At 38.2% G+C, this 122,133-nt stretch overlaps 8 protein-coding genes across 9 annotated transcripts; 3 read left to right on the top strand and 5 right to left on the bottom strand.

Moving 5' to 3' along the window:
• Positions 1-2,287: 2,287 nt before the first annotated feature.
• timm17a (translocase of inner mitochondrial membrane 17 homolog A (yeast)) lies at positions 2,288-10,473 on the bottom strand. Its single transcript, XM_038301611.1, has 6 exons — positions 10,320-10,473; positions 4,959-5,058; positions 4,645-4,708; positions 4,308-4,436; positions 4,099-4,209; positions 2,288-3,123 (listed from the first exon to the last, which is right to left on the bottom strand). The coding sequence occupies exons 1-6, from the start codon at positions 10,445-10,447 to the stop codon at positions 3,047-3,049; spliced, it is 609 nt and encodes a 202-aa protein (XP_038157539.1). The 5' UTR covers positions 10,448-10,473; the 3' UTR covers positions 2,288-3,046.
• A 9,342-nt stretch (positions 10,474-19,815) lies between these two features.
• lmod1b (leiomodin 1b (smooth muscle)) lies at positions 19,816-25,963 on the bottom strand. The gene is made up of 3 exons (XM_038301486.1): positions 25,447-25,963; positions 21,939-23,597; positions 19,816-21,861 (listed from the first exon to the last, which is right to left on the bottom strand). The coding sequence occupies exons 1-3, from the start codon at positions 25,723-25,725 to the stop codon at positions 21,835-21,837; spliced, it is 1,965 nt and encodes a 654-aa protein (XP_038157414.1). The 5' UTR covers positions 25,726-25,963; the 3' UTR covers positions 19,816-21,834.
• Positions 25,964-28,666: 2,703 nt separating this feature from the next.
• Positions 28,667-36,192, bottom strand: shisa4 (shisa family member 4). Of its 2 annotated transcripts, XM_038301328.1 has the most exons (6): positions 35,889-36,192; positions 33,123-33,300; positions 32,496-32,632; positions 32,220-32,411; positions 30,724-30,753; positions 28,667-30,427 (listed from the first exon to the last, which is right to left on the bottom strand). In XM_038301328.1, the coding sequence occupies exons 1-6, from the start codon at positions 35,971-35,973 to the stop codon at positions 30,387-30,389; spliced, it is 663 nt and encodes a 220-aa protein (XP_038157256.1). In that variant the 5' UTR covers positions 35,974-36,192; the 3' UTR covers positions 28,667-30,386. The 2 variants fall into 2 exon arrangements, with proteins under 2 accessions (XP_038157256.1, XP_038157315.1); XM_038301387.1 differs by lacking the exon at positions 30,724-30,753 and having other exon boundaries at positions 35,889-36,188.
• Positions 36,193-38,703: 2,511 nt separating this feature from the next.
• ipo9 (importin 9) lies at positions 38,704-55,261 on the bottom strand. The gene is made up of 24 exons (XM_038301208.1): positions 54,984-55,261; positions 52,478-52,539; positions 52,281-52,367; positions 51,286-51,487; positions 51,025-51,113; positions 49,064-49,150; positions 47,025-47,144; positions 46,742-46,842; positions 46,336-46,394; positions 46,098-46,249; positions 45,902-46,000; positions 45,704-45,810; positions 45,430-45,569; positions 45,045-45,207; positions 44,608-44,834; positions 44,319-44,467; positions 43,959-44,087; positions 41,755-42,030; positions 40,643-40,809; positions 40,376-40,509; positions 40,128-40,247; positions 39,900-40,010; positions 39,742-39,818; positions 38,704-39,474 (listed from the first exon to the last, which is right to left on the bottom strand). The coding sequence occupies exons 1-24, from the start codon at positions 55,141-55,143 to the stop codon at positions 39,364-39,366; spliced, it is 3,129 nt and encodes a 1,042-aa protein (XP_038157136.1). The 5' UTR covers positions 55,144-55,261; the 3' UTR covers positions 38,704-39,363.
• A 3,343-nt stretch (positions 55,262-58,604) lies between these two features.
• Positions 58,605-96,958, bottom strand: LOC119793801 (guanine nucleotide-binding protein G(s) subunit alpha-like). The gene is made up of 12 exons (XM_038301102.1): positions 95,431-96,958; positions 93,743-93,815; positions 89,883-89,937; positions 89,664-89,783; positions 77,395-77,492; positions 67,498-67,552; positions 64,564-64,637; positions 64,317-64,375; positions 63,981-64,101; positions 63,552-63,682; positions 62,451-62,518; positions 58,605-60,924 (listed from the first exon to the last, which is right to left on the bottom strand). Exons 1-12 carry the CDS (start codon positions 95,567-95,569, stop codon positions 60,778-60,780), a joined length of 1,140 nt encoding a protein of 379 aa, XP_038157030.1. The 5' UTR covers positions 95,570-96,958; the 3' UTR covers positions 58,605-60,777.
• A 4,356-nt stretch (positions 96,959-101,314) lies between these two features.
• On the top strand, positions 101,315-103,995 carry tubb1 (tubulin, beta 1 class VI). Its single transcript, XM_038300988.1, has 4 exons — positions 101,315-101,443; positions 102,103-102,211; positions 102,378-102,488; positions 102,668-103,995. Exons 1-4 carry the CDS (start codon positions 101,387-101,389, stop codon positions 103,819-103,821), a joined length of 1,431 nt encoding a protein of 476 aa, XP_038156916.1. The 5' UTR covers positions 101,315-101,386; the 3' UTR covers positions 103,822-103,995.
• Positions 103,996-107,743: 3,748 nt separating this feature from the next.
• prelid3b (PRELI domain containing 3) lies at positions 107,744-112,425 on the top strand. The gene is made up of 6 exons (XM_038300877.1): positions 107,744-107,902; positions 109,001-109,169; positions 110,064-110,153; positions 110,573-110,643; positions 110,734-110,836; positions 111,451-112,425. The coding sequence occupies exons 1-6, from the start codon at positions 107,871-107,873 to the stop codon at positions 111,565-111,567; spliced, it is 582 nt and encodes a 193-aa protein (XP_038156805.1). The 5' UTR covers positions 107,744-107,870; the 3' UTR covers positions 111,568-112,425.
• Positions 112,426-116,936: 4,511 nt separating this feature from the next.
• On the top strand, positions 116,937-121,799 carry aurka (aurora kinase A). The gene is made up of 9 exons (XM_038300773.1): positions 116,937-117,284; positions 117,552-117,617; positions 118,580-118,925; positions 118,999-119,035; positions 119,127-119,318; positions 119,500-119,638; positions 120,335-120,483; positions 120,606-120,780; positions 120,990-121,799. The coding sequence occupies exons 2-9, from the start codon at positions 117,555-117,557 to the stop codon at positions 121,170-121,172; spliced, it is 1,284 nt and encodes a 427-aa protein (XP_038156701.1). The 5' UTR covers positions 116,937-117,284; positions 117,552-117,554; the 3' UTR covers positions 121,173-121,799.
• Positions 121,800-122,133: the final 334 nt, after the last annotated feature.

Genomic DNA, 122,133 nt, shown 5'->3' with positions numbered 1-122,133 from the left:
TACATTCTGAGATTAAAGTCAGAGTTCTGAGAAAAAAAAGTCTAAATTCTAAGATTAAAGTCAGAATTCAGAGAAAAAAAGTCAGAATTCTGAGAAAAAAAGTCAGAATTCTGAGAAAAAAAGGTCAGAATTCAAAGATCAAAGTCAGAATTCTGAGAAAAAAAGGTCAGAATTCAAAGATCAAAGTCAGAATTCTGAGAAAAAAATTCAGAGATCAAAGTCAGAATTCTGAGAAAAAAAATTCTGACAAAAAAGTCAGAGTTCAGAGATTAAAGTCAGACTTCGGAGATTAAAGTCAGAATTCGGAGAAAAAAGTCACAATTCTGAGCAGCACTTTTAACAGTTTTAACCTGTATAAGGATTATTTTAAATCATGCATGTTTGCAATGTGTTTCCAGGCTTACCTGTAACATAAAATGAATGCATTTAAGAATGCTATTTCAACTTTAGTGGATAGCTGTCAGTATTATAAGTGGCCCAATAATGTTTTCAATTAAGTTGTAATTGATTATATATCATATAATGGTAGAACTTTACTCCTGTTATTAAGAATATATTGACATTTTTAGTTGTAGTCTGTATCAATAACATCTTCCAGAACCATTCTGGACTCAACTTTTGTTAACCAAAGGTTGGTTTTTTTAGTTAACCTTTATTTAACCAGGGGAAAAATCCCATTGAGATTAAAAGCCTCATTTTCAAGGGAGCCGGGCCAAGAGGCAGCAAAGTTACATAAGAAACAGAGATACATTAAATTAAATGACCGATACATAAAAATGAAAACATATCAACTAATATCAATTACAGATCATTGAGGCTGCTTCATATTCTTTCACTTTTAACTAAAAAGCATTTAAAGATTAAAAAAAAAAACTCATTCGACTAACAGTTTCTTTGTAAAAAAAAATCCACACACAAGGAGCTAAAGGTTAAAGCAAGTGGAACCTATTTGAAGACTTCTCTAAAGGTGAATAAGACTTAACTTTTCTATAAGCACACAGTGTTGCATTACTTATCCTTTGTCACTGCGTTGTTCCATAAGCTAGGATAGAACTGGGGAAAGGGGCTTTTCACTTAACTCTTCCTTACTTAACAGGGATGCAGAACCATTTGTATGCAACTGCTTCTCATGAGGGTCTTATAGTGTGAATGTTTGAAGGTAGTGTGTTAAGTTGGTTTTTGGAAAATGTTTTGTACTGTCATTTTTAAAATTGGAAATATTTGTATGTTGAAAGCTCATTAAACTGCTTTGTAACATAGCTGCTGCCCGTCTTGGCCAGGAGGCTCTTTTAAAAGAGATTTTTAATCTCAATGGGACATTTTCTGGTTAAATAAAGGTTGAATTAAAACTATGTAACCCAAATCTGTCTTTTTCCTGAAAGGCAAAAACATTCAAATTAAAAGTTAATTAAAATAAAAGGAAAATGATGAATATTTACAGTTTTAATAAAAAGTTTAAGAAGTGTGGCAGACATTTCCCTGCTATACAAGTAACTTATTGATCCTACTTACAACACCTGGGAATTAAATACATTAATGAAAAACTTTAAGTTTTATCATTAAGCTTTATACAGTCTGTCGGTCTATCCTATTAACAATATCCTCACATTTGGGTTACCAAAAGGTCAAATGTAATCTTAAAAAATGATATATTTGCAAGGTACTTTTAGTGTAATCCTGGCAGTGTTAATTGTTGTGCAAATTTTATATTGATTTATATCACTAACTCACAATATCTTCTTGCTTAAAATGTCCTTTTTTTTCTCATGCCAGTGAATAAAAACTGAAAAAAGGAGACCCATGTTCTTTTTAATAAGTCATGAGCCTTTTATCTTCTCACATAACACCCCCCGATCATTAAATCTTTATAAAGACATGCTAAATATTTTTGGACATATTAACTTAGTGTTTAAACCATGCAATAGGTGACTTTACAAAAACCCAGAAGATATTATTCGGGTATCAGTAGAGCAACAATTTTAGACCGTCTCTGTTTCCTCTGTTGCGTCACATCCTATAAAAGCCTTTTTTTTGTCCAGCATGTTCCACATATGGTAAATGCCAGACTTTAAAGAGAGGCATATGACACAACCTTTTGAAAATGCAGACTAAGTGCTCCCTCATGTGTCACTTGTTCAGCTTGAACACTGAAACTGTCCTATTTTGGAGAAAAGACATTAGTATGGATGTTTTCACAAAGAGTTCCCTCTAGTGGGTAAATTCAATTATGTTAAAGCAGCAGCCCTAATGAATCAACAAGATAAACTTAATCATACTTCAGACAACATTTAACAATTTAAATCTTTATTATACCACAGTACAATCTGTTATACAGATTTAAAACATTATCCATCAATCCCTTGCTTGAGATGCTCTGCTGAAATGAACTACCGGTGCCATTCTTATCCTTAGCAGTATTTCTCTGACTGTTTTGAATCTAAAAATCGCTCTAATACAACAGAACAATTTGATACCTCTTTATACTCAAGAATAAATAAATTACCTTTAAACAAATTAATATTTAAGGAATGGATCTGTTTCTGTAAATAGTTTCCCTCCATAACTCAGAGTAAAATGTGAAGGCCAGCCGAGAGTCGTCGGCCAACTCAAGCATTCGACATGGAAGGCAAAAAAGACAGAGGTGAAAACATAAAACAAGTCCTTACTATATTTACAAATAATCTTCATTATGTTCCATGTTTTTCTCGGATTAAACACTGTCAGAGCTTAATTCCTAGGATATGTGCATGTCAACAAATCAGAAGGTGCATCTGGTCCCAACAAACAACTTCTACCCCAGTGCTGTCCGGAGCGACACAGATGCACGTGAAAAGGCTGAGAAAGGCAAAAGGCAGATCTGTGCATGTCTCGTGAAAGAAGAAAAATGAAGATGAGTTCTGTCATTCATTTCCTCTAACAGTTCTTAACAATGGGTCTAGATTTTAAACAGAAAGACAGGATTGCATTCTGCACCCTCATCTTTTCTTTTTAACTTCAGCAAGGAATTTAAAAACATCTAGTGTGTGAAGAGGGGAGTGTGGCCCTCTCACTGATATTGTCTGTAGTCTCCAAAGGGGGAGGTGGGAATGGGAGCAGGGGCAGGTTCCTCTGCAAACTGGGGCCCTACAGAAGAAAAAAATATATGTATGTATTAGAAGAATAACATGATAGCCAACCAGAGGTCGGTCACAACATCAATCAAATCTAAGAGGAAAATTCTGTATGTCTAACATGTTTAATCAAAACAAACGTTTCTGACATTCAGTAAAATTCTAGAGGAAAACAAGATAAATTCAAATTTTTAGCCTGAATGGAATAAATGTAGGTATCACTTTTTTTATAATTATAATCAAAGCAGCTTTTCTGTTATTCATATTATATATCTAAATATAAAAATGAAAGTTTAAGTCCTGAGATACTATAAATAGTTACTCATTGCATTTAGAAATATGTTATAGTTATTGCACTTTAAAAAAAACACAAGCAGAATTACAGAACAATTGCAGATAAATGTATTTTATGAGCTGTATTGGGTTTGGGAGATCTAATTATATAAAGGTCAAGTTTTTTTTATTTAATCTCAACACTTCATAAAAAAAAGAGCAAAACTGACCTTTTCTGATGGTATTATTGGACCCTCTATGTTCTAATACGGTCATAACCTCTCATTATTAATTGAACAATTTAACCTGTTTGGGTTATTTAACATCCACAGTTTTTGAAAGCCTTTTTAACTCTCTGGTTGCCTGGAGATGGGAGATTGTTTTAGTCTGAAGCATTATTAGCAGGAAAAAAAGGTTACGAACTCTCTTACTGTAAAGTAAACATACACGTCAGGTGACGAGCAACCAGAAGCAAAGCTGGTTTACAGCCAACATTGTTCCGTTTGCCAAAGCAGACGTCATCCTTCATGTAGAGATAAACCAATCTAAGGTGATGCTAAACTTTATATTAAAATAATCATATAGAGGGCCCAATGTTTAAGCTGGAATAAAGAAGGAAACATTTATATGTTTTCATACCTAAAAGTAATCCTAAACTTTAAGCTTCAATGTTAAGCTATCCATGTAGAACAGTCTAATGAAATGTTGTACTCACCAGTTGGAAACTGTGATGAAGCAAATCTTGTGAGCAAGATTCCAGCGCCCTCTATCAAGGCCAGCAGAATACCTCCCATAGCAGCGGAGCCCACCATGGCAACTGGTCCATCTATGAACACATCACGCACCATTAATACAGGGAGCCTGTAGTTACAACAGCAGGAAAAGTTATTAATCAACTTTGAGCTTCAGTCCTAATGTACTCACTTCTCGCTGCGAGGATGGCTCCCGTCATGGCCCCACTTGTAATTGAATTCCAGGGATCCTCTTTACCTCTCACTTTTACTAAACCACAGTCGATCATAGAAAAGAGGCCTCCCCACACTGCAAAACTACCTGAAACACACATACATAGATGCATAAATGGATAGCAGAAAATATCTAGGCTATCACGAGTCCTTATATAGGAAACATAAACCTAAGATGTGTTTCAACCGGAAAATTAAGTCTCCATAGTGCAGAAAATCTAAATATGTCATGATCCTAATAGAACCTGATGAGGTGTTAATGAAATAGCCATTAGCTTTTTGGCGTTTGTTCGTACCTCCTAGTTGTGGAGCTCTGGTCTTAATAGCAGTTAAACTACCCTTCATTCTGTGGCTCATTCCCTGCAAACCGAAGCAAAAAACATTGATTAGCGGAAACTGCTTCTCAGACCAGTGTAGTCAAAACAGAAGAAAAAAAAACAGAACTTTAAAAGTAGAAAAAAAGACAAAAGCAAATACACACACACAGACTGAGGTCTCATTTATATATCTTAGTATCCTTGGATAAGTGTTAGAGCCACAAGGACAGTATTGTTGATGGCAGCTCTGGCAATGCAGACATGCGAACGGGTTCAAGGACCAGTAAACTTACCGATGGTGCATTTCTGAAACCTTTTACTGCTTGAAATATCCCTCCTCCAATGGCTCCCATTGTGAAAGCTCCACCACAATCATCCACAATCCTCCAGGGACTGAAAGTAGGAAAACAATTAGCTGTCATTAACTGTCATTGAGACTGAAATTCTCTTAAATAAATCTTAAATGATCAGTGAGGTGCTCTCTGAGGACCACTTATAAATGCAAACATATTGCTTTAGTCATTCCTTAATGTCATAATCTGTGCTGCAACCAAAAAAATAAAAAAAAAAAAATAAATTCAGCAGAAGTTTACAAACATGAAACTGGTTTCACAGGTTCTTGATCTGATCAGGAATCATCTACCGTATCTTTTAGATGCTTATGTATTGCATTTCCACACTTTAAAGAGTCTCTAAAAAGTTTGTAAAGTGGTGCATTTTGCACTGTTTTCTATGAATAGTCTGCCGTCTTCCACATAACCTGAACTTTGCATTATCAACTGAATATGTGGACAGTATTTTTTCACTTTCTGACAAGTTTTTCCTCCTCTGCTTTACACCTTAACTTTTTTTAATTTAGCTTTTCATCCAAATTATCTCATCTGATGAGTAAGTCTGGTGTCTTTTGTGTTTTTGCCACTGTCAGGTCTAAATTTCAACACTGCCTAGTTTTAGAACTATAATGGTAAAATACCGACACAACAATATTGATTCATGCTAGCAATTTATTGTGTGCCTTTGATAGCCACATGGAGAAAATGCACAATGATTGTTTCCAAGGACACAGATCTTTTTCTACTCGCAGAAATGATCTTCAGCAAAATGCCCCAGGAATCGTCTGGATTTCTAATAGCTTTGTCTTTTTTAGACACAGGTCGGATTTTAATTTAAGTTCACATAGAGTGGACAGATCAAATAAGTGAAGATGCATCTATTGGGTCCTGTGTCAGTACTTTGGTTTCTGAAAGTGTATTATAAAAACAATCTTCAAATAAAACTTCCCTTCTAGAATTGAGAATACGACACAAATTACAAGCATGACATTTTTTATGATCATGTGCATTTCGTTTAAACATAATGTTCTTTTAACTACGCAAGCTAATTTATGAAAACCTTCCAAAGTAAACAAGTCAGAAGGTGCAGAACACATAAAAAGAAAAAAAAATAACGTGCTCTCCTACAAGACTAAAGAGAAATAAAACAAAATACTCAAGCAGTTTTATTTAAAATATCCGAGACAGAAAAAAAGTCAGCTGGAAGGTTTTGCTTCTACCTAACTTTTCATAAGAAATAATAGTTTCTGGGACTGTAGGGATAAGCAGCATTATGTTTGGTCAAAAACTGACATAATCTGGAGCATAGGTGATTAGAGCTCTCTAAGTGATGTTGTTTTAAGAATAAGTACTTTGTATTAAAGCTACAGTGTGTAATTTTCAGCGACATCTAGCGGTCAGACTGCAGACTGCAGCAACATGAACGTCTCCCCCCCACCGCTTCTCCCCCCCAACAGTACGGCGAGCGTTACGGGACAAAATGTCTTCCACGACGTCCGCATCACCTACCTTCTCAAGTGATGAGGTTTGTTTACATAGATAATTTTACAGATAGTATTTCATTAGTCTGTGTAGGGTATAGATTTCATGTAGACTTAAGATAATAAATATACCCGTTATTTTTTCTACGTCATTGTGACGTTTTGGTGAGCTGCTTTGCATGGTGATATAAACAGAGGAAGTAATTGTAGTCATTAGTTTAACAGCGAGATTGTGTTCGCTGGAAGAATATATATTCCCCGTTTACAGAGTCCAAGTCTTGTTTGTGGCACGGGGGTTACAAGGCAAGGAAGAGGGAAAGGAAGAGGGCAGAGAGGCCGGGGTGAGCGTGCAGCTGGGGCCAGGCGAGAGAGGGGAGCCAGCGGGGTGAGAGCAGAGGAGGAAAGGCTTGAAGATCTCCAAAGGAGCCGGAGAGAAGTAACCGAGGTATATATCCAGAAAATTATTTTACAGAAAATTACTGAATCATTACCTGTGAAATGTCAGGGACGTTGCTGAATAAGTATACTGGAGAGTAACAGCATCATCACGCAGCATGTTATTGTTTTAGACAGGTCTGAGCATCCTGTACTCCAAAAACTGCAGTGATATTAGACAATTGTGTGTGTAGGATTAATTACCTGTCCAAGAGAAAACTGGCAACTTGAGCGTCACTTTGAAAACCTTTTTCCTCCATCAGTGACTTCCATCGTGTAAATGCCGTGCCAATGTTGATCCGTGTTTTTTGCCGTTTCTTGTCACTCTTGCGTTTATTCTCGTCGTGTTTCCGCTTCTTAGATGACGGGGGTTCGGTGTCCGCCGCTTTTCGTTGTGATACAGAGTAGGCATGATCCTCCATTCGTCTGATGTTTGGCCACACAGTGCCAAACAGTTTGCAAAGTCACTCACGCCTGCCGCCTTGTTCACCTTTCTTGTTACCGAGGCGCAGTATACCTGCTTCTTCTTCTTCTTTGGTTTCAGGCAGACTAAACGCTTCTCAGGCATAATACTGCCATCTACTGTTCAGTACCGTCTCAGTTCATCTCTCTCAACTTGCCGTAGTTATTTTCGAGCGTCATGGGAGATCTCGCAATCGCTAGTTTGTTGCCTCTGCGCTTGCCGTAGCGCAAAGATGTCAGCCTCCATGGCTGCGAGACCCGCTCCTATGTAATTATAAATAACGAATTCTAAGGCAACGCAAATGTTATGGTTAAAAGGCTGAGCTCATAGGTGATGATAAATAACATAGTTATGTATAATATATTAAATTTCTGAATTTATATGCCTGTAATTATTACACACTGTAGCTTTAAACTGTTTTAATACTTTTCAAGTCTTGTTCTTTATCACTTGATGGACAAAAAGTTCCTACACAAATAAAAGTTAGAATAATTATCAATTATCATTAAGTAGCATATAGAACTGATAAGATATGCCAGTGTCATGTACAGGTGCTGGTCATAAAATTAGAATATCATGAAAAAGTAGATTGATTTCAGTAATTCCATTTAAAAAGTGAAACTTGTATATTATATTCATACATTACATACAAACTCATATATTTCAGATGTTTATTTTGTTTAATTTTGATGATTACAAATGACAACAAATGAAAATCTCAAATTCATCATATCAGAAAATTAGAATATTACTGAAGACCAATAAAAACAAAGGATTTATAGAAATGTTGGCCAACTGAAAAGTATGAACATGAAAAGTATGAGCATGTACAGCACTCAGTATTTAGTTGGGCCTCCTTTGGCCTGTATTACTGCAGCAATGCGGCGTGGCATGGAGTCGATCAGTCTGTGGCACTGCTCAGGTGTTATGATAGCCCAGGTTGCTCTAATAGTGGCTTTTAGCTCTTCTGAATTGTTGGGTCTGGTGTATTGCATCTTCTTCTTCACAATACCCCATAGATTTTCTATGGGGTTAAGGTCAGGAGAGTTTGCTGGCCAATTAAGAACAGGGATACCATGGTCCTTCAACCAGGTACTGGTAGCTTTGGCACTGTGTGCAGGTGCCAAGTCCTGTTGGAAAATGAAATCTGCATCTCCAAAAAGTTGGTCAGCTGCAGGAAGCATGAAGTGCTCTAAAACTTCCTGGTATGTGGCTGCGTTGACCCTGGACCTCAGAAAACACAATGGACCAACACCAGCAGATGACATGGCACCCCAAACCATCACTGACTGTGGAAACTTTACACTGGACTTCAAGCAACGTGGATGAAGTGCCTCTCTTCTTTTCCTCCAGACTCTGGGACCTTGATTTCCAAAGGAAATGCAAACTTTACTTTCATCAGAGAACATGACTTTGGACCACTCACCAGCAGTCCAGTCCTGTTTCTCTTTAGCCCAGGCAAGACGCTTCTGACGCTGTCTGTGGTTCAAGAGTGGCTTGACACAAGGAATGCGACAGCAGAAACCCATGTCTTTCATACGTCTGTGTGTGGTGGTTCTTGAAGCACTCACTCCAGCTGCAGTCCACTCTTTGTGAATCTCCCCCACATTTTTGAAGGGGTTTTGTTTCACAATCCTCTCCAGGGTGTGGTTATCTCTCTTGCTTGTACACTTTTTCGACCACATCTTTTCCTTCCCTTCGCCTCTCTATTAATGTGCTTGGACACTGAGCTCTGTGAACAGCCAGCCTCTTTAGCGATGACCTTTTGTGTCTTGCCCTCCTTGTGCAAGGTGTCGATGGTCGTCTTTTGGACAACTGTCAAGTCAGCAGTCTTCCCCATGATTGTGTAGCCTATAGAACTAGACTGAAAGACCATTTAAAGGCTTTTGCAGGTGGTTTGAGTTAATTAGCTGATTAGAGTGTGGCACCAGGGGCCATCAATTTTGAACCTTTTCACAATATTCTAATTTTCTGATATGATGAATTTGAGATTTTCATTTGTTTTCATTTGTAATCATCAAAATTAAACAAAATAAACATCTGAAATATATGAGTTTGTATGTAATGTATGAATATAATATACAAGTTTCACTTTTTAAATGGAATTACTGAAATCAATCTACTTTTTCATGATATTCTAATTTTATGACCAGCACCTGTATGTTCCTCCAAGGTGACCTGGTGTCATTCTAAATTAAATATTCAATATTATATAGACCTTTTATATAAGTTTGTAGCTATAAATTAAAAATTTTCAGTAGTTAAGTTACTAAATCATCAGGCTTTTTATTTTTCATTAAAAAAACTTCATATACAAATGTAATTATCAGAAATATTTTCATAGACTATGAATATTTAATTCTTTTACAATTGTATGATTTAAGACAGCGCTGCCTACGGATAGAACTGGATTTATATCAATCTTAACATGAGGATAGAAGTCAATCTTATTAAGGAAAAGGATAAAGGTAAACTGATGTTGTGCAATTCCTATGAGGTTAGAACATAAGTGGCTAACTTATAAAACTGCTACATAAACAACAGCTGAAAGGTCTAACTTCAGCTGCTTAGTTTTATTTTTATTTATTTGGGGACGGAAATAAAGGGGGAATAGTATGTGATTTCTTATTCATAATCTGATATTCTTCATCCTCTGAATGTACTGAGGTGACATGTGGAAGAAAAAGCCGACAAGGTCACTGACAACGTGATTTAGCCGTGAAACCTGATGTTAGCACAACCTATTCATTTCCAATGGGGTTTTAGCATTTTAGCTAATGTTAGCCAGCTAACCGAGGCAGCTTAGATGCTTTAAATGTCTTACAAGCTGCAACACTAAAAATGATTAAATCCGAATGACATGGTAATTCAAATTAAAACCACCGTCAACGCCTTTTTAGCACAAACTACTAAAATAGCATTTTATGTTGTAACAAAACTTACCAGGGTTCTCTAGCATACTCCTCCATTTTGTTCCGTCTATCTTCCCCACTGACGTAAGTTCTCCTTCGGCTTCTTTTTCTATGACGATTGGATAATCGTAAACCAGAATAGAAACTGAATACTGCCATCTTTTGGGCAAAAAGCTGTACTACCACATCTTACACATTTAACATTTACACATATACTGCTGCAGGGCTCGATGTTAACCATTGCCCGATCGCCCGGGGCAAGTACTTTTTATTGTCGGGGGAGTACAAATTTCATTGCATTTGCCCACCGGGCAAATGCAAAAGCTGAAAACGACCCAGCCGGCGCCATTTTTGTTGTTTTGTACACATTCTCGCGTGATTTGAAAAAGACGCGTGATTAGAAAAAAACGCGAGATTTTCCGCCAGATGGCGTGATTTTTGTCCACCTTGCGGTAATTTGGATGTAGTTACCAAAACGACAAACAAGCTAGAAAGCGCTTCTGTACAGTGGTCATACATTGAAACATTTTCATACAATTTTTTTCTCTCAGACAATGGAGAGGTGCATTTAAATGTTATAAAGCTAAACATGTTAAATTGGTGACCTGTTATGTTATTATTATTATTATTGTCTTGTTGCTGCATTTATTTTGTCAGGGAAAACTAATCCTGAGTCAGTTAAAAGTCAGGGAATTCTGAAATTATGTAAGACTATGGAAACCCTGTATAAAATAACTATGTATAATGATTCTCTAGAAAAGTCACATTATATTAATAGTATTATCTTGTATACACATACTGTGACTCTAAAATAAGTTATTCATTTGTGACATTGATTTATCTTAAGCTTTTAACCTGTCAAGTTTTTTTTTTAGATTTTTAACAGTACAATTTATATTTTTCCAAGCACACTACAGTTTAAAGCAAAGTTTAGTTTGAAAAGAATGTGCAGTGTTATTTATGGAGGACCAATCCTACCATAATTAAAAATAAATACAGAAATAAATAAATGCTCCAAAAATAAATAAGCATAGAATTAATTGCCCACCAAAAATACAATAAACAAATAAATGTAGGTAGAAATTAAATTATACAGAGAGTAGGGGTGGGTATTGCCAAAGGAGTCACGATTCGATTCGAATCACGATTCACATGCCACGATGCGATTCTATCACGATGCATCACGATACTTGAATTATTGCGATGCATTGTAATATTTTCTCCTCCATGTTTTGTTTTTGAATGACTCGGCGCAGTAGAAATGCTTGTGACACAAGGCAGCGTGCGTCAACACATCCGCAGCGACATCTACTGGACTGGAAGTTGTATTACACTTGTTTTTGGCTGATGTTCGCCAACCATTCATGCAATTTTATTTACTCATTTTTTTAAATTAATAATCGATACTTGGCGTTCAGACTCGATGCAGTAGATCATGAAAATTAGAATCACGATGCATCATCATGACGATTATTTTGCACACCCCTAACAGAGAGACACCTCCCTGAGCTTCTGGTAGTAGTATATCCGCCTGGATTAATCAGCTACACAATCATTCAGGAAAACTGAATTGAGAGATGTCCAGAAGATGGTCACTGACATCTCCCACAAGAAGGTTAAGTCAAAAAGGTCGCTGCTAAAGAAAGTGGTTGTCTGTCGCTACAGACTGCTGTTTTCAAGTACATTCATAGAAAGTTTAGTGGAAGGAACAAGTGTTAGAAAAAGGTACACCAGACAACAGGGATGATGGTAAGCTTGAGAGGATTGTCAACCAAAATCCATAAAATAATCAGTGGAGCTTTTCAGTTCTGTTTAAAATATCCCCCTTTCCATTATATATAACAAAATATAAAAATATCAGACTCATAAATATTGCACTTGTCAGAAAATTCTAATTTTTAGCTTTACTTCTCATTCTTCAATATTTTGACATATGACTGACTTTATTTCATCTGTTCGCTTTTTCTATTCCTTATCTAAAATAGAGTCTCTATCTCTTAAGACTATGAGACCACTTTTCCAGGTAAATGTATTTAACCTCTCGGGTGCGACAGGCCCGGTACAGGGCCCATCTGACAACTGCTCATGTTTATCTGTTTACAGAAATGATCAAAACTCAGTCACGTGGTGTTTCATCCACACACCTTTCAAATTGGGCTTTAAAATTTCTAAAACATGTTTCCAAATTATTTTTCACAAATACTTTTTGTTTTATGGCTGTGTAAGCAAATACAATGAGATTTAACATTCCACTTGACATGTGTGACTCTGTAATTTAATGCAACAGCAGGTAGTAATTTTTAGCCCCATCCTCAATGGCCAGCATAATTGGAAACTAGAAGCTCAGACTTTTCCAAAGAGGGGTTTGAGGTAATTGGGCGACCATTTAAGGTGATGTAACCAGCATGTGTTACATAAGCTTGCGCTGTTGTTCTTACTTTCTATTTAGTTTGGTGATTTCATGGTGTGTTCAATGGTAAATTTCAATTAAACAATGGTTACATTTTAGGAGCAAAGGCTTTGCCTTATGCAGAAGGTTTTCAATTATGTAAATCAGCATATTTGTCTGGCCAGGTTCCCTTTTGTGAGTGGAAAAAATGCATTTGGCACAATTTGGCCACTTTTGCACCACTGTGCCAAATCACATTTCTGCCTAGCACACTGCCCACTAAAACCTTTGTGGAACAAACATGCTTCAACTTATTCAGTCCAAATTTGCTTGAGTTATAGTCAAGATGTGGATCTATAAAATATGAGGGTTTATCCATAGTTTCATATGGGGTTTTTGGGATTTTGCAGTGGATATTTTGGAAAAAATTTGGCAAGGCTAAATATTTTGAATGTTTTCTTTATTTAATCACCTATAAATCAGACATGGTGACATTTAAAATAGTTGTTCCACCTGAAAAATATTCCTCAATGTCTTTCTGTCACACAAAAACAAACAATTATACATGTTTGGGAGGTGTACTTGCTTTAATTCACATATGTAATTTCAGGTATACCAAAAAACCCGCCTTGAGAGTCAGTTAAAAACATCTATGAGTTAAAAATATCTATATTTCAAACAAGTCTGTACATATCATAAAAAACTATAGATATAGAATATGTGTCTTCTCTTTGTTTGCTCAGATAATGAAGGAAAACTGCGTTTTTTTCGTTTAACATAACCAACCAACATTGGAGGATCCTTAGCGCCACCTGTTGGTCACATGGCATATTTGCTTTTCCCATAACTGCAATGCAAAACCATATTTCTAGGTATGTTTTAATTACCCCTACTTGCTTGTCTTTTTATACATGATGTAAAAAAAAAAAGAAAAGAAAAGAAGATCAGTTTTGTCAGGATTCCAAGATCAAATTTTTTAAAGTTAAACTAACGTTGTTACCTCATATTTTTGTTGTATTGGGGGTAAGAGGTTTCGGTGGCACCACTTGCATGGCAGCCTGGTTTCCATCAGTATGACCCAGAGCAGATGTGGCTACAATGTAGCTTATCACAGTCAGCTTGTGAATATCTGTGTGAATGGAGGAATCACTGAATGCGGTGTGAAACACTTTGGAGTCCTGGAACTTGATAAAACACTATACAGATACAATCTATTTACCATTTAATAATATCATCATTTTGTTTAAAAAGATTCAGGGTTACAAATAATAATTCAAACATTTCTTGATGAATAGCTATCCAAAGTCTTTAATGTTTTCTAAATAAGTTCCTCAAAAACTTTTTTGCATAAGTCCAGTACCTGCGCTAAAAAATAAAGATGTAAACAGTTGACAAAACTAAAAGCAGTCGCTGCAAGTCTCTATTCTCCTACTCTGCAGAATCTGTAAGTGCAATCTCTAACATTATGCTCTCTCTGCTTTTTCTCAGAGTAGCTTTGCCTAATCTGTTCCTGTTTGGCTGTGACGCCATCCTGGAGAGAAATATCAGCTGTGCTGCTTCCATCAACGCCCTTGTTTATAGATGCTGGAGATCGGCCTGTTTTCCAGTGTAGTCCTGTTTCTCTGACCGTGACTGGCTGGATGTGCTCTCTTCATCCTCTGACATGGGAGGTGGCTCGGAGCTCGTCTGCCTGGCTGTGTGTTTCCTGGACTGCTGCTTTTTGTATCTCTGCTTCTGTCTCCTTGAACCCCAGTCGGCCTCGGCAGATGGCCGCTCACACTGAGCCTGGTTCTGCTGGAGGTTTCTTACTGTTAAAAGGGAGTTTTTCCTCTCCACTGTCGCTACAAGCATGCTTGGTGTGAGGATTGCATTTGAGTCAATGAGTCGGTTTTCCTTAGATAGAAAACTTTGAATCAATTTGACTGTATGATCTGGTTGAACTGTAAAGTGCCTTGAGATGACTTGTGTTGTGAATCGGCGCTATATAAATAAACTGAATTGAAAACCAGCTTGTTTTATGTTATTGGAAAAAAAAAAAAAAAAAAAAAGCAAAGAGTTTACATAACTTGAGAGACGCAGAGGATAAACCTCTGAACCACTTTGGCAATAACATTATTATTGTTCTTTGTATATCAAATATTATATTTTTGTTTTATCATAGATTTTACAGTGTCATGATGGGTTCACTAAAAGTGACCCAAGAATGCAGAACACCACTGACGGACACAAGGATGAAAGTTAAACAGTTTATTTATGCACAAGCACACAGTGTACACTGGTTCAGGTTCGGGGCCTGGATTCTGGTTCACCGGAGTCTGCGTGAGAGACAGTTCAGTTAGCGTTGCCAACAGAGGTTGGATTTCCTGAAGTTTACTGATTGTACCTTGAGGGTTCTTGAGGTTAGCTTTGGGAGAGTCTCTGTTGGTTCTGGAGATGAGTTCATCAGCAGAGTCCGTTTGCTGCTTCAGCGTCTCACGTCTTATTTGAACAGACCTTGGCTTTGGGTTTCCTAGCTCTAGTCCAGAGCTGCTAGGAGGTTCACTGTGAATCTTCAGGTTTGGCTCTGAGGGTCGGCTCGGCAGGTTAGCTCTTCCTGAGCTTACACAGGGGAGGCACAGGTTTCCTGGAAAACAGAAACAAGGATTAGAATCCAAGCTGGATTCAAAAGTCATCGAATTACACTGAGGATCTAGGCTTAAGGGCTGACCAACTGGAACAACACTGCGGCTTTGAGGCAAGGTCTGAAGACAGCTTAAGTAGTGGATCCTCTGATGATCTTGACGAGCTGCAGCTGTGCAGGAGGCTCCCTCAGAGGATCCACGGCGGACTCTGCTGGAGAAAGGTGGAATTTCTCCAGCTCCCAACATACAGGTGCTGGTCATAAAATTAGAATATCATGAAAAAGTAGATTGATTTCAGTAATTCCATTTAAAAAGTGAAACTTGTATATTATATTCATACATTACATACAAACTCATATATTTCAGATGTTTATTTTGTTTAATTTTGATGATTACAAATGACAACAAATGAAAATCTCAAATTCATCATATCAGAAAATTAGAATATTACTGAAGACCAATAAAAACAAAGGATTTATAGAAATGTTGGCCAACTGAAAAGTATGAACATGAAAAGTATGAGCATGTACAGCACTCAGTATTTAGTTGGGCCTCCTTTGGCCTGTATTACTGCAGCAATGCGGCGTGGCATGGAGTCGATCAGTCTGTGGCACTGCTCAGGTGTTATGATAGCCCAGGTTGCTCTAATAGTGGCTTTTAGCTCTTCTGAATTGTTGGGTCTGGTGTATTGCATCTTCTTCTTCACAATACCCCATAGATTTTCTATGGGGTTAAGGTCAGGAGAGTTTGCTGGCCAATTAAGAACAGGGATACCATGGTCCTTCAACCAGGTACTGGTAGCTTTGGCACTGTGTGCAGGTGCCAAGTCCTGTTGGAAAATGAAATCTGCATCTCCAAAAAGTTGGTCAGCTGCAGGAAGCATGAAGTGCTCTAAAACTTCCTGGTATGTGGCTGCGTTGACCCTGGACCTCAGAAAACACAATGGACCAACACCAGCAGATGACATGGCACCCCAAACCATCACTGACTGTGGAAACTTTACACTGGACTTCAAGCAACGTGGATGAAGTGCCTCTCTTCTTTTCCTCCAGACTCTGGGACCTTGATTTCCAAAGGAAATGCAAACTTTACTTTCATCAGAGAACATGACTTTGGACCACTCACCAGCAGTCCAGTCCTGTTTCTCTTTAGCCCAGGCAAGACGCTTCTGACGCTGTCTGTGGTTCAAGAGTGGCTTGACACAAGGAATGCGACAGCAGAAACCCATGTCTTTCATACGTCTGTGTGTGGTGGTTCTTGAAGCACTCACTCCAGCTGCAGTCCACTCTTTGTGAATCTCCCCCACATTTTTGAAGGGGTTTTGTTTCACAATCCTCTCCAGGGTGTGGTTATCTCTCTTGCTTGTACACTTTTTTCGACCACATCTTTTCCTTCCCTTCGCCTCTCTATTAATGTGCTTGGACACTGAGCTCTGTGAACAGCCAGCCTCTTTAGCGATGACCTTTTGTGTCTTGCCCTCCTTGTGCAAGGTGTCGATGGTCGTCTTTTGGACAACTGTCAAGTCAGCAGTCTTCCCCATGATTGTGTAGCCTATAGAACTAGACTGAAAGACCATTTAAAGGCTTTTGCAGGTGGTTTGAGTTAATTAGCTGATTAGAGTGTGGCACCAGGGGCCATCAATTTTGAACCTTTTCACAATATTCTAATTTTCTGATATGATGAATTTGAGATTTTCATTTGTTTTCATTTGTAATCATCAAAATTAAACAAAATAAACATCTGAAATATATGAGTTTGTATGTAATGTATGAATATAATATACAAGTTTCACTTTTTAAATGGAATTACTGAAATCAATCTACTTTTTCATGATATTCTAATTTTATGACCAGCACCTGTACAGTAATACTAACAACCTGTATCTTTGTGTCAGACTGCTTAAAACCAAGTGTAACAAGAACCATTTTAAATTTTGTTCTTTGTTATATTTTCATTTTGTTAAGGAGTATTTTTTTATTTCAAATTTCAAAGAATTTGATTTAAAGAAAACTTGTTTTAAGAGAATATAAGGATTTAGTTCTTCTGTTTTCAGTGGTCAGTTCATAATATAAGCAATAACTAATTTTAGTGTCTGTTTACTTTTGCACTCATATTTCCACCACTGAGTAATTTATACATTTAAATCTCTGTACAGGTGCAAAGCTTTCACACTTGAACAGTCAGACAAGCCTGTTTCTTTTCTCATACTGTAGCCGTTAGCTGCTCTATTATCTACATTATGGCTGTAGATCCAGCACGCACATCAACTATTTTTTCACACTTCATTAAATCATTATCTGTGGCGATAAGCATGATACATATTTTTCTACACAGATTTATTGTTCCTGGGTTTTTTTTTTGCAAGTGTTTTACAAAGCAGAAATGTGAGATACAAAGTCAAACCTCAGTCCTCATTATGGTATATATGGGAAATGATGGCTAAGTTTCTAAGTATTTTTCCTCTGTTTAAATGATGACCATATTTTCCTGGAGCCTCCACTGTTGGCTTAGACTCAATAATCCCAACGTTTTCATTCCTTTCCTTCTTTTCCTCCATCAGAGAATAGCGCTGTTGGTCAGGGGAGCAGCCACAGCCCAGAGACAGACAGCTGGCCTACAGCCCATTATTAGAAAGGGGGAAAGGAATGGCTCTAAGGAGTGAGCCCTCATTGAGAAATGACCAAATACGGTCAATTCATGGACACAGAGACTGAGGCTGCGTTTGGAGAGATAAACTGAGCTGTTGTTGCCGCTGCTCTCCTCTTTTGCTTCTAGCTCCTAGCTCTCTTAGGATGATGTCCACCATTTCAGACAGTTCAGTTACAATATAATCCTGATGTTTTAATGCAGCTTAAAAGGTACAACAAGCAAGATCATGAGCAAATGTCATGCATTATTGATTAGTCTTTCAATACATCTTTATATATATATATATATATATATATATATATATATAAATATATATATATATATATATATATATATATATATATATATATATATATATATATATATATATATATATATATATATATATATATATATATATATATATATATAAAGCTTAACTGGGGACTATGTGTTTGCTTTCTTTAAAGCAGAGAAATAATATAGATTGATTTTGTTTTTTTACCTCATTTAAATCTCCTAAACATCACCCTTAAAGTTTAATTGTTGCATACAGCCGAGCTTTTGTTGCTCTGGAAAGTCTTTTTTAGTACACAGCAATAGCAATGATGCAAACAAGCTCAGCTTTACACTGTTCTCCAGACTGCAGTAGCTGCAACATCCTGCCTAACCAGACGAACATCAAAGTAGTGTTTTTTCAGGTTTTTGCACCACTTCCCCCTTTTCCTATAACTGAACTAAGCAGTTTTCTAATTAAACAAAGTTGAATTTTCTTACACGTCCCATGAGTCATTTATATATCTACTCTACTTGTTGGATGCGTATGGTGCTTTGCCGATTTTACGTCCCACTTGCACACTTTGGTGTATTTGATGTGACAGACTAATAAATACAAAGTGAAAGAACATTATTTTGTTTTTTTAAACTATTTATTTAGAAAATTACCCCAAATAATCTGCAGTACACCTATCCAGCCTCACTTAACTACAGTACATATGTGCAATTTAATATCTCTTAAATAGAGTTTAGTGAAGTAATCAGAGGACTGTTAGAGAACTAACTGCATCATGAAGACAAAGGTTAGAGAAAGACCTAATAAGACATGGTTCATCCAGCATTAATCACTGGATCAGCCACGAGCAAGTGGTAACTCTGAAGGACATGCAGGACGTTTGGACAAGATTATCATTAGCTGTGCAGCCTACAAATCCTGAGCTTTAAGAAGAGTGGGAAAAAGGAAACATTTGTCAAGATAAATCAGTTTTGCTTAAGATTATATATATATATATATATATCAGACATATAGAAGAAAGTTCTCTGTGTAGATAGGCTGCTACAAAGACAATTATTTATATAACACCATTCCCACTTTAAAACAAAAGTGGTGGCAGAGTCACACTGTGAGGTGCTTTTCTCAACCAGCAGCAGAACTAATGACTAACAGAAACTCTGAGTATAAGCCAGTCTAACAATGGAATGACTTCAACCCACATACTGTATATCCTTGTGTTGAAATTGCTTAGTTGAAGTCCAGAGTATCTGTGTCAAGTATTAAAAAGTAATTTTGACATATTTTTCCATCTTATTAAATGTACGTGCAAAAGAAATGCAGCTCAATTTAGCAAAAAATAAAAAATTAAATTCACTGAGAGGACAGAAGATAAATAAATATCATACTTCTTTATATTTCTATTCTTTCAAATCCTTTTACTTCATAATACTGCTGTACTTTGGTAAGTTGGTAAGTCATAAAAACATATTACGTAACATCAAAGTCTGTGAAATGACATCATGTGAAGATGTTCATGGAATATGAACTTTTCCAAGGCGTTGTAATGTTTGGATTCATGCAGACTGAAAAACATGTGAAATGTATCAAACACTCGATATCAAATCCATTCATATTTATTACATACACAATGAGCAAATTACTCTATGAGGCAGACAGAATTTATCACTCACAAACGTACCAGAACTTGTTTTTAAAGGCATACAGGCTCTGTCAGAGACGCGTGCGTAAAAGAGACGTGTGTGTATCTTTGATAGCTTTGAATTTAGTTCACCACATAGTGTCTAGTTCCTTTCAGACCGATATTAAGATAAACGTTTAAACCAGTAAAAAATAAGACTTGAAGTATTAAAAGAAAGCTAAGTAGGGTAATAAAACAGCAAGGCTGGAAGGATTTTTTTTTACAAGATTATGTTAGACACCGTAGGACCATTTACTGATAAATGGCAGTATGTAAGTAATTCCGTTGTAAAAAATCCCTCATTAGTTTCAGGATTTCCCTGGAAGGTCTGAGATGTTTTGAGATGTAAAAAAAAAAAAAAAAAGATACCAACCAAAATGGTTCCCACAATTAATTTTTTCGTGGATTTGCTGAAGCTGGGTTCTGTGTTTGTTAAATCCCTGATATTTCCACTCAGTTTTAACAGACCTTCAGCTGTGGATCCTCTGCTAATAAATAATGGGTCAAATTCATGGCAAAAACATCAGTGATGCACTCCCTTTAAGTAGTAATTTTATTATAATTATCTGAAACTAAGCTCATCAGGAGAATTCAACTCGATTCATGTACAGTGGATCAAACAAAGGTTTATGAATTATGAATTATGTCAAAATGTTCACCACCTTTAATGTAACATGCATCCTAAACAGTCAAAATATAACAAACAAATCTGTTCATAAAGGCTGCAATGACCTGACTGCATAAGCGTCCACACCTTTAAACTAAGCCTCTGCTGAAGCACACTTGGATCCAATTACAGTGCTAATACCACTAACATTTAAAGATTAAATCTACCACTTATTATGAATTCAAGTAACCCCTGTTCAAATGACTTATTTTGCAAAAAAACTGGGCTGCAATGTCATGCAGTTTGTAGCCCTGTTACTGTACATTGCAGCAAAACAGTTCTGGGTTTACTTTTGGGTCTGGAAACTTTTTGCATGGAGTTTGCATGTTGCGCCTCTAGCATTTGTGGGTTCTCTCTGGGTACTCCTGCTTCCCACCACAGTCCAAAAACAGGACTGGTTTGCATCTCTAAATTATCCTGCGGTGTGTATGCTGCCCTGCTGTGGACTGGCAACCTGCCCAGGATGTATCCCTCCATTCATCTGTAGACTGTTTGAGACTGACACCCGCCCCCTGGTAGATAAGTGGAACAAGATGGATGGGTAGGTTACAAACTGTCAGATTTGTTCCAAAGGTACCAATTAGGAGATGATTAAAAAAAACAAGCAAAAAAAAAGTTTTCACCAATACTTTTTAGCTGTTTTTGACACAGAAAAGTGATCCAAACCAAAGAATGGTTTCTCCAGACATGTTGTGATCATGTGACGATGGATGCTGGAAGTAGAGAGTCATGCATGGTTGAGTGACCAAATATTGCAGAAGCAGAAGGGGGGGATTTTCACAGTCTTTTCATCAAATAAGAAAACTGTTATTGCAGGTTTTTTGTATACACAACTGATTCAACCAACAGATTTGTTTGATTTCTGATCATTCGTAAAGGATCTGTCACAATAACAGTAAAACAGCTTTAGTATGATTTCTCACCGTCTTCTTGTACACCGTTTTGATAAGATTGTATATACCTGTGATATCCACTGTACACACCAACATGTAACAATGAGCGGCTTCATATTATGTAGTGCAAAAGAAGCATCAATATGAACGGAAGAGAAAACATTTCATGGCACTCTCTGCATGGCCCTGTATCGCTTGTTCTCCACAGAGTCCGTTTGGTCCAGCGTTTGAGGGGAGAAAACTCATAGAGGATTTTTCCATCCTTTCTGATGCACCATTCTCCAGGAGGCTACAGGACCTTTATCTCCTGGAAAACCTGTGGTGAGATGTGTGTTCTCCCTTTCTTTTTGTCCAATTCATTCTTGCCATCAGGAAGTGTCACTGAAGCCACTTTGGTACTGGCACCTGGAAGTAGGGGGATAAGATGTGAGTCTATCTGAATGAGCTGACATGTACAAAAAGCCTTTTCTTACTTGTCTTACCTTCTTTAGCTGTTTAATGTTGCTTCCTCTGATCGAGGCTAGCAGTTGGTCCCTTGAGTTCTTGCCTCTGACGGAGCGGTCTCCATCCAGCATGGGAGGCGGAGGAGGTGGTGGTCCACCCCCTGGAGGAGGTGGAGGTGGTGGAGGAGCAGGACCTCCAGCTCGTTTTTTGGGAGTGAGCTTAGGGGAGGGCATTGGCGAAGGCATTGGAGATGGTTTGGGAGAAGACTTTGGTGAGCTCTTCAAAGACCCTCCACCTCCTGTTTTGGGTACCTCCAGCATCCCCTTCTTCTCCCCATTGGCCTGGGCCAGCTTCTGCTCCTGCAGGCGCTTCTGCCTCTGTCTGTCCATGTTGCGACTCAGGATGTTGGTGGTGGTCATCCTGGGCCCTGCTAACTCAAAGCAGTAGCCCAGTTTGAGCAGTGTGGTGTTGTCCTTCAGGATCTTGACCATCTCCATCTCGGTCTTCCCCCCGCATATGTGGCGCTGGTTTTGAAATCGAAGCTCTGTCAGTGTGGCGTTGTACTGCAGTGACTGGATCAGGGATAGAATGCCCTTGCCGGTGAGATGGTTGGAGTCCATGTTGACGCTGGTGATGGTGTTGTTGCTACGCAGCATGGCGGCGATGGCATAGGCCACGTGGTCGTCAGCGCGGCAGTTGGCCAAAGCGAGCGTCTTGATGTGGGTGTTGCTGTGCAAACCTTGTGCAAAAGCAATTAGGGTTTTTGCTTTGATGACTTCTGAGTTGTTGACGTTGAGCTCTGTGAGTGAAGGGTCATTGCTACAAACTTGCTCCATCAGCTCATCAAACATGCTGGAGTCTTCATCCTCCTCTTCCTCCTGCTTCGTTTTGCTGCTCGGGCTGCTTTTGGCCACACAATTTCCAAGTTTTTCTTTCTCTTCACCTTTTATAGGACTTTCTTTAGCATCATCCTTTTTCTGCTCAGTTTTCATATCAGTGCTGACTTTATTACATTTCTCTTTTACATGGTCGCTGTGGTTAACCAGCTCCTCTCCATCTGTTCTGTTATTTGTCTTTTCATGTTTCATCTGCTCATCTGATTTCTCGGATGGCTTGTTGGATTCGGGCTTGGTTTTATCCTCTGTTTTTTTACTCTCTGTGGGTTGGCTGTCGGGTGCTTTGGTCTGCTTCTCAACCAATTTGGAGACAAGCCCTTGTGTCCTGATGTTCTCGGATTTACGTTCCCTTTCTTTTCCCACATCCTTCTCACTTTTTTCACGGAGCCTTGAAATGATGTCTTTGGTTTTGCTGTCATCTCTTTTCCTGCATTCTTCTCTCCGTTCCTTTTCTTTGCCATTTTCCTTTTTTTCCTGTAATTTGGAGATCATCTCCTTTGTTTTGCTCCCAGTACTCTCTCTGTTTTCCCTCCTGTCTCTTGGCCTGTAATCTTCATATTTCTCTTCCTCATTCTCCTCCTTTGTATCACTCTCTGCCTTCCTGTTGTATCTACTTGAACGCCAGCTTCGCTCTTCCTTCAAACCCTCAGACCCATTGCTGTTTCTGTCCTCCACCTGGGCAACCTCTTTAGTTGTGACACTAGATTGTCTTTGTACTCCTTTCATATCATCCTCCCCTTCCTGGCTGAAGCCCATCTTCCTCAGGTATTCCTGCTTCCGGCTCTCTTTCTTTGGTTCCCCCTGCAGAAATAAAAAATAAGTCAACACAGAAACTAGAGTAGGTTATCGATTTACATTAGAGTTTGAACTTGCATTTACTATTGCTAATAAAACTGTTCATTTCAACAGAACATTTGCGGTTTTTCATGTTGCAGTAAAAAGCTTTAAAGCAATTAACTTGATTTTATGTAATAGAACAACACAAAGTAGTCCTTAATAGTAAAATGGAAGGAAAGAGATACAGTTTTTGTTTGCAAATAAATATTTGAAAAAATGTGGCATTTATATGCATTCAGTCAAAGCTCTAACAGGGTTTCTGATTCCTCCTGTTGGCTCCAGAATACTTCCCATCCATTTTTTGGCCCCTCTGCAATAAGCACACCTGCAGCATGAAGCTATCCCCACAGTGATGCAGTGTTAAAACCTTACTTAAAACCTATTTCACACACTAACATTTTTCTTGTCATCCTTTATAAAGGTCAGACGTGTATAACTAATAGTTGTCCTGTCAACAGGTTTCCAAATCTCCAGTTATTAGTGTGATACTCTGAGTTGTGCCATTTTGTATTTTCTGTTTAGTCTTCATTATGCTATTCCTTCAATAATGTTCCTTAGCAAACCCCCAAGGCCTTCACAGAACGCCCACATTCATACTGTGATTAAGGTTCTGAGGTTCTCATTGTTTAGCAGTTAGGTAACTCCTCAGAGTAACTGTTGCACTCTATTTCTCTAAGAGCAACCAGGGTGTGGAGAACCAATATGTAAAGCTAAGAGCATTTTATAGAACACTTTTCAATCCTCTAAAACTGGAAAGGACTTGGAAACAACTAAACTAAAGCAAGACGGGTAATCCACTATTCAGCTAAGGAACACAGCCAGATAAACTAACACCGTACGCAACCCTGAACAAATAAAGCTCAGTGGTGGTGGTAGTATCATGCTGTGGGGTGGTTTCTAAAGCAGGTGCAAGGAAGCTGGTCTGAGTTGATGATGGGTTAAATAAAGGAGAATCCTGCAAAAAAAAATCCACTGGCGAAATTAAGGCAGCTCTCTCCTTTCTGTTGGACATAAAAATTATAAGCAAAAAAGCAACAGCTGTTTCACAAATCTGCACCACTTTATATTTGTCCAGTGCATAAAAAAGTTGAGGGTTTATGAAGCACTTTTTCCTACTAAGTGCAGATAGTGTGCAGGAATCAGAATTGTGGAAAACATGTAGGTCACTTTAAAGTTGCTCTCCATCCATGTGAAAACGTATACACTCCTCCCTACCCAAACAACATGTTTAGACAGTGAAAGGACAAGGATTACATTTTTTTACAGCGCAGGGACACATTTGAACAGAATAGGTTCCTAAGTGTTTGATTTGTGAGCCTCTAACTGCTTTGCTGCAGGAGGCTGCGGCCCTGGCAGATGTGTCCTTAAAAGGCAGCGAGCGTAGGAGCAATCAACCGAGGAATTCCATCAGGCTGGGATTAAGAAGCTCCACAGTGTCACAGACTGGAGAGCTTCTCTTTTAAATACACAGACTGACAGAAGTGCTGCTCCTCGACTCTCAGCTGGCCTTTTGCTGCTGTCAAATGAAAAACATTTCAAGGGCTGCTTCTCTGGTCATGATTAAGGAGTTCAGTGTGGATGCAAGTAGACCTCAGAGGAGGAAACAGTTTTTCCTGGCACACAAGTCACCTTGGGGAGATCACTATTTTTGAGCTGATGGACTCAGGTTGCATGGGGTCCAGCTGGCCCAAGATTAATGAGAAATAACCTCCATTAGAAGACCACCTCACAGCAATGCTTTGCTTTGATTAGAGCCATCTAGATACTTTGAGTGGTTTATTGCCTTTTGAACCATGCATGTCTCTTTTCCTACCTCTAATGACTGCTCCCTCTGAATGAGTCTCCCTCTGGTGTCGCTTGGTCTAGCCGTGTCCTGGACATCGTTGCTCAGAGGTGGCTGAGAAGGACGGCTCTCCCCTTGGGTGACGATGATCTTCCCATCTTCTGGTCCAATGTCTGGAACACTCATCAGGTCTTTATCCAGCTCCTCCATTTCCTCAGGGGAGAGAGTGGACAGCAGGTTGTCCAGATCTGGGTCCTCGCTGACCTGTCGACCTGTACGGGTCAGTCCCCTCACCTTTCGCCTAGACATCTCTGGGCTGGATTCTTCAGAATAACTTATGGGATCAGAGGGTAAATCCTTTTAACCTCAGTCAAGATGCTGTTCTTCTATAGGCCAGTATTCCAGTGCGTTGAAGCCCTGCTGTCCTGATCATCAAAAAGCCAGCAGACGCATCAATCCGGTTACAAAGACACCGGACTCAACGTGCTGCAGTGAGGGGTACCAGTGATAAACTGCGAGAGGCTCCCATCATCAAAGTGGATTGTGAGGCTGGGACATTCTTTGAAATCCAGTTAAAGTGCATGCCCATATTTAGTTCAGGGTACACTCTCCTTTAAAGGTAATGGGAAGGGCTGGAGTTTACAGAGCAGACTTACAGACTTCCTATTACACAGTTTCTGTTTACAGAGGAGACCAGTCACTGTTTATTTCAGCTCATTTTAACTTCAATTTTATCGTTTCATTTAAGCTTTAATCCATAAAGCTGATTCTGGATGTTTTTAAGATAAAATTTACATTTAAATCGAATAGGTAATTTCAATTCCTACAATTTCCCCATTGAGGGACAATAAAAGGATTTTCTATTTATATACAAATGAAGGATAGACCCAGCTAAAATTATTAATTTAATATATAATGATAACTTATCTATTTTTGTTTTATATAAGTTGTTTAACGGTTTTATTTTACCATAATCATTGTTCGAAAGGGTAATGAATGTAGTAGTTTTTCCCCCTCAGCAGGATTTTGATTTTTCCTTTTGGTGTTTCACAAATTATCTTTATTTCTTTATGTATTTGAGCAACAGAATCTTATGGAACCCGCTTTCCATATTAATAAATAGGTAATATGCATACACACTGTAATCAACAGTCCTTCAAATACCCAACAGGTATTGGAATTATATTAAATTAAATTAAATAATAAACAAACACATAATAAATTTTCAGGACACCAGTTTTATAAAGCACATCTTCCTCCTTGGAAGTGGTGAAAATCCTTTTTTGTAGTGATTTTTAAACTGCACCATTTACTATACCAACTTTTTGTATTGTATGTATGTTGTATGTGGCCGTCAATGTTTATGTTAAACTCCTCCCTTAAGTTATAGCCCCCAACTTATGTCAAAAAGCTATTTCTGAATATTTCCAGGAGGCAAATTATTTCTTGGTCTATACATGATTTGTGTATACTGAAAATTAACTGAATCTGTCATTTTTGATGTTTATAATTTTAAAAATAATGTATCTGTATGATCTCTATAACCAGAAGTATCCGTTATTCTTATGGCTCTTTTCTAAAGTATGAATAGTGGTTTGTTGTACATTTCTAAGTATTACCTCTGACCTCTACACAGTAAGGTATTGACAACTTTAGGGGAAATTACTACAGTTCAAAGAGGTTAAAGTACATAAGAAAGTATATAAGAAAATGTTTAAAAGATTCAGTTTGTATGTATTTGCTTTAGGTAAATATATAATAGAGCCAAGAAAAAGGCTGCATCTTTCTATTGAGTGCCATTAAGGTACACAACAGAACATTTTAAGGTTTAGAGCAGACAATTTGGATTTTGTTCAAAACAGTACAGACAAAGGCAGTTAAAACTGTTTTTATATAATATAGCACTTTCCATAAATATAAATTTTCTCATTTGTAAGTTTAGGATAATTTTGATTTATTAAACTCTTTTAAAAGAGTTATTTTTAAATGTTTCGGCAGTGGGGAGCCCAGGACTATGAAATCTGTAATGGAACATAAATGTTCTTCACTTCAGAGATTTTAGCTTTTTAAAATTATAGATGTAATCTATAACTTGTGATTTTAACACTATATAAGAACATAACACTTATTCAATTTTACAAAGCAGACCAGAATAACTTCTCTACACATCATGACTGTTCTAATATTTGGAGACATTTTAGAATTAAGCAATTATACGGAGTCTAACAATACAACTTACTCATGCCATCATACCTACAATATAGTCTGGTTTAACTAGGGCTCAAATTGTGACTTGAAATAAATAAATATAGATTAGTAATGGAATAATCATTAACTGGAGTAAGGTTTAAAACTGGTGTTTATAGGGATCATTCACTAAGAATGGACAATCATTGTGAATAATTGGAGGGTAATATTGACACCTAGTGGTCAAATCAATATAAACAAACTATGACCCTGTTTTCAATTCTTACATAAAAGCAAGTACCGGTACTTCAAGAAAAAAGAAAACCAAAACACACAGTCATTTTTTACCATCCAAAGTTAAAGTCTTTATTAATAGAAATAATTTCTTTTAATTTCATTTTATGTTACACTGTCATACTGTCCATATGACAGGAGATAAAAGTCATACATCGACTAGTCATGTCTCCACCTACATGTCAGTTTCATTTAAACAGGCTCATGGGGTTGGTAAAAAACACCTATGAAAGGGAGGAAAAGAGAAGCCAGCGTTCTCAAGCTTGAACAAATCTGTACCAGTGGACACAGCAGTGAATAATTCGAGTACTGATGGCTTCCATCTAGTTCATTCAGAACAACACTACCCATTGTCCGAGCCGATCAGTAGTGTTTTCTTTCTAAACGTGTTAATACAAATAAAACGGAGTCCAACCAGGGAATCATCTGATGAGAAACACATAGCAGGCTGTACGGCAAAGAGAAGCCAAACTGGAAATATAAATAAAATATTGCAGTAAAAAGCTGTAATTTCTTGAAATCCAATATTTTTTATTATGAGAAGTCAAAAATTAGGTAAAAACATTGAAGTATTAACCCAAACTATTAGTATCCAGATCCACGGTATAAACAATGAGGTTAATCTGGTGCTCCAGCTGAATTCCAAACATCTTTATTCTCATTAATCCCTGCAGCTCCAATTTATTGCTCTGCATTTATATTATATCCTAATGTTATGGTAGTAGATGTCAGGCTACCAGTGATGTGGTTTCTTATTATCCAATGTTCCTTTTTTTCTACTAAAATTAATTGATATTTGATCCTCTCTAGCCTACTGCAAACAATAAACAAAAATCTAGCCATTGCATATATATCTGGCTAATGCAACTTTAAAAGGAATACTTGTCTAGGTTATTTCTAAACCTCAAGCATTACCTACTTTTAGGTGTCTCATTTGTTGCTATACCTAAAAGTCTTTAAATCAATCTTCCAATTCTAATGTGTGGGGGGAAAAAAAGAATCTTATGAGCCAATTTCCTAGAATATTAAGACAATCCTTTGACGAAAAATTCTCCTCTAACGAACTCAGACTGGAGTCAGTGGGTCAAATATGATCAGAAAAGTTTTACTATTCATATGTTTACCAAAAATACGAACTTGCCCCATATTTGGAAACAGATGTGTTGAATTAATTATTTGTCAAGCCAATACATGAAAAGATAAAAGGGGATGGGACGCATGAATTTTGTGCATACACTGAGATAATCTTTTCATCCCCCTTTTTTGTTAAATTGAAAGGTTTTACCTCCATCAAGAAACCTGCAGCATATATTTTCCCCCCGTTGTGTCACAGTCCTACAAAAATGAAAATAAAAAAAGGACTGTCAAAATGGAAATCAGCAGCCTTAGGCTTCAAACAAAAGCAGAAATTGCTATCGGCCAAGAAAAGCCTAAAGGGAGCATCTCTACCAGGCATGTCCAGATGGTTAGGAGTAATTCACAGTTAGAGGGAACCTCAGTAATAAACACTCAATAAAAGAATCCTATTACAATAACAGTACACTAATATAAAACAAGTTGTTACAATATTAAACATTAAACCAAAGAACCGCTTTACAAAATATGTAATACATTTCTCTCTTCTTTTACATCTTTCCTTATTGTAGACTTTGTTTTAATCAAGCAGTAAAACTCCCATAAGAGGTATTTTACAAGAAAATAAAAAACTGCAAACTTTTGCACCTTTTCTGCGTAGCAGTATGCCTAAAATACAAAGACAGTTTTTAAACCAGAGAAGAAGCAGAGGAGGAAAGCTAATCTTTACAGAGGAAGAACGCTGATGCTGAGATGGTGTCACTTAAAACATGTCCAGAAATAATTGCACAACTCCTACATCCTAAAAAGATTAGGTACATTTCAAACTAACAGGTGACGAATGGTTGTTTTTTTTATGTGGACTAACAATTGGAAGAAAAAAAAAAAAAAAAGAATATAATCGAAACGTGCAGCTCATTTGTTTTCCAACTTACTGCAATCAGAGAAACGTGAAAGGATGAGAAGCTTCACAGCAATAAAACAGCCATTAAACAGACAGTTATAAGGTTCTTTAAATCTAAGAAACACACAATAGAATTAGATTTTTTTCCCTTTAACACATAAATAAGTACATCACAGGTCAAGTTCTTGAACTTTGGTTTTCCGTTAGCCAATGAGCACTGTCTTTAAGTGACACCGGTTCTGAGCTAAACTAAGCAAATAATTGAACAGAACCTGATTGATATAACCACTGTGCAAATGTGGGACAATGCTGTTAATAAACAGTAAGAAGGTAGGAAAAAAAATAAAAAGATTAAAGTGCCTCCTTTTCTCCTCATTTAAAACCACCTCTGGTTGGGCTGTAGTTTTGTTTTAATGGGTTTGCATTGGACTGTTCATACATCTTCAACAGGGCTCCAGTCTCCCCCTTTTCAGTCATTTCTCTCTGTTGTGTTTGTTGTGTTTTTCTCCCATCAATGACCAGGATACTGAGGTGGAGAATAGGGTGGTGGGGCTGAAAAAAAAGGAGAGAAAAATTATGAACTATGATGCATTGGGAAGAAAAAAAACCAGCAGAAACAGTATTTTGAAAGCATTGAATCTGGTGCAGTATTTGTCGCGTGATTATTTTTTTAAGTCAAAGAGCAGGAGTTCTGGAAAAGATTGTTAGAGTGTACGAAACACGCTGCAGAATCAGTTAGGCATACAACGAAATCATCAGCAGGCATTCTTTGTAGGTTGTTACAGAGCCATAAACACTCAGTCTTATTCTACTATGGAACAATCAGCCAGTCTCTTCATTTAACATACCGATAACAGATTTGAAAAGTTTACTTCTTCCTAAAAAGAAAAAAAAATCATGAGTTACAGATCTACAATATGATGAATATGTCCACAGAAACTGCTGTTTCTTTCATGTCAGCTTTGTTTATTATACTAACTAACAAACAGGGCTTCAGACTGGGTAGAAATGAGAACTTAGAACTTCTAACCATTTATAGATTTGGATAAATAAATAAAAACATTTGTGAATCAAAAAAGAAAATAAATAGAAGACTTAATGCCTAATCAGTAACTTTGTCACCTCAATTTTCCAGCAGTGTTGATTTTTTTTTTTTTTTTTTTTTACATCATTTAGGCCCAAAAAAAAAGATTAACATTAGAAAATACTTTTTTTAAAAGTACTGTGTGGTCACAGGTAAACTAAAAGGTCACCTTAACTTAGTCAGTTTCTACCAACTCCTCAGAAAAGTTATACTTTTAGCTGCTTCCATGAACAGCTGGTAGGTATTCTAACAGCTTTGCATGCTAAATGGGTTTCCGTACCATGATGATGCTCTGCAGTGAGAATAAAAACTTTCCTTGGAATCCAGCAGGTCTTACGCTGATGTCAAACCTCACATGTTGCCACAGTGCTTGGAATGGTTTTTGCTGATAACGGCTGCTCTACATTTTTGATCAGAGGAAAACTTAATTCCACTGAAAAATAACATCAATAAAAATAGATAAAACTAACCAGGTCCTGTTGAAAAGTATATCCAGTTGCTTTCACATAAAAAGGATTTTGTTTGTTATAGTGAAAAAAGCTAAAAACCTCACAGAACATCTCTGAAAATGGATCAGGAGGAGTGGAGGCTGCTAACGTCTGTGTCTGCAGTGCTGCTTCATCAGCAGTAGGAGGCTGTACAATGCGTTGGTTCTGTTTACCATCAGCTTGTTGCTAAATGCCAATTTTTTTTAAGCAACTGTAAGTCAAATATGGACTTCATCAGGAGCCTTTGGATAATACTGGTAGACTGGGCTCCAACTTCTGTGCAATCTTCTTATTGCTGAATCACAGACTCCCTTAACTACAGCAATTAAAAGTCAACAATGCTTTAAATTGTGTTTATAAACATTTCTTTCGATTGTGGCATTATGTCTTCTTTTCTTAGCCTACTTCCTGTTGTCAGACTGGCTTTATTTTAAGCATTATCTTGATGTTTCAGGTCTAGTAATAATAATAAGGCCTAAATTTGGTTTTAAATTTAAACACTGCATACCACATTCTCCCTTAACTCCTCGCAAAGGCCCACGTTGTCATAGTGTGGATTTGCTGTAGATTCCTCACAAAAAATGACAATATTATCTCTTTCTTTGAAACCTGAAATGTGGCAAAAGGTTGAAAAGTTCAAGGCGAATACTTTCGGAGGCACTGTAGCTTTTACATATTGTTCAATGCTCTGATGATCTGATATCGTGTCCAGAAAATGTCAGAGTTCACCTCTTTTGGATCATAAGTCTACTGAGAAATGCCTTGTTTTTACCTTGGCTGTATGCCGGATCCATGGAGTGTGACGGGTAAGGTCCCGGATGCATCACTGGGTAATGTACAGGCATCCCAGAGTACTGGGGTGCCATTGGATAACCTGCAGCTGGATACTCTGACGGTCCAATGGGTTTTCCATATGCGTCATGCATGGGCTCCACTGGGTAGCTGGCCATGGGGATGTGCTGGGCTGGGGGCAAAAATGGAAAAACAATTATTAAAGAAAAAAATCTTAAAAACAAATCCTCAAAGAAATCAATAGAGAAATTCTCACCATCATACGGTGTCCTGCCTCTCTGCTGCCTTCTCTGGTAGAGGTAGCAACAGGAGCACATGAAGCAGCAAACCATGGTAGCAATGATGGCCACAAACAGCAGAATGGAGGACGCAATGCCGACTAAAGTACTGGGACTGAGAGGAAAGGAACAAAACAGCAGGCAGCTTAAGTTTTAAAATATTCCAGGTCTGGCTTCGATCATCCATCCCCAACTTGTTCCTGATCCACTGTCCAATCCCAACGCACTAAGAAGAGATAAGCCCTTCGTTCAGAAACAGCCTTTAACTGCCTCTCAGGTAGACACTGGAGTATTACAGTCCTTCACATTGAGCTTTGATCGTGAATAAGCTATGGTGAGAGAACTACTAACTCTAGACACTTCAAATGTTTAATGGAATTTGTCAAAACATGGTGTTTTAAAGTACTGGTTCAAAATAATTACTTGAAAATGATAATTTCATATACAGTTTAATAAATACTGTATGCGTTTAAGAAAATATCCTGTTTCCTTAAGTCAGTAACAAAGTGTGTCCGTGAGTCTGTAACTCGAGTCATAGATCGTGGTGTCGAGTAAATTATTAACAGGTAATTAAAAGGAAACCCCGCTGCAGCACGCGTCCCCACCTGAACTGGAAGAGCATGCAGCGTTTCTGCTCCCTCTCCGTGATCATCTTGAAGGGGTCCATGCAGCAGTAGCGCCGGTGGCAGTTGCCGCAGCAGGAAGAAATGAGAGGGCAGTCGAAGCCGTTGTGCCAGGTGCCATTTTTATCCACGTACCACAGGCAGTCCTCGTTCCCACTGACTGCAAAACGGCAGAAACAAGAACGCATGAGGCCAAGCGTGGCAACGTGTGGCCCGTTTCGTCACAGTGTAACGCTGTCCTGAATATGCATTCAAACATTTTATTTTCTGCTTTGGACTTGAAGGAAATAAAAGCTTTAAACAACAGCCTTATGTGTCTCTCTTGTTTTAACTAGCATGAGCTGCAGTGCATTGTTCTTCACTTTGGCAGGGGGTGAAGTCTTATTCAAGCCTCAGACCTGAGGAGATGTCACCTCTGGGAGAAAGAAACTATTCAAAGATACTGTATTCATTTGTAATTTTCTTTTCCAAACTCCCTCTAACTTTCAAATTATCTTCATAAAGTTAAGTCTTGCTCTTTTCAAGAACCTTCAAGGCATTTATAAAATTAAAATATGCCAGAGTAGTCACATAGCCTCTAAAATTCATACATTTTCTCCCACATTTTGAAAAAACAGGACTGTAACATAAAGCATCTCCAACTATAAAACAACACTTTATCAGCTCAACCAAGGGCTGTTGTTTATTTATGTAGTAAAACCAAGGCACTAAATTTTGATGATGACTTTTAATTGTTCATCTGAACAACACACATTTGGCCCTATGACATGTTTAGTTTTATTAGTTATTTAAGCTATATAAAGACACTGTTTGTCAAGTTAATCACAAATTTAAGACCAATAAATAATATTTTGATACGATGTGAAAACATCTTCCAGTCATCCTCTGTTCTTAAGTCGATTAGAATGATGCAGCTGAGGGTTAAAAAAAAAAAACTCTTATCAGCCATTTTAAATGACGACGGCCTTAACTAATGATTATTTTGTTAATTGATGAATCTGTTGTTGACTTTTTTTGATTAATCGATAAATAATCGGATGGCCAAAGCATTCTTAAAGGAGTTCTTTTAAAGAATCAAACCAAGGTTAAACTAAAACTTCCACACTTAAGGAGTTCCGGGTAGAGCATATTAAATCTTAATTTCAAAATATGTGTGGGTTGGGTTTCTCACTATAGGCCAGTTAACGATTAATCAATAAATTAGTTGATGATTAGTTCAATAATCGATTAATCTGATTAATTTTTTCAGAATAACCTAAACTAAAGAATTACAACACATACAAACATATCTGTAACTTCCTCGCTTTAACTGAATAAGAGAGAAAAAAAAAAAAAAAACTTTGGGTACTTGACACATTTTTAATGCAATTTTTAAAATTGCTGCCCAATGAGCAGCAATCTGATGTTAATGACTTGGTTCCCTTCAGTTTATATCTTCAAATTAAGACAATTATTTGATTTTAATCATTAGGTGATACTTTAAATTTAGTGTTTATTGACAATAGTTCAAATGTGATCCAAGTCAACCCCACCAGTTTAATCAAGTCATTTTGTGAGCAACCTTAAGGAACAGTTGAGAAAAATAACCTAATTTAGGGTTGAAACCATCTAAAACAACTATTAAAATCTTAATAAAAAAACATCTATGATGATGATGACTTCCTGACTGAGAATAATAAAAATATGAACGTTAATTTTTCAAAACTATTTGTGCATTGTATGTGTAAATTTATTTTAAGTTGTAGAGAGTTAATTCATAAGTTTTGTATTTGTAGAATAAAAAAAAAAAATGCAAATTGTGCATTTTTTTTTTCGCCACGCATGCTCAAATTTTAAGTACAAGTACACAAATTCTGTTCTACAAGTTGCACATAAAAAACCTTTTCCATTCTCAGTTTTGCTCCAAATGATCCAGAAATATTGTTGCAAAACGATTTGTGCATTGTAACTTTGGTGTTTTGTAACTGTAGATTTTTTTCTTTATTTATCACAATTACAAAAAGCTGTTACACCTCTTCAGATTCTTGAATACAAGTACACCAATTAACTTGTGCTATAGTTGATCTAAAACAAATGGTGCAAAACAAATTCAAACAAATATTTTTTTATTCCACAAATACAAAACTAAGAAATATCTCTCCCTACAACTTAAAATTCACACTTACAATAGTTTTGAAACAAAATAACCATTAAATAAAAACTACTGAATATATTTTATTCGCATTTATTGAAACTAAAACCAAAAAATAAATGAAAGAACATGCAGAAATCCAAAAATTCTACATTTTACAATTAAATGAAAATTCCAAAATAAATGAATAGATTCCAGTGAAAATGCACCAATCACTTGGTGCGCCTTTTTTAGAAACTTTTGTTATTTCACCCCAATTAAACTGTTTAATTAAGCTAGCCTTTAGATTTTAGCCATTAAACGCATTGTTTTAGTAGTAAATATCGATTAATAAAAAAATGTTAGGTTTACTTAGAGCTAATAATTGTATGTAATATAAACAGTAAAACACAAGTTAGGGAAGTGATATTGTGGAATTAAAACAAATAATTAAATGTAGACCAGTAACTCTGATATTACGATGGTTGTCAGAGACACATTAGATAATTTCAGTAAAAGAAGCTGGGAATAAAACTGGCTAACGGTCTACGGTTAGCTGGTAAGCTAAATAGTTAGCCGCTGTACTAAGCGTTACCGTTAGCTACGTTACGGCCTTCGCACAAAGCTTTTAATCTTACCCGGAGAGGTGGAGAAGACGATGGCGAGCAGCCCCAAAGTCACCCAAATGAGGGGCTTTTTGCTCGTCTGAAAGACCATTTCCATGGTGAAAGAGTGAAGCGGGGAGTCTTAGAAACAGAAAGGGGAGTTCTTCGTTAGAACCCAGCGAAAGCGGCCCGGCTAGCGGCCGATATCAGGCATAATCCAGGATGGTTAGGGAACACGACATGTGAGACGGGACAGGGTTGAACACTGCTGATTTTATCCGTCCAAACGACTCATCGCGACGGTGACGCTGTTCGCCGAGCAGCAATAGGACGTTGCATTCAGGGGTTGGAGGATAAAAGCAAAACCCAATCGCCCTCTACCTGATGGAAGCTGATTTAAAACTTACCAGACGCTTAAATTTGTAGCTAACATTTCGCATCTTGTATAATTTTAGATAGAGATCTTTTTATTTTTTGAAAAATTTAATATTTAGACTAGTAGTCCTGTCTAACTAGGTGTCCTGAATGCATCATCCCTTTTCTCACCCCGCCCTCGTGGGATGAGGAATGATTTAGCAGTCTGAATTTTAATATAGCAACAAATATCAGTTATCAGAGGGATCCGTCAAAAATCGTGTAAGCCCACAAAAAAAAGGGAAATAAATACCAGTTTGTATCTCAAAGTTATGGCTTATTCATCCAAAAATGATAATCTAATAATACATTTTAATCAGAGTATTAAAAATTGGCTTCCATGAAAAAAAAAAAAAAAAAAAAAAAACACTTGGAGTGGTATAGGAGGCATGTTTATTTTTGATTACAAAATGAACAAGGTAAAAATTACTAAATATTTTCTGCAGGAAACATACACATGTAGGAAAATACATACTTTTTTCCCCATCATTTTCATCTTTACCATTAATATTTCCTAATAAATAATGTACAGGTAGATGTCAACCAAGTTAAGTTTAGGCTGTTATGTCCTCTAGTTCACTAAAGTTAAAAAAATAGCTTTGCCTTGTCTTAATTTGTTTTGCCTGATGTTTTCTACCACTTTTAAAAAGGTAGAAATCACAAAGATCTATTGGAATCACCTCTCTATACGTTTTTCTTCACTATCCTTATTCATATTAGTACTTTCTCTGGAGGAAAACTCTTGCAGGTTTTCTTTTTTATCCTTATTCAATTCAAACTCATTTGAACAAAAATGGCCATCACTTCTCAGCCTGAAAATCTGAGCTGATAAAAGGAAATTTAGTTTATTTTGAAGTGTGAAGCTGGACTATATTCTTGCTCAAATAAGATACACTTGTCTCTAATAAATAAAGTGTAACACCAAGACAAAACCATTTAGTTTCTTCAAATCTGTCAGAAATCCATACTGTTCCAAACACAGATTTCTTAAATTCTTATTTTGTAACCTTAATGATACATACTTGGATACAACTAGGGCTGGGTACCGAACTTCGGTACTTTTATGGTACCGACCGAAATGCTTCGGTTCTACAGAGTATCGAAACATGCCTCGTCTTTCGGTACCAAGTTTCGGTGATTGGCTGGAACACTTAAGGTGATTGCGTCATCCAGGAAAAATACACAGGTGGTCACGCCTACAGCCAGGGTTCATGTGTATCTTTTGTGAACTGGTTGCAGCGTCGCGGAACCCCTTTAAAATGCCCCCCAGGTCAAAAGTGCGGCTTCACTTTATTAAGACTGATGCTAATAGTGCACAATGCAATACATCGTGCACGGAAATAATTTAAGAGCAGAAAGTCGCTCTGTGTTTGACTGCAAGAAGAGCGGACCGCAGCCAGCGCGACCATCCTCCTCTCAGCAGCCCGTGGGCAGAGCAAAGCCAGAGCGGAGTGAATCATGCTGCTTTCAAACTGGACGCAGCAAGAGCAGCAAAATCTCGTCTGCTGCTTAATTTTTGCTGCTTGTACCAGCTTCTGACGCGCTGCTGAAGAAGCTTTGCTGCTCTGGCTGCGCGGTCGCAAAGTGGGTCAGACGCGCGTTGGGCGGAGCTACTCTATCCTTTATTTGCCTTGCAGCTATATTTGCTGTGATCAGTGGGAATAAAGTAGTTTTATTATGTTTTTAAGTGGGAAAATCCACCTGAAAACGTAATCAGTGCAGTCAGTTCATCCTGCCATCAATATTTCTGTCGGAGCCGCTCAGACCCCCCCCATACCAGCGGTGCGCTGTCAGTAGGATCCCATTCAACGGGCTTGTTTGTCAGACATGGTAATTTTTCTAAAGGAAAACTGCTAAGTAAAAAGGTCCTCACAATGTAACAGTGAATATTAGACACTGAATTATTTATTTTTTTATGTAAGAGGAAAAATGTAAATGGAAAAACAGAGCTTAAAATAAAACTCAAGATTTGTACTTTTTTATGTTGTGTAATTTTCTTTTTTTTCGAATTGATATTATAAAACCGGTATCGAAAAAAGTATCGTTCAGGAACCGGTATCGAAGTGAAGGTATCGGTATTGGTACCGGAACCGAAATTTTTTTAACAATACCCAGCCCTAGATACAACTGTTGGTTTTTACATAACAACCTAAAAGGAACATTTATTTTCTTGCTCAAATATAGTGCTGCATGCAATATTTTGAGTTTTGAGAGAGTTGAGAAAGACTTTTGTTTTAAAACCACATTGATATTTAAAACTGGCAAAAAGGACATCAACTCAGAAGTTAACTTTCAAAAACCCAAGATGATTTCATCCAGGAAGTAAAGGCACCGAAGTACTTAATTTTTTCCAACTGGTTTGTACACTTTGTACACTAGAGTTCAATTATCAATGCAAAAGAAAAAAAAACGTAAATAATCCTCTTCTAGGAGCTTTTATTTAGAAATATCTTTATTCTAAACTTCAATAGATACAATGAAATGACAAAGCATTGAATCAAAATGGCAACAGTGTAAGTTCTCATCTACCCATGGAACCCAGAGAAATGACAGCTGGTCGGAGAACTTTGCATTTCCTGTCAAACAGTTTTCTGGAATATAAGGCCACCACAGACTCCTTCCCTCTAAAAAGTTAGTTTTTTTTTCTCCTTCAGACAGTGTTACATCTTTTTCTGAAGAACTTACTGTGATGCATTTCCACTGAAATACAAATGTGATAGGCTAAATTACAAACAGCACTTGGTTAAACAGTCGGCCCCGGGGTTCAGGTTCTTCAGTCCTTCCAGGTAAAGACCCTTTACCTTTTTAGTCCAGGCTGAAGGTCTTTCTTCCATAGCAGAAAATGGCGGTCCTTTTCAGGATGAGACTGATGGAGTCTCTTATTAGTATGATCCTTCATCTCATCTTTTACATAAACTAAAAAACTGAGATCAAAGGTAAGTGCATGAGTCCTTTCCCCACTTGTTCTCCTTGGCCTGTCGATATCTGTCCTTTCAATCAGCCTTAAATTCATCACGAGTGGCGTCACAGGGCGATACAGGGACATTTCAGGGTGATGCTGATGGACGATGTGTTGGAGCATCCAACAGTAAAGCTACAGGCCTATAGACTGCAGGGTCTGTCTCTCAGCGTTGTTGAGGTGGCTGGAGAACATGCTGTAACATGCCTGCTGAGCGAATTGTATCAGAAAGTCTGACAGGTAAGCCTGAGGAGAGACAGGGGGCGGGTTTACAGATGAAACTTAAGAAATTTATAACCACAACATAAGGTACATAAATATTATTCTTTCGCTGATAAATTTACAGCATTTTCTTTCGGTTTTTACACAATTTTAAAGTGCAAATACATTTCTTTATCAATTACCAGAACAATTTTACAGGGGTGAAGATTAAACATTTAATCTAAAGAAACAAGAGAAGGAAGAAGAGATAAATAGACAAAAAGACACAAGAAATAAAAACTGAGCATGTACCTGCAGATCAATCTGATAAATGGGATCTTTCAAGGCATCTGGATCATCCTCCTCCTCATCCTCATAATAATCGTCCTCTGTTAAAATAAAAAAGTGGAAAAAAATTAAAATCCAGGTTCAAAGTAGAGGAGCCCATCTACTCAGCAGGTGTGCTTTACCATATTTGTTGGATGAAATCAGATCAGAGAGCAGCTGCCCTGCCAATCCTTCATCCTCCTCTTCGTCCTCTCCATCTTCCTCCTCCTGGTCGTCCCACATGCCACTGGAATCTGAAAAAAAAAAAAAAGAAGCACATAAAAGGGTCGGTGAAGATTTTATTGGGGGGGTTGCCAATAAAAGGTCTATACTGGGTGCTCAAACATGGAGCCATTTATCGTTCTCCTCACCTTGGCTCCAGTCTGCGGCGTTGGTCCTGCTGGCGTTAGCTTCCACCACCGTTGACAACTCGTTTATGATCAGTTTAAAGATCTTCACCAGTAAAGGAATGTTTGTCCAGCGCTCTGGTTCTAATAAAAATAATTTAAAACAATAAAAAAACAACCTTAGTTTTCCTCTCACTATGTTTAAAATATATGACCTTTAAAATAAGAAAATGATTTATTGATCGTCTACTTTCTGAATTATGTGGATTTACTTTTGGCAGCTTTGGAGCGAGTGCGAATGCCTTCATCGGGGCTGTAGATTTCCTCTCCCTTCACCATAATGTCCTGAAGCCGCTTGTCATCTGTGTTGATACCATGCTGCAGGAGCTTACACAGCGCCACAGTGCTGCACAGACAAACGCCATAGAAGGAGAACATTTGTGGGAGGCAAGATCAGATAACTAAAAGCACAGCATGAATCAATCCAAACCCTGCAGCAACTGAAAAGCAAGACTTCTGCAGGAAAAGAGGTGTCCTACCTAACTTTACCCTCGTACTGTCCATAGAAAAGGTGCTGTCGGCTCATCCACTCCATCATGACAAACTCCAAGGCAGGCTTCCCCGTCGGTCCTGGAAGGCTGCACAAAAACTCCAGCAGAGGCTCCAGCTGGGAGTGAACCAGGTGGGCAAATACCATGATGAGGGACTAAAGGTGGACCAGAAGGGAGACAAAACAGGAGATAAAGGGACTGGAGGAACAAACCATGGATGCCTGCCTATACAGGAGAGTCTCAGTGAATCAGAATGTCATCAAAACATTACAACCTTCATTACTTTGATAAGAAATTATTGCACACATGGTTTTTTCTATTTTAGATTTATCTGGATAACTAATGAAAACCCTTAGTTACCTTCTTAGGAAATTATATTATATAGGAGAGATTGAAAAGGAAAAAAGTGCACAAGGCCATGCAGCAGTTTGTGTAAACTTCAGGACATGAAGGGCATCTGCACACAGATGTATCTATAAAACAGGTACTACTAGCACTTTACTTGCATTTAGTTACTTGTGAACCAGACTATAGCAGATGCATCATAGTTGGACTAACAAGAAAAAGAACTAGATTCTTGCTGTGACCAAAAGAAGAACCCAAGTTGGTCTTCTGCACAAGCTGCCAAACAGCACCAACACCTGCTTTAATGACTATCATGCTAAACTCATCTGAACTAAACAGATAACCTATAAACAGCTTAAAAAAGATGAGAGATACCAGACAATACTATGAGAAGAAAAAGGAAGATAAATAGAAACAGGCCTCCTAAACACTTCAACGGCAGCACTGATGCATCAATTCATGCCAAATGAGCCCCCACCACATACTGAGTCTTTATACTGAACAAAACATGGAAATACTTGCAAGCAGGCTGAAATGCCCGTACCCAGTTTTCCCCCTTTATGATTTTCTAACATTTTGCAGGGCAACAGGACTTTTGGTCTTCATTTTCTTCAAGCCATTATCAAGTTTAACATAAAAATAACACTTAAAGTATATTGCTGAGGGCAAAATCAATCAATGTATGAGTTTCCATGTTTTTCTGTGATATTCTGGTTCACTGATGTTCCCCTCGTGTGGTCATCTCTCCTCCCTACCTGCATGACACTCAGAGCCTCAGCTTGTTGCATTTTGCTCAGAATGGCTCTGAGGATGTGGTCCAGTTGATCCCCCAGCTCGGTTCCAGCCCGAGAGATCAGAGTGGACACCAACCTCCCAACGAAGACCGCCGTGGACTCGGAGGTCCGGGGGTCCAGCAGTTGGTTGACCACCTGCATGACATACCACAGGCCGCTGTTACCCTGTTCGTCCCTCCACTGGGCGATCTGCTCGAGGGCCACAGAGACGTACGCACGCAGACACTCGCCTCCGTTCTGGAAAGGAGGAAAGCAATATGAAAAAAAACAAACCATCACTCTATGATATGCAGTGTTAAAATTAGACATGCATCAGTCAGAATTTGTGGAGCCGATCACCAACATCGGTATCTTTGCATCGCCAAGCACAGAATCAAACCATAAATTCTCAGCTGCTGTACACCGATATTATATTGACAGGTATAAAAATTAGAGCAGATAAGTCTCAGGAAATGACCACAGTTTTAGTGAAGGAGGCAGCAGAGACGAGCTTTTTTAAATTAAAATGGAAGATGGGGAAAAATAAAATTGTTGAAATTGAGGATGAGGTTGTAATTTTTTTAAGAGGTTTGTAGGTGGCTTTTAACGAAGCCGTTTTGATTTAGCCCTAGAAGGACTGTTTCACCATCATACCTCCAGCGTAGACACAGACCAGCCATCCCTTACCCTCCCCGCTCTGCCCACAGGCTCCTCTGCTGTCATTCTTCCACCTCCAGGAGTGATCCCAGCTAGCCTTAGCCTCTCGCTGCTAATTCTAGTATCAGCTGTCCGTGTTCCTGGCACACTTCTCTGATTTTCTGCCATACTCTGTCAAGCCTCAACAGTTAGCCTAGCTAGCCTTGGTCAGCTTTAGCCCCTCCCTGTCCTGGCACCATTTCCTGTGCGCACTTCTCTTTTGCTGTGCTCTGCTCTCCCACACTCGTAAATTCCACGTAAAAGCTGGAAACATTTCATGTTACCCGAGTTGCTGAGATTAGGTCAAATTTGACCTTTCAACAGAACTGGGAGCAGCGAAACTATGGCTGTATCCAAATCTCCTCCCGCACCCCTATATAGCTGTTATGCAGTTTTATATGAGTGTTCGGATGTCTAGCGGATGAAAAAGCAGTGGACTCAAAATTTACCACAGTGCACCTTGAAAAGTTGCACATCAGTAGAGGTCCCTAGATGAAAAGACATACCAGAATACTTTGCAAGAGCTTTCCACGCAAAGCATCATGGGATTTGTTTTCGGGGAGAGAGAAAAAAAAATGGCACAGGCACCATGTGGGGAATTGGAGTCACGTGACCGACAGGGAGCAAATAGTAGTGATCATCTGTCCAAATAGTCAACTAACCAAGTCCACTATATAGTCCCGCTCTATATAGGGTTTGAGGGGTAAGGGCAGACATTCTGCTACAGCTTATTTTGTATGATGAGTACATTGTTAAACGTCTCTACCACTGTATTTGTAGCCTACACAATGCTGTGGCGCACCTGTTTGATTTTATCCGATGCTAGCTAGCAAGCCATCAGGGATAGCAGATGGTAGGGTACTGTGCGAACCGCGTTCTAACATAGACAATGTTCTCATTTGATCCGTAGTGTATCCCAGGTAGCACATGATTTACTGGAACCAGAAGATGATCCTATAACTGTCTTGCCCAAGTAGCAGGTTAGGATAATCTGTCTGATCAACCATGTTCCGGTTCTCTAGTGCTACTTTCACGCTGGACGCGCTTTGGGCAGCAGAAGCAGCTTTTTTACACGCGAAGTCAATGGTTGACATGCATCAAGTCACATCAAAAGGTCCTGCAGCCGGTTTTAAGCAGCAGGAGCAGCCCATCTTGTCAAATCTGAGCAGCGCCTAATGAGCTTCTGAGCATCTGATGCGTAGGACGCGCTTCACACCGACAAAAAAAGGTAAGGGGAGACAGCACCAGAACCAGCTGAGCCTGTTCTTGTTCCTTGGGCGGTGGAACCAGAAGATTATCCTATAACTGTGTTGCCCAAGTAGCAGGGGCACAAGCGAACAAAAAGGATGTTTGTCTCCTCAATAAAAACAAAAAGACCAATGCTTAAAAACGGTGGTCTTCATGACCAGTAGGTGAAAATCGGCTGATTTCCCAGCACTGCTGATTGACCGGTGCAAGTCTAGTTAAAAAAAAATAAAAGCTTTTATTACCTGCATTACTGTGTTGTCATCAGTGCTTAAGGTGCACTGTGCTACAACAGGGAAGGCCTGACACACCAACAGCTCTGACAGAGGGGGCTTTGAGTTTCGGACCACTGTGGCCAGGATGTCTATAGATGTCTGCAGAGACACAAATAAATGAGAAACGTTAACACCAAGTTATGCTCATACAGGCATGGAATAAACAAACAGCAAAATAATATAAACTTTTGCCACTGAGTCGTATCAGAAAGAAGACCTGGAGAAGACCGACCTTTGATGGACCAAATGAGGAATCAGCACAGAAATAATAAAAAAACATTCATCAAATCTCTGTGGATAAGTAGTCTCTAAATAACTCATTGCACTTACTGCACAGAGCCCAGAGGGGATCTTATCAGGTGGAGCGTGCATGATGCTGATCAGCGTGGGAATGAGGCGCATCTGCATGGGACCCTGACAGCCTTCGATCTGGGCCAGCTCCTTAAAGATGTCCTGAGCCAGCGATGCCACCACTGGGTCTGAGGAGAAAGGACAAGGAAAGGTCTTTAAAAAAATAGCCACTCTAACATTTACATCATAAACTGAGTGACAGTTTCAGTGTCCAACACTTTAAGACGGAGATATAATGGGAGATTATTCTTAGGAGCTGCAGAAGTACCGTTGTTATATTTGAGGAAAATGGCGATTGTCAGTGGGCAGATCTTGTTTTCAGCGCTGGTGGTGAAAGACGGGTCCACGGTGCAGACGATGCAAAGAGTCTCCATGACAAGTGTAAGCACCTCTGAGCTAAACTGGGCTGCTAGCTGGACCAGTCCTTCCAATATGCTGGGGAGGAAAGGTTGGAGGATCTGCGTGCTCTCCGAAAGCTTCAACTGATCACAGTACCTGAAAAACAAAGAAATAACACAAAGACTTAACCTGGAGGAAAATGGGAGGAGCAGAGAGGTTGAATAAAGATCATTTTAGCTACATGCCGCCCCGATTAAAGTTTATAGCCATTATTTGACAAAACAGGGGCCATCTAACAATTAGAACATGGTAACATGACATTCCTACGTTAATAAGAAATATCACAGCAAACAAAGAGAAGCTCACCCCCAAATGGCCCTGACTGCCGAGATGCGGACAGATGGTGGCTGGCTGTCATGTAGGCCACTAACTGTGGCCTGGAGAAACTGCTGGATGAGCTCGGGAGACATGGCTGCAGTGAAGCGACTGGCGGCCCACAGCGCCCGGCCGAGGAGGAACGGGGACGCGGCTGGGAGCAGGAAAGCAAAGGATTAGTTATGAGAAATAGATAATTAGATGTACTTAAGAGGGACAAAATAAACTAATTGTTTTGCAGTAAAAAAAAAAAAAAAAACTAGGTTGAGTTCTAAATGATCTAAAATAGAAACATGTTTGGTTGGATGTAATGTCCAACAGTTAGAATGAGGGCTTCTGCAGTGTTTATAATATCTGCCGTCCACTGTGGGCTCACCGGTCAGATTAAGATCAGCGAGGATGACGCCTGCCAGAAACCCATGCATGTCAAACTGGATTCTACCATTCTTCACATTCTCTGTGATGATGGTCTTAACTGAACCCAGGGCCAACATGCAGGCCTCATGAATCTTCCACCTGGTTTGGAAAACAGAAAAAAATATATATATAATAATAACTTCCAAACATAAAAAGCTCCTTGTTCTGCCTTTCTGAAACGAGCCCAATGGTTTAACCCAAAGCATAAACCCAGAGCCGCTCCCCGTCCTCACCAGTGCTCGTTGCCACTGTTTTTAGCTTGTTCTGCCTCCTGGAGGTGTCTGGTTGCTGCTGCCGCCAGCGCTGCTGCACTCTCATTCTGAAACTCTGCAGCTACAGCCTGCAATAAGTTTACACAAACATGCTCTGGTCACTTAGACCTGCAGAACAGCCCTTTAACTCCAGGAGCTCTGGGTTCATCTAAAGCTCACCAGCAGCAGGTCCTGAGCGGAGATCCTGACAGAGTAGGAGAAAGTGTCGTCATCCTCGTCCTCTACGAACTGCTGAGGGTTTGCTGTCCACACTTTAACCTGAACACAGAGAGCTGCGATGAAGCAAGACCATTTCTCCCAGCATTGGGCCTTTATGGCTCCAGTTATGCATCACGTGGCTCAACGATACTCCCACCTGGTCCTCGGTGATCTGCATGTACAGGATGATGTAGTAGATGAGCTCAGGGAGAGCTTTCCTCACTGTGCTCTTAAACTTGTTGTTCTCCAGCAGCGTGTGGACAAACTCAAAGATGCTGAACACTAGATTTTCAAACCCCAAAACTTCACCTGGAAAAATCCGGTCAAAAAGTAAAATATTAAAAGTATATATTACATGAAATATGGGCGGGAAATAAAGGGACAGTAGTGCTCACCGTCTGAATCAACTGGGTCATCCACCTCCTCCGTGTAGTTGACCTCCGTCCTTACATAAGTGAATTAAAAACTAAGGAAGAATAGACTGTTTTTTTCCCAGATAGAACAGATTCAACAAATCAATAATTAAAAAGTGATTTGATATTAATAATGTGAAGTTGCAACCTCCATAAAAAAAGTTAAACTGCAGCACAACATGTTTATCAGCAAAACAACTAAAGGCTTTGAGTTGCCCTACAATGGACCGGCGACCTGTCCAGGGTGGACCCTGACCCTCACCCATAGACAGCTGGAAATAGGAGCCAGCACCCCTTGCGACACTGTTTGGGATAAGCTTAACGGAAAATGGATGGAATGGATGGACAACTAAAGGCATGATTATAGAGCTGTTGGTTTGAGGGATATAAAGCTGCACTTTCAGTCAGCGTGTTCCAGACGATGGGTAATATCTGCTGCATAGAGGACACCATCGGTTTTGGGAAGTTCTTCACTAAAGCCGTTACTGCCTGCAGAGGAATAATAAAAAAATAAATAAAAAAAAATCTTATTGTCTGAACTATAAACACCAAAAATGTTGAAATGTATTTCTTTGATCTTTTAAACAAATCTCAACCCAATGGACGTGAATTTTTTTACTTGTTGGTCTCTCTAAGCAACTAGATCAATCTCTAAGCTTCAGAAAGCTCACCTTCAGGACTTCCATCTTGAGGCCGCTGTCAGACGATGGTCCATCAGGCATTTGCAAAGCCTGCACAAACGCCTCTGTAAACTGCTGTACCACCGGGAAGATCAATGCTTTAGCTGCACCCTAAACACAATTATATGGTTGTTAGCGCGCAGAGCTAGCTGCAACATATGCAAATTATACATGTATAAGCACATATGGTATTATAAAAGGGAACTCCTTAAACACTTCCAGTTAAACATAAAATCTGCATAAAAAAACTAATTTGGAAAGGTTTTAGTTATTAAATGCTCAACAGACACACAAGGGACAACTAGATATATTTAGAAAATACATTTCTTAGAGGAAGGAAAACAGAGTCAAGAAAAGGTTGAATGGTTGGCATCACAAATGTTTTCCTGGTATAGTTAGACTATCGAGATGAAAAGCTGGATTATAAACCAGCTGCAGACAATGTTTTCATTGTGATCTAATCCAATCTTCCACCTGGAAAACAACTGTAAGGATTTCCAGGATTCAGCCAAAAACAAGGATAAAAAAATAAACATTTCCTGCCATTATTTTACAAATTTAATGTCAGAAAAATGCAACTGAGTTTCATAGTGCTCAGGTTAATGTTTAAAGACAGAACTACCAGTAGTTAAAATAAAGAGGTGGATTCATTAATAACATTAAGCACATTTCATCTGAAGCTCCCAAGAACACAAGACTGAAAACGGATGGAGTCCCTAAATGTTGTTCTTGTCCCTCCCTACCCAGCATGCATCAGAGCAGACTTGTCCGTTCTCCAGACCGACAGCTGTCCTAGCAGGCACCGCGGCAGCAGAAGGCTTCCAGGTTAGCACTCAGAGCTCAGAGTATTAAGTTAAAAGTTCCCTTTCAGTTGCTGCTGTTCTATAAAAGTAACTTTTAAGCTCATTGAGGCGAGAAAATATACTTTTAAGCATCACTATGTGGCCCATTTACTGATTTAATGCATAATTTAAAAAAAAAGTTTGTATGTTTTGAGGACCGTGGCAACCTGTGGAGCTCCGAGGCTAACCGCAACCGTAATGCTAGCCCATCTGCAGAAGCCCTCTCTCAGCATAGCTGTGTGTGAAGGACTGCTGGCTCTGATGGTGATTTTTTTGTTTTGTTTTATTTGGCAAAATTTTCATTTTATTTGTGTTTATCTGACTGTTTTAACTATTATTCCCCTATTAGATGAAAAAAGAATTTATTATTATCTATTAATTACAGGAGGTTAAATGCAGCTCCAGCGAGCAGAGTGTGTGGTGACGTCATGAGTACACAGCTTCTGTTCCAATTAACCATTATTTATGCTGCGTGCTCCAGTTCTCCCCAAATCATACTTTCCTGTGTTCTTCTCAAGAACATCCTTGGTGAGGACACGAGTCTGTACTCACGTTCTTGTGAATTGACAAATGGCCAATCACTTTATTTTCATTTTCTCGTCTTAACGCAGTTCTAAAGTAGATCCCAGCGGGAAGATGTCCCATTGATTACTGAAAATCAATTCTGCACAATTCACACGAATAAAGCGTCTCTCAGGGAAACTTAGTTGCATTAACTTTCGCCTTTTTAACGAATGGTCAAAGGGGGAAGTGATGCATGCGGTAAAGCAGTCTGCAACGTTGTAGTTGTTTTGTCTGGCAGGATTACTGCCGCCCTCCTCAAAGTTGCTTGGTGGCAGGAAACAATAAATACATCCATGGGCCATGACAGAGGTGTCATTCATATAGTTTTAGGTAATAGTCACAACATTTTTGAAAATATTTTATGAAGGCTGAACAGTTAGTGTTAGTATAAACAAAATAAGAATTATATTTAAGTGTCTAAGAGTGGTTCAGATAGAGATGGACAAGCTTATAATTTCTAATGTGAATGGGAAGGTTTCGGAGGAGCTGGAGAAGCCCATATGACTTCATGCAGGAACAATTTATGGAGAAAAAAAACAAACAAACGGGGTTAAATGTTTCCCACATCAATTGAAATACAACAAAGAAAAATACGAGCAGTAAAAGATGTGAAATTTTCTTCACCTTTTCAAGCTCCTCAATAGCACAGATGAGGTTAGCACATGTGGTGAAGATCTCCACTGCTCTGGAACGGGTTCGAATGCTGTAAACCTGCAATTATTCAGAAACATCAACAAATCATCCTCAGACTCTAAGAGCATCCTTGAGACTAGAGTTGGTATCCAATCCTGTAAAGTTCAATAGTTCTTTTTGCCCTCATGTCCCTTCGTCGTCGGACTAAACTCGTCCCCACTTCCTCACCGCCTCGGCCGTATCTAGACCCACAGTGTGTTGCTCAGACCACGCTTCAATACTGAGCATAATTTAAAAATGTCTGTGTGAAGCTTGCTGCAACAAACTGCTGTAAGAGTATAACCAGGAAGCGCGGTAGGAGGGCAAAATAGGTTTAGCGGCACCGCAGCACGGGAGGGAGAATTACGCCCAGGAGCAAATGGATAAAAATAGACCGGAGGAAAAAAAACATGAATCGATTATCTTGCGGACGTGTCGATGCATCGGATCGTCGGCTTTTGGATCGATGCATCGATACAAAACGATTATTATTTACACCCCTACCACTGTCTGAGCCTTTCAACACTTTAGGCTACTTGGGAAGCAGCAGTGATCCAGCAGTCCTGGACTCCTCCAACTAGGAGCATCTCTCAGGATTTGTTGAACTGAGGGAGGCTAGCGCTTATAGCTTTGTTTGGCTTCGCTTGGTAAATAAAACAGCGACTCACTCTGGACATCTAGGTGCTCCATGTTGAGGTGAAACCTACAACCAGCAGATTCAATGACATATGGAGCCTTATACCGAGCAAGTTTTCTCACCAGGTAAATTTCTGGTAAAATGTTGGGTTTTACATGCGACGTGAACGCACCAGAGGGAAGCAAAGTCAGCAGTATGGTTTTTGTTTGGTGGTGTGAAAGAGGTAAATAGATTAGTGCTGCAACTAACGACTATTTTTCAAATTGATGAATCTGTTGATTATTATTTCAATCAAATTAAATAATTTTTTATATTAAATGCAACATTTTTATATATATATTTTTTTTACAATTTTGATATAATTACTGCTCTAAGCAGGTTGCTCTGTCAGCTAAAGGCATATTTTACAATCTCTATACGCCAGTTAAAGACTAATCAATTACCAAGTTAGTTGACGATTATTTCAATAACCGATTAATATGATTCTTTCGGCCCTAAAATAAATGAATAGATATTAGGGATTTAGAAATTTTGACTACAGTTTCTTTTCCGAGTGCATTTAAGGCTGACATTTAGCATAGAGACAACATGGCTGAAACATGTGATGACAAGACAAACAGCACATCCAGCATTCAGAAAGGTTTTCAACTACGCCAAGTAAAGCAATTAAGCAGCAGAGCACAGGTTGCAGAGCAGAGCTTGCCATAGTTTTGTGTAAGTCAAAGGATTTTGACTTTTTGAGTGCGAGTTTAAACGCTGCACATTAGCCTCAGTGCGTGCTCAGAGCAGTGGCAAAAAAAATATTCACCATTCTGAATATGAGAGAAATGCGACAGAAAAGGTAACTGACACCGAACATGGCTACTAGGTCTGTGGTGGACGTGTTTGAAAAAGCAAGAACATTTCCCAGTGATCCTGCTAATGTGAAGCACTTAACAAAATAATGTAAGTGATAAATACGTTTTTTTTGCAGGGTTAGTAAATATTGTAGCCAAAGATGCTATGATTTTATCATTAGACATAAGTTATTTTGGTGTTTTGGTCTTCAGCCTTGGTTTCCTAATTTTTAGTTTTTGGCTTCGCCCAACAATTTTTATTTCAGTGCTTCATTAATAAATATCGTTTTTTGGCCCCTTCAGGAATATCAATCTAAAAATATTTAAATCTGTGCACATTTAACACGCAAAGCATTATGCAGCAGCCCTCTCTGACTGCGACACAAATGTTACTATATCAGTGTAACTGTGTGATTAGATGAGAAACATTGCAGCAGTACCTCAGCCATGGTGAAGATCTTATACATCTCAGGTAAGATGACAGGAGCCACCAGCGGCATCTGTGTGTCGGTCACTTCTCGAGTGAACTCTGCAAACGAGAGAGTTCAGAAAAACTCTAATTTAACAGGTTTTAAAGTCTGCAGAGATACAAATAAGCTTGATTAGCATACTGTGCAATAACAGTTAAATATTTAAATCCTCAAAACCAGACCAAACAAGGCTGCTACTGTGTAAAGCATGTTTATAGATTTTTCAGATACCTGTGAGGACCCTCATGGCTCCGTGAACTGCGTTCACATCTCCACTGACCAGCATCTCCATCAGCAGGGTGAAGAGCTGCGGCCACGCCTCGGGCCAGTCCCAGTGAGCGATGGCCGACACGGCGTAGGCAACGCTGGAGCGAACTTTGCTGATGGACTCCCGTAGGCCGCTGGGCAGCAGCTCCCTGATGGCGGCTTTAGCCTGATGGGTCACCATGAGATGAGAGCAGTTTAAAATGCCATGACTGTTAATTTGGGGGTTAAACTGAGATATGTCTATTCTGTATATGGAAATAAAAACAGTTATTTTAATCATAGCTAGAAATTTTTTAATAGAGTTCTTCAAAATAAGTTGTTTTTTTTTAAGATTATGAGGTTTCCTAATGTGGAGAAATCCTCAGTGGTGCTTTTCTTTCATTTTCTAAATTCCTTTCTACTTTTATGCTAGTATAGCAGCAAGATGGTGACGGCAACGGAGCAACGTTATAATGTTGCCTTTTCTGACGTTCTTAGTTTGATAGAGGGAAACTCTTACCGGGCATCTTTAGTGTCATTTCTTTAAAAAAACAAAAACGTATTTTCTAATTTCAGCTGGATATGTTTCATGGACTACAAACGGACTCCAAGTACGTCACTTGGAGTTTTTGCATCAAATCTGTGGTGATCCAATTGGTTCTAACCTGATCAAGTGGACCCTTTAAGGCCCGCCATTGAAATCCAGACGTTCTTGTTCTTTACCAAACTAACACTCTGTGTATACGTTGTATCAGTCTGGCTGGCTAGGCTAACAAATGCAAAGTGAAGGTGCAGCTTGTGATCATTTTTAATAATTTTGAAAGCATCTATAACATTTAAATAAAGTCTATAATGCAACAAATTTGAAGTTTTTTAAATTATTATTATGAACCCATCTTTTCAGATCGTGGCAAATGACCAATATGACGACATTCTAATATGGTTTGCCTTAGATTAGGGCAGGTGATGTGAAGCTTTACCTGATCTGTGGTTTCAGGAGGCCTGAACTTCTCTGAATGGGAGCACCAGTGAGTCTCCACATACTGCTTCAGGATGACAGACGCTAACTGCAAAGGCAGATGAAATATTTGTTATTAGAACAGCAAACAGAAACTAAGGTCTGGTTTTATAATCAATGCATAAGAAAAAAAACAAATACCTTTTGGGTTTAACTCACCTGACGGATAGCCAATGCTCCCTGGGGGTCAACTGTCAGCTCTGCCAGATGGACCCCAAACTCTGGAATAGAAAACAGGCATGATAGGGTTTTTTTTATTATCATAATCACCATATTATTACAATACCATGGCGCCATATTTTAATCTTATCCAGATAACTTTTGGTATATTTTGTGAGGGAAGAACGATTTTCAGTCTTTAAAGTCCAACAAACAACTACTGTTTAAAAGAAAAACACAACAACCGTCCATCTTTTGCCACTAGAGGCATTTATTTGAAAAGATGGAAAAGGTTAACAGCCACATGGAGGACTGAGGCCTCTGTGTTGGTCGGACGCTGAACCTCTGCGTCACAACCGCGCCCAAACATGCCCAATTTTAACCAGACTTCTTCAGGACAGATAGAGAAAAGTCACCGTTATCAATGAGCAGCACACAGCAACTTTGTTTATTCAGGATTCTGAATTTACTCTGGATTCCCTCATTTAATCAACAGTTCAATTACTCATTTTATCAATACCTGGTTAAACACTGAGGTTTTCGCCCAAAGCAAAGGGACCAATTTCAACCAAGCATGGGAAGACAACAGAAAGGAAGAGAAAAACACCAAGTTCAAGATCAGCAGCCTCCACCTCATCAGCGCCACCTCCAGCTGGCTTTTTTAGGAGTGACATCAGGCACAAGAAAACAATAGCGCCAACAATCCTGCAAAGCAGCTGCCTTAGAGAGAGACAGGTCAGCAGAAAGGGGCAGCATGCTGCAACACCCGCTCACAGCACGCTCAATTACCTTTTTACTGTGGGACAAAAGAAGGATGGGGAGCGCTGAGCTGCAGCCGCTCGCCATGGTAGCACCTCTACAGATGCTGAGGTGCAAAAAGTCTAAAATGTTCTTCTTATACTGCCTTTACATAAACTCATGCTGACCTTTTTCGAAAGACCACAACTCTGAAAGTAAACACAGACCTATTTATTCCTTTTGGTATCAGTCATTTCTCTAAATCCTTTAACTTCAAAGAAGGAAATTAAATTTTATTAAATTGAAACAGAAAAACTATTGCTATGCTGTACTTTCATTCTAAAACATCCAAAGAAATCTACAGGTCCTGTACCATAGATCCACTAACAGATTTAAACCATCTTAAAAACATATAATTACAAAAAATCCCCAAGCTCAGAAGCATTTGATCTGTCCATGTAGTTTCCTCCTGTTTCTCAGCTCTCCTAAGGAAGCTGGGAGGTTTAGAGGCGGGATCATTTGGACCCCCCCCCCTCTGGAAGCCCACTTCGCGGGAAAATCTGTCAATCGGATCTTAAAAGTTGATTTGGTCACTAAAGAGGAAAAGATTGCCAATTCAGGCCACTTTATGACCATAGAGTCCTCTTTTCATTTAATAATCACCCAAACTCTCCACAGGTTAAACAGAGCTAATGCTAAAACATGACATGCATGATAAATGATCAGATTTTAATATTTATAGCATATTTAAAACAGACGGGAGATTTTCCCATGTGATAACAGCAAAGTTTGCTTCTGGATTAGAGCTTCAGGGCTCCACTTCACTAAAGGGACATTTCACCTGTTTTAACAAACCTGAATGATATTTGACGAGCTATGCAAACTTCCACTCTACCTATAGATAATGCCAAGTAGATTTGTTATTAGTTAAACCTTAAATAAATTCCTAAAAACTGGATCTAAACCATATCAGATGGTAACATGCTAGAAACAACTATTTGACATCAATAACTTGTAATAATCCATAAGGTTATTTTAATATGAAAAAAAAAAGATAGATTTTTTTTTAATCTATATCAGGCTCATTCTAGAGAGTGGCCATATAATTATAAAAAATATTTTTGTATAAAGCAAACCATACATCAATTTTGAAGTCATAAAACAGTAAAATGACATTGCCTGCCTGAACATAGCCTAGTTTTATAAGACATATCATTAGAATAAGTACATTTTATCAGTCAAAAATCAAATGTACAGAGGAATTTATTTTACCTTAAAGATGTCCGGGTTTGAATTATGTAGTTTTCAACAAGTACACGCAGAACTGAGTGATTTTACATTAAATAATTTAACACAGTCTAGGGGTTGGGGACTTTTACTCAGTTAGTTAAATTGTGAACTTTACAAACTGATGGCCCTACAAATTTGACACCAACTTCGGGCTGGTTCACATGTGCCCCATCTAAGCTAGGGCTATTGGTTACCACTTATAAACAGCGCTAGCGGAAGGCCCTTCTGTCCTGTTAGGCAAAGAGCATCTGGAATACCAACAAACCTAACCTTGAACCACATTTATAAGCCACCGAACAAACCTATAGCTCACTAACTTCTGCTTGCATGGCCTTACATCAGCTAAACCTCAGCCCACTCTGGTTCTGCTGAGGCTCCTGCTAGCTTGGTTGGAATAAACCCTGATGTAGGTAGCAGTCAGCATTAATAAACGACTTTAAACATCGCTCCTGTGGTTCATAGCCCGACTACCCCTCACCTTCTGTCACCTCCAGCACTTTGATCTGCTCCTCAGCGGCGGCGCGCACTTCTTGTAACGGAGACAGGATGGCCGTTAGCGTCTCAACCAGAGCCTCCTTCAATCCCTGCTGGACGGGTCCGACAGCCGAGCCGGCCCGAACGTCACCCGCAGCACTCATGCCTACAGTGTCTGCGCTCTCAGCCCGTTATAGAAAGTTCAGTTACCGGGGTGGGAGCGGAGCCAGAGAGCCACGGCCACAGAGCGCGCCAATGCATGGAAAAATGGAGGCGGGGCGATGAATGATGATGACCTTTTTTTACGGGGAGGCTTCTGTGTTACAGCGCCCTCTTGTGGAGCGGCTGACTAGAACACTATTAAAATGTATGAGCTAAATGTATCGATTGAACGCTTGATAGAAATAGAAAAAAACGATACAATATGCATGAAAATTTTTTTTTTAGATATAAGCTAATAATTAATTTCCTTAACACAGGTCGCTTTTTTCATCACAATGTTTTTATCACTGCTGATTACCTGCACTTTAAAAATGAAATAGTCTAGAGAGCTGTAGTTAACATTTCTTTATGTTTAAACTTGTGTGTACAGAATGACTAAATAAAATATGTCTAAGTCTGTAATTTAAAATGTATTAAAAAGATTTTGTACTGTGAGCTAAAATCAGTATGTTGAAGTAGCTTTGTTTACCCTTTGTAACTTCACTCTTTTTGCAGTTGCTCCTGAAGAGAAGTCAGATGATCAGGATGGGAAGGAGCCCCAGAGCAGGATGACAAACTGTTACCATGTGATTTGTTCTCAGATAAGTACAGGGCTTTAACGTTTTTAGTTATGTTCTCATATTTTTACACTTTATATTTTTAAATAAACACATAATTTATAATCCAAATAGCTGTCGGATCAGCTCAAAGTGTAGAGAAGGTATTTTCCTGAAAGGTAGATCATGTCAGATTTACCTGCTGAGAATCCTGGTTGGTTGTCTGATTGACAGGAGGCTGTAATATTAAGCAGTTCCCACTTTCCGCCCTCTAGTTTACAGCCAGACATTTCCCTTTGTATACTGGCTGATTATAATCAAATCTGACCGAGTGGTATCTCTATTAAAATATATCTTTCCACTTAATAATGTTGGCTTACCAGCAAGATGAGCCCTGATATGTATTTCCGTTGTGGCTCAAACCCTTATATTGATTTAAACTGCTTCAGTTTTATATAACGCTAACAATAAACCCAGGACTGAATGGGTTGTGATACTCATTTTCCACACCCTGGATGTGGCAGTGCAAGGGGTTACTTAAGGATTAGTTTCACCTCAAACTCCTGCAGATCGAGCACAGCACGTCTTATGAGAAGGCTTTGACTTATTCTAGATCTTCAGTCCATGGGATCCAACCTTTTCCGGTGTCTTGATTATTTAGGCTTCATGCCATGGTTTGAATGCATTTAATGGCTATAAGCTAAGTATTTACACCAATGAACCCGATGTACCTTAATACAATTCTCCACCCAGTCTCCCTTTTGTGTTAAACACACTGAGGCAAAGCAATGACAAAATCTATAAGTGAAATAAATAAAATATCAGTTGCCATAAAAAACTAATGCATACAGCTGTTCAGGTGCTGAGAAGATTATACAGCAAACGTATGCTCAGGGCTCCTACCTATGCTGCTTTCTAGAGTTCTCAGTTCGTTACAAAAAATACAAAATGAAGTATATTATGAATTCACGGCAGATGTCTGTAAATATGGCCAGAATATGAGGATGAATCTGCAAAAACTACTAACAGAAGGGAAGGTTTTGAATGATGACTGACTGAAAGAAGGGAAAAGAAAAGGTAGCATATGGAGGGAAGGAACAAATGAGACCAAAAATAATTAAGGCAGAAAGGACAAGGAAGTTTGCAAGGACTACATAACTAAAAGAGGGAAGTATTCAAGAAAGGAAGGAAAGAAAGAAAAGAAAGAGGGGAGGGAGAACACCATGGTGGAGACACAGAGGTGTGACAGAAAGGAAGGATAAAACCTTTAGACCATTTGAAAATGTTGGAGTCAAATTCCAGGCTGCATACGACTGATTAGGGATTGAGTGCAAAATTTACCAGTTTCTGATCAAAATAGCCAAACCTAAAGGTTTTATATTACATCATGTGTTCTCATGTAGCCCAGCTACACCAAAAAAATAATACAACCACCTTTGGCATTTATTTAATCATATTTAGTTACTTTAACACAATAGTTTTTTGTCCTACCCTGCTAACATGAAAGAGTTGTGTTAAAGTAGCTAAATATGATTAAGTAAATGCCAAAAATGGCTGTATTATTTATTTCAGTGCACTTTCACATCTCAGATCTGAGCACCTCCAGCAATGTATTTGACTGACAGTTGGAGACAACTGTGTTATTGACAAATTAGAAACATTTTGTGTGAGGGGCAACAGGGTCTAGATCATTTCAATAGGATCTCTGCAAAATGAGTCGTGCAGAATGAGACAGATTAAAAGTTGAAAAATAAAACCTGAATGTTTGTTGAAGCAGTTCGGATTCAGACTTCCTGTTTGTATGTAGCTAAAGCCTCTGGAGCATAGCATCAGCTTCAGAAGAAAATTAAATACCATCTTAATTTGATTCAGCCTTACAAGTTTGATTATGTTGACGATCAAGCCACGCTACAACAAACAGCATCAACTGATGGCCTGTTCTTTGACTCTTCTATAAACATTCATGTAGTTTGTGTGTAAAGGGGTATTTATGATGTTGATTTATGTCATATTCAGATTTTCCCATCCTGGGTATTTATGATTGACATTTTTGCTGCTCTCTGGTTGAGTGTGTGTGTCAGAAATGCACCGATCCTTATTTTTTCAGTTCCAATGCAGCACTTGAATTTGGATATCTGCTGATCCTGATACTATTCCAGAGAAAATCTTTTTGCTTTAATATCATTAATGTTGATTCTTTTAAGAGACTGCCATAAACTCCTGCCTACAAACAAGTGCATGGATAAACACACTCATATATCCAGAAAGACAAGACGAGATTAGAAAAACACAAAGTCAGAAAGTCATAAAAAGGGTCAATTGTGTTAACAGGACAGATTCCATCCTGAAAATAATAGAAACAGACAGCACCCATCTCCCTCCTATGGATCGGCCCATTTTCTAGAAATCTCTTCAATATCAGGACCAATAGAGATAGTAATAAAATCGAATCGATGCAGTTCTAGTCTTAGTTGGACACACATCTGGAAATAACCAAAGAAGAACATGTTTTGGTATCAAGTTTAAATATTGCTCAGTAGTGAGACGTTATCGTGTAGAAATAAAAACCTGCATTTCTCTAAATGTTCTGACTTTAAATACAAAAATCAGTGTATATAGGGTGCTGCTTTTTTACTGAGATGCTAATTATAAAAAAATGGTTCATGGTTGAAATTGTAACTGAATATTATATGTGCAGTAGCCATAAAAAGGCGCTAAGGCGCTTGACATCTGTCCAAGTCTGGACATCTAAATTCAGCCGATTTCAAAGTAAAACTACCGATATATTAATCGACCGTTCAAGAGACAAATGGAACGAGATAGATCAGTATAAGATTGACAGAATGAATGAATAATGGGTGGATGAACAATGTGAGCAAAGGTTTAATTGATTGGTGCACAAGCAGCCGAATAAACGGAGGGAATGACAGATGGATGGGTATTTGGATAAATGAGAAGAGATATATGGATGAAAGAACAGATGATTATTTGCTGAATAGAGAAATTATTAGATTTAAGAAAAGGCTGATGGTTGGACTAAGAGAATCAGAAATCAATTAATAGATGGACCAATGGACAAATGCAAGGAAGGAGCCCTTAGATAAATATTTTCCCCCTTCCTGTTGTTCTCATATATTAACCCAAACTGATCCAGACTGAGCAGAAACAAAAACGCAGCATAACCTCCACAGAGCTTAGCTGCTGTAGAACGGAGAGTCTGTAAAGGTAAAATGGACCAATTGCTAGTATAGCTGTTTTTGATGCAAAGTTCAGTTAGTTTTAAGAAAAATAAATACATTTATCCCCAACGTGACATGTTCGTTCAACTCTAATGAGTTAGAGCTAAAAATACAATACCAGTTTTTTTTTTCTTAGATTAAATTGTGTTTGGCTTAAATATTGGCACTACACAGCATTAAGGTGGGTGTCTTTTTTTTTTTAAACTTTTTAAAATTCCTATTATATAAACCAGAGAGAAGTCAAGGCAAAAAAACAAAACAAAAAAAATCAACAAACAAAATGTGGAAAAAAAACAATGTAAATAACCAACAGACGAAAAGCCTCCTCCCCGACAGTACACTTTACCCCTTCGCTTCTCAGCTGGTGGCAACAGCAGCGGTGAGGGGAGGGAGAGGGGGGGTGAGCTGGTCCGGACGTAGCATATCTGACCCGTCCAGCTGTACAGCGCAGTGAAACATAACTTACATGTTTAGCTCATTTTTTTTCTTTTTTTTTCGCACGTACAGTCGTGATCAAGGCACAGGGATCTTCTACAAGTTATTTTCTTTTCTTCAATAAAGTTGTACAAAATAATACATTTTACAGTCTGTACAAGAATAATAGTCCAGCAGTAAATAAAAAGACAGGCGCACTTAAAGCCGGGTGAGGAGAGGAGAGGAGAGGAGAGGAGCCAGAGCATGTTTCTGTGTGGTGTGTGGGTGTTCACTCCCAGGTAGTAAATGTTGCAACCAGTCTCTGCAAATCTGGATCTTCATGCTTTCCTGTTGCTGTTTATCTCCGGTAAGTCAAACCTTTTCTTTATTTTTCACGTTAAATAGTCGTCAGATAGCAGCAGGGGTAAAATAGGGTCAGGGATGTAGAGTACGGTCTGTGTGTATGAGTGTGTGTGTGTGGTGCAGGGGTTACATGGTGCACAAAGGCAGATCTCACACACTGTGTACACAGACAAACAACATGGGGTAAAAACTAACAAAAACTTAAAACTCCAATTGTGTTATTACAGGAATATATAATATTTATATGTATTTATATATATTTATATATATATATATATACATATTTATATACACACATATATAAATATCTATATATATAGCTTGGATTTTTTATTTTATTTTTTTGCACTGCATTAAGTTCACTGGTAAGCATGATTCTTGTATGTTTTTTTTTTGTTTTTTTGTTTGCTTGTTTTCCGTCTGTGTTATCTTGATTGGTTTCTTGAAGAGCAGATCATGAGACTTCATCTCAGAGTCTTGCTCATGTCCCCAAGCAGCCATTAATCAATTAGTCCGTCCATTCCGGGGCACAGCGAGAGAAAAGGAAAAAAAAAACAAAAAAAAAAACAGCTGACAGTTGCTCCTCTGTTTCCACCATCCGGGTCCATCTCTTCTCTTCAGCACGCGGTGAATAAACTCCTGCATCTCAGAGTGTGTGAACAGATCCCCCCCTCCCTGCTAACTGTTGGTGCAGGACACTGGAGGGGGCAATGATTAGGCGGTTTTTCAACAGTCAGAATGTCACAATCTGTAGTGCATGTGTACCTGTGAGCAGGTGGTCGTATAAATGAGAGAAAACATCCAGACTGAGGGAGTGCAGTCCAAGCTGACCACTCATGATAAAGTCTTCTCAGTTTTTCCGAGGTTAAGGAGTTTGTATTACCAGAAGAATCAAGTGGAGGAGAGTTCAAACGGATTGGATGTTAGGTGAATTCTGTCAGAGTGAAGAGGCGACGGGCTAACTGGTTCGTGGTGAGGAGGGTGGTTGTTGGGTTAAGTACGGTGGACCTGATGAAGCCGCGCATCACAGGAGCTCGTACTGCCGCAGGTGCATCCTCTGTATGATGTCCCGACAGTCACTGAAGACGCGCCGGATGTTTTCCGTGTCGACGGCGCAGGTGAAATGCGGGTAGCAGTAATGTCGTCCGTCCCCGCTGGCTGTGCTGATCCTCTGAAGAAACAGGGACGAGACAACAGGTTAGCTATGCTCAGTTTACCACATAAACAGTTTATGCAGCTCTTTTTGTGGGAAAACAAAATATAACAATTTAAATCACTTAAGAAGAACATATAAATCTGTTTCTCTATAATTACCATTTTTGTTTTATTTTATATTATCTGAAAAAATAATTGTTGCTTACAGAATTGTGAGATATTAGCTTATTTTAATTAGTTTTATCCTATTTTTATAAGGTATAGCATATAAGTAGAAAGTATTGTAGTATGTATCTATATTTAAAATGGAAAATAGTTCACTAAAGTGGTATAAAAGCCTTAATGAAATGGAGTATGCGTTAAGTGGGAATCTGCAAAAAAACTCAATATACGCATGGCCTTCATATGAACAGTTGAAAAATAAAAACGTTCAAGATAAAGATCAAAGTTATTTTCACTCATCTCTTGATTCAATCTGTTTTTTAAATACAGTAAGTCAGGGGTAACCAATTAAAAATCAGCGGATAAATAAAATAATCAACCAGTAAAGGTCTGGAGACATTTTTAATCATAATACATTAGTTTAAACAGCATTTTAACACTGAAATAAAATGAGGTTTTTTATGCATCCATGTTATACATTGAACTTTTAAATAAATAAAAAAAAGAAAATTTTCTCATTTTAAAATCTTAATTGTTTTTGAAGTAGAGAACAACAATCGTTCAGTTTGGTGTATAGACAATTTCCTGATTCACATAATTCATAAAACACCTGAACTGACCGTTAGTTATTTTTTCTATTTTATGGCTTAATGAGAGCAGTGGGCTTTATGCTGCCCTGCAAGGCTTTAAACCTGGGTTTGAATGGAGACAAAGCCATTCTCAACCACATAATCAAGGTGCTCATTTTGAGCCTGGATCGATATTTATTGTTGATTCTGGTCATGGTGGAGAATCCTGCTTCACAGCAGTAGGTTGAGCCAAACATACTCAAAATGTGCAGGGTCATCTTTGCGCACGCCATTTCACTTTTTTTACACTAGGTCACCGCGCTTCTTCCAGCAGTCCACACTTTCTTTCTATGCTTTCTTTATCTCATTGCCCGGCTTGCCAAAGGTTAATTGCTGTGTCTAAAAGTGGCTCGCCGCAGTGATCCAGACTGACAGCAGCTCATTGGCTAATTTGTATCACGTGTAGCCTGGTCCCGGAAGCTCCGGAAGGCTTTACCATATTAACAGGAGAAGCAGCGCAATTGAAGTTAGACACTGTCGTCGGACAACATGCGGTAATTTATAAATGTTTTAAATCAGGTTCGGTCTGGATTATCCAGCAGGTCCACTAATCTGAGACCTCTGCAATAAGTAATTAAGAACTTTTAAATTTAATGGGGATAAAATGGGATTCTTTGTATACGGGAACCTTTTTTATATTAGAACAATAAACATACAATTTATTATACATGTTCTTTACCGTATTAGTAATTGGTCGTTGAAAATGAAAAAAATAATAATAATTTGAGGGAATAACAGCTTTTGTACCGACCAAAAACTCATCCCGTATGAAGTACTTTGCTCTGGTCACTCTGGGATCCTCCCCCAGTTCTGGTATTGCTGTAAAAGAAGGATATCTGGTCAACTTTTCACACAACGACAGCCCATACATTCAATTGATTAATAGCTTTGGTTGTTAAGATTTTATTAATCAATAAAATTAGACTTTTATCGTAAATTCTCTAATATTGGCCTGTATTCCATTAGTGGCCGGGTCTCTAATAATGGCCTGTCTCGCTGATGGCGGAGGTAAATAATGGCCGGTCTCTCATACAGGCCGGGGCTATAAACGTTTTTTCTGGGCATACCTCAACATTATACTTGTGGTAGTAACATACAAGTACCACAGCCCTGCGCTGCTGGACGACAGGCCCTGACTGCTGCCCGTCTGCGCAGCAAAACATGAGGAGGACGAAGAGGGTTAGGCGCGAGTGATGAGGAGAATACAGGGAGAGATGAAGAGGAGGAGGAAACTGAGGAGGAGGAAACTGAGGAGGAGGATTAAACAGAGTTGGAGGATTTTTTTTTTTTTTACTTCACACCAAGCGAGACAATTTGAGTGAGCGAGGAGGTGTCTAAACCTGTAAGTTGCTTTTTGTTATAAAACAGCCTAATTATCACCATGTATGGTTAAGTGTTTACATTGCACTAGTTGCACTACTGGTATGTTTGCTACGTTTTTTTCCACTGGAATTTAGCCTGAATTACAGGTAGGCTATTTGTTGTTAAATTTCTGTATACCGTTATGGTAACTGTTCTTGTTCAATAAATGAACCTAGTGTTTTATAGGTTCAAATAGACACAAAATCTCATTTTTTATTCATTCCACTGGTAGTCTGTTTTGCTCAAATAGCAATAGAGGCCTGTCTCTAATTCTGGCCTCCTTCCAATAAAGGCCTAGACCGTGATGCACTTGAGTGAAATAAAGGCTCGGGCCTATATTAGAGAATTTACGGTATATATTTATTTACATTTCCAGGTAGAATATCATTCGATCAGAGCTTAGCAAATGTTTTACTCATCCCCTGGAGAAATTCATCAATCTGAAGTCTTACATAAAATATCCGTTCAGCTTCACCTCAGTGGAACTTACCATCGTCAGGCGTAGTGTAGCGTGCAAACTCTGGGAAGTACTCCTCAATTTTAGACTTTCCTGCCAAAACTTTCTCAGCTAGAAGGTCCTGTTTGTTCAGGAAAAGGATAACAGAGATGGTCCGTAACCACCTGGGGAGTGAAGTTACAAATTCAGGCGTTAGATATTTTTATAGAAATAATGAACTAATATCTAATTGCTTTGACAAAATCTCTGGCTCGACTTGGAAAAGAGAATTGCATGTTTTTTGGCTTCCGACTCATAAAATAATATCATAAACATCTCAAAAAACCCAAAGTATTGGTCGGAATACAAAAATGACTAAAAATAAAAAATATTAACCGGAGAAACAGCACCAACAACCAACATATTCGACCCCACCGTTGGTAATCAATGGTGTAAAAAAAGCTAAAAAATAAACTGCTGGACCTGTTGTTCCAAATGTTTTTAAACAGGTTGAGAGCTTCCTGTAGTCTGTTGGTCTGATTGTCTTCTCTGATCACCATGTTGTAGCTGCTGCTCGCCACCACAAAGATAATGGCCGTCACATCTGTAACACACACATAAACATGGCATCCTCAGAATAGGGTTTTTTTTTTTCTTTCCCCAACTATGATTTCCAAGACAAATTTGTGGCAGAAACACAGATATAAGTACTTGCATACATTCAAACTGTAAAACACAATTTATTACAAATTGAAAATTATTAAATTTTTTTTATAATCCATTTTTCTTCTACTTAAAGTATTAAAAGTGTCATCAAACCGTTAAAACATTGGATCCATTTTCGCCGTTCATCCCTCTGACCGCCAACGTCGAACATACTGGGACACAAAGACAGTTAAAATTTTATTTAATGCTAAAAGTACAGGGAAAAAAATTTATTCTGACAACTTTTATAATGAAAATAAAACACAAGGAAATTGATTTTGACAACAACTTAAAATACACTTGAGTAATTTATTGTGACTTTAACTTCATTCATTTGTGAGGAGTTTGGTCTGTTGCTTACTGAAAATTAACTTTGTCAATTTGAAACTTGGTTTCAAAGATCCCAGATGTCAGAACTCTGCATCTCAAGAGGTCCTGAAAGAGAAGGAAGTGGAAATGAGTGAAGCGCAAACAGAAAACTTCCTCTTGTATCTTCAGATCTGGAGGAAAACGTGCTTTTCCAACGATTCCTTTTCCATTTTGAACAAAAAATTAGCCTAAAGCTGTGTGGCTTTATTCAACTCAAGGATTTGTATCGAAAAGCATCAATGGATGGTAACATAATTAATAGGACAATGGATTCTGATTAAAGTCTGGGTAAAAAAAAAATGAAATAGTGAACTAAAAGTTTCTGTTCCGTTTCTGTTCAACTGATTTACCTTTTAAATAATTATTTTCATTTTTTTTCATCCCAACTGTATATCTGATTTCAGTGGTTCCCACCAGCGAGGTCCAGCTAGCTGGAAGGACAGTGATAACAAACTACTTTGAAATCAAACTATGTCAAACTGTTTATTTTGATTTTTTGTCACTTTCTGTGACAAAAAAGATCAAAAGAACATATCAAACCTGAATCACAGCCTTTTCTGCTGTTCCCATTGTAACAATCTTCTTCCACCCCACCCTCAGTGACTAAGGGTCTAAATAATAAGCGGCGATCCGATGCATCGACACGTCCGCAAGAGTATCGATTCATGGTTTCATCTTTTTATCTATTTGCTCCTGGAACAACTTTGCTGCTTCTGTTATTTGCTGTTGTTTCTCAAATAAAATACATAATGATAATACAGCTTTTATTTATTTATTTTGAAATTGAAATATTGTCTAGCCAGTAAGGTAAAAAAAACAAAAAAACAAAGAACAATCAAGTCGTATCGTATCGTAGTGTATTCTTGAGTATCAAAAATAATCGAATGGTTGGGTCAGGAAATCAATACTGAATCGACTCGCCAAGATGGGTGTGATTTACACCCCTGTCAGTGACCCTGGAATAATCTGTGCTACCCCCAGACCAAGTTCTTTTAATGGTCTAATTGTGGAATTAATTGGGTAGAATTGATATAAAAACATGCTGAAGGGTTCCAGAATTCTAGTTATAGGCTGGATGTCCCTCAATGAAAGGCGCTCAGGGAACCCCTCGCAGTCAAAGGTGTTGTTTAAGAGGAAGACACTCCAACCTCACTGATAAATGGGTATATTTGTATATAAATGTTTTTACTGCACTAAACCGCTGGTAGAACTTCATCTGGGTTAAAGTTTACTGCAGTGTTTTTCATGTAACTGAGCTATATACGACACTGGAAACCCTGTCCTGTTATACATTCCTACTGTCCGAGCTTTTTTAGCCACACATGAATGTTTCATTTAATTTAAAGAAATGAAAGAAACAAGCATATGCAGAAGCCATTTCTTAAATAATTTATCCACACAAAAACCGACCCTATATAAAATACTCACTGCCCCCTAAATTTAAACATAATCGGTGGCAAATGATGTTTAGCTTTAAGTCTGAATTAAGTCTAGACTTTAAGCCATCATACTCCCAAGATCAGATTTGGTACGACTGTCTTTTTCTGAACTGCTGTGTTATGACCCATTTACACTAACCCTCGGAAATGGAGCTGTGCCGGGCTTGGATCAGTTAAACATGCAGAGCTCGGTTGCTTACGACCGTTTACACATTAAGCTAGCATGGTTCCTCGGCTCCTATCGGCGATCCACGATACTACAGCTCTCAAGGCGGGGATTACGCCAACAAAAATGGCGGGGCCCGTAACATTCAGGAACTTAAGTGCTGGATAGCGTCCTCCACCCAAATTTCAATGAAAGCCTCGGTCTCGGCATCATCCCAGGTCGCACCCCCCCTCTTTTGATGCCACTTACTGTTAATAGGCTGAGAAGAAGTTCATGTTGTGAACAGGTGAAGAGATCTGTAAATTGCAAAGCTGGAAATGCCGGAAAACCCGCAAAATGAGTCAGCTGACTGTAAACAGGAAATGACGCGGTCTGCTCATGCGCTCTTTGTTACTAGAGAACCGAGCCACAACTGAACCGTGCCTAGCCCTAATAGCTGAACTAGTAATAGATTTAGCGCGGTTAGGTGATGTCTGGCACGGTCCAGTTCAGTTGCGTTCCATTTACACTCCTATATCTTGGTTACCGTGCTCAGACCGTTCTTGGTACAGTTTCAAAAGGGTAATGTAAACGGGGTAATAGTTTTATACCTAATGTAGTAGGATTCACACCGTGCAAAAAAGTCCACTTTTTCTCAGTATTACACATAATATTTACCCAGGTATACTGAGTGCTTTTTAGGTTGTTTTTATTTTACCTTTTCTTTGTTCAGGATGTCACCATTGCATCCTAATGGATGCCATTTGAGCCCAGTTATTGTTCTTATTGTTGAATTATAGTTCTCCCTGGGTTCTTTTGAGACAAACTGAATGGGCTGACAGTGAATTATTGGAGTAATTCTTTGTAATCTGATCACACCCTGAAAGGTTGATGTTTTCCTCATTTGTGAATAATAAGTAGCTCAAAGATGGCAAAAACTTTATTTCTCGTCTGCAAGTGAACAGGTCTGGGCGTGACATGTGAAAGTGAAATAAAAAATGCAGTTAATAACATTTCATTAATGATTTTCTTATATGATCAGGTTGTCTTGGATTAACTTCTCTTTTAATAAACTTAATCAATTAATTTAATATTTCTCAGGTTGTCTTGTTAGATATCAAGATTTGTTTAATGATCAGGAAAATTTAAGTGCGACAAAAAAGGAAAAACCAAAAGATATCTGCAGGGAGGAACAAAAAAACATGCATTCTCACCAAAATGAGCAATAAACAAAGGTGTGATCAATAAGGGGAAGTCGTTATTTTATTTAGATAACTTTTGTAAGGGATTTCTTTGAATTAAGTGTCTAATTGATGATGTCAATCTGGTGGTTTTCTGTTACCTGATCAGTGGGTGTGTAGTCATTCTGCCTCACCACATCAATCCGGTCTAAGAAGCTGCAAACAGAAGATAAAAAAAAAAAAGAAAATGTTCAGAACTGAGCTTTGCTACAAACCTACACACCAATGAAGGCAGTCGGGACTGTTTTTATGATTACAATTCCCCGCATGTCCTGCTAATGTGTGAGCAGTCCAGACTAGCAACATATAAAGTCTGTGTACAGTCAATAGTGAAAGCATGAGGAGGGCCGGAGCGGCTGGGACTGAACAACCACAAGGGGGCGTTGTGTTTGAAGTCGCTGTGAGATCAGAGGCAGCCAGTCTGAGTCACCAGCAGCCGTTTGCTCTGTCAGACCAGAAGAGCCTCGTCAATGGAGCTGCTGTAGTAGTACAGGAGTACAGGAGGAGGAGTGTGGATCGGTGTGTGTGGATTTGGCTATGTGTATGTGCGTGGGTGGGTATGCAGGCCCACAGTGCGTTCAGCTTTCCAGACTGCCCACCCATAGGCATGTTAATTGTTTTGCTGCACTGAGTGATAGTGCAGCTGCTTTTCAAGGTGTGCGAGGCGCTCTCATGCTTTCAGGATGACCGAATCAGAGTCAGCTGCTTTGAGGTGTTTGCTCCATCGAGTCAGGGCTGATGAGGGAGTGAGGAAACACTGAGGTCAGTTCAGATACACTGAGAGGAAATCTTTAAACTACTGTGGCAACAACTCCCTCTTCTACAAAAAAAAAAAGAAATCACAGCGAAGAGAATCAATCAACACGAGAGTCTGCAGCAAAGAGTACATACTTATCACATATCTAAGGTTAAAAAAAATCTTGAGTATCTCAAGAACTGCCTAGTTACACAATCTATAAAAGAAATAAAGTAAATAAAGTCGAAAGTTTGGAAAATAGATTTGAAGTACAATGGCTGTCAGACGTGTTTATGGGTATAAATTAGCAAGACGTCTTGAGTTTACATAGAGAGGTATGCTACCGAACTGTGTACTGCCACACTTCATCTTCAAGACCATTTAACATTTTTTCCACAGAGGGTATAATTCAGCACACGAGCGACTAATTTCATTTCCAAGTTTAAACGTCAAATTTGATGAACCGGTCTGAACAAACCGGGATCTTAGGAAAGAGGCTTTAAATACACATATTAATGGATGACAAAAAAAGGCACAGCAGATATGAACTAAAAACAAAACCAAAAGATAAAATCATTTGGACAACTTCAGGCCTCAAAGAATAAACAACTGTATTTGTGATTTTACTTGCCTATTTAAGGTATCAAAGGTGAAAACTCTTAGAATTTTTAGTCTTTAAGCTAAAAAAAATCTTTTTTTCTTTTGTGTTTTATTGTCATAAAAAAAAGTAATTGTTAAGTTCAAAATCTATGCTGACAAAAAACCCCGAACAGTGCATCTCCAGTTGAAATTCTTTTGGAAATAACTATTAAGAACCTGTTTAAACAGCAATATATATATTTTTAAATGTATTTTGAATTTATCAAGTCTGACAACTCTAACGCACAAATAAGGGTGTTATCCTGTATTTTATTATTTCACAGTTGAAGTTTGTTACATTGAATAGTTGACAAAATACATTTTTTTTTATTCTGTTTTTGCACATTTAAGTAGTTTAAAAAAAGAATTAGAAATTTTGAAAAAAGAAAAAAAAACAAAAAACAGAAACTGCAGGTAATACAGAAAACCAGAGTTCAGTGCCAGCAGCTAAATCAGGGCGCTGTGCAACAAAAACTAAGATTCAAATTCAACACTGTGCTGTTCAGTAAGATTTAGTTTAAGTTTGTGCTGCTCCCTAAATAATCCAAATATTTTTTAGATACTTTTTTTTTGTCTTTTACATTTAAAAAAATAAACAAAACTTCAAAAAGGCAGACTGACCAAAATTGTATTAATGTGTAGAATATAAATTATTTGAAAAAAGTTTCTGTAGTAAAAAGTTACTCACCAGAAACAAATAGAAAAAAGCAAGAATTGCCAATAAAAAAAAATGTCAGGATGAAATATTGATTTTTCTTTTGTAAAACAAAAACCAAAACAGGCAAATTTGGTGATTTTCCCCCTGAATGAAGCCGCCTCCTGGAGAACAGGCATGTAAGCTCCCACTGGGAAAAGAAGGAATGTGGCAGTCAGGGGTGAAATGTGACATTAGAGCTGCAGGTAACCCACCAGGCAGAGCGGGAGGGGGTGGGAATGTGGAAGCTGAAGTACTGGACGCTTTCTGGACCAACGAAGGGAAGAAGAGTTCAGAAAGAGGGCGAATGGAGATACAACAACAGGCTCAAAGAAGGCAACCAGACTTTTGCTTAGTTTTTCTGAATAGATTCAACAACAATCCAGGAGTCTTTGTCAATTCTGGAATCTCACTGTTGAGCAACTAGGAGTTTGGGAGCTGCTGTTTTTTAACAAAAAGAGTCCTAACCTCGTCAGAGCACTCCAGGTTGCTCAACTGTTAGCCTCCAGAGTTGATAAAGATTGCTAGATCAGTGTAGAAACATTTGAAAAAAAACTAAGTCTGCTCTAGTCCTAAGATTTAAGCCTGCTGTAGTTGTCATGACTCGGATGACAGAGAGTCTGCAAAGGCAGAACAAATGTGCATTTCTCTGTACGAAACATGCACAGAAGCTGCTTATCAAGCAACCAGTCAGGTACCATCGGCTTTTTGCTGAAATAAGAGGCTCAGCTGTTCCCGCAGAACAGAAGTGGAGAACCGTTTGGAGCCAGGCCGCCTCACATCCACTGCCTAATCCTCCGCAATCATTTAACTTGGCCTTCCCCGAACAGTCCCCTACAGAGCTCCCAGCTACATAAATAAGCTGGATGTGACAGAACCTGAAAGCTGCAGCTCTAATCATGACAGAGTTAACATGGCTTCCCTTGCCAAACTCATGTTTATACGCGGCTCTGGTCTGAGGCGACGGCACGCCTAGCACAAACACACCGCTCAGTTTTTAGCAGTTCTGCCTATTAATAGGAGAAGTGCCAATAATAACCGTGTCTAGTAAGTTGAACTGAATAAAAGTGGCTGCCCCAGTAACAGAGAGGTCTGCGGTGTTATGTATAACCTGCCAGGGTTATTCTGGGGTAGCAGACAGGCTGACTTAAACCGTGGAAATACACACAGGACACTCGTCTGCAGAGTGAAAATAGCTCAGTATTTACAAGAAAAGATAAAGTCTGGGTTTTTTTTGTATCATTTTGTTCCTTATTTAAAGGTTAAACAGCTGTAAAGGGATGGTTTGATAGAAAGTTTAATTTTAAAAGGACTCACCTATTTTTAAATGTTCCATGTGACCTTTTTCTTTATTGGGACACTGTGTTTTTGCTACAGTCATAAAAATAGAAGCAAAAAAAAAAAGGTTTGAATAATTCCAAGAAAAAAAAGGAAACCGTCTCTCTAGTATTTTCCCTTTCATTTTAAACTATCTCTTAAAAGACGGTAACTAGGAAGGGACACTGAAAATATTTCCAGCGACATGTGATTGTATCCACTCTGCATTTTCAAGTTCTGTTTTTCTTTTTTTTTTTTTACTTCCACATTTGGCTAAAATCATGAGATCTTTACGTGCTGAGGAGCACCAGCAGCTGATAACGCTTCCACAATGCATTTAACCCACTAAAGCAGAACATTTAAGACTCAGGATTACTGAAAGATCAGGACCATTAGATTTGTAGGCCAGCTTGTAGATTTCATACAAAAGTTTGAAAAAAATGTTTTTCTAAATTTACACATAAAGAAAATCTCAATTTTAAATCAAATAACTTGCAAGCCCAAGCTGGTCTGATTAATTATTTAAAGAAAAATCCTAAAAGAAAATATATAAATATTCCCTTTTTAAAACTGATTTTAATGTTACTTTATGAGACGTTTTAGAGGGCATGATTCAGTGCGAGACAAACGCAGAACATCTGGAAAACGTTGCCCCGGATCAGAGCTGCTGCTCGGTTCAGCTGTGTGAGAAACAGGCGGACTCACACACTAGCAGGTTAGCAGTAGGACAGCGTTCCTAAAAAGCTTCCTTTTTAACATCTGCCGCCAAACTACTGACATATTCTTGATTTTTGCAACTTTAACAAGTCATCGCCTAAATATTTGCAGAATTTCCTTGTAAAAACAAAAGCTTTGCGTGCGTCTTCATTCACTTCAACTAGAATGAGCCGAGTTTGTCTGCATTTATCTCTGTCTTGTGGTTTCTTTAATGGTTTGATGTTTACATGTTTGTTCACTGTGAACCAAATTAAATAAAACATAAGATCAGATGTTTTGAATCCAACAAAATCGAATGTGTTCATATCTTTAAAAAAAAAAAGCTAAAAATTGTTTTCTTTAAATTTAATATATCAAATGAGAATCGCAGCGAAAATTAAAAAGGAAAGATAATAAATCTCTTAGATAAACAATAATGCTTTTTCCTTTGTAAAACTAAAACTTTAAAATGCTAATAAATTAACAACTATTTAACGAGGTCATTTCATTGTAAGCTGTTAAATGTAATCTTTTTTTTACTATGCTATTTGCTATTAAAAGTTTGAACACAAGTAATGCATTAATAAATCAAGTTTCCTTAAAAATTCAAATAAAGTCTGACTTATGGAAAACTAAAAGCGATATTTTTCAACTCTGTGTGCTTAAGAAAATATATGCACATTTGCAGAGGAGAAGTCCGGTCCCGGGACTTCCTTAAGGAGTGCAGAGAAAAGACTACGGCCCACTGAAAGGAGCAATTCTGGGGGCTTTACACCCTCTTTGTACATTAACGCCTTGACCTGCCAGGCGTCGCAACCGAGGGCTTCACTAGCCGACTCCTATTCTCTCTCTAACACAAACACACGCTGTATGCTGTGAGAGGGAGAGTTGGAGAAAGACGAGGAAAGAAAGGAGAGAGAAGGCTGTGTCTGACATTACAGCGCTGCTCCAAAAATAGCTCCCTGGCGCCCTGGCCTCCAGCTTGGTTGTCATGGTGACAGAACCACAGGCTCTAAAAATAGAAAACGGCTCCAAATCCTGTGCAGCTGGAGAGAGACAAGAGAGGGAGAAGAGATAGAGACAGAAAGAAGGAGGAAAAGTAGGAAGAAGACCACACTACAAGAGAGGGAGAGGAGCAGAAGAAAGAACACGGAGAAAGAAGGGAGGAAATAAGGAGGGAAACAAAGAGATACAGAGAGAGACATGTCTGGAATGGAGGGGGTTAGAGAGAAAGCTGGGACACAAAATAGAAAAAACGAGATCAAGATGTATGAAGGGGAAAGAAAAACAACAAAAACATTTAATATATAGCTGAAAATTAAGAAGAGCGGAGAGGAACAAAGATGGGGGAAAAATGGAAATCAGACATGTAGCATGAGGGAAATCCAAATGTGCAACACAAAAACAGACATAAGAGAAAAGAGTAATTAAAGATAAAGTTTGGAAAAAAAAAAAAAGATTAAAAGTAGGAAAAAGAAAATGCAGAAGTCGGGGACAGAAACTGATTTTTTTTTTTTTTTTGCAAAACGAACATATAAGCAAATAAAAAAAGCAAGATTTACATCTAAAAGCTGAGAAAAAAAAAAAACCTGGAGGAAATAAACTTTGATAAGAGAACCACGACAGAAACTACAGCTTAAAGTTTCTGTCCAAATGTGTTCGCCTCAAACGTCTCCACATTTCCCTCTCCTTCTGCTCCACGTCTGCTTCACCTGAACATCTTCCAAAAGCACCTGAGCTACGTACAGTTACACAGAGCTAATTTCAACGCCTCCCTACATCCACACAAGTCACACAATCCTGTCCATTTTCCGTCCTGCAGGAACACGGCCACATGCAACAAACAGCAGGGAGGACAGGACGGAGAGGAGGAGGAAAATTCAACACCGTGACAAAAAGCTGCCGCAGACGTAGCGCTCTACTGTTCTCTAAACCTAAGAAGAATTTATCCTTTTCTATATTTATTAACTGGAATAAACAATATTTAAAAACCTTAATTAAGACAGAAATATTGGGGGTTTTAGCTGTCTGCCTGTGGAGGGATTATAAGCTAAATACAAGAAAGTCACTTTCTAAAAAGTTCATAACTACAAATTTTTTTTAATCAAAAGCCTTCACAAGATTTTTCCTGATCAGAAATAGTCCCTTTTAAAAACAACGATAAATAAAAAATGTAAGAAGTCTCATTACTTAATATTTTACTGTCTGTCTTATTTATGCTAATGCTTTTGGTTAATAGAAAGACCATATTAATTTATCTAAATTGTATTCTTGTTTGTTCTTTTGCCTTTTTTTATTCAGACTGAGAACCTTAAAACCTTTAGAATTATTTTGGAATCATTTATTATAAAAACTAGAATACAAATTCAATTTAGTGTCAACAAAAAGAAATGCATTAGGGCAAATGTTGGGTCATCTCATGCACATTTACAGTATGCACTTAAAATGACCGAGTGTCAAAGGGGACTCTTTGCATAGTGTTTAATAAACACATCTGTCTGCACAAACTGGTCCCCTCATGGTAAAAAAAAAAAAATCCTGCAGGATTTTATTTCTCCTATCATTTCACTTCCATATTTACAGCATGAGCCAATAAAAAACAATTATGTAAAAATTATGTATGCATTTTAAATTTCAACATATTTAACTGGGACTGTGTGAGAGATTGATCAACACAAAGTGGTTCATATTTGTGAGAAGGAGACCTAAGCATATAGTGGAAATGTTTGCTGCTAAAGCCTGTCATGTAATCAATAGATTATAAAATTGTTTTTCACTATAATTACAGCCACAACTCCAGAAACTGAATCTTTTGCTAATTTTTCTTGTTAAAAATCACTTCAAGTTTGTCAGACTAGACAAAGCACAGGTGAACAGAAAGCGTTCCAGCTTTATCCTACCCCCTCCATGGGATTCAGGTCAGGGCTTTGAATGGGTCATTCTGACACCAGACTAGTGCTGCTTTGATTTAACTCACTTTATTGTAGTATTGTGATACTATCAACTTGGACCAGGTTTAATCTTCCCGTTGAAGGGAAACATCCCCGCAGCATGCTACTGCCGCCACCATATACACTATATTGCCAAAAGTATTTGCTCACCCATCCAAATTATTGGAATCAGGTGTTCCAATCACTTCCATGGCCACAGGTGTATAAATTCAAGCACCTAGGCATGCAGACTGTTTTTACAAACATTTGTGAAAGAATGGGTCGCTCTCAGGAGCTCAGTGAATTCCAGCGTGGAACTGTGATAGGATGCCACCTGTGCAACAAATCCAGTCGTGAAATTTCCTCGCTCCTAAATATTCCACAGTCAACTGTCAGCTGTATTATAAGAAAATGGAAGTGTTTGGGAACGACAGCAACTCAGCCACGAAGTGGTAGGCCACGTAAACTGACGGAGCGGGGTCAGCGGATGCTGACGCGCATAGTGCGAAGAGGTCGCCAACTTTCTGCAGAGTCAATCACTACAGACCTCCAAACTTCATGTGGCCTTCAGATTAGCTCAAGAACAGTGCGCAGAGAGCTTCATGGAATGGGTTTCCATGGTCGAGCAGCTGCATCCAAGCCATACATCACCAAGTGCAATGCAAAGCGTCGGATGCGGTGGTGTAAAGCACGCCGCCACTGGACTCTAGAGCAGTGGAGACGCGTTCTCTGGAGTGACGAATCGCGCTTCTCCATCTGGCAATCTGATGGACGGGTCTGGGTTTGGCGGTTGCCAGGAGAACGGTACTTGTCTGACTGCATTGTGCCAAGTGTAAAGTTTGGTGGAGGGGGGATTATGGTGTGGGGTTGTTTTTCAGGAGCTGGGCTTGGCCCCTTAGTTCCAGTGAAAGGAACTCTGAATGCTTCAGCATACCAAGACATTTTGGACAATTCCATGCTCCCAACTTTGTGGGAACAGTTTGGAGCTGGCCCCTTCCTCTTCCAACATGACTGTGCACCAGTGCACAAAGCAAGGTCCATAAAGACATGGATGACAGAGTCTGGTGTGGATGAACTTGACTGGCCTGCACAGAGTCCTGACCTCAACCCGATAGAACACCTTTGGGATGAATTAGAGCGGAGACTGAGAGCCAGGCATTCTCGTCCAACATCAGTGTGCGACCTCACAAATGCGCTTCTGGAAGAATGGTCAAAAATTCCCATAAACACACTCCTAAACCTTGTGGACAGCCTTCCCAGAAGAGTTGAAGCTGTTCTAGCTGCAAAGGGTGGACCGACGTCATATTGAACCCTATGGATTAGGAACGGGATGTCACTTAAGCTCATATGTGAGTCAAGGCAGGTGAGCAAATACTTTTGGCAATATAGTGTAGCATAAATAGCAAATGGATAATCCAGATAATTACAAACACATGCAATAAAAAAAAAAAGCTACTGGCAGATTTCTAAGTATAATATTAAACAGCTAACATACAACACTGCCTGTTGAAAAACAAAAGGAGCGTTAAGGAAATGTGTTCAGCTTTAAAAAATTCAAAATGATCTTCCCCTCCCCCCCAGATAAAAAGTACTAAAGTGAAATATAATGTTACAGTTTATGTACACTTTATGGAATTACTATGAGTTTGCTAAGAGGTTTATATAGAAAAGTCTATTGAAGTTATTGTATGTTTTGGATGAGAAAGCTCTTAAAATCGGACCTCATCTACCTTTAACCTAAATGTTAAAAAATTAAGGCGACTGGAGCAAAACACGTAAAAGGTTAGTCTGCACTACAGTTAGCAGAAAAAACTAAACTTACCTAAACTTATTTTAAAGAAATATATAAATAAAGACATGCATTGGTGGGCTGAGAAGCATAGTTGAGTACATGGATTATCCCCCCAAATTGCAAAATCTCCTCTTTCTTTAGTAATTCTGTCACCTATTAGGGGAAGAACTCTTGACAACCAAAATGCCTCCCCCCCCCCCCCCCCCCCCCCCCCCCCCCCCCCTCCACCTCATACCATGCTCATAGTCACCAGCATGGTCACACACACAGTGGGGTAGCATCCCACTCCTCAACAAGCATATATGGCACATCAGCCACTGTGGTTGCTGGTCATTCAAACCTGAAGAGCAGATCCATGTGGACCACGTAAGGTTTCCAGCGGTGCTGAGGTCAGGACCGACTTCCTCTATATTCCAAAATCCTGGCTGTAATCCCCAATAAACCCTGCTCTGTCTGACATCTTGGATGATCAAGTTCTGTCCCTTAGAGTTGGGATGTGAAAATACAACTGGTTGCAGAACTCAACCTAACGTGCCTTTAGTGATGACAATCCTCAAGCCAAAGAGATGAGGCCTCACACCATCATACAGCCGCCGCCAAAAGCCTGTTAGAAATTGGCTGAGAGGATTTCTCATGGATGCAACCCACATACTTATCTCCGCCGCTCAACCCTCACCATTTAAGGGGAAACCAAACATCCTTTCCAACAGTAAAAACTGCCAAGAAGAACTGTTACAAGGCAGAAAAGAAAATCAAATAGAAATTATTTATGTTTCTTAAATAAAGACAGTAGATTAACACTAAAACCATCCTGGAAGTAAAGACTTTTTACAATTTTATTTAAATGTGAACATACCCTATGAATTATAATTAACTAAATAAAAGATAGAAACTGCAGTATATACATTTAAATTACTTGAATCAATGAACTAATGACAAAAAGTTTTAGCCAACCCTTTCAGTGAAAAGACAGGCCATTTGATGCATTCTCATCTATCCTAAATCCCAATGCACTTCTTGTCACCTCAACCATCACACACCGCAATTTACATCTAAATGCACAGAAATGGACCAGAAAATTTACAATAAAGGATAAAGACATATGTCAGCCATGCATCCTTAAAGGTGCAGATGTGTGCATCCATAGCAGCAAAGGTTGGTGCGAGGAGGCAGGAAAACAGCAAAAGGACTTACTACTGGGCGCAGTCGATGAGTTGATATTCATTGGATCTTTCCCAGCATGCCCGCACACCTTCATCATGCCAGAGTGTCTTTGTGTGGTCATAAAACTCCTGGGAGAACAAAAAATGGGTCTGAATAAGCAACTTGAATAATGAAGCAAAAAAAAAAAAAAAAAAAAAGACTTTTGACCTGGCAACATAAGTGTACAGTATATGAGTGATTTTAACTTCTAAGCAGCTAAGGGAACTAAAAAAAAAGAGAAGGAAACATGATATTACATACCAGGCACAAACAATTACAATCTATTCATTGTCGGTTCAATTCATTTTATTTTATAGAGCCAATTCAAAACCCACAACAAGGAACTTCATGGAGACTATTTATTCAAATCACAGAGACAGATCGGTTAAGAGTTTTCCATGAAAGGGAACCCAGCTGATTGCATCTAGTCATTGACTTTGCAGGATTTGCTCCTCCTGGATGGGCATGTGGCAACATTAGACGGTCGCTTGCATTGTGAAGTTCAACTAAAACAACATTACTCAGCAGCTACATCAAATAATAAAATAACTCAGATAATCTGACAACATATCTCCATTTCCTGCTTTATATGAGAATAGGACCATTCTGGGTAAAAGTAGGCAAAACTACATCAAGTCTATAAGGGTTATAGTAAACTATAACCCAGCTGAGAAAAATAAGTGCATGGTTTAATATAAAAAGCAGTTGCAAACAGCTGGTTTGTGTAGTTTATGAGTTATGCTTATAACTGTATTTCTCATCTGCTCCTTTATAGGTGAGGGAGTTTATGGGCAGATGGCGGGAGCAAGATATACTCCCTAGCTAAGTTTGGAGTTTAAGGTCGGCTCGGAGATGAGCAGCAGATGAGAGGGCTCTGGCAGCGGCCGGAAAGAGAAAGGTTCATCGGGTTCATGAAGAAATGGGGAGCTTTGTGCTGACAAAAGGCTTGGCTGTCACTACAGAGGTCTATCTCTACGATCTGCCGTCGGTCAGTCGAGCAAAAATAAGCCATTATGAGGCATGCAGTTAAACAGTGGAATCTGCTAAGAAACCAAGACAAAAAAAAAAAAACGAAAACATTTAAGAAAGAAACAGATTTGAGAAATTAAAAAAAGGAAATCTGCCACAGAATCAGGGACAAGCGTAGTAGAGCACCCTTGTTTTCCTGAAACATATTTTTCAAAGACACTACCTGAAGAATAAAAAACAAAAAAACAAAAAACAAAAGGGGTCTAATTGGGTTGTTTTTTTCATAATTGCATTGTATCCATTTGTTCTGAACATCATTGATGTAACAAAAAGGAAAATACATAGCAAAAGCAGTGCAAAAAAAACTATTTAGAGACGACTTTCACCAGTAAGTAGATGAGCTGAATCTCCAATTGAACCTATTTACATACATTGTGTACAAAGACCCAACAACTTCCTTCTCACTATCTGACATTAAATTTGAAGCCAAGTTTCCTTTTTTTAAGGATTTTTTTTTTTTGTGGATTTCTAAAAGTCTTTTTTAGGCCTTAGGTGCAATTTCTGGAAGCCTGAATTTGCCACATAGGTCTGCTATAACATCTAAATAAAACTATTAATTCAACTAAAATGTGCAGCCATCGTACTGAGCAGAAATTAAAAGGTTTTGCACGGATCAGCCTCATACCCAAAGTGAAAACCATGTGCAGATACTGTTTGAGGCTGCACCAGTATTCCTAGTAAACAGAGAGGAAGAACTCATCACTTAAGACAAAAAGTAAATACGTTTATTTTTTTGTTTTTTTTCAAACAAATTTAACCAAATGAAATGAAAGGACCATCCAGCTGTCATGGTACTAGTCTCCCGTTAGGGTTTTGCTGAAGAATGACTGGAAACACAATGAAAGGGAATTTAACAAATACAGAATAAGCATGAAACGTTTAATCAAATAAATGTTTAGAAATTCTTTCTTTTTTGTGTGTTTTATTATGGCACTAGTGGTTTGTTTTTTAGACAGTAGGCTAACAGGAAAGAGGGTATGAGAGAGGGGTAGAGACATGCGGCAAAGGATCACGGGTCAGATTCGAACCCAGCTCGGCCGCATCAAAGTTATACTCCCCGTAGCAGTGTGCCGCAATGAGCTTGTCTCAGATTTTTTAGATTTATGCCCAATTTTATTCCACGCCACTACGCAAGAGGGACAATCATGAACTAGCTGTTGGTCTAGATACGGCCGAGGTGGTGAGGAAGTGGGGGCAAGTTTGTGCAACAACGGAGGGACATGAGGGTGAAAAGAGCGTGGATCCACGTGGAAAAATGGTCCCAGCGTTCATGCGCACCTCGCTCTTCTAGCTGGTCCATCTTCACGAGTCATTTTCCACAATGCCGGTCATACAAACAAAACAACCTGGTAAGGTACCAAAGAGGAAATACGCATAGTGTAGAGTGGATGTAGACTTGACTAATCAGAGGCCTCCGGTCATCTACAATGTTGGGGTGCAGCAGAGTGTCTGCAGAAGGGGCGGGGGCACATTTGCGTTCACTGCGACACACTTGCAGACGACCTGGTTTCTGAGTATAAATCAGCCCTAAGCCCTCCATACATGGGTCGTGCTACTGCGCCATCGGAGAACACCGTGAAATTATTTATTTTTAAACAAATAGAGATTGCCTTAAAGCAGCAAAAGTATAGTTCATTTACTTTCAGACCGCCATCAAGGTTAATTACGTGACTTTTAGGGTGGTGTTTGTAAATACCTGGTTTTAGTGGTGGATGTCAAAGCACAAGTACATTCTTATTGGTTGGGTTTCTAACAGCTGAGGGAAATTTGATTCATTTCGATCCCATTCATAGTCCAGTTTTCTGACCTATACAGAGTCTAGAACAGTGTTTGAACATAGATTGTGGTTCAAACATGGGCATTTGACATCAATAGATGATCTTTTCTTCTATCTTTCAAGCATTTTTTCCCTTCCTTTTTTCATCAGTTAACAAAAAAGCCCTGATCAGAGTCACTGAAAAAATTGTACCTCATATTGAAAACCTTATAAACACACACTGCATCAATTAACCCTTCTGTGACGATTTGAATGCTTGTCCTTTATTCTCAACCATTATGATTATTTTTTTCATTGTAAAAACTTGTGGTATGGTTTTCTGACAGCTGAAAAATAACAGCAAATAAAGATAAAAATTATTCCTAATTGAAATAACATTCCTATAGCTTAGCTGCATTTTGTACAATGCATCATCTCTGCTGCACAGTACATAGCATCCCCCCTTATATGGAAGTTTCCATCTGCATGCGTCTATCCATGTAAGGATGCGCATATGCATGCAGGACGATTTCCACTCCGTTATTCTTTTTTTTTGTTTTTGTTTTAAACAGTTTTTCACATGTCAATGATTCATCCATTGAAGATTTTAATGCTTTGGAGAGAAAAAAAAAGGTAAACAAGAGCATAAAGTCAGATTTATCCATTGCTTTAAGGCAGGCAGCTGCTTGGATTGCTCTGAATCATTAAGGATCAGCCATCTATTAAACACAGTGAGGAGATAAGGATGACAGCACAAATTAGATCAGATAAGTGGTAAGGCTGGTAAACATGTAATAAATGTAATATTTGACAACCATGAGCTTAAGAATCAACCAACAAAATAATCATAGATATATATGCATTTCTGCTTCCGTTTATCAGTTTATAAAGAGTGATCTCTAGATGTTCACACATACTCTTTGTAATATTTAAAGCAAGTTTTGCAAATGTTTTTGAATTATTACAGCAAATTGCAATTTTTTTCCAATAAGATTCTGTTGAAATATATATTATAGATAGAGCTGCAACTAATCAATTTTGAAAATTGATTGATTTCTTTTTTTCGATTAATAGCCAAAGGTTCCTTAAAGACGATTCTGTACAACACTAAAACAGGTGAAAATAAAACTTTTCAACTTGAGGAGTTCTGGATAGAGCATACTGACAGACGAATTTTTTTATTTATTTTTTACCTTAAACGCAAACGGTTTTTACATTTTTTTTTACAATTTTAATATAATTACTGCTCTAAATGGGTTTCTGTCAGCTAAAGGCATGTTTTTTTTACGGTCTCCATACTTCAGTTAACGATTAATTGATTACTAAATTAATTGATGATAATTTCAATAATCGATTAATCATGATTAAACTGATCATTTCAGCACTAATACTAAAGCAATTAAAGATGGAAACATCTTGTTTAAACCAAAAAAAAATATTTTTCATTGTTCATTTAAAATAATAAAAATAACCAGAAGATCTGAAACTCTAAAACATAGAACGTCTTTAAAGGTACACTATGCAACCAGTGTTGACTTTCCAGCGAGGCTCCCCCCAGAGGGCGAAAGTAAAAGTGCACTGTCGTAAATATGCACAGCTGTTCTCCTGGTTTCTCCGTCAAGCCAGGCGCAGTTGTTTTGAGCTTAGCAGACAGGCGAACGCAACTAATGACTAACACAGTGAAAGTATGAACATGCACACAGAGAGAGAGAAACCATTCCAATGTTACTTACAATCGCATCAGCAGAAACGCGAGGTCCGCGTCAGCCTTGCAGCCTTCTTTTTATTTTAGCTCTCGCCATTCGGAAAAAGCTTGCCCGATGTTCACCCGTGTACGACTCCTCTCTCTGTCCGGAGCCCTTTTCCTCTTTCTTGCCTGCTCCGACAAGGGCTTTCACTGTTTTCACGCTGGTTCCGCCATGATAATGCTGCGTTCACACTGGACGCAGCTGGCGCGACAGAAGTAGCGAGTTTACATGCAAAGTCAATGGTTGACGCGCGTCGGGCGCGTTTAAGCATCTGACGCGCGTGACGCGCCACAAACGCACTGCTGCTCGAGATGGAAAAATTGAATTTTTGCTGCTCGACGCGCCGCGTCAACCAATCAGAGAAGCTGATCTGGGAGCTGGCAGGGAGATAGACACAGCGCTGATGACACAGACCGCTCTGATCACTCCTCTTAAACAGTTTATTGACGCCTAAATTAACTTAAAATGCAGAAATCTGCCGGCAGAATATGTTCGCTTTCATTATCCTGCTGCCTGCAGTTTGGCTTATTTAGATGAAAAACACCTAGCAGCTGCCGCGGTGAACCGCGAGGAGGCGACCTGGCCAGAGGCTGCTGATGAAGGGATTCCTACTGTCGGTGTACCGCTGGTATGTGGGGGTCTGAGCGGCTCCGACAGAAAAAATATTGGAAGGCAGGATGATAATCTGAATGAACTGACTGCACTGATTACGTTTTCAGGTGTATTTTCTCACTTAAAAACATATTAAAACTACTTTATTCCCACTGATCACAGCAAATATAGCTGCAAGGCAGATAAAGGATAGTGAAGCTCCGCCCAACGCGCGTCAGACACACTTTTGCACCGCGCAGCCAGAGCAGCAAAGCTGCTTCAGCCGTGCGTCAGAACTAACTGGTACAAGCAGCAAAAATGAAGCAGCAGACGCGAATTTGCTGCTTTTGCTGCGTCCGGTGTGAACGTAGCATAACTGCACAAAGATCGCCACTGTGCTAGCAACGAGCATTCTTTTAACTGGGGGCGTGTAGCAGTTCTCGCCGTAAAGCAAGACCGACTCTCGCAAGACTTCTGAGCCTGTGGGTGCGGGCCGAGGGCTCCTGCAATTGCAAGTGCGGTATTTCCCCCACAGACCACCAGGGCGGCCGAGAATACCTTTGTTCAACCTGAAATGACTCATTTAATCATCCAAAACGTTATGGAACACATTAATTAACTGAAAAATGTTGCATAGTGTGCCTTTAAGAGAAGGAATATTAGTGAAAAATATCCATCATTTTCTTAATCTACTGCAGATTGAGTTTTTTTTGCGCCACAGTCTCCCACGCTGTTCAGAGAGCTGGACGGTTTACCCTGACCTTGTTATCCTGTTTAAGAGCGGTCCACAGGTTCTCTCTATGGGTTTAGGTTCAGGTGAAGTTTATCCTTAAGGGCCTTCCTAGCTTGTCATGCAGAGGATTACTTCAAAGCAAGCAATTCAGACTAGAAATGATAGTTTTTCTAAAAAATCCACACCTTTTTCCACCGTGACAGCTTGAAAGAAATGCACTTTAAATACTAATAGTAGGTTTGGGAGTTGATGCGAGTAAGGCGGAAGCAATTAATCGAAATAATCGTGATTAATCAATTATTGAAATAATCTTCAAATAATTTAATAATCAAGGAACTGGAGTATAGAGACTCTAAAACATGCCTTTAGCTGACAGAGAAACCCAATTAGATCAGTAATTATACCAAAATTGTAAAAAAAAAAAAAAATATATATATATATATATATATATATATATATATATATATATATATATATATATATATATATATATATATATATATATATATATATATATATATATATATATATATATATATATATATACACTCCTTAAGTGGAAAGGTTCTGGTTTCGACCTAGTTTAATTCTTTTTTTTTTAAAGTTGCAGTCCTATATGAGTCTTTCTTCAACAGGAAAAGCTCCATCTAGCTTTTGGGGTCTCCAACTCCAGTCCTCAGCATCTGCTGCCCCTCAACTTTTAGGTTAATCTCTGGTCCAGCACTGCTGAATCAAAAGACTGATCATCTCTTCAGCATGCTATCGAGTTAAGCAAAGGCCTGATAACGAGGCACCCATTTGATTTAGGTTTGCCGCACCAGGGATTTCAGGGGGGGAGTGGCGGCCTAGTGGTTAGGGCATACAGCTCCTAAGGTTGTGAGTTCAAAACCCAATCCCACACACTGCTACTCTGGCTCAGAGATCCATTGGTGCCCCACAATGGCAGTCCACTGCCCCCCAAGGGGTTGGGTAAATGCAGAGGTAAATTTCTCCAATGCAATATCAATAGAGTTTAATTATTATTATTATTTAGAAAGTGCAGGGCAGTAGATCTGGAGACCTGGAGTCGGAGACCTCTGATCTTATCTTTAATAATGTCATCCACTTTAATAATGGATAGCCCCACCTCCACCTTATGGTTTCGTAGTTTAAGTGGAAATGTGTGGTGGTTGCTGATCCAGCCATGGGCCTCATCACTCCATAAAACCTGACAAATCAGTCATCAGATACATTTCTTGGCAGTCTGCACAGCTTTCTAACTTACGTCCTATTTAATGGTTCTTATGTTTCCATTTTCCTTTCTCTGCTCACGGAATACCTTGTGCCTTGGGCGCCCCAGGTATGTAATAGCTATGAAATATGACAGCAACGGAGTAGAATGGATTTCTGGTAGCTTCAAGTTTATTCTTCTCTAATTCTATTGTTTCTGAAGATAATGTTGACTATTTACAACAAAACTTTTGATGGTTGTGTGATTGTGCCTCAATATTGAGGCAATAGTGTTTTTGTGAATGTTAAATCACTTTGAAAGATTTATTAATTTCTACACTTTCAAATATTAGCCAGCTACAAGCTGGTGGTTGTGCGGATGGAAATGCTCATGCATATCCACTTTGGGAACAGGTTTCATATAAAGTCGGTTTGATAGCTGCTTCATCTGGATGGGACCAGCCAAGGACCAAGAAGTTTGTTGTATATACCGGTACCCAAAACAAGCTTCGTTTGGACAGGGTCTAAGATACAATCAAAATACTCACCAGCCTAATAGTGCCGTACCCAGACTATATGTCTCTAACACATCAGGTTTAAAGCTTGTATGTTTGATCTTGTTTGGTTGTGACTGTTGATAATTGACCGCATTTCTAAAATTTGTGCTTTGATCATCAGCTGCCCTCTGCATAGCCCTGAAATAAAAAGGTGTCTGTAGGATAGCAGATTACACAAACCAGACACAAAAGAAACCCTAAGAGCGAATAGTCTCAATTGCCCTTTAGCCATCAAAAAAGAATAAAAACCCAGATTCATAAATATAAAATATTAATGTGCACGGCCTCTAATGCAGTTTTAGTGCATAAAATGGGTGATTTCAAAACCCTTGCAAATTGCTGTCACAGAAAAATGAATGAGTTTTATCGGAGACTCCAGTGCAATCAGTTTTTAAAAATGCAATGAACGAGACACTTCGCACTAAATATCTTTTTCGAGATGTTTTCCAAAGATCACTCTGTATTTCTTATAACCAAATGAGGGTTTACAGACATTGTTGCTGTTCAACATGCAGTTTTGACTGTACACACTCATGCAATACCTGTCTGTGCTGTTTCTCTGCCTGATAACTCCCAGTTTTTAAAACCGTGATTGCCTTATTTTGTATGGGGGCAAGGATCTAGAGTCGAGACTGACAATCGGTGGAAAATAAGTTGCCAGAAAATATTCTAAACCTGCGACTTTGCATTTAGAAAAATTATCAAATGTTTGTGAATGAGAACGTGAACTACTGAGATTATTGATGAGGGTTGCAGTTTCCAGGGAAATTTAAAGGAGGATTACAAATATGTTAAACAGCCACAGTGCTTTAGGCCTTCCTCTCTTCCTCCCCTGCTGAAGGCAGAGCCAACCAGTTCAACTGGTTTCCAGTATGCCCTAAGGCCTGGCAATGGGGAGCGGGAAGAGGAGTACACAGATGAGAAGAAGTAGGAGGAACCTGGCCTATCACAAAGTTTTCTGATTCTTTCTTCCCTCCACAATCCATAAAGTTTTACTGTTCTAGTAACAGTTTTTAAACATTTAATCAAGTCGGACAGTAATCCAACAACGACAGCTGAATGATCACCATTTGTATACATGCAACCGACGTCATTCTTCAGATAAAAAAAAAAATACTAAGTAGTAGTCCTCCTTTCAATCATAACCCTGCAGGTAAGCAGCTAAACTCTGCTCGTCGACTGACAAAAGGCAGAGGGGAGAGTCAGCGTGAGACAGGCAAACATAATAAATTTGCCATGACGTAACGGAGGCAACATCAGGAAACTTCCCTTGGCAAAAACAAGAAGATGTGGCCCGAGCAGTGGGACCTGCACGAAGTGCCTGTCATGGCGGCAGGAGCAGAGTAATCCCCGGGTGGAGTCCCTCAGCGCCCTTGTGTTTCTGTTACCTGCATCCCTCTGGACATTGTTAAGTTTATTAATGATAATCAGTGGCTCGGATCTCTCAGGTGAGAGGCTCATTCAGTTAAAGCGTCCCACGTGGAAGCACAGCAGCTAATTACTGAAACGCCTTGCAAACAAGGGGTGTGAGACATTTTACTCACCTATAGGAGGACTGGCCTGAATACATGGAGAATTCAGCAGGTAGATTTAATTTTCTGGAGTTGAAACCTTTTGGACCAGTTTCCTTCAACTTTCCCCCAAATTAAAGAAATGTATTTGACTGACTCTTATATGCTCTCGCTCCTGTTGACCGGCCCACGACTCCTGTTAGGCTTTGGGAATGTAAAACTGTATTCCGGCCTCTTAACGCTAAGGGGGTCAGGATTGAATTGGCCCAACTGGTAACATTTAAACAATTTTTTCCCCCGATGTCTTTGCACAATCTATCTATATCCCCATTTACACTACCGTTTTGAAACCGTGCCAAGAACGGTCCGAGCACGGTAACCTATAGATAACTGATGAGTGTAAATGGAATGCAACTGAACTGCAACGTGCAACGTGACAGACACAACTGAAATGCGCTAAATCTAGTAGTAGTTCAACGGTAGGGCTCGGCACGGTTCAGTTGTGGCTTGGTTCTATGATAACAAAAAGCGCATGAGCAGACCGCGTCATCTTCCTATTTACAGTCAGCTGACTCATTTTACGGGTTTTGCAGCTTTGCGATTCACAAACTTCTTCTCAGCCTATTAACAATTAAAGGTATCAAAAGAGTATAGTACGACCCGGAATGATGCCGAGACAGAGTCTTGCAGCTTTTTCTCATAGTAGCTTTGCCTCGTCTGTTCCTGTTTGGCTGTGACACCATCCTGAAGAGAAATATCAGCTGTGCTGCTGTCATCAACACCCTTTGTTTAGAGGTGTTGGAGATCGGCCTGTTTTTCAGTGTAGTCCTGTTTCTCTGACTGTGAAAGGCAGGATGTTCTCTCTTCATCCCTTGATATGGGAGTTGGCTCAGTGCTCCTCCGCCTGGCTGTGTGTTTCCTGGACGGGGCCGCCTCTTACAGTTACTTTTGTATCTCTACTTCTGTCTCCTTGAACCCCAGTCGGCCTCAGCAGATGGCTGATCACACTGAGCCTGGTTCTGCTGGAGGCTTCTTCCTGTTAAAAGGGAGTTTTTCCTCTCCACTGTCGCTACAAGCATGCTTAGTGTGGGAGATTGCATTCGAGTCAATGAGTCGATGCAATCCACTGTTTTTCCTTAGTTAGAAAACTTTGAATCAATTTGACTGCATGATCTGGCAATCTATAAAGTGCCTTGAGATGACATGCTGTGAATTGGCGCTGTCCAACAATGTTTGTCGGACATAAAGGTGGCACAGCCTCATTTTTCTCAAACTGCAATTGCTGATTGCGTTGTTTGACAAACCCAATGAATTGATTGAAGCAGGTGGTCCGACTCATGAACTTTAGGGCTAGCGAATCAGCATCAGTGATTAACACTCATATTACATAGGGTAGTGTTGGTTTTAGGGCTGCAACTAACGATTATTTTAAAAATCGATGAATCGGCCGATTATTTTTTCGATTAATCGATGAATCGGACACAAAATATTTTTTTTTATATTAACCTCTTTATTCCAAAATAAACATTTTATTCAGAACAAACAAGCACACAAGTACAGGTTGCTCATTAACTGTCCTGGTGCAATATGAAAAATAAATGTTTGTTTTAAAACTACGCAAACTTACATGAGAAATGTAGCTGTACATCCACAAAATATAGAGTACTTTGTTTCATAAAGCGCAAAAAGAGACAGACATTTTTGTTTTTTAAAGCCCCTAAGGGGTTCAAACAATAGGCCCCCCCATTTCAACAAATGAGGTTTTTTTTAGACTAATAGAGTTCTGCCTTTTAAGACAGGAAAGTATAGCAGTTAAAGTTGCTACTTGAGAAAATACTGAACCATAGAGATAAAAATAGCCCTGTGATTCAAATTATAAATTGTATTTGGAATAAAAATGAGAGAACTAGGGGTGGTAAAAAAAACACATCCTCCAAAGACAGATATTTCCATGGGAATGTGGCATATAATTAATTGACATATTACTGATCTTGCTGGATTTTATTCTGCTTTACTTCCATAAATTGCAGGATCTTCTTTACTTTATCTTTGCGAGAAGATTTAAACTTTAAAAGCCTTGCCCTCATAATTTGCAAATTAATTTATTTATAAAGTAAATATAAACGCTGCTTAAGCTAATTCAAATGAAATTAAAAGTAAAATAAGTAGCCAACCTTATCACTGTCTGTAACCTACTAACACGGTAAGGAAAGCATCAGATGAGCTACCTGAGAAACTAACTTACGTTTCCCCACTTTAAAATGAAACAAACATGGTTACTCATCCTGCTGATCAGCTCTCTTCACTGCCATTGAAGGCTCCAACATGTTTTCTTTTCAGGTGCTGCGTCATAACAGTGGTGCTTCCGTGCCATGTTTATTTGTTTTTACAAAAGTTGCATGTTACGACTTTTTTCACTTTACAAAGCGCAGGCTATTTTAATTATTGTGATCAATTTGCGCCGTCAATCCCGGGGCATGCGCGCTTCATTTGCAGTCTGGAAGCTGAGGATAAACTCCTCACTAAAATCCTGCGGCTCGGACTGCAGCGCTGAGAGGGATTCTTGTGGGAGAGGGAGAAAGGCGTTGGGATGGGGGAGGCGCCCCACGGCAGCAGCTGCCGCTGGAGGACAAGAGTAGGAACGATACATGCTTTCACGTAAGAATCTCCAAAAGCCGCCAGTGACACCGTAAAAAGTCGCCAGATTTGTCGCTAGTCGCTTTTTAAAAAAATAGTCGCTGGAGGGGTCTGAAAAGTCGCTGAGTTGGCAACACTGCAACTGCGGCGCTGACTCGCTCCGCCATATTTTTTTTTCTTCCCCGGGATGACGGCGGCGGCGGATGACGCATTAATCGCGCGACACAACTAATCGATGATTAAATTCGTTGCCAACGCTTTTAAAAGTCGATTTTTATCGATTTTATCGATTCGTTGTTGCAGCCCTAGTTGGTTTAGATACATACCTCCGCTTAATCTCTATTACTATTTCAATATAAATCCCTTATTTTCAGACTTTCTCAAGTTATCTAAGAATCAAAGATTGATTTGGTGTTTTTATTTTTCTGAATCCTACGCAGCTTGGCATAGGAGCATGTACACATGTAGAAAGTTTGCCTCTCAACTTACCGTAGGGAAATCAAAGTCCTTCTGATTTACTAGGCCCAGGACATAATTGACCCGGAACTGGTTCGCAGGACACGCTAACTGGCACGGAGGCGTGAGTGTGTTCATGGCAGCCACGATTGTCTGGGTGGAGAGAGCAGAAGAAAATAATAAAGCACAACTTGATCCAAAACATCACATAATATCAATGCTAATGTCACACTTCAAAGAACAACTTCTTACCTCTATAGCTTCTTTTATGTTGTTTTTAATATCATGAATTTTCTGTTTTTTCTCCCTGTGAAGAACAAAGAATACACGTCAGCTTATTGTTATGTTTCTAGAAAAGAGCCGTGCAGAGGACTCAGCATCTACATGAATTAGTCATTTTTATTGTATGGAATTAATCACCTTAAAAAGCCCAAATATAGAAATCAAAGCGCCACGCAATCTTTTTTTCTACAAAAAAAAAAAAAAAAGACTGTTTGAAGGGAAAATTTGTCTCTAACTCCAGAATGATGTTTGTTTCTTTTGTATTAGTGCCAGCGGGATTCAGTGTGAATGTGCTGCATAATACAAAGTTCTCCTGGATCTCTTCACCAGCCTGGAGGTAAATTATACCTGACATCAGTGTTATGGCTGCCCCAGAAGCACAGACACTTATTTTGCTGAGCAACAGCAACCTCAGAATTTTCTGTTTGCTGACGTGAAAAGAGAACAGCCGAAGCTGGCCTTAATTTTGACAACCCCATTTATTAAAAACACCAACAAACAAAAAAAACAAAAACAAAAAAAAAAACAAGCAGAGTAAGCATAGGGGGATATTGGAGAAGAATATTCGTACATTTCTTGGGGGGGTGATTTTTTAAAAGTTTTTAAAAATTAGAAATGCTAAATAAAAGCTAAAGTATAATTTCCATGTTTTGCCATACAAAGCGTGATTATGAGCTTCATAGATGCAACAACTGTTTAACATCAGGCAATGGAAATTCCTGTGGATGCATTTTTTTTAGATTTTGTTTTTTTTGGATCAAACTATAAAGGCATAGAGCAATGAACAAAGCCAATTACATTTTGATTTTTTTATTTATTTAAATCCATCTGGTGTATTGAACATTTTTATTTTTAATTAGTAAATATTTGAAACAAACAGAAAACTGATCAACATCTAACAATAAACACAGTTGGATGATGAGTTTTCAAAATAAATATTTTATTTCTAGGCTGAAATTTTGTCTTAGCTAAAAAAGTGTGACCATAAACAGGCTGCATGATGCCGCTTATTTTCACAATAAAGTCCCACTGTCCCGCTTCATGTTCAGTTTAGAGATTTAAGACATATTGATCTATAAATAAATCTGACAAAAAAAATAAAACACCTCAGGAGAAAAGGAAATGGATCCATGGAAAATAATCTAGAGTTTAGAAATTTGAGATTTTTTTTTTAACAAAAACTTTTTTATACTAATTTTTTAAGTAAAATAATCCAGAATGTTTCACATTTAAATCTGAAAACATTTTTATAATGCTTTTCAAACCTTACTTCCTCAAGTAAGCAAATCCAACTTAATATTCTCAAAGAAAATCTCTCTTTGAAGCTTCATTTTTAAACACAGACGGAAAAAAAACTTTGCATTAGTATTTAGAAACAAGTTGTCTTTAGATTTCCAAATACAACTGAATGACAAATTACTTGAAAATGTTTCTTTAAAAATAAACTGTTCTTTATCGCTACATCTATATAAACTGTTTTCATTCAATTAGCTGTTTATTTTTCTAAAATGCACAGAACAGAGTATAAGTCAAAGCATATCTTTATCTTTTGATAAAAAAGATAATCTACAATAGGGTAACCTCTTATGATGTTATACATTTCCATAATCAGAAGCAGGTTGTCAAATAAAGTCTGTGAGAGCTGCATATAATTTATTGAACTTTATTTTAATAACTTAATTTTTGATTCATGTCATACTAATTCATACGTAACTTAAAAAAAGCTACTTAAATGTATCGCTGCACAACAACCCTTCCTATTTCCTATTGAGAACTGTTCTTTCAAACATTTTATCGGAGTATTAAAACTGTTAAGAGGTCTTGACATGGATTTTTCCCTTTTTTTTGCTTTTCTGACATTTTTTTATTTTATTTTGTTAATTCTGTGATTAATATTACAAATACTGAGTACACCCTCTGGGTTACAGACACACTTCAAACGCATTCTAACTTGATGTCACTGCTTTTATCCCACTCACTGGTTTCAGCATGACCTGACAACAACCACATGATTTTGACCTTCCCTCAAAAAAACAAAAAAAAGCTTTCTAGGAATCAGATCTAGCTTTAAGAATAAAAAAAGGACTTGTTTCCCTCACATCAACAATGGATCAAGTTTTAGGAAACTCACAAGACAAGGGCGTCTGCTCGGCACCCAGCGGCAAGATGAATGTTTGAAAGCATGATAGGGACTAAATAAAAAGTGTGGAGTGTTCCTGGATGTTTGCACGCCACAGAGACAATCAATCCCATTGTAATTGTTTTACCCATACACTTAAAACTGACTAAAATCAGAAGCATTAAAAAAATCTTATTAAACCTTATTTGTAAACAAAAAAGAAATACAACAAACACAATAATCCGCAGTAAAATTCAGCTCAAAAAGCACAGCAACCTTTTTTCACCTCCTTCATATTTGAGCCTCGGACTCTAAAATGGGTTCAACATACAAATGCAGCAGTTAAAACTGGAGTCCCATTTCGGATCTCTGGGTTTTGATTTCTTTTTAAGATCTGTGATATAATGTTTCCAACCCTTCCTGCCATGCATGTCCAGGAATTATTTAAATAGAAAGCATCATACTGTGTGAAAGAACATAATCCCTGTGAAACAGTTTTACTTTAGATTTAAAAATAAATTAGGAAAACATTTAAAGCTGTTTTAAGCCTGTTCAATTTTAAATAGCTCACATAAAACTGTGTTTTTTTCTTTATAAAGAAAAGGCTTCAGTGCATATTCATCATGTTACAGACCCTCACTTTAATTTAGATTTCCAAAATCCTGCCGTCGTTTCCAAACCGAGCTAATTTCAGGACAGATAGAGGTTTAAAACGGATTAAACAGCAACTTTGCTGTCAGACTATCAGCCTTCCTGTTACCTGCTGAAAGCTTTCGCTCACTCGCCTCCTGTAATAATTACCGACATGTCTCTACACGTGTTAGAAACTACAGCTTCCCTTTAGAGGGCAAACCTTTCTCTTTCCCCTAACTTCCTAATCAATCTGCTCTGACACAGACTTATTTGAGCGGTTCGTGTTCAGCACCAAATAACGTGTCATTGCCATCAGAACTAGGGGTGTGAAAAAAAAAAAAAAAAAAAGATTTAGCGATATATCGTGATTTTAGGCTGCCCTCTATAATATCGTTTTTTTTTTTGTTCCTAATATCGATTAAAAGAAAAAAAAAAAACTTTTTTACCTAAAGCAATGAGAGAAAATGGGCTATCTCTGCCCTCCAAACATAATAGGTACCAAAAGAACTAAATAAAAAAAACAAATTGCATTATATAGTAATATTGCAATATCATGATAATATTATATCATGACCCAAGTATCATGACACGTGTCGCATCGTAACACCCACGCCAATACTCGCCCCTAATCAGAACCTAGTTATAGTGGGATCGGAAAAATTTGGATTTTTGGTATTTCTACAAAGATGGATCATCTCTTTATTTTTTTGGATGCTTTCTTAGATTGAGATGAACCACTCTTTTAATAAGATCTTTAATAAGATCTATGCCCATATATGGGAAGTTGGGAATACTTCAGTTGTGATTGGATTCTATTTCATTAATAATTGCTTTTTCAAAAATACAGAAGACGTCAAAACTTAAAGATGTATGCCATGCAATTATCAAATAAAGCAGTTTTAAAACTTACAAAAACTTTTCGCTATAAAGCAAAGCTCCTATAGATTCAGTGAGGAAGGTTTATCTTGATCTTCTAAATTTTAAGGATACACAATGTATTGATTTGAAAACTTTGATTAAGTCATTTTCCAAAGTCATGAATGTGGACAGAAAGTGGACAAAAAGAAGCAACACTTACTCTGCGTTGAAGCCATTGACGTGCAGTATTCGCATCTGTTTGACTATCGTACTTTTCCCAGATTCTCCGGCCCCTAAGAGGTGAGGCAAAACGGTGTTAGGAAGAAAAAATTAATAAATAAAAATAAAAACAAGACAAGCTTTAACACAAATACGGCATAAAAAAATCCATGAGGCATTTTTTTTAAATCAGATCATAATCCTTTATATTTCAATTATCTGGACTTCAGGGTTTTGTTTTTCATAGCTGAAGCCAAACCTCTGTCCTTCGTCTACGCAGCTGTACTGCATGTTAGACACAAGCAAGGCCGACTTGACAAAGAAAAAAAGTTCATACAAACAAATACAAAAAAATATACTATTATAAAGAGCAAATGGTAAGCCTGTAATATAAGCTACTTATTACAATGCAAGAAATACTTCTAGTGAGATCAATGTACCGTAACCGTTTAGGTATCAAAGGAACTATATACAAATAAAAAGGTAAAAAAAAAAATATATATATATATTTTATGGTTTTTGAGCTACATGCTAAAACCCAATCTGTTTCCAGACAAAACTACTGGATCTGACTCCAACACCCAGGTTCTGGCTTGATATCTGTCTAAAAACCACATATCACACTCACTTTAACCTTTAACTTTTAACTAATAACCTGTAATTGTCCGTTTTACTTCTATTTCTTTATAAATAATAATTAATTATGGATAAAACTACCCTTGCAACAATAAGCTTTAATGTCACTATGCCCCATAAGGTAAAAAAAACAATTATCAGCGGTATTTCATGACCGCCACATTCAAGCATGTTGGCTGATGCCATGTGACCAGGGGATGCAGGAAAACTTTTAAAGTTAATTCCAAGAGAGCTTGTTTTATGGGCCAAAGCATGAAAACACCCGATCAGAAAGAATCAAACAAACACAAACAAACAGCCTGATTCAATATGCTAACTGTGAATTTGGTGTCAGAAATAGCCCTGTGTGCTTCCTAGGAATCCAACAGCATCTCCCCGCCCCCCAAACTGCTATTTACAGCTTTAATGTGTGTGTGCACAAATCTGGGATCAGTTTCAGATTAAAAACGAGCCCCACAGGCGTTCAAGGGAAGCTACTAATCCTAATGGTAATCCTAATTTGCACTCCGAGGTTTAACAGGATACTAACTCTTCAACATGCATGAAGTGCCCTATCATGAGGCCTAAAAGTCAAAAATAACAAACAGCTGATTTTTATATATATTTTTCTATTATGGAGCATTTAATTTGATCAAAGTGAACCAAAGTGAAGGCATCCAGGACCCTGACTGTTAACACAAACAGCAGATCATCAGCAGGGTTTTTGGAAGGAGAAAGGAGCATGTAAGAGCGGCCTCCTGGTCTCTGTGTGGCGCCTGAGCGTGCTGCCTTCACACAGATGGTGGTGTCTGGTCTCCTGTCTCTCACATGTTCAGCTATCTGCCTCCTTAATGAACCCCCACAATGCAGGACTTTATTTTATACCAAAATCTCAGAGTCAAAACTAAAACCGGTGAAATTTGTGTTAGATGCATCATTTTTTAATGCCTTGCAGAAATAATCTCTCAGCATTTTCCCTGCTTCAACCTGAAACAACTGCTGCATTTGAGAAAAAAGGCAACAAAACTGATATTTTTATTATATATGAAGGAGAAAAACAAAAATAACACCTACCTAACAGGAGAAGTCGATGAGTGGCACGGTATATCTGTTTGTCTTTCTGCAGCTGCCTGTCTATCCTTTTGTTTGCCACCCTCTGAAGCTTCTCCTCATTTCGTTGGTCTTCAGTCTTACTATTCCCAAGACAGCCCATCTTCCCAAAACCAAACAAACAAACAGATCCAGTGATGGGCTCACAGAAAGGTTCAAGGTGGGTGGATGTGTTTGAACCCTAAATTCCTCAACTGGACCAGCAGAAGAACACCCAGCTCAGAAATGGTGACATGTATGTTCTTCAGATGAAGCAGATGCCAGGTAGTAGACTTCACCTTGATTATTGGAGGTGGGTATTCACTGGAAACCCATCAGCAAAGGGAGATGAGAAGAGCAGAAAAAGGATCCCGCCCTCTCCAACACTTGATTCCCGTGTTTTTCACTGTAAATCCGCAATGAAGTCATCAATGCTGATAGGAGAGTGGATGTGGGATTTCCAGTTTTCTGGCTGCTCATGAATGAACCACATCAAATTCCTTCAATGCGTATGGATCTCAAACACCAGCCTCAGATTATTTTATTATTATCTGTATGTTGATGATCTAAATATCTATTTTTTTCAGCTAATGTCCCCTCAGGAGCCCATCTTCTTCTGAAATCTCCCTCTGCCATTCAATCCATTTCAAGCAGACTATGCTATGTTCTTCAAGCCTCTCCTTTTATTCACTCCTAAATAAAACTGGAGAAATTCAGGTTGGTAGATCGAAAGGATTGCAAACAATAGAGGACGAGTGGGAGAGAAAATAAAATAATAAATATGTCCTCTTAAAATGACGGCATGTGAATCATCAGGCTACACCAGGTCTTCTTCACCCAAAAAAAAAAAAAATCACATTTTCTTTTTTCTTTTTTTTAGGATGGCTCTGAGCAACCTTACTGATAATATCCTGTGTCAAAAAAAATCAATCCTGTCTTCGGTCAATAGATGCTGCTGTCTGGCCTTTTTGTTTGATTGAATAAAAAAAGCAGAAAAGGGGGGGAAAAAGGCCGCTATTCTTTCGCTTTTCTCTCCGTGGCGTTAATTTGTGTTTCTCCTCACATCGGAAACCTCCTCCGGCCGAGCAGAGGCAGCTCTCGGCGTCTGACCGTCCAAATATCCGGCCGATAACCGTGGAAATCCTTCGCTCTGTTCCCCGTTTTGGCGCAAGCAGCAGCAGAAGCACGGTCCGCTGTCAGCTCTCTGGGTTTTTTGTATTCCTTTTGAATCCGTACAGCAGATTATGGTTACATGTGCATGATACATGAACATACCGCGGTGGGGCTTTTTTTTTTCACTCACTTCATCCAAACGGAGATAGGCAGTTGGTTTCGGAGCCGATAGCCCGCGGCCGCTCCGTTCAACCGGTCGGGTAGGTTAGAGTCGATCCGTTCGCGGTGTTTCTCTCAATTATTTTTGCCCCCGTTTTTTTTTTTCTCTCTCTGAGAATTGTACATTGAGATAGATAGCGCTGAAGAGGTGGGGTGGGGCAAACGGCTCTCACGGAACCCTGGGAATGAAGAACCGATGTAAAGCTTTCAATGATAACCAACCTATTTTCCGGTGAACCTTTCGCAATAAAAGCACAAATGTAATTTTATTTATTTAATTGACAGGGATGTGAACATTAAAAAAGCATTCCTGCAAATGCACCAGAATCTGTTGTCCCCTGGACAGATGTTAATATTGTCTACCTAAAAAAAACACAACAGTAAGCATTTTACAATGAAAAATAAAAATATAAAAAGAAACAAAAACAGCTATAACTCTTCAAAACTCTTCAAAATACAGAATAAGTGATTTGACTAAAAACACTTTTACGCAGAGGAACAACACAGTCTCCTCTAGCCGACCCTCGTGTTACTGTCGGCGTGTTCCTGATTTTCACAAACTGACTGAGTGGAGGAGATGACAGACCATGGATTATTTTGTAAAACAGACAGAGGTTTGCATACTTGATGACGTTTTCCCAGCTTAGAAACTTATGTTTTAGTTTAATGGCACAATGGTGATATTTTGATGTTTTTTTTTTATCCTAATTTTTTATTCTTTGTTTGTAAAGAGATTCTAAAGGTTTTAGTGTGGGTTTTCTAAGCCTGTGACCAGGTTGTAAGACAGTAGGTGATGTGGGACAGAACCATACTGTACATGAACATTTAGCTGCCTGGAGTGACAAGTTCTATCTGATGAAACGGAAATTTGTAATATTGAATTTAACTCTGTTTCCCACCTTTTTGAACTGGGATTTAGAGTCTATTAGGATGCCTAGGTATTTGAATTCTGACACAACATTTATTTTTTTCCGCTGTCACTTAAATATCTTTGACCTGATTTGCATTGTTGGATCTAGAAAAGTAAGTAAGATTTAAATCAATAGATTTGAATAAAATGTATAAAACCTTTGGGGGTCTGTTCATTTTCTGCTTTGTTCCTTGAACAGAAAACATGTTTACTTAAAGATTTCTTAAGAATTATTGTCTATCAGCATGTTTTAGACTAAATCAAAATATAAATTGTTGTTCCCATAATAAAAAAAAAACTTTATTACTTTTTTTATTATTACCATCTTCAATACTAGTTTTACACATTTCTGCCTAGTTTCAATGTTTTTAATCTATCTAGCCTATGGTGAGGATGAGATTTAGATTAACAGTAATTTGAAATGTCCCAAAAAAGCAAAACAAACAATTTATATATACATATATATATATAATATCTCAAAGGCAAACAGATTTCCCTATTTAGTTTAGGGGTCATATGTGTATCTCAAGTACAAGCAGGCTACTGAAAAATTTGTTTAGAATTAGTTATAGTAGGAATTATTCAATTAATATATAAAAACAAATCAATTTAAATAATAAAAGCACAAATAGCCACAAGTAGTATTTCAAGCATAATTAACAAATGTTTGCTTCTTTAGCAAGATATCAAATTATGATAGAACACTTTTTGGGCAGTAATTTATTGTAAAGTATTGTATTGTTTTGTTCATGTTCTATTGATAACCTGAAGAACAGTTTTTCTTCTTTTTTTTTTTTTTTGCCCTCTATGAAGTTTCGGGCTTTTAATTTGAAGCGTAAAAAAGTGGTGTTGCTGATTTCCGCCTTGCTGTGGCTTGACTCTGGTCTTTAAAACAGAGTCGGTCTTTGGTCGGATCACATGATTGCCCGGAGCGTCAAGAAGCAGAGATATACAGAAGGGGAGAGGCGCCCTCTTTGAGGCAAAAATGATTATCAGTCTACCCAGCCTACATTAAAAACTCTGAAAGATTATGGATTATGTTATAAAGAAATCCCAGACACACACACACAGAACAAGACAGTATACCACATGTGGACTAAAAGCTTTAACTTAAATCATTGCTGCATGCAAGTTGATCAAAAGCAATGTCTTTATATTAAACATTCATACAAGCCTCCATGTTTACAGTAAAAAAGGTAAAATATAAATGTGCAGTAAACAGTTTCAGTAAATCACAGAAAGATGTGAACATCCTAAAATGATCAAAAACATATAGAGGCAATTTTTCTTTGTGAATTATGCATACAATAAAATTCCAAACTAAATTTAAAAACAAGATGAAAAATTGGGCATATGTTGGCTTTTTTTAATCACAGTTATTCTGAACATCTGCAGGAGCTTATAGAATGTAGAATGTCTCTGTTGAAAGTTCCAGTATTTTTTTTTTTTGGGGGGGGGGGGGGGGGGGGGGGGCATAAAAAAGTGTTATATTGTTAAAAAATATTTTTTTTTTGCCTTGAATGTGACTTATGTCCCATACAATTCTTCTAAAAAAAAAAAAGCAGCATTTTTTAAAGCGTCTCTTAATTCATGAAGCTTCCACCACCGTGTTTCAATGCAGCTACAGTTTTCTTTAGTCGCTGCTTTGTGTTTTTCTACCTGACTTTTTTAAATGTCGGCCAAAACATTTACCTGGATAAAATATATTCCCATGAAGGTCCAGGTAAGTTTTAGCTTTGGCCTGGTTTCTTTTGTGGAAAAGAAAAAAAGTAGCATATCTTAAAACTATACTTTTTATTTCAGACATAAATTAAAAATATACAGTCGATTGTTATCACTTGGTCCTATTTTCTCTCTGTTCGTATCAGTGCGCGCCGTCATTCTGACAGCGAGCTCAACAACAGCCAGATGCATGTCTCGCTCCGCCTAGCTAGGAGCTAGGCGGAGCGAGACATGCATCTGGCTGATGGTGTCGCGCGCACTGATACGAACAGAGAGAAAATAGGACCAAGTGATAACGACGTGTGACTTTTTCCACTACAATGTTTTTGGGATGCAAAAATATCGCTCTTTTGAACACATAATGTTTTGGGAAGAGAAACGTTTTATTTCGCTGGGTCTAGCAAACCTGCCGGACTACTTTCGGCTTGACCAAAGCTGGACGAGAACTCTGCTCACAGGATGCTGCCAGGGGTAAGTCAGTGTGATTGCATGACACTGGTGATGGGGATGCCATACAGATTCATGTCAAAAATCCCGAACTATCCCTTTAGGACAGACCTATAAAAGACAGCTGTTGTTATCCACACTTGTCCTTCGCCACCTGTTATTCTCTTACTTTTTTGTAATGTAAAACTTTCTAAAGATGTAACTCACGATAAACAAAAGAATTTTATAAATGTAACATCTATTAGTACTGTACTTATACGTTTTAATTAGAAATTCAACATCTAAGAATTTAAAATCAAATGATGCAGACAGTTCTATAAAGTTTGGAACATTACTGAAGCTCTTGAACTGTTCAGTTGCTTGCTCAAGAAGATATAGTACCCTAAATTGCCTTTTGAATATTAGAAATATAGGAATATTTATTTGTATTTCATTTACGCCAAGCCTGTGATATAAACGCTAAAAAGAAACAGGAAAGAAGCTTACAATTTACTTGGAATTAAATCAGTTTTTGCTTTTTATTATCAAACTATAAACTTCAAGCTAAAACTTTTAATCTGACAATTTTAAATTAGACCAATCAAATGACTTTCAGATTATTCACTTGTAACCTGTCATAACGGTATTTATCCACTAGATTACAGCATCCCTCAAAGCTGACCATTTAACAGCAATGCCACGATAATGGAGAAGCAATCTTAGTTTTTTTTGTTTTTTTTTACTGTTGGGATTACATTTTGAATGTAAAAAAATAAAATGTAATGAATGTAAAAATAATATTTTATTTGGAAGAGAAGAAATGTTGTAAAATATTGTTATATTATGTGAGAAGTAGTGGGACTGAGTTTGCATGGGGGATCTCAATGATGCAGTTGCTGAGATACATGTTATTTGAAGCTTATCAATAAAATAAAATGATCCACTTCCAGTCACCTTTATTACAATTTCTCCAACTCATCAATACCATATATTGGACCAGTACAAAAATCTTATTTGGCTGAAGAGCAAATAATTTCTTCTGCACATTAAAATGAGAAGTTTAACCAAAAAAAAAAATGTTTTACCTTAATATCTCTCTAAGAAGCAACCCCATGCTGATAAAGTACACTTATAAGCATTTGTTTATAAAATGTAATATTTTGCATAAATGCATAGATGTAGCCAGAGAAAATAACAAGTTATGGAGTTGACATAGCCAGCAGGTAGCCATACGCTGAACAATTAAAAACACAATTTTTTAAATAGATAAACAAATTCAGACAAAAGGCTACAAAAAGTCTACAAGACTGTTGCTCCTTGTAAGATCATTTAACCTACAGTAGCCAAGATGAATAAGACTATTACAGTGCAGAATAATAAGATTTCATTGTGAGTTCTTGGACTATAACTTTTTTTTTTTTTTTTTTTTTGAAATGGTGCACTTCCTTATGTCACTGATGACATCATTTCTGCTCTCATATATAAGACAGATGGGAGCACTGAGGACTATCTTGGACCCTCAGCTGCTCTGTGGACTGTCTTTCGATCATCATGCGTGAAATTGTACATCTGCAAATTGGACAATGTGGCAACCAGATCGGCTCAAAGGTAATAAAAAAGGCAACATTAACAAAAATATCATCTGTATATAATTTCACATGAACCACATAACTGGCATTTAAAATGCTTGATTTGGTATGGGAATATGATGAAGTACGACATTTATAAGAACAATATGGACTATTACTAAACCGTATGCGTATTTACTATTCTGTATAATTGTTCTTGTATAATTATTCTTGTAAATATTTTGACTTCTGCATTTGGTCTGTCACTTATTGTGAGTGACAGAGGGTGTTCCCTGTCAAGCTCCCTTTAAAAAGATAAGAACCAAAGCAGAAACGCTGTGGGTGGGACGTTTTTATCAGAGCTAACACGAAACAAGAGTGGGGAACAACAAAATGATAAAAAATTGGCAACATATGCTTTTTTTTTTTCACATTTTGTGGTAATCTACAAACAGTCAGATGACCTGAAATCCTAAACTGCAGTTTTATTATTTTTAAGCTGGTCCTGATCTAGCTCATACAAAATCATAAAACTCAAATAGAGAATGTCTTTGTTTTGTGTTTGAAATTCTTTAACACAAACAGAACCATGCAAAAATTCGGGACAAATCTAATTTCTTAATACTTTTCATCCAAATAGCTTTGGTGTTTCTATATGTTTATATGAGTCACATATTAAAGCAATACTTTTTGTTGCAGTTCTGGGAAGTAATCAGTGAAGAACATGGGATCAATGCAACTGGTATCTATGAAGGAGACAGCAATCTCCAACTGGAGAGGGTCAACGTCTACTTTAATGAGGCGCATGGTACCACACCAATTCATCTGTTTGACCAGTGTTGTTCAAAACCTAATTTCCTGATTTTCTGTTGTTATGTTTTCAGTAAATGGCTTATTGTTAAATCACAGAAATACATTGATTTGAGATGTATATTTCCAATCATTTTTTTTAAATGCATTGATTTTGGTTATAGGTGGTAAATTTGTCCCAAGAGCACTGCTTGTGGACTTGGAGCCTGGCACTATGGACAGTGTCAGAGGAAGTCGCATTGGTGCTCTCTTTAGACCAGACAACTTCATCCATGGTGAGGCAAACATCAAAGAAAAACACAATATTATTATTGTTATTATCCATTTCAGTTTCACTTTTGGAAAGGTTACTTTACACGAAAAAAACAACCTTAATTAAAGCCTAAACTGTTGAGTATTTGCACCTAACTATTGTGGTAAAACTAACCTACCTTCTTTAAATCTGGCATTGCAGGGAGCTCAGGAGCTGGAAACAACTGGGCAAAGGGCCACTACACCGAGGGTGCGGAGTTAGTGGAGCAGGTGATGGACCGGGTGAGGAACGAGAGTGAAAGCTGCGATTGCCTCCAAGGCTTTCAGCTGGTTCACTCGCTGGGGGGTGGCACAGGCTCCGGCATGGGTACCCTACTCATCAATAAGATCAGAGAGGACTACCCAGATCGGATCATGACTACCTTTAGCATCATGCCTTCTCCTAAAGTCTCTGACACAGTGGTGGAGCCTTATAATGCCACGCTCTCCGTACATCAGCTCTTGGAGAACACAGATGAGACTTTCTGCATTGACAACGAGGCTCTCTATGACATCTGTTTCCGTACCCTGAAATTGACCACACCAACTTACGGGGATCTCAACCACTTGGTCTCTATGACCATGAGTGGGGTCACAACCTCTCTTAGGTTTCCAGGACAACTTAATGCTGACCTTAGGAAGCTGGCTGTCAACATGGTGCCTTTCCCCCGTCTCCACTTCTTCATGCCAGGCTTTGCCCCTCTGACACCAAGGGGTAGCCAGCAATACAGAGCTCTCACTGTGCCTGAACTTACCCAGCAGATGTTTGATGCCCGAAACATGATGACGGCATGCGACCCACGGCGGGGGCGCTACCTAACAGTGGCTGGTGTCTTCCGAGGCAGGATGTCCACCAAAGAGGTGGATGAGCAGATGCTTGCAATACAGCAAAAAAACAGTGCCTACTTTGTCGAATGGATCCCCCATAATGTAAAGGTGGCTGTGTGCGATATCCCTCCTCGAGGTCTAAAAATGGCTTCTACATTCATCGGCAACAACACAGCCATTCAGGAGATATTCCGCCGAGTGGGAGAGCAGTTCTCCCTGATGTTTAGACGGAAGGCGTTCCTCCACTGGTACACAGGAGAGGGTATGGATGAGATGGAGTTCACAGAGGCAGAGAGTAACCTTAATGACCTGGTGTCAGAGTACCAGCAGTACCAAGATGCAACTGCTGATCTAGATTGGGAACTAGAAGATGAAGAAGAGGAAGGACCCTCATCTGCAGGGACCACAAAGTTTCAGTCTCAGACTGAAACCAAACTGGAAACAGTGATTGAAACCATTAAAGAAACTGTAGATGAGGAGTGTGGGTGACAAATACAGCTTCACAACGAAGGACTCTTTGGGGAAAAGAATTAAGACCTTGTAGCTCATTTCTTTGTAAACTAATTTTGATATTTGTAGGTTAAGCTGTTTAATACTTTGGTTTGCTGATGAAGATTCTCAGTCATTCAGGTCAGGTCATCCCAAAAAAGGTTAAAAAAGCAACAAAAAAAAAACACTGGACTTTGTTTTCCAAGTTTGAAGACGTTTCGCTTCCCATCCAGAAAGTTTTCTCTATTCAAAATGTCTGGATTAGCGTTGAGTTCAGAGTTTAAAAGAATAGCCCAACAAAAGCCTTGTTATGGCTTAGAAAACATGCAAATTGAGCCGAAATACTTTGGTTTCCTTAATGAGATTAAAGCAAGGCTGTATAGAGGGCAGTGTTTTAGGACTTTTTTTTAGCTTTTGGATAACCTTTCAGCTCATAGAAATAAATACATTCTATGCCAAGAAGATGCCGCAGGGTAGACCCAGGACTAATGAGACAGATTTACCCACCAAACACTTTGGAAGGCCTCAGATTGTATGTAGAAATTGACTTTAGGGAGAAAGGTCAGGACATCACTGCTCTCCAGAAGGAAAATTCTGGTAGGCCTATTGGAAATTTTCATTGGAAGGATGAATGACAGAGGGGTGTATACATTAGCTGCATTTATTTAATACTTAGTAAGTTTGTAATTTGAATTTATGTTAACCTTTTGCTTTTTGTTCTCTGCTGACCCTTTGATTGTCTTTAATCAAAGTAAAAAAAAAAGAGTTTAAAAAGATGATTAATGCCTTTTCTTCACCAAATTCAGCTAGGATGAATTCATATCCATCCACTCTAGACTCACTGTGCACATGCACATCATGCTTCTCTTATAAAACCCATGAAAAATTATATTTGAAACATAAACACCTCATTGAAAGTGAAAGATACCACACCCACAGACATGGCTCATATAACTGACCCTTAGAAACTCGAATATGCAATTTCTAATTAGTATAATGTTGAGGGTATAGTATAATCTATTGGGAGCTTTATGCTGGGAGCTCTGAGCCATTAAATAGTAAAAAATCATGTCAGAAGAGTGAGGTAGCTGTAATCCAGACAATTTATCAATGGTGAAATAAAACAATAACCAATGTAAAACATTACATAACAAGTGGTCCATTCACTCTTTGTGGAGTGAGAGTTGTGACATCTAGATTAACGTCAGTGAAGGTGCACATAAGGTTAGAGTTTATAGTAAACAGCAGTAAAATAAAATATTTAATCCAGCCAGGTCTGTATGAATGTCCTTGTGTTCCTGTTAACATTGTAAGATGAAACCTGTGGCTCACTGCTTAAAAGCTGTCAGCTTGATATGTGTTTTTGTGCAGACTAATTAATTCAGCTTTATTTTTTCCATTCCATGGGTGTATTATATGTTAATGCATTTATAAGAAAGAAATCAGCTAAAAGAAAAAATTGGTATTATTATTCTTTTTTCTTTTTATTGTTGTTATTATTATTATTGATATTATCAAAAAAAAGCTGTTTAGGTTATCAAGCATTTATGTAACTCCTGTATGTAAAAATACAAATATTTTTGCAACAATACATGTTTTTTTTTGTTTTATCAGTCATTGTAATTAGTTTTTTTCTCTTTGAAATATTTGATGAATTTATTTGTATATCTTTAGGAAAAAATACTTTTTGCATTTCTATCGAATCTACACCTTTAAAAATATTTGTGATATTTAAATAATATTTTTTTGTGTATGTAAAAAGGAACATTCATTAAAACCTAATATATATATATATATATATATATATATATATATATATATATATATATATATATATATATATATATATATATATATATATATATATATATATATATATATATATATATATATATATATATATATATATATATATATATATATATATATGTCTCCCCTGACAGTATGTTTGATAATTTGAAGTAAAACTGGCCAAACTGTAGTGTTGGAAAGGACTCTGATAGCACGCCAACATGATACCGTTCAAGGCTGTCACACTGTTTCCTCCCACTTGCCCAAGTCTGGAGCCCTGCGATTATGCATGACATTGACAGAGCGTGTTCACTCCAAGATAAGGACAACTGACTTTGAGATGTCCCTTCACTCTGCAGTAAAGTTGACTGATCTCTTGTACGGCACTGTGAAACATTACATCCTATGTGTATTATTGGTTAAAATGCCGACTAATATATTCCTGTAGGGCCAACAAGGTCTCAATTAAGCAAAGTAGAAATATTGTGAAATAGATATGTCTAAAAAAGACTTGCAATAAAACTTTCAATGTTTACTTTAGTAACAGCTTTAGTAAAAATATCAGAATAGCTGAAGGGGAAATGTTCATGTCTTCATAGACTTTTAGTAAAATTCTAAATTATAATAATTATTGATATTGATCTCACACTGGAGAAATTTACCTCTGCATTTAACCCATACCCTTGGGGAGCAGTGTGGGGTTAAAGGTCTTGCTCAGGGACCCAGAGTGCAGGCTGCAGGGATCGAAGTGGGTTCTTGCAACCTTCTCAAAGCACAAGCGCGCCGCTCTAACCACTAGGCCGACACTCCCCTTATATTGACAAACAGCCCTGGCTCATTGAAGCAGTGAATCAGGGAGACCTCTAGGGATGTGCTGTGGTATCTGATGTTATTGGTAGTAGATCCTTCAAGTTCTGTCATTTATTAAGTGGGGTCTACTGGATCATGCTTGTTAGTCTTACATATCGAACAGATGCTCACTTGAATTTAGCTTTGGGAAATCTTGAGCCCATGTCAATGCCTAAAGCTCATCAAACCATTCATTAACCATTTCTGCTTTTTCTCTGGACATATTACCCTCCTGAAATATGCCATAGCCTACAGGGAATTACGTTTACAGTCTGATCAGTCTGTAGCAACGCAGGCTCATATACATCCAACTATGACACAATGCTCTATCATATACAGCCTTGACTTTATCTGAAATCTGAGTTAGAGTAGTCCTGCTAGATTATGACCATCTACCACTTTATTTAATGAACCCTGCCAAACGTTATGCAGTTTTCATTCATTACACAACATTTGATAGAGACTATCGAACCACTACAAACTGGGAACACACCACAACAGCTGGAGGTTTGGAGATGCTCTGATCCAGTCATCTACACACCACAATTTGGTCCTCATAACACCTGCTCTAATTTTTTTGTTGATTGCCCATTTTCTTGCTTCAAACAAATAAGTTTTTAGGGTAAAATGTTTCCCCTTATATTACCCATTCCCTATAAGAAATGTTATGATGAGAAAGTAATCATTGTTATTTATTTCTCTTGTTAATGGTAACATAATAATACCTGACAGATGTCACTTTTCTTAAATTGATCGTTATAAGATTGGGTAATTTTAAAACGTGTCAAAAATGAACAGAAACGCATTTTCTTTCATCTTCCTTCTACATCTTCAAATCAGACCACGTGATTAGAACATATAAACAATCAGAAATACTTTATGAAAATATATAGCACATTAGTAAATGAAATCCATAATAGTTTTTAAAGATCATATTCGATGGACAGACTGATTTTGATATGCATTCCATTTTTCAATAAACATTTAATTGACATGTGCACCAGCTGATAATATTCTGCAATTATCATTGAGCTGAATTGTGTAACATCCAAGGTGAAAATGATTGCTGCCTGAAGCTGGAGACAGAAAACGTTAAAAAAAAACGCATTAACCCTCCGATAATTAATATTATTCTATGCGTGGCAATGAGAATTTGATTTAGGCCTACTTTATGTGTTATATACATATTTTTGAAGAGTTTTCTTTTGCATCACGGGGTCCACTGACGTAGAATAAAAAAGCGGAAGTGCCTGATCTTGTCACGTGACCGCGCTGAGAAGAGAGGAGGGGTTTCTGTGTCACTCATTTCTCGGCGTGAACGTCTTTCCGCCGGCGGTTCATTCACGCTTCAGACTCCTGCTTTGCTTCACGTCGAGCTTCTACCTCTTTGCTGCTCACTTCATTAAATCATGAAGATCTGGACCTCAGAACACATATTCAAGTAAGCACCGATTTTATCCACACAGACAGAGCGTTGAAACGATTGTTTCAAGCTTCCTAGAGCGGGGGACAGGTTTGATTAACCTTGATTTTCATTTAAATTGTGTGATTATATGCCTATAAAGGCGAGAACCCTTACGTAGTAGGATTGTTTTGTAAGAATTCAGTTATATTGCTTCTTGTAGATACTGATTTTTTTCTTTTTTTTAAGGATGGGGGAGTAATTGAAAAATTCTATAAAACTTAGCAGCTAAGGGAAAAAAAAAAGAATTGACCACAGTCCGCTGTCATTGACTGATCTCTGCTTTTTTTTTAACCTTATGTAATTCGCCGCCCGGACCGGTGAGCTGCGGTGTTTAACCTTTCGCCTACATTCTTCCGTACGTGTTTCCGTAGCTTCTTACGTCACTCACCGGCGTGTTCACGTGTCGCCATGGAAACCGTTCAACACTACCATATCAACACTGCTCTACCCAAAGCTCTCATTTGAAACATTTTTTCGTGACGAAATGAATTTTTTTTTTTTCAAACAGGGTTTGATTTATTCATATCTGTCTTAATACTTTATTCCTATAATTCGTATTTCCTAAATCTTAAAGAAGAAACTAATTTGTTATTTTAAGTGCCTTTGTCTTTAAAAATCATAACATCCTCTAGGAAAGTTTGTCTGGAATACATGAATTACTAAAAGTAAAATAAATGAAATTATAGTAATAATTCCCTTAAATTGGATCCAATCCATGAATCTAATTTAGTTTTTAAGTTGGGGCCCTGTACTTTTGATGCTTCAATATGATCCATAGTTTTTCTTTAGTGTTTTACTATTTAACTTTGAGAATAAGTGTGCTATAAAAAGGAAATGGTTTCAATGCTGTTAAAGGTCGTTTTAAGTCTAAAGGTTGCTCATTTAAATCCTAGTTCCCTCCAGTTCAAATGCCAAAATCCGTCTTGACATTTTGAATCCAACCATTTTGGATGTATTTTACTTAAATCTATTGATAATATTTCATTAAGCTTTTGATTGTATGGCTCATTCTGTTAAGCTGTCTATTTGCAAATGACTATAGTTGGTAATAGTATTTATGATTACTATCCACAGCCATCCTTGGGAGATGGTGACGAAGGCTGCTATGCAGAAATATCCCAATCCTATGAATCCCAGCGTAGTTGGAGTGGATGTTCTGGAGCGAAACGTCGACCAACAGGGCCGCCTCCGAAGTACAAGGCTGCTCAGCACAGAGTGGGGTCTGCCATCCATTGTGAAATCTGTGAGTGTCAAAACTTTTAACTCATAAGTGTTGACTGCGGTAAAAAAAAGAAAAAAGTTCGACATTAAATCTAGTGTTAAAACTAAATACATTAATCCAAATGCATCCTCACATGACTAACTTTCCATGCTGCAAGTCTGACCTGAACAGTTAAGGCTATTTCTGTCCAGTTATAGTACCAGGCATGGGCTCCGGGTTCATGGCTGTGTGCCACAGCCCGTGTTGTACAGGACACAGTGGTCCCATATCCATCATTGCTCAGATGTGATCCCTGACACCATGTGATGTAACTTTCCGTCAGCTCGGTCAGAAGCAGAGGTGACTTGAAAGCGGTGCAATGACGAAGCCCTCTGCAGTTGCACAACTTGTAATTTGAACCCTTCCCTAAGGTAGCCCTGACTTACTGAACTCTGGAGTGATGAGGTTGCAGAAAACTGATATGGGGCAGTTCTGTCTGACTCGCATTGTCTTATGTCAGCATTTTATAGCAACCATTTTATATGCCGCTTGAATTTTTAAAACTGGTCCATTCTAACTATTTCAATTTAAGTAAGACACCTAGACTCTGCCACTGACAACTTATTAACACTCCATTTAGTCAGTAAAACACTCGTGCTTTGTGCATGAATAGACAAGATATTTCATGTTGTATCTTGGGTTTTTATAAAGGTTCTATTTGGCTTTGATTTAAAATCCCTTCGCTCTTTAGCAAATGAGAGATTTTTTTTTCCGTGCAAAAGCTGTATTTACTATAACTTCCAAAAAACAAAAAAGCTTTACTGAAGAGGAAACTTTCAAAGATGAAGATTTACGTCTAAATAAGAACTGAATAAGTGTTTGTGTGATACTGTCCTATTTTTATGCTAGTTGTTAATGTCTGCCTCTTTCTTTTAGCTCATTGGAAACGTACGGAGCTGCACCTACATTCAGGAGAGCTCCGTTGTGGATCCCAAAGAGAGAACGTTTGAACTTCAATCCTCAAATGTGAGTGGTGGGAGCTCCCCTTTCTTAATGCATGTCTAGACTTTTACTAGAGTTTAGGATTTTCATGTCTTCCACAGCCATTGAACATCATGTTGGGAGTTTATGCCTGCTTTATTTGTTGTTTTTTGTCCCATTTCTCTTTAAAACCTTCAGTTACAGGAATATTGTAGCTAGATGAATGATGGTCTTTGCACAAGTCATACTGGCAAAACAAGCTGTGTGTGGAATATTACAACCCTATGCAGACACGCCAAGTTTAGGTAGAGTTTCTGTGACCTCCTTTTAATTCCACGTTTGAGCTCAGGCTAGTTAATGGTTCTCAGAATGAAGATGTGCTTGTTTTACAAGCTGAGTAGGATTGTTAACGGGCTCTTTGTCAGGTGCAGATGTGGAAATAACCCATTATGTTTTCTCTTCAGATCACCTTCACAAACATGGTGTCTGTGGATGAAAAGTTAACCTACAAACCACACCCTGAAGATCCAGAAAGGTATTTGTCCAAATAGTGTTACTTTAAATATTTTCTTTTTCAGTCATCTGTGATTAGCCACTTTTTATTAAATCTGTCATTATTTTCTAGGACAATACTGACTCAAGAAGCTATCATCTCAGTGAAAGGGGTCAGTCTCAGTAGTTACCTGGAAGGTGTCATGGCAAACACAATCTCCTCCAATGCTGGAAAGGTAAAACGCAGCTTTTATTTGTGTTTACTCTTCTGTTTGGCAGAATAGAGAAGTCCTATTTTTTTTTTTTTTTTACAAAGTGTTCTAGTGGGATTGGATTTAGGCATATTATTTCCATAGATCGCTACAAGTTCCTATAAAATATTTTAGGCTGATATTAAAAAAACTGAAAGGGCATACATTTTTTTTTCTTTTTTTTTCTACAACAGTGCCTACATTTCACCATAAATGGAAAACAAAACTTAAAATACAATTCTTTTGGCTGTTTAAACCCTGTGTTCAAATCGGGTCATAATGAATAAAATGCAATAATTACAAATGGAAATGTCTCTTTTCTCAGTGGCAATATAACAGGCAGCCGTTGTGAAAAGTCTTGCGTGCATTGCATTTCCAACAACAATGACTTAAACCAAAAGGAATCTGTAAGGTTTCACTGTGTACCTAGTTATCTAAAGAATGTGAGCACAGTCAGAATATTTTCTTTGTTTGCGTATCAACTCTTGTACATTTAAAAAAAAAAAAAAGGGCAACAGCTATCAACACAGAGACAAACATATCTTGCTAATGTGAATTTTCTTTAAATATTACAATGATGTTTGTTCTTCCTTGACCAGGGTCGTGAAGCCATGGAGTGGGTGATCAGACGGCTGAATGCAGAGATCGAGGAGCTGGCAGCCACAGCGCGAGGAACCATCCGAACTCCAATGGCGGCTGCAGTCACAGACAAATGACTACCTCATTAGTTTAGAGACTATAAATCAAGATTCCCAGCCTTCCTTTATGATGCTCCGGTGCCGTATTGGTGCTCTGGGTTTTCTGCATTGTTTCTAGGGTACACTTGTAAACTCTACTGTCTACATCTGATGTATTTAAAGCGGCGGACTCCAGCATAAAGGATTGCTGAACGTTTCCAGGGCAGCACCGCCACCAACGGGCATCAGCTGGAGGAGCGTGTGGCACACTCAGGGAAGGGTTTAAACTCCACTGGCATAGCAGGCAGTAACTGAACCAGAAACCAAGAAAAAAGTGCCAAAGCAGACATTGCTTTTTGTCCAGCCTCTCGCACACAAACGCCTCTGCCAGCTGTGCTTTGATATTTTTTCAGCAGACGCCTGAATGTCATTTAGTCTGCAGGGTTCAACTGGATTGTAAAGAGTTTTTATTCACATTCAGAGGAGGGTTTAACTACTAATGATTTGTGATGGCAGAAAACTACGAGTTAACCCAGCGTTAAAATGTTATTTGTGAATGAAGGTAGGAACAAACAAGTAGGTCAAAGTTTCATAGTTTGAAACTTTCTCTATAGTTCCCTATGGGACCGCAGCAATACTTGGACTCTGTACTAGGAAACGTGCAGACCTGATTCTAAACTGTATTTAAGAATTTAATGAAGGGATCAAACTTGCCATATTTATGCTTTTCTCTTGGTGGAAAGGCGCTTTCCAGTACATTGTGAAGTGTATCTAAAAGGGTCTTCTCTCACAACTTTTTATGTATATTTTAAACTGTTACTAAATTTATTTATTTGTGTTTGTTTTTAAATATTTGTGGGTTTTTGACTATTAAAAATATACATTCTTTAAACTTTAGTTTGTTCTTGTTGACTTTGTGCCCAAATGAGTGGAAAATTAATGCATTAAACCAGAATGTTGGCTTAAAATGTAGTATGTAGTTTGGTGTAAACCCTTTAAGTTGATATTCTTAAACAGGCCGATGTAGCTTAAAATGTGCAAAACAGTGCCATTGTAAACATGAAATAATGATTTTCACATTTGTACATGCGCATCTTGGTGGATTAGAATATCACCATTTAGATAATTGTAAATGGGTGTAGTATTTTTATCTGTTTATTTTGATGATGGTATATAGCTAGAAAACAAAACTGGATTTCATACAAAACTGAAAAGTTAAAGAAATAACAGTAAATGGAGAAAAGTACCATTATGGCTTACAGTGTGATTATTGCTAATTCAACAGGTACTGACATTCTTTGCAGGACAGCAAGTAGCCTATTGTCAATGGTGAAAATACTGACGATGACCTAATATTTTTTTTAAAGGAAAGTTGAGCGGAAGGGAAATTGCACAACGAATTGCGGTAACCAAAGTATTGATGAATTAAGATAAATCTAGGTTCTACCACAAAGATGTTGGCTACAGCTCTCGCATTCCTTGTCAAACATAGAGATCAGCATCTTTTGTGGGCTAATGAGGAAATTGCAAATTGGTTTTTCTGGAAAGTCTAAAAAGATAAATCTGAAGTTGGCATAATCAGTAATGGTTTAGGGAGCTGGGTTATACCACTTGATGTATTTTGCAACAGGGTATGGTACTTGCTTATTTTGCCCCTTAATTAATATATTGAATATTAGGAGGAGGGAGAGGAGATACAACCAGACCCAACAATGCACAGTAAGGCTTCATTCTAGGATGTAATACAAAGCAAAAGTCTGTTAATTGAACTTTATTGAGCTCCCATTGGAGATATTTACCTCTGCATTTGACCCATCCCCTTAGGGAGCAGTGGGCTGCCATCATGGGGCGCCTGGGGAGCAGAGTGGGGGTTTAGGGTCTTTTGCTCAGAGACCCAGAGTGGCAGTCTGTGGGAGTGGGGCTCAAACTTACAACCTCAGGATTCCAAGCTCTAAGCCCTAACCATTAGCAGCCCAGCAGACCCAGGGATCACCCCCAGGCCACTCTGCACAACTGCAGTAATTCATGCAAAAGAAGCCCTGGCCATTTACTGGATGGACACAGTGCATGGTCTTCCTTTACTTTTGTAATATTTTTATTAATTTTATTCTGATTTAGCAATTTCCTCAGAGGCGTAATGTCTTTTTCATTAGCTGACATAAACATCTATATTCAAGAAAGTAAATATCACACAGCTTGTGATGAATAAAAATTCCAATGAAACTACTGAAGGAAATTATAATTTCATGATTCTAGATTACTGACCAGTACCTTGTGATTTTTTTTTTTTTTTTTTTTTTTTTTTTTTTGATTTAGGAAATCTTCAAATATTTGACTTTAATTCTAAATGAGTAAAAAAACAAAAATATAAAAGATACTTGTTCGTTTTCCTTGAACGTTTCATTTATGGAATTATGCCAGTTTATGGGAAACTTTGCAATTTATTACTAATCTATGTTCTCCAGTTGTAACAGTTTATCACTGCTTCTATATAAAGTAAAGTCGTTTAAAAATGTATCACAGTAAAGTAAGAACTTTGTAAATTTGTAAGAATTTGGAGAAATAGATTTCCTGGAAATATGATGCCATCTTCTTCTTAGGACTGTATACTGCGTCCTAGTGGTAGAAGTCGGAAACTGCAACCCAATCTAAGGCCAGAACAGTTCAATATCATAATTAAAAATATGAGTTTATTCTGCTGTAATATTTGCGATTTCTTTGAATGGCAAAAAAGGGGCATTTTTTTTTTCACGAAGGTTTACAGTAAAGTCATCTAGATTGTTTATTAGCCTCAATTTTTTATATATATAAAAATTAGGGCTATAGGCTACATTAGAACAATTTTGTAACCTTCTGTAAAACTATGGGAAAAACATATAAGAAAAATCAACTGAAAACTAAAGATAATTTCAAATTAAGAAAAAAATAATCTGCAGTACAACTGAGTGAAAATATCTGCTAAACAGCACGATCTAGCTATTTGTTTTGTATACACTCTGTGTATATAAAATGAAAATAAAGTTTGTCTAAGTCTAGCTATTATCAATCACTTTCTGAATCAAGGCATTGTATAGCTTTCCAGTTCTTCTCTAAACAGGATAAATGCAGCACAAATTCCCTAAAAAAAGGATGGTTGATTAAAAGCAAGGTATGCGGTCTACTTCTGCAATGTATTGGATAAGAACATAATGAACACTTTTCCTCAGTCTGATGGATTATTTTACAAGAAGAGCAGCAACAAAAAATGATTTTGCTGATCTGTGGATTTTGTTTCAAAATAAAATATTTTGACAGCAAAGTATAGTAGTGAAAGTACTTATGGGATTTTTTTTTTCAGAAGTTGAACCAGCTATGTCTAAACCTAATCCACTTGAGTAGTTTTATGTAGAGCACATTTAATAGCAAATATATTTTTATCCTAAATGCAAATTTTTTATATGTCTGTTTACTATTAGCCCCTTACTAAATTAGTTGCCGACTATTTCAATCATTGTCTAGATTTCTTTCAATCAGCCCCACCTAGTGCCCTCAAATTCCTCAGAATTTGCTATCCTTTCAGTTTTTAACACTATGATTCCTTTATCTTATTTATTTATTTTTTTGTCTATACATTTAATTGTTTAAGCTTCCTGCTAGGGATGATTGACTGACCTACCACTAAAAATATCTTAATTTTCTCCTTAGATCATAAATTTGGCCCTGTCTCCATGTTTAAACCCTGTCTTTGTAAAAAAAAAAATAAAAAACAAACACGCAAAAGAGAAAACAAAAAAAGGCCGGTTTATATTTCACAAATAAAAACTATTAGAAATAGTATGAAAATCAAGGAAAATAATTGAAGTTGGTTAAAAAAAACAAGCGATTTGCAATCTTTAAGATTATTCAGGGAGTTTTTAATACTTAGATATTTAAGTTAAAGCTAAATTGGTTAGAGTTCTGCTAACAGAGACGCTGAGTTTTTTTTTATATATATTTATATTCTAACAATATAAACTGCTCCTAATAAAATATAAATTTCTAATAAAAATATAAACTAAAATATAAACTGCTGCTGTTCCCAACAACCTCAATTAGTTTTTACATTCATGTTGATTTTGCACAGTTTCTATGTTAGTCAGTTAAATAACCTGCTGCTGTTATTTTGTACATCTCTGATGTTGCTGCAATTTTTAAATATCCATTACTGTAAAAATTGCCATAGCTGTATATTGGTTATTTATTCTCCAGGGGCACAGTTTTATACGGTTAAAACACTTTACAGTCCAGTTTTTTATGATTTATCTTTTAACTATTCATTATTATGTTATTCTCATAAATTTTTCTAAGGTCCACATTTGTGAGACAATTTTTTCTATAATCTTTTTGTTGCTGTAAACACCAGAATTCCAACATTGTTGGACAACAAAGGGATTTTCTATTCTATTCTATTCTATTCTATTCTATTCTATTCTATTCTATTCTATTCTATTCTATTCTATTCTATAATAAGATGTGCTTAAATGAAATTCTGCTGTACTTTCTGAAGAACAGAAGCTCTTGCTTATTTCTGGTTTAAAACACTACAAGTTATTCATAAATTACGAGAAGTAAGGGACATAATTATGTCATAAGTGGGTAAATTGGCATTCTAGTCTAGCCAAGCATTTGCTTTCTCAAGATACCACAAAGGTCTCTGGTGTGAAACTCAGTCTAAATCTCAAGCTCCCTAAACAAGACCCTGAAATGCCCTCTTGGTGCCATTGGTGTTTGTAGCCCAATGCTCTCTTAAAAACCCCCCCGAAGAGGATGATTTACAAACCAGTAAAAATAAAATTAATCTGCTTCTTTTATTCTCATTTGGTAATGTCAAAATTCCTATATTCGAAACAAACTACATCTTAAGTCAAATCAGGTTCTCTAGCTGATTTACCATCAAGTAGAAAACCCCCCAAAAATATTTAAATCAAAGTCCCAAACCTAAAAAAAATCTACTTGAACTATGCTGCCTTTAAAAATGTAAACTCTGCCATGTTTTTTTTTTTTGTGCTGTTGGCTTTTGATTAGTAATTTCGATTAATTAATTTGAAATATGTTGGAATATATATTTATTTTTTTATTGAAAACTTAATAGTCAGTTGGATTTATTTTCAACTACAAAAATCGTCTAAATTGATTTTGTCTGTATATTCAAACACTAGCAAGAGTTTGTTATTAATCATCGACTAAAGGAAATTTGAGCTTTTATGAATGGTTTTCCTGAGAGTTTAATCAAGTTTCACTACATCGCCCTCTAGTGTTTAGAGGAATTATTTAAAATCCTTACGTCACGCTCCACTCCTTGTTCACGCTTTCTCAGCCAATAGAAATCAACCATACAGCAGGCCCGGAGCCAATCAGACGCCTCTGTCTCGTTTAAAGGTTTTGAATAGAGGGACGTTTGAAATCAAACAGCCTGCGTTTAAACGAAGCGTTCGCCTTTAGTCACACTTGATTTTCCTCCTTTGCGTACTTTGCCTTTTTCTGTGTCAATCTCTCCAATTGTTTATAACATAAGGACTACAAAACCGGCGATTGTATTTAGTTAGGAAAACGTCTCATATCAGCGGATTCCTCAGGTTCTTACTTGTTTATGTAGCTCGCGGAGAGGCTACAGTTAGCTGGTCGATGTAGCTGCTAAGTAGCCTGGGTGGGATTACCTGCTTCAGAGCTGCTTTAGTTTCTTGCAAATTATTGGGCTGTTTCGGTTGCTGTTGGACACTGTGCAATAATTTATTTAGGTAAGTATTTATTTTTTTTTTGCAAGAAATAGTTATCAGACGAGTATGAAGGGTCGTTTTTTAAGCCTTAGATGCTAAGCTAACTAGTCGGAGATAGGGAGGCACAAAAATGGCTGCTGTATTTTGTTAAAAGAAAAAAAAACCTTATAAACTAAAGCGTCTGAATTTGGTTACAATTTCATCACTATTGAGCAATTTCTATGTTCACATTTATAAGTTAATCGGTGTCTCAATTGGGTGCTTATAAATGACTCCTTTTCTTAACAGGATATGGACTCTTCAGCCACGAGAAAAGTGAGCAAAGGCATCAAACCCCAAAAGCCAGAAATCAAGGTAACGCAAAGTACATGACTTTCAAGATGACAGATTTATTTAATTTAGCTGCCTTCAAGTGGGTTGTTTCACACGTTAATAGTTTAATCAGTCTGCACAATATTTTTTACAGATTCATGCAGCAAGAAGAATGAAACTCCCATTATTTACCAAGTAGAAATAAGTACAGAAACGAAAGCTGGGTCTGAAAAGTCAGCCTTTTTTTTGACATGTAAATGATAAAAGGAGAAAAAAGGGCCATTTATATTAAATCTGCCCCAAACAAGCTTGTGGTTTTCACCAGCTCAGTTATCTGTTCTGGTTTCCTTAGTTGCTAGTGGAAACGGTAGAATAATCATTGAAATACACCTTTTTTTTTTTTTTTTTTTTTTTTTTCCTCAAACCAAAAATTTGTGTTGCTGCATGATTATGAAGCATACCAACGATTGATATCCAGCTAGAGAAACCATCCATCCATTCATTTTCTGACACTGTTAATCCTAAGTGGGGTCGCAAGGGGTACTGGTGCCGTTCTCCAGCTGTCTACGGGTGAGAGGCAGGGTTCACCCTGGACAGGTCGCCAGTCCATCGCAAATCAACACAGAGACAAATAGGGCAAACAACCATTCACACTCACACCTTAGGAGAATTTAGAGAAGGCAATTAACCTAACAGTCATGTTTTTGGACTGTGGGAGGAAGCCAGAGTACCAGGAGAGAACCCACGCATGCTCAGGGAGAACATGCAAACTCCATGCAGAAAGACCCCGGGCAAGGAATCGAATCAGTTCAGTGACCTTCTTGCTGCAAGGCAGCAGTGCTACCCACTGCGCCACTGAGCAGCCCGCTAGGGAAACCCTTTGTATTAAATCATTATAAAGACAGAAACATTTTAATAGCTTCTGAGTCTGGAAAACTGGACTTTTCAGAAAAGTCTTTCTTTACAGAGGTAACTTGAATTAAACTGTTTTCTTTTGGTTGCAGTCAAACACTGATGGGCCGAAACGGGTTCCTGTGTCTCATCAGTCGCACATCATCCAGAAGGCTGTGGTCACACCGGCTCAGCAGCCGCGTGTTCTGGGTGTTTCAAATGGTCCTCAGCGTGCCCAGCGGCCCGTTAGCCAGCAGAAGCCAGTATCTCATGTCTCAGTAGTTGGCAAGCAGACTCCTCCTAGTGACCAGAATGTAAACCCAGCTGTTTTGAAGGTAACTCCTGCACCACAGCCAAAACCTGTCTCCCAGCAAAACCAGCCAAAGACTCACACGCCCAGTAGCAACTCTGATCAGGCTAACCCCCCAGCGGACCTGGCGAAGCAGGAGAAGCAACAGAGTAAGTGCTTTACCTAACTGAACCAGAACATATCAGTTTCAATGAATATTAAAATACATCATTGCTATTTTAGACAAACCTGCCAAGAACAGTGAGGCTTCATCATCAAAGTATGTAAAGTTTACAATACAGATAGACTTCATGCATTACACAATCTCCAAGGTTGAAATCGAACTACATTTAAATCTCGTCTTCACACAGGAAACCATGGAGCCTTGAAAATTTTGACATCGGCCGTCCCTTGGGAAAGGGCAAGTTTGGAAACGTCTACCTGGCAAGAGAGCGCCAAACCAAATTCATCTTGGCCCTGAAAGTGCTCTTCAAGAAGCAGCTGGAGAAGGCAGGTGTGGAGCACCAGCTCAGGAGAGAAGTGGAAATCCAGTCTCATCTAAGGTAGGACCATTTGAATGAGTTCTTTGACTGGGTTTATATAAAAATGAAAATTACATTTTGATATTTACAATTCATCTGTCTGGGGATTGTATTAGTACAGATCTGGATTTCTGTTAGTTTCATCCAGCCATTGAACCAACAAAACAAGGGGTTTTAGGGCCAATTTTCTTTTTTCTTGCAGACATCCTAATATCCTGCGTCTCTATGGGTATTTCCATGATGCTTCTCGTGTTTATCTCATCCTTGAGTATGCACCCAGAGGAGAGCTGTACAGTGAGCTGCAGCGCTGTGGTAGTTTTCCTGAGGACAGAGCTGCAACAGTAAGAATTCCACTTATACTGAAATCCCACTTCCTCTGTAACCACTCTGCTCTGTAACTTCATCAGCCTCAGACCTAGTACTGTTTCAGTTCACAAGAACGAGAATGGACAAAGTCCCCGGATTTAGTTTTCGCCCCTCCCTCTTGACCAAGTATGCATCATAGCATACTTGCGTCTCAAAATGGACAGCTCTCCCAGCATGCAGTGTGGCAGCAGCGGCTTCCAGATTAGCACTCAAAGTATTAAGTTTAGTTCTCCTTTGTGTTGCCGTTGTATAAAAGTAGCTTTTAAGATAGTTTAAGGCGAGAACCTTACTTTTAACTGTCACTATATGGCCCATGTACTGATCGACGCCCTCCTCTCAACATCAGAAGTTTTTTTTAATTTTTGTTATTTTGCACTAAAACAGCAGACCTCCGAGGTGAACTGCAGCCAGCGCTACCTTAGCCTGTCTGCAGCAGCCATCTCTCGGCATGACCGTGTGTAAATTACCACTGGCTCTGATTGCGATTATTATTTTTTTCTTATTTGGCAAAACATTCATTTGATTTGTGTTTATCTGACTGTTCATTATTCCCCCACTGAATAAACTGAACTTAAATGCATGAGGTTTGCGTTAGGTCAAATTAAAGCGGATATAAATCTTGTTTGCTTTTTTTAAAATTTGTTTATTTTATTTTACTTTTCCTTTCTTAGTACATCATGGAGCTAGCAGATGCTCTCCATTACTGTCATACGAAGAATGTGATCCACAGAGACATCAAACCAGAGAACCTGTTACTAGGTGGTAATGGGGAGCTGAAGATTGCTGATTTTGGGTGGTCTGTACACACCCCATCTTCCAGGTACATGCATATCCCATGGTTATTAACCTGCTCTCTATTTATTTTAAATCAGATTTTTTTTTTTTTATGTTTTGCTTTACAAAAACAAGAAGTCACAATGTTTTGTGCTACATCTCCTGCAGGAGGTCCACTCTGTGTGGAACACTTGACTACCTTCCTCCAGAGATGATCGAGGGCAAAACTCATGATGAGAAGGTGGATCTTTGGAGTCTTGGTGTCCTCTGCTACGAGTTTCTTGTTGGGAAACCTCCTTTCGAGGCAAAAACTCATGATGAAACCTACCGCAGGATTTCAAGGGTAGGAATTCAGACAAAAAATGGTTTAGTTTCACTGTTTCATTTTTCACAGTGGATCGTCACACTGAGAATGTTTTACACTTTTTTTGTATGCAGAATAAAGCAGATCAATGTTTTAAATGGCTTTTTAAAATGAAAACATTTTAGTTTCATACAAACAGCCCAGGTGCACATAAAGACTTAACATTCCTGTTTTTTGTTTGGACGTAGGTGGAATACAGTTACCCCCCACAGGCCGGCATCAGTGCTGGAGCTAAAGACTTTGTTGCTAAGCTGCTTAAGCATAACCCCATGCACAGACTGCCTATTAAGGGAGTCCTAACTCACACCTGGGTGCTTGACAACTCTACAAAGAAGCCTACCACCTTTAACATTGAAGAGTCCGGTCAGTGACTGCGCTCCCAGCAGCCTGCCACGTCCACAGTGCGAGGAACCATCTGAACTCCAATGGCTCTGTAGTCACAGCCAATTGACAACTACGTCATTACTGTAGACGATTAACCAATGAACAAAGCGGACTACAACAGTGGCACTTCTCACTCTTCAACACAATGTTTTTACCTCTGGGTGATATATGAATGTTTGTTTCCCATTCATGTAAAGGCATTACACAAAAGCCTATAAAGAATCCCATAATTACTAAAACTGAAATATTTACTGGAATAATAATGCCATCATAACTTTAGAAGATAAAGGGTAACAAAGTGTCTCAAATTTGAAATTATTGGATCTTTTATAAGGCTTTTGCCTAATATTAAAAAGCTAATGCCTTTACATGAAATGGGAAATGATAAATCACTTTGGAGGTCAAAACAATGTGAACAGTGAGAGTTTGTTGCTTTTTGTTTTCAGGACTTTCAAATGGGATTTTTCACTGAGATGATTTGAGTTCAATTACTGTTTTAATTACAACTGTCCAGCAGAGGGCGCCAAGCAACCACTATAACAGTGCCTGTCCATGGATTTAATGTCTTGTATTTTTTTCTGTTTTATAAAGTTTAATAAAAATTTTAGATCATATATACGGTTGTTCTTGTTTTTCTTAAAAGTAAAATTACAGCATTTACTTAGTCAAATGTATTATTTATACATTTTGTGAGAAATACTATAATTGCATTAATTATTTTAATAGAAGAAAATTAAAGTTATTCTGCCTCATGTAAAGACATCAGCTTTCCAAAAGATATATATTTTTTTATTTTAGTAACAGATGCAGTGGAAAAGGTGTTGTTCTTTTCCATAACATGTAGAGGTTTCAGATAAAGGTTATTTTGAACATGGTCTTTACTTCTCAAATTGAAACTAAATATATAAAGCTTGTTTAGCAATCAGATTAATCAAAATAGGATTATTT

Source organism: Cyprinodon tularosa, unplaced genomic scaffold (assembly GCF_016077235.1).
Source record: "Cyprinodon tularosa strain WSP-4 unplaced genomic scaffold, ASM1607723v1 ctg10, whole genome shotgun sequence".
In the NCBI taxonomy this organism is placed as follows: Eukaryota; Metazoa; Chordata; class Actinopteri; order Cyprinodontiformes; family Cyprinodontidae; genus Cyprinodon; species Cyprinodon tularosa.
This window is presented reverse-complemented; position numbering and strand designations above follow the sequence as displayed.

Excerpts from the sequence above, each read along its gene's own strand:
- timm17a (XM_038301611.1), bottom strand. The coding sequence starts at position 10,447 with ATGGCAGTATTCAGTTTCTATTCTGGTTTACGATTATCCAATCGTCAT. Across the intron at positions 5,059-10,319 it reads GAGTATGCTAGAGAACCCTG|TCCCTGGAGGATTGTGGATG; the intron begins GTAAGTTTTGTT and ends TCCTACTTTCAG. Across the intron at positions 4,210-4,307 it reads AGCCATCCTCGCAGCGAGAA|ATGGACCAGTTGCCATGGTG; the intron begins GTGAGTACATTA and ends ATGTGTTCATAG.
- lmod1b (XM_038301486.1), bottom strand. The coding sequence starts at position 25,725 with ATGTCTAGGCGAAAGGTGAGGGGACTGACCCGTACAGGTCGACAGGTC. Across the intron at positions 23,598-25,446 it reads AGAGGGAGCAGTCATTAGAG|GGGGAACCAAAGAAAGAGAG; the intron begins GTAGGAAAAGAG and ends TTATTTCTGCAG. Across the intron at positions 21,862-21,938 it reads ACATTAAACAGCTAAAGAAG|GTGCCAGTACCAAAGTGGCT; the intron begins GTAAGACAAGTA and ends CCCTACTTCCAG.
- shisa4 (XM_038301328.1), bottom strand. The coding sequence starts at position 35,973 with ATGGAAATGGTCTTTCAGACGAGCAAAAAGCCCCTCATTTGGGTGACT. Across the intron at positions 32,412-32,495 it reads AGGCAGGACACCGTATGATG|CCCAGCACATCCCCATGGCC; the intron begins GTGAGAATTTCT and ends TTTTGCCCCCAG. Across the intron at positions 30,428-30,723 it reads ACTTTTCAAATCTGTTATCG|CCCCACCACCCTATTCTCCA; the intron begins GTATGTTAAATG and ends CTTTTTTTTCAG.
- ipo9 (XM_038301208.1), bottom strand. The coding sequence starts at position 55,143 with ATGAGTGCTGCGGGTGACGTTCGGGCCGGCTCGGCTGTCGGACCCGTC. Across the intron at positions 51,488-52,280 it reads CTCCTGAAACCACAGATCAG|GCTAAAGCCGCCATCAGGGA; the intron begins GTAAAGCTTCAC and ends GTGACCCATCAG. Across the intron at positions 46,843-47,024 it reads TCAAGATGGAAGTCCTGAAG|GCAGTAACGGCTTTAGTGAA; the intron begins GTGAGCTTTCTG and ends ATTCCTCTGCAG.
- LOC119793801 (XM_038301102.1), bottom strand. The coding sequence starts at position 95,569 with ATGGGCTGTCTTGGGAATAGTAAGACTGAAGACCAACGAAATGAGGAG. Across the intron at positions 67,553-77,394 it reads CTCATCGACTGCGCCCAGTA|CTTCTTAGACCGGATTGATG; the intron begins GTAAGTCCTTTT and ends TTCTGTTTGCAG. Across the intron at positions 60,925-62,450 it reads TCATACGGGATGAGTTTTTG|AGGATCAGCACAGCCAGCGG; the intron begins GTCGGTACAAAA and ends CTGTTTCTTCAG.
- tubb1 (XM_038300988.1), top strand. The coding sequence starts at position 101,387 with ATGCGTGAAATTGTACATCTGCAAATTGGACAATGTGGCAACCAGATC. Across the intron at positions 102,212-102,377 it reads CTACTTTAATGAGGCGCATG|GTGGTAAATTTGTCCCAAGA; the intron begins GTACCACACCAA and ends TTTTGGTTATAG. Across the intron at positions 102,489-102,667 it reads ACCAGACAACTTCATCCATG|GGAGCTCAGGAGCTGGAAAC; the intron begins GTGAGGCAAACA and ends CTGGCATTGCAG.
- prelid3b (XM_038300877.1), top strand. The coding sequence starts at position 107,871 with ATGAAGATCTGGACCTCAGAACACATATTCAA. Across the intron at positions 109,170-110,063 it reads TGCCATCCATTGTGAAATCT|CTCATTGGAAACGTACGGAG; the intron begins GTGAGTGTCAAA and ends TCTTTCTTTTAG. Across the intron at positions 110,154-110,572 it reads TTGAACTTCAATCCTCAAAT|ATCACCTTCACAAACATGGT; the intron begins GTGAGTGGTGGG and ends TTTTCTCTTCAG.
- aurka (XM_038300773.1), top strand. The coding sequence starts at position 117,555 with ATGGACTCTTCAGCCACGAGAAAAGTGAGCAAAGGCATCAAACCCCAA. Across the intron at positions 117,618-118,579 it reads CCCAAAAGCCAGAAATCAAG|TCAAACACTGATGGGCCGAA; the intron begins GTAACGCAAAGT and ends TTTTGGTTGCAG. Across the intron at positions 120,484-120,605 it reads GTACACACCCCATCTTCCAG|GAGGTCCACTCTGTGTGGAA; the intron begins GTACATGCATAT and ends CATCTCCTGCAG.